General features: G+C 41.4%; 1 long non-coding RNA gene across 1 annotated transcript; it reads left to right on the top strand.

Annotated features, from left to right (window-relative positions):
• The first annotated feature begins 35,670 nt into the window (after nt 1-35,670).
• Nucleotides 35,671-93,422, top strand: LOC131825348 (uncharacterized). The gene is made up of 4 exons (XR_009351220.1): nt 35,671-35,795; nt 75,069-75,276; nt 75,398-75,520; nt 90,511-93,422. It is a non-coding gene; the product is annotated as an uncharacterized LOC131825348 (long non-coding RNA).
• The last annotated feature ends 50,757 nt before the right edge of the window (nt 93,423-144,179 follow it).

Raw genomic sequence — 144,179 nt, 5'->3', positions numbered from 1 at the left:
ATTGAAAGTTATGGTAGCTCAAACACAATCTCCTGGAGATTCCACCTGCCTGCCCTTCCTCAGATGGGCTATTCAGCCATTCCCTTCTCTAATTCTGTTTCCGTACCCTCCTAAATGTTCTTCATGCACCAGTCACTACTAAATAAATGGAAACAGAAAACAAGCAAGAATACGGACAAATACTATCTCACCAAACTTGATCAGTGCCTTGACTTATGAATGAGTAATAATTACTTAATAACCCATTGCCATAGTGTGCTACACCGAGCGTTAGTAGCTTCCCAACAAACAGCATTTTCTTTGTGACAGAAAAAAAAAATATGAGACTTTTTTCCTCAAATATTTTTCTCAAATATGTCACCTCAATATTTTGCTTCATTTCAGATTTATTTCAGTCGATTTTTGATAGAACACTGTGAAATCCTTCTATGAGTAGTTAAGGGTTTGAATTCAGAATCAGACATGGCTGGGAGAATGGGGTCTTTGATAATCCATGCTTTTTGGTTCTTGGGCAACTTTTTTTTTTTTTTTTTTTGGCCTTATCCAGCGAAACCACTCTCTGGGCTATACTTGTGTTACCCCAGGGGAGTAAGTCTGTTCACACAAAAGCCCTCTGTGACATGGCGCTTTCAATGTCCATCAGCTTCTACTTTGAACAAGGAGAGTGTTGTTGAGCTGTAGGGCATGAGTTATCTCAGGAGTGGTCCCATCTCTTTGCCAAATAGCACAATGATGGGTCATTCAAGGGCGCTGGAGTTAGATGAGGTTAGCAGTGTTCCTCCAGTTGGCATGGCACATAGAAGAAGAGGTAAAATTGTGGGTTTGATGACTTTGGGGGCCGCGGGTTCTGTTTTGTTCACAGATTTGCCACCTGTGGGCATAGACTGCATGTGATGTGAATAGGGCTGGATTGGAATCAGCGCAAATGAATCCTTCTTACTTGAAAAACTGAAACAAAATATAAGACCGCGAGAATCTTTGGTGAACATGTAGGCGAAATCTCAGTCCGTCTCTCCCTGCTTCATTCTCCCTCCTCCTTCCCTGTTCTCTGCATAATCATTATTTTATGAACTGAATGACATTGCCTGCTTCCATCCTGTATGATTCAGGATGTGTGTACCGCGTGACAACTAATTGGAGTTGTAAAGGAAGGCCAGAATCTCTCTCTCTGTGCTCCCACCTAGGCTGACCCTCTGTCTGTGTCTCGAGAACCATGGTACTGAGCCCTTGTTTATGTAGCTGAACTCCATGGTTAACAAGATGCTGTTTTCCATCTAATGAATTTGCCCTGCAGGCACAGGAAAGGGGCTCGTTCCACCATTTTCAGAAGCCAGGCAACCGATAAATTTAACAGGATTTTGTTGACATTAATTGGGTTCGTGTTGGTGTGAGGCATTCTCACTGTTGGCTCATTTGCTTCTGGATCATTTGAATCACCCAGGTTCTGGCCAGCCAGTCATTCAACCATGTGATTCCAGGCTTAACAATATCTCCAAGTCACTGGCGACTCAGTCACACTTTAGTTTATTGCTCAATAAAATAATAATAACAATTCATTCAGACATTTGACCAGGCTACATTTCTCCAGGGGCAAAATAAAGCTTTCTAGCTTAAAGAAGTATATGCTTTCACTTCTTTCTCTTTCTCTCTTTCTTTTTCTCCTTCTTTCTTTCTTTCCTTCCTTCCTTTCTTTCTTCCTTCCTTTCTTTCTTTCTTTTCTTTCCAAAGAAATAAGTCAAAATGCCTTTGGGTATGAACAAAAGACTCTTTCCAAAGGTGTGGCTACTGACACCTGTAGCGGATTGTAACAACTGGATTTAGGATTGAAAAAATAAAAAAGAAAAGTGGAGAAGTTGGTGGCCCTCTGATTATTTCCATGGTGGAGGTACACACACACACACACACACACACACACACACACACACACACACTTTAGCTTATATGATAAATTACTTCATAATTCTTATGTTATTATCAAACTGGCTTTGCACATTTGCCCACAGAGAAGTTGTACTGCTTTGTCAAGTGACAAAATATGTGAATGCTAAGTTTTTTGTTTAGTTTTTCTGGGGGATGCTAACTTACGCAGTGAGCCTCTGTTCTTGGGAAGCTTGCAGGTGGGCTGTGTAGGAGTGAAGGTACTCTTGAAGCTGAGGACTAGTTTGCAAATTGGGTCTTTATACCCACAAATTGCTAAGTAGAACCCCTTCCATCTGGGGGGAAATGTGGTTTTTCTAGAGATTTCAAATCTGTTTAGAGCTGATGCTTCTGTGATTTGCAATAAAAATGGTCAGAAAGTGCATCATGCTTTTGGGTCTCACGGCGACCTCCTGTTACTATAAATGCCTTTAAGTACTTGACTCCTAAACTCCGTGCCTCTCTTAGCACAGACTGATTACAAATAATTACCCACCCACGCCTGCCACGGACCCCACTTTCAGCAGCTACATCTTGGATTTACTCTGGGTTCAAAGCAAATGAGATGCCATTAAATACATACACACGCACACACACACATGCACACAATGGGGTAAAAAGCAATCAGTTCCAAATTCATAAGATTATTAAATTATCAAGTTAAAGGTCTTCTTAAAATCAGTTTCTTGTAACAGCTCACCATACTGGAATGTAGGTAAAGTGCTTTTAAATATACTTTCTTGTTTATGCATCCCTAATCTAGCACCTTTTTAATCCTGTTAATGGTCAGCGTGAAAATGGTTGGAACATTGGCAAAGGGGCTGTTTTCTGTGAACTTGTTTCAACATTTAAAAGAAAATAAATTATCGAACTCCTTCAAAACCCCTGAAAAAAAATCATATGTTCTTTCATACTATTTTACTACTAAACATTATTTTTTAGCATACATATAATCATATATTATTTTTTTTAAGATTTTATTTATTTATTTGAGAGAGTGCAAAAAAGAGAGAGAGCACAAGCAGAGGAAGGAGCAGAGGGAGAGGGAGAAGCAGATTTCCTGCTGAGCAGAGAGCGCAATGCAGGACTTGATCTCAGGACCCTGAGATCATGACCTGAGCTGAAGGCAGATGCTTAACCAGCTAAGCCATCCAGGCACCCAATTGTATATTGTTTTTTATGACTAGGGTATATCTTTGTGCAATGGCTGACAGAGCACAAGGGTGACATTAGTTTGTCCCCACATGGAGAGGAAGATGGTAAATTTCTGACTCTGTCTTTGCTCAACCAATTAGAATTTTGAAAGTTGGACTTTTATATATATATAATTTAAAATTTTATTTTTAAGTAGTATCTACATCCAACATGGGACTTGAACTCACAACCCCAAGATCAAGAGTTGCACACTCTGCTGACTGAGCCAGCCAGGTGACCCAGAATTTTGATATATTTTTAGTAATTGTTTATGTACTCAGACATCCATATGTGTAGAGCTGATCGAATGACCAGTCTGGCTCTGAGTCCGTATGTTGAGAAGGACATAGGTTTGTCGATTGTGATGAATCTCCTGGGCCAGACAGAAGTGCACAAGTTCAAACCGATACGGCATTTTGCTTAGTGATAGCAATGGGGCTCACACTCCTGTCTTGTGTCTCCATCTCCCTAGCAAGTTGGTCATGTCTGTGTGGTCCCAGGTAGTTCATGGCCCAGCTCCTCGGTAGCCAACTAACAGGAGCATGTGGAGGATTAAGGGAGAATGTGCCCCTTTCCTTTCTTCCTCTCACATCCTGTGGGACAGTCTGTACCGAGAGGAGGACAGAAATCAGGGGGTCAAGTGCTTAAGAGGTTTTACAGCGTGAAGTCCAGATGCACAATCTGTTTCCTTGTCCTCAATTTCATTGTAATTTTACAAAAGCATCAGTTCTGGACACATTAAATTTTTCAGGAAAAAAAAAAAAAAGCCCTTTACCCCAGATAGCGATGGTCTCATTACCAGTTTGCAGTGTCAAAGCTCATTTGCAAATTAACCACTTCACTGCAGGGATTGAAATGTGGCCCGGAGATGGTCCGTGGCCTCGGCTATCAGAGGCTCATGCAGATATGGTGATACTGTGGGGAGGGGACGCACAGACACATTTTCAAGGCCCAGTATTGGTTGATTTGGGTTCCCAAATAGCGTTTCAGTTACTCACCTCATCATCATTCACTGAGGCACAAGGCTGCGATATGCGATGCAGATTTGCCAGGAGGTTTCCCCCAGCAGCCTCTGCTCCCTCTCAAAGTCAGCTTACCGCATGACGACGGCACCCAGCCATTTGATCTAAGCGTTGAAGGAAGATGTACTCGAGATCTAAAGCATGAGGATCGGTGATGAAACACAACAGAAAGTTGAAACGCCCTAAACCAAATGCTTCAAGGTAGAAGGAAGAAGACTTGTCTTTGTGTGACCTGTGGCTCATGGGTAGGGATTGCCAAATAGACAGGACAGGGAGCATATGGCCAAATGCATTTTGTTTCATTGCAGTAATTACCTAAAGGCTAAAGTATGGGTAAAGCTTCCTTTCCGGAAAGAATTCTATGGGTGCCCTGAACAATATACTCAAAATCACATCTTCTCATTGAACTATTGATTCTTCACCAATGGAAACACCCAAGAATGGGGAGCCAGGCCTTTGTGTGCTCTCTGCAGCCTCTGGGGCTCTGTAAGGGCCAGGAGCCCACCCCCTATCCCAAACCACATCTGACATGACCAATCCAAAACCCACTCTGAAAACCAGTCCTGTTTCTCCTGTCATTTCTTTCTCTCCTCCTCTCCCTTGGTGGAGAAAGTCAGGGCCATGGTTGTTGGGCCTAGACCTTCCACCAGAAGTACTGTGCTCCCTTGCTCTGGTGAGTTAGCTGCCAGTGACTGCCTGATAGATAGCATTTTCCTGGCTTTTTGGGGTGGAGGCCAGGCTGATGACAGGAGGGAGTCTGAATCAGTCTCTCTTTCTGGGTCTCATTGAAAGTTGATCTGAGGAACATAGCTAGGTAGAGAGGATGATGGATCAAGGGGGAGCAGGCAGTGAAAAGTACCTCTTGCTGCTTTCAGGTCGGTTGATAATATACAAAGGAAGATCCAAGGCCTTTCCAGAGGTGACCCGATAGAATTCATCACACGGCTTCTATAGAGGAGGTAGACATTGGGCTAATGCTATAAAGTCTTTGTTTATTTATTCATTTTATTTTTAAATTCTGACATCTGAATGTCTCTGGAAGAGATCTGTCTTTATTTATAAAGTCGCTCTGATATGCTGTGGGGGTTGAGAGATGGGATTAAAAGAGATTGGCTGCAGGCAAGAGCACCAACGAGCTACAAAAAAAGAAACTGAGGGATTTGGAGGGGAGGAGGGTGGGGGGGTTGGGGGAGCCTGGTGGTGGGTATTAAGGAGGGCACAGATTGCATGGAGCACCGGGTGTGGTGCATAAACAATGAATCCTGGAACACGGAAAAAATAAAATTAAATTAAACAAAACAAAACAAAATAAAACAAAACCTGAATTCCAGTGTTAGACACAGAGGAGGTGGGGGAGAGGGAAGACCAGTGGGAGACTGGAGCTCAAGCTCTCAGAACTAATGAAGGAAGTTAATAAGAAGCATGTCTTGGCGCTGTCAATCTATTAAAAATGATTTAGCCGTACTTCTAATAGGTGAATTTTATGGTATATAAATTATATCTCAGTAAAATTAAAAAAAAAAAAAAAAGCATAGGTGTGTCTAGTATTCAGTTTCGAGTTGCCCGTGATTATACAGCTGCAATAGAATTTCCAAAGCCCTCCCCAGCATTTTGTAAAGCCTACTAGACCCAAACAGGACTTGTGAGAAGTCTGTTTAGTTGTGTGGTTTTGGTGAAAATCAAGGAAAGGGGTGGCATTCCATATTTGGTTAACGTGCGGTGGAAGGAGATAGTGTAGACCAGAGCAGACACGATCCATCGATTGAGGCTCAGGGGAACCTGGAGCTCAGGGCCATAGCAGCCAGAATAGGAGGCCCTGATGATTTGCATAGATCTTGGGAATGGCATTAGATTCTCCTCACAGTATAGGCTGGAGGTTTACCTGGAAACTGTGGAACCTCTAGTGACAATAAGTTTCTCTTAAGTACAATGGATATATATTTTTTAAATTTTATTGTTATGTTAGTCACTCTACAGTACATCATTAGTGTTTGATGTAGTGTTCCAGAGTCATTGTTTCCTTTTTTTGTTTTTTGTTTGTTTGTTTGTTTTTTGCTTGGTTTTTTGTTTTGTTTTGTTTTGTTTTGTTTTTGTTTTTGCTGTAATCTCTACTTTTATGGAATGCTCACTCTTCTGGCTGCAATTCTATTACTCTATTACTTCAGCTTTTTCAAAAGTGCATTCCTGGGATTAATAATTCTGAGGAATAGGCAGTGAGAAAAGAGATTAGAAAGAGATTAGAAGGTCAAGTAGATTTTGGGAATCTCTGCAAACTCTTTCCTCCTCTTATAGAGTAAGACATAACATAACAGACCTCCGAGGGGGTCTGTAGTCAGATCCATGTTTCTGTTTAGCCCACTTTTTTCACACTTAGCTGACCACGGAATTCTTTTCAAACAGCACACATCACCAGAGCTGTGGAAGATGTCACTTCACGTGAAGATTGTTTTGCGTTTGAGCAAAACCCTTCCACCCAGAGCCAAGATGGGCCGTTGCATGAGTGTGCTTGGTGTTCCTCATTCTTCCATACAGAGCATTCTCCTAAAGTGGTTGAAGCCTTTTTGATTTCTTTTCAGTGATGTCTATGCAATCGTCCTTGTCAAAGCTGGGAAGCCTGTATCGTTATGTATTTGTCAAAGGCAGCAAACTGTTGAATAATAATCATTCAGCAACCACAAAACGCATCCAGGGAATTGGTGGTGTCAGATTTGGATATTAGTCTTTGGTGGCCTGACTGTAGTAATTAATACACAATGATAATGCAAATGCTAATGAAATTAGCAATGCAATTGCTGTTAATATGGTTGAGACATAATCATTACTGGGCTACTGTCCTCAATGAAGAAGTCTTCGCTAAAGCTAGCCTGTCTTCAGGCTACTAGGTAACACCGTGAGTTAACATTTTTTGTCGGATTCCCTACCTTGCATTTAGTAATCTCTGATTGCCCCTAACTGTTGCATGCTGCTATAGAATTCCGTTTTGTAACTTCTGAGTAATAACCACAATATATCTTATAATCACAAACATAGCCAATGTTCCCAGTAGTTGAGAGGAATCCCAAATATCAGACAGGAGGAAATAAAATGGAAATTTTATTTAGCAGTTTAGAACTCAAATGTAGCAAATACTGTGGGGTAGGAACAGTGGAGAGCCCATGCAATGGTAATATGCTAGTCAGTGTAAGAGATAATTATCTGATATGTCTCCAAAGTATGGATGTGCAGACCTTCCTAACGGTGCCCTCATAAATATCTGTCCATTTATTTAATTTCTGCCTTTCCCTAAGACCTGATAGAAATTCATAACACATTAGGAGAATATTGTTTGATGCTGGAACTTTCCTGATTCAGAAGTCAGGTGGAAGGCCAATTTGGGCTGCCCGCAGTGGCTACCGGCATCTCGTCTTGCCTGGTGATACGAAGAGGGCTCTTTGGGCTCACTCTTCATTTTCCGCTTTTGACTCATGCTTTCATTCCTCTGATTTCTCTTCTGAAACATTGTCGCTTCACTTCCCGATTTTCAGTTCTCTCCACTTTGCCTTTGTCTTGTGATCCGATCTACATATGTCTCCTTAAGTGAGAGTACATGCAATTTCAGCACAATTTTGGTTATCTGTTAGTAAATTCCAGCATGAGTAAAATTGTTTGTCAAAGAAGACTTTCTGTGAAAATCCTAGGTAACGTGACAAAGCCAATGTTTAAGAATCTTGTCCTCACTGTGGAAGAGAAGAGAAAGCGCAGAGTGGGCTCATTAGGTTAGCAACATAGAGCAGCTAACCCATAATGGGTTATGTAATGGAGCCATTTAATAAAAAGAGGGACAAAATACTGTTGTAATTAGACAAGAAGGTCAGAGGTATCGTCAATTTAGACGGAGATGATGTGAGAAGTAGGACTTAAAATTTCCAGGAAGAATATCTCCTGGAGATTGTTAGAACCACGGAAAGAGGTCTGCATTTCCAGCTCAATAGCCAAAGGCACACTATGCCTTGTGCAGTGTGGCTGGGGGAGCACTCTGCGGGGCATTCCTGATTGGACGTGCTGGGGGCTTGTCCCACACCTTGTCTGATGCTAGGAAAATATCCCTGCCTCAATTCCCCCTCCATGGGAGGGACTCACCTGCTCCTTGACTCGTCTTGGTGAATTGCTTTCCAGGATAATTATGGTCATTTTCTCCAAAGGAAAATTTATGGTCAATTTCTCCAACTTATTTGCTTTTAAAGGGGAAAAATAATTTCATAGGATTTATCAGATTTTACCCATAAGATGTATGGGTACTGCGTCAGGACTCTGTTTCTTAGCGTGTTTCTAACTGTGACATTCAAACCCCCTTTGTTTGCTCCTCTCTATTAAACCTGTCTGTATGTAGGTTGAACTAAAGCTGCTTCTTTCTGAAGTGGCCCCTGACCTCCACAGGCACCACCTTTGGGTCTGGTTCTTCCTCTTAGGGGTGTGGCTTGTCTCTCCCGAGAGACTACAGGCAACTGGGTGGTAGGCTCCTCTCTTGCCCATGGATGTAGTGTTTTCTTTATTCCTCCTCACTTCCTCAGTGCGTAGATGAGCACTTGGCTCCTGGTATATGCATGGTCAGTATTTCTGAATAAAATAATACACAGGAGACAAATGGGGTTGGCTTATAGAGGAATGGTAAGAAGTGTGAGTATGATTGTTCCCTGTGGTGGCCAAAAGAGAACGTGTCTTAAAGAACAGATAGGCTGGGGCGCCTGGGTGGCTCAGTGGGTTAAAGCCTCTGCCTTGGCTCAGGTCATGATCTCAGGGTCCTGGGATGGAGCCCCGCATCGGGCTCTCTGCTCAGCGGGGGGCCTGCTTCCTCCTCTCTCTCTGCCTGCCTCTCTGCCTACTTGTAATTTCTGTCTGTTGGGTAAATAAATAAAATCTTAAAGAAATAAAAAAAGAACAGATGGGTGGGGGTGCCTGGGTGGCTCAGTGGGTTGGGTCTCTGCCTTTGGCTTGGGTCATGGTCTCAGGGTCCTGGGATCAAGACCCGCATCGGGCTCTCTGCTCAGCGGGGAGCCTGCTTCCCCCTCTCTCTCTGACTGCCTCTCTGCGTACTTGTGATCTCTCTCCTTCTCCCTCTCTCTCTGTGTCAAATAAATAAATTAAAAAAAAAAAAAAAAAGAACAGATGGGCACCTCTGTCTTCAGGGATCCAGTGTTTGACACAGGCAAGGGCTGTTAGAACATCCGCTCTAGTGATCGACCCCATTCAGATTCCAGGGAAACCCTCCTCCACATCTCATCTTCTGGGATGCTCCGAACATGAGATAACCAAACCCTATCGCATGAAGGAGTATAGGTCTGTTATGGGCAAATCAAATTACGGGACACAGATAAATTTGAATTTCAGATAAACAGTGGATACTTTCAGTATAAGGATGTCCCAAGTGCATTGTCATTTATTTGTTCACCCTATGTGGGTCTTGCTCGTGTTGCTGGAGATATCCTCAGCTGTGGGGACACCCCTGGGGAAAGAATAAATTAATGAACTTGTCCATCCTTCTCTTAAATGTCCTGGTCACGATGTATTCTTGCGTAATGAGTGATCACTTTCCAGTAGTTTCAAGCATTCCTATTCTTGCTTCTCTTTATATTCCAATGAGTAGCTTTAGACATGCTCATGAATCAGGGAATTAGCATGGTGTTCTCAACAATTGCTCATAGTAGCTGAGAAATAGTTCGCAACATTGAACACTTGCAATTATTCCCGGATTTTTATACATCCAGGTTTGTTGTAACATGCATGAAGAATGACACCGATGCTTCGTATATGATTATATATTTACATAATACTTAGTAAAAGATAGCACTATAAGTGATCTTAGGATGCAATTAAAATATGTTGTAATATTTTCTATTTGAACATGATATGCAAAATTCATGTATTGCTTCCAAATTTAAGAACTGCTTTAGGGGTGCCTGGGTGGCTCAGTCATTTAAGTGTCTGCTTTCGGTTCAGGTCATGATCTCAGGGTCCTAGGATCGAGCCCTGCATCAGGCTCCCTGTTCAACGGGGCATCTTCTTCTCCTTCTTTCTCTGCCCCTTCCCCCTCCATGTGCTCTCTCTTTCTCTCTCTCTCTCTCTCTCAAATAAATTAAATCTTAAAAAAAAAAAGAAATTAAAAACTGCTTTAAAACTGTTATTGGTAATTTCACTCCGTACTGCTTGAACAGAGAAAAGGTTTGCTTTGAAATTTAAATGTTTAAAAACTATATTGTCTCAGTTGGCTTACCATCAATAAAGTGCAAACTAAGTGATCGTTTTGAGTATAATGATATTTGAAATGAAAGTAAAAAAGAAATTTTAAGGAATAAATATTTAAGATTTAATCAATTTTATACATTTAAATTTTAGTACTGTGCTAAAGAGGCTCACCCACGAGAACACTAAAATATTAATTATTGCCTAACAATGTTAATTACTATATTTTGCTGACATTTAGTCATACAAAAACCATAGCTTCACATTCTCTTCTTTAACAGTTTGTTAATCTGGTTTATAGCATGTGGATATTTATACACAGGCAAGGGAACTCTTCAGTCTTAGCCTGCTCACAGATTTGGGGGACTCACTTGCACGGAAAGGCCAGCAATATTTCTCTTTCCCCCTAAGTATCTGGTAAATACTAGCTTGACCCAGCAGTGACCCCTCCTAGAAATAAGTAGTAGTTACTTTCCTGTTACTTTCTCTCAGTGAGATGTGAAGACACATTAGTTTCCTAGGGCTGGTATAACTAAAAGTTGGAGGCTTAAACCACAGAAATTTATTGCCTCAGTTCTGGAGGCTAGAAGTTTGAGATCAAGATGGCAGCAGGTTGGTTCCTTCTGCGGGCAGTGAGGGAGAATATGCTCCACCCTCTCCTAGCTTCTAGGGGTCTGGAGGCCATCTTTGGTGTTCCTTGGCTCGCACACGCATGGCTCTGATCTCTGCCTTCACCTTCCCATGGAACTCTCCTTGTGTGTGTGCGCGTGCACGTGTGTGTGTGTGTGTGTGTGTGTGTGTATTGTTTCTTTCAGAGGACATGTGAGAGAAGAGGAAGACTTATTTATTTATTTATTTATATTTTTAAAATTAATTTATTTATTTTCAGAAAAACAGTATTCATTATTTTTTCACCACACCCAGTGCTCCATGCAATCCGTGCCCTCTATAATACCCACCACCTGGTTCCCCCAACCTCCCATCACCCCCACCACTTCAAACCCCTCAGATTGTTTTTCAGAGTCCATAGTCTCTCATGATTCACCTCCCCTTCCAATTTCCCCCAACTCCCTTCTCCTCTCTAACACCCCTTGTCCTCCATGCTATTTGTTAGGCTCCACAAATAAGTGAAACCATATGATAATTGACTCTCTCTGCTTGACTTATTTCACTCAGCATAATCTCTTCCAGTCCCATCCATGTTGCTACAAAAGTTGGGTATTCATCCTTTCTGATGGAGGCATAATACTCCATAGTGTATATGGACCACATCTTCCTTATCCATTCGTCCATTGAAGGGCATCTTGGCTCTTTCCACAGTTTGGTGACCATAGCCATTGCTGCTATAAACATTGGGGTACAGATGGCTCTTCTTTTCATGACATCTGTATCTTTGGGGTAAATACCCAGGAGTGCAATGGCAGGGTCATAGGGAAGTTCTATTTTTAATTTCTTGAGGAATCTCCATACTGTTCTCCAAAGAGGCTGCACCAACTTGAGAAGAGGAAGATTTAAATGGTTTTTATATACCAGGTTAATTTAAAACTTAATTGCATGTAGCTAAGTTCACATTAACACAAAATATAAAAATAGTACATTCATTAAATCAGCCATTGTTTCCCAGATTAGATGAGTGGGATAAAAATTTCCAGATTTTGGAAGATATTATCATCAGCACTTTTAATTACTCTTTGTTAAATATCAAAAACATACAAAAGATTTTCTAAGAAGAAGGTGAAAGTTAAAACATTCAGTTATTGGGCATTTAGAAGTTCTGCAAAGAGAAAATGCCCAAGATACAGGCACGGGTAATGCCAACTTCACCCTTGGTGGATGGCAGATAAACATCTCTGGAGTGGAGAAATACAAGCTCAGCATGATAATTGCCTATGTTTGCAATCCATCAATTGGTAAATTTCAAATATTTTTCTACCCTGTCCGGTAAACATCCCAGTTACTCTGTGATCATCTTACTGCTGTGGCTTTAGGACTGTGACTTTCATGGTGGAAATTGGTTGTCCATGAGGCTTAGTTCTTGAAGCCAGTTTGAGATTTATTTAATGATTTCCATCATTACCTGTGGCTGAACATAACAGCTGCCTACACAGTCAGGACCTTCCAAAGCTATTTTTTGGTAGGTGATATTGGGGAAGTGAGTGGTAATCATCACCTTGTCTTGGGCAAAACACCTTGGACAATCAGTTGTCTCCACCCACAGGAAAATGGGCAAGCTCTTTGGGGATGGGGTTTGTTTTTCGTTGTGTTTGTGGTCGCTTATCATTAGTACTTAGGACAGTGTCCAGCGAGGGGTAAGAACTCGGAAGACTGATAGCCAAAACTATCCACTCATCACACTGTCACGACACGGTGGACTATCTTAACAGAAAACAACTTAGTTATTCATGTTGTGCGACAGTAACATCTTCCAGAGTATGCTGGGGCAGCAGTGGATGACAGACCACCAGCGTATCTTACTGCCCCTTTCCCTCAGTGTTGTGCCTGACTTCCCACTCTCTGGATCCCTACTCTGGATTTCTGCCTGCTGCCAATTTTCAGTCACGTGCAAGGCCTGAGATTTTCTTTTTCCACCTCTGGTGCTTTTCAACAGTGTTATGTCATCAAAAGGACACAGTGATGGAATCAGATCTGAATCCCGTATTTGGGTCACTTTTTAGTTTTACGTAGTTGAAGCTGAAGCATATGTACATTTTTTAATCTGCAGGATGGGAAGGGTAATACCAACCAGTGGCTAAGACAAATGAGATCCTGCACTTAGGACAATCCCTGGAAGGACATCTATACTCTTGGGGACACAATTCACCACCAGTCTCTCATGTCTCTGCATGTCTTATAGTAAGAATATGAACTGTCCTTTTTTCTGGACTATCTTTTTAAGGATATTCCTAGAGCTCTTATCCTTGAATGATAGAGATGGTGTCTCCAAATGGAACAAAGGTTTGAGCAGGTTTTTCTAATGGCTCTCTGGGAAGATCTGGGTTTCCTAAGCTCGAGGGGTGACACCTCACTCTGTCTGTAGTGTTTTTCTGGACTCCTCATCATCATGTCTGTGGAGTTTGAGTGACAAAGTGAGCTTAAAGTCCTTTGTCTCTGACCCAGGGAGTCTTGTGTCATCTGTAGGCATCTGTGAAACTACAGCTGGCTCATTCATTAGCTCTTGCAAGGAAGATCAAATCTCAGACCCTTCACAGTTCTCAGCGATGCTCAGTATATAATCAAATTTATAACCACATTCTTGTTTGGTCTTCCTTGTTCTATGGCAAGTTTTGGAAGGCAGGGACCATGTTGTTGAATTTAGTCTCTTCAATCTTATTGTAGAATAGACTCACGGTCTATTTCCGATTTAACTGAACTCAGCTGCACTGGTTGATCTTCAGCTCCATTTTTGCTACCTCAGTTAACTCAAATTCAGCAACATCTGAGGGTCAGCCAGTAGAAAGGGAGGCTGTAGGAAGTAGGCGGATGGGAAATAAAAGAAAAAGCCCAAACACCTTAATTCTTTTGCCATGTTATACCTCTGTACCTTCTATAACCATTTCTTTTCATGAAAAAAAAAAAAAAAATCCCTAACCAATGTCCTCTTTGGAAACACATGGAAACATGGTCAGCAGTCACTACACATGACACAGAGTAACTGTAGTCCAGTGTGTGGGGGAACAGTGCAGCTCTAGCAAGAAGGGCCCAGTTGAGATCTGAGGAGAGGCATGGCAGGGAGAATTCCACCCTTCCTTTCACGAGCAGAAGTGGGGAGGCTGGAGGCAGAATATGGGAGACTCCTCAGTATAAGAGGACAGTTGGTCAACATGCTACTTAAGACCCCTTAATTTTGGAGAAGGGAGTTTCTGCAACTCTGGGTGCAATTGCCCAAAGCAGCAAGGGGATTGAGACCACCTGGTGTCTCTGGATAAGACATGAGGCTATGTGGACCAAATAGTGGCTGTGGCCATCTCCCTGGCCCCAGCTCCTGCACTGTGTAGCCTTGATGCTGTTATCTTAGCTACTGGTGCCTCGGCCCTAGAAGTACCCTTTCCCACATTCATCCCTCAAATGAACTTCTATGTACTCCTTGGAGCCCAAGGCCCTGCACAAAAACCTGGCTGAGTCTGTGGAGCCATGTTCCAGGGCAGGAGGCGGAATGTGCTGCATTTCCTTGATTCATGTGCCCGTCATTCACCAAGTATTGCTTGAGTGTGCTAGACATTTGTGTTTACTATGTTTGCTTACTTTCTGGATGTTTTATGTTTTGTTTTCTTCCTCCTCCTCCCCCTCCCCCCTTCTCCCCCCTTCCCCCTCCCTCCCTCCCCCTCCTCCTCCTCCTCCCCTTCTTCTTCTTCTTCTTTCTGTATTCTTGATGCTTTGCCATATGAGGACTCAGTGGCTGCTCGGGCACTGCCCTTCTTTCCTAGGGCTAAGTAATTCCTAGAGATGACAATCAATTCCCTGGGAGGACAATTTTTTAAAAAAATATTTGCTTCTTTATTTTAGAGGGAGAGAGAGCACAGGTGAGACAAGGGCCAGAGGGACAGGGAAAAGCACCCCTCCCCCCACTGCTGAGTGTGGAGCTGGAGGTGGGCATGAGAGGATCCCAGGAACCCAGGATCATGACCTGAGCTGAAACCAAGAGTTAGAGGCTTAACTAAATGGGCCACCCATGGGTCCAGCAGGGCATTTTTCATATGCAAACCAACTGATCCCAAACCCATACCCCTCAGTCTACCTTGGTTTCTGGCCTTTCAAGAGCTCCCACACTGGGGGTTAATATTACTCTTCCCTAATCCCTCCAGGACTAGATACCAGACTACTCTGGACACTCCTACAACCCAGAGCCCACTGAACTTATTCCTAATAGCCAATCCTAAGCTGACTTACCTTGCTTACCCTGCCCTGCTTGTTCCTTCCTGTGAAAACAATAAAGGCTCCTGCACAGGTTCCTCTCCCCCCTTCTGAAGGCTGACCAATGCTGGTGCTTCCCTGTGTGGCCCTGGGGGAACAGCCTGCCCTCTCCTCTTGGGAACCGTGAGTGACAAACTGTCCCTTCAATAGCGGTGGCTTCCAGATCTGTCCCCTGGTGGTACCTGAATACGAACAAGACCTAGGCTTTGACAGAACACTGCCCTCTGCATTGAATAGAAGACAAGCTTGCGTTGGTTTTCAAGGGGGAGGCTCTCTAGTTCTTTGTTAAAGGAACTATATTTAAGACCAGTAAGTATTCTTTGTTCTGATGTCCAGTGGAAAGTTATGGAAAAAGAGCAGGACTGTGTTTCAGGCAGCTTCGCCCATCCAGAGGGGAGTGGCTGGAAGACGCCGGAACCTCCCACATTCTGGAATAGCGGGTGCTGTCAGAGACAGAGTCAGAATTGCATGGGTTGCCTGGAGGAATTTTCCTAAGGTCTAAAGAGAGAGAGGAGCAAAATGCAGGGAAGAGTCTGTAATAGCATCTCATTGGTAGAAATCAGTGACAGAAGTGATCTGTCTACAGGCATAGATGTCTGTGTGTCTGTATACAGTTATATGAGTGTAAAGAAGACGGAAGGACACAAGCTGTATTATGAATATGGGTTAATGTGGCCAGGTGGGCTGATGTGAGAGAGCTAGAAGAGGGGACAGAGGAAAGCCAAAGGAGTCGGGGAGATGATTGCTCTTGAAACCCCAAGTTTACATATTTACACTTAAATACTTATGTTAAATTTTATATGTGTGTGCATATATATACAAGTATACTTTTTAAAGTCCTATAGTTTCATGACTCAGCTTTTTAGCAGAACTGTGTTTGTTTTGATAGCCTTTTTCCATGACCTCAATCTGTGATTTATATTAAGGAGGGGTGTGAAGAGACTTTTGCTTGCCATCCGCCTGTTGAGCTCAGGCAAGCGGATCCCCAGGTTTCAGTGTCCTACATTGTTGTGGGGGCAGAGGTGGGTGGAGAGGTGGGTGGACTTGGACCATCGTGCCCTTATGCACATTTCTGATTTGCAGCACCAGCACCAGGGAGCTGATCTCTGCAGAGAGAACGAAGCGGTTCTGACCCTCTGCTCCCTGCACACTCACCAGCTCATTGCCCTGTGGTCAGCGGGGCCAGACAAAAGCAAGCTCTTTTCTCACAGTGCGGGGGCTCCCACCCTGCCAACGTAGCCCCTTCTGCTGGGTGTTACTCAGCTGTGAGTCTAAATATGGCACAAGGCAGTTTGATGGAAATCATTTCCAGTAAAAGAGGATGTTTCTTCAGCAGTTTTCAAGTTGGCGCTGACTCAAGCGTCCTCGAGGGAGCCCATTTAACTGGTCATTAGGGAGCCGGCAAAGAGGCATTGAGGAATTCTGTAACAAGATGCGCTTCCTGTGTGGGAAATCTCCCGGGACCCCCTGACCATTGGCTCCCTGTGCCTGCTGCTGAGGTTTTATTGATGCCCCTGAAACTACGTTTGTGGCTGCTAATCTGTTATTTGTGCACAGTGTTAAAGATTCAGTTTGTGAGAACAGCTCGGGGGGAGGTGAGACCCGGCACCCAAACAGTAATGAAATGTTCAGTGTTGTTTAACACCCCATCACTTCCTCCTTAGAGGCGGAGAGGTGAATCCAAGAGACCCCCAAAAGGAAAGATGAAAGTTTAGACTGAGTTTGTTCTAGGCAAAATGTTTATGCTACTCTAAAGGCAACAAACACCCTATTTACAAACGCAAAGTTTTGAGAATCAGAACTGAAAAAAATGGAGAATTTCTTCACATGGTACCATACAGGGCAAAAAAATAGTTTGGAATACTATGCAGCCATCAAAAGAAATGAAATCTTGCCATTTGCGACAACATGGATGGAACTAGAGCGTATCATGCTTAGCGAAATAAGTCAAGCAGAGAAAGACAACTATCATATGATCTCCCTGATATGAGGAAGTGGTGATGCAACATGGGGGCTTAAGTGGGTAGGAGAAGAATCAATGAAACAAGATGGGATTGGGAGGGACTCTTAATCTCACAAAACAAACTGAGGGTTGCTGGGGGGAGGGGGTTTGGGAGAAGGGGGTGGGATTATGGACATTGGGGAGGGTATGTGCTTTGGTGAGTGCTGTGAAGTGTGTAAACCTGGTGATTCACAGACCTGTACCCCTGGGGATAAAAATACATGTTTATAAAAAATAAAAAATTTTAAAAAAAGATAATGAGCTAAAGAAAAAAAAATAGTTTACTTGAGGGTCTGTCTGCTTTATTTTTGTTTGATTTCAGGTCTGTCTGTTATGGAAAAAATGTGATCCCTACAAGAGAAAGTATAAATGTCACAAAGCTTCAAGGATGATGCTTGCAGACTGACAGATGGAGCTGCCGAGCATGGCAAAGAGACCAGTGGTCCAAATTCTAGTGGAACCTTCGAGATCCAGATCTTGACCACCTGTGGTGGGTCTGGAAGAGAAGGGGTTAAATTTTTAAAATGAAGCTTAGGTTCATAGACTCTTGAGAGCCGGAACTCTATTCCATTAAGCTTCATTCCTGTTCCCAATCATTCATTTTTTTTCAACACTATTGATGTAGATCTGGAGGGAAGCATTTTAAATGATTTGAATGGCGAGAATGAGAAAACATATTTAAAAAGTGGAAGATATGCTGAAAATGTATTGTTTTTAAAGGACCAGAACAAAACCACAGCTCCTTAACTAAGGGACAATGCCACTAACCACAGCAGCAAAGTTCTCAGTGAATTTATGAATGTGTGTTGTCAAGAAATGTGTCCTGGGCATGCCCTGAGGGGTCAGAACCTTGTATTTATTTATTTTTTAAGTCTGGAAATCTCTTCCTAGGAAATACATATTTATAAAGTTTAGTAATGTGCTTTTTTTTTTTTCTCTCTAAGAGTCATTTGAAATATTTCTCTTTAAAACAGAACTATTTTTAGGTGCGAGCAATTTCTGTTGGCAGGGAAAGTGCTGCTCTGTTCATCTTCGGGCCAGTTGCTCCTTTCGCACTTTACTCTTTGGACTGTGTTTTGGTTTTAAATGGATGGAGTTTATCCTTAGGATAACTCTTGATGCTTCTCCCATGGGAGGTCAAAGTCAGGACTCCTTGTAATTAGTGCTTTCTGCACATGGTCCTGCAGCCCCTCAAGATGTGGGACCTGTGATAAGATTTGCGTGGAGGAAGGAGATTCTGATGATCCCACCGTATTCCAAGGCAATCTAGCTCTAGAGAGACCCAGGCCCCATGCTAAGATTGTGGCTTCAGTGAGGACCTCCCTTGGATTCCTGGGAATCTGCTCTCCGCGGTCTCGCCAGGGCCATTAGCTGGGTGTCATGGGTTGAGGGGTCTGGCTGCTTCTATGGCCGTGATGATGCTGGGTGTTGCATTCCACGGAAGGATCACTTTATATGGTGATTTCCATGGACAAGGTGGCAAGGTTGGCAGGAGACAGACTTCACCAAGTGAGGCTGGATTTGGCTTTCGTGGGCTAGAGATTTGTCGTAAACAGAGTAGGAATGAGCCAAATGCTTCTCCTGTATGTTGGCACTTCTGTGAAACTGGAATAAAACATTGGAAGCTTGTAAGCAGAAGCTGTCTGGTTAAAATATTTAGTTTCCGTAAGGTGTTAACTATGTGGTGTTAAAATATTGGGGTAGAAAATATCTTAAGTTTCGTCTGTCATCTGAATGCATGATTTTCGAACTCTCCATTCGAATGTTGTGGAGTAATGTCAGCACAGGGCACGGTCCAGTGGCCCCTCGATGTCATTCGCCTCCTCCTCCCCTCTTGTCCTTCCCCTTCTCCCTCTTCGTCTCTCACTCCCCCACTCCTCTTCCCCTCCTCCTGTCTTTCCTCTCTCTCTCTCTCTCTCTCTCTCTCTCTCTCTGGCTCGTTCACTCTCCTTTTAGGAAGACAGATTGGAAAATGGGTCTCTTGGATGACCCTTTAGCCCACTCCAGCAGTGGACCCATGTAATCTATCGATGCATCTACAGTGGTCACGGTTGTTGCACACACTGGTCCGGGCACGGAGGTCCAGCTATGGACACACTAGACGGGTTCTTGCTCTTGTGTGATTGACACTCCAGTGAGGGTCAGGCTTATGGGGTTCGACACATGGAGGATGCTTAGGATATTTGTGATATGAGGCAATGTCAAGGAAATATCACAGACTTTGATTTTTCAAAAAGCCTAAAGATAGTCCACCACTGGCTTTCCAAAAATGTCAAAATCATTGCTTAAGAATTTTATTTTTTGCTTTTGATACAATCAGACTCTGCCTAATTGCTTCTTTGTCCTGTTGCTTCATCACCACAGGGTGATCTCTCCCTGACTTGGGCGGATATGGTACAGATTGCTGATTTCCTCAGAATTACATAACTACAATGAAGAGGTCCAGAGGACAGATGTGTACAGTCCAGACTGTGCTCCTAATAAGACGTGTTAAGACCAAGTATCCTGAATATTTGGCTTTGACATGAAGGACAAAGATGGGTTGTGTTGTAAGCACCTCTATTTCTTTTCTTTTTTTTTTTAAAATTTAATTAAATTAGATTTTTTTCAGTATTCCAAAATTCATTGTTTATGCACCACACCCAGCACCTCTATTCCTGTCTCAAAGCTAGAGATAGTTATTCTAGCACCTGATGTGGAAAAACACAAAACCATTGTTTGGAAAAGCCAGTATAAATATGATATGATATATGATATGATATGATACGATATGATGTGACATAATATAATGTTACTATGCTCACTTTTAAACTACTACTATTAGCACATCACACAAACCACTGACCTCATACTCTTTGGCTCAGAATGCACCCAAGTCTTGACGGGCACTGGGATGGCGCAGTCGGTTGAGCGTTTGACTCTGAGTTTCGGCTCAAGTCACGATCTCGGGTTATAGGATCAAGCCCCGAGTAGGGCTCTGCACTCGGCAGGAAATCTACTTGAGATTCTCTCCCCCTCTCTCAACACCTCCCCCTACTTGCATGTACTCTCTCTTTAAAATAAGATAAATAAATAAAATCTTAAAAAAAAAAAAGAATGCACTCAAGTCTTTAGTGTTTTTTGAGAAAATGCTCAAAAATCCAAGATCGTTCTTCCTGCTTGCCATTAACAACACTTGTGCTTTATAGCTAACGCTGCTCTGTATAACTCAGCACCAGGGGTGTTAGGGATGAGACTGCTCAGTTCTTAGAGAAAGTAGTGGAAGCATCTAAAATAGAAGGACTTCCCAGTCCTATAAAAGCTAGGGTATGAGAGAGATATCAGCACGTTGGACATGGGACTTGCATAGAAGTTGGAGGATTTGAAACCACCTTTGCTTCCTAGATAAGCATCTTCCTCAACTCTCTCTGCCTCACTTACTGACCTTGTAGGGCCCTAGTAAGCACAGGTAGTATGATACTGAAAACCACCCCATGCATGGAAATAATGCAAGAAATGGGGATGACCATCAGTAAAAGTAAAATTATACATGAAAATAGTATGACTCACTGGTTTGGGGCCATGGTGTTTAAGCTATCTGCATCCACTCACACCTCATGAATTCTCACTCAGACACAAGCAAAAGAGCCAGGACGCTGGAGCACTGATTTATTCCCAAAGCCAAATCTTTCCACAAAACCTATCTGCTGCAGAGATGTGATTTCTTATGATATTTGTCTAAAACACTGGGATTAGCCATAAAAGGAAAATTAGATCTTGAGTCTCACCATGGAAACAGACAAACTCCATGTGTCTCATAAAGGCCCCAGGGGACCCAGGGTGGCTCAGTCAGTTCGGTGTCTGACTCTTGACTTTGGCTCAGATCATGATATTGGGATCGTGACACTGAGCCCTGTGTCAGGCTCTGCACTGGGTATGGAGGCGGCTTAAGATTTTCCCTCTCCCCCTCTGCCCCTGCCCTCCATGCTCTCTCTCTTTAAAAAGAACCCCCCCCCAAAAAAAAACCCCAATGCACCCAGGGGTCCTGTGATGAGCTCAGTACTATTCAATACAAGGGACAGAGAAAAATGCCAAAGCACCATGCTAGTCTTACTGACTAGAAAAATAAATCTGGCCACATATGGTGCTTGAGGATTTCTGCAGTGAGCACCAAATATATTCTCCATATAGAAATTATAGACCCAATTGTATAAGCACACAATTCCTGCCTTCCTCTTCCTTCCCTCCTCCCCACTTCCTCCTGTCTATCCTTCCTTCCTTCCGTCCTTCCTTCCTTCCCTGTTGTTCTTTTTTCTATAGAGTTCTCTAAAAAGCCACTCACAAGCAGAGGAAGGAAAGCTGATGGGTAACTGCCAGTCGCTCGGAGGCATAGCCAGCCTGCCCTGAAAACCCCAGACTTCCAGTGCTCTTTGCACCTGGAGGCCAGTGTGAGGTGGAGACTAGGCTTAGCCCTTCCTACCAGGCAGGAGGAGCCCCCAGAGTGGCCAGCATCGCCAGATGACCCAGAGAGAGACACCACCATCATCCGTTAGACCCTCCTGCCCAACTCTCCTTGGTACCCAGCTGCGGGACTACCTGATGGTTAAGGGAGTGAGTTCCTGGCTTCGTCAGAAGAGAGTGGAACAGTGGCATGTTGCATACGCAGAGTTTAAACTCTCAGCTGTGCATGCAGCTGGGTTCACAGGGCTTGCTTACACCCTATGGTAAGAAATCGAGGTGATGGAGGCACCAGTACAGGAGTCACTACATGAGATCAGCCTGGTTCCCCTCTCACTGTTTTTATATTTTGCAGGCTCTACATTTCTTCTAAGTATAAGATTTTATGCTTTCTGCTAAGTCTTTTAAAATCCCAGGAAATGTGCATTCACAGCAAGTTACTAACTCAGTGACTGAAGGGTTAAATGCTCACAGGATATGGCATAAATGAAAAAAAAAAAAAAAAAAAAAGCTTAAAAGCCTGTATTTTCTCTCCATATCTACACGTGTGATGGGAAATACATTTATTTTGTGGTAAGAAAGAGCGATAGGTCCTTCAAATATTTTCTAATATTCGACTTCCTTTTTGAACTGTAAGTTTTTTGGCAGTGTGCTAAATTTCCAAATATTTGGAGACTTTCTAGATGTCTGGGTGTGATTGCTTTCTAATTTCATCCCCTCATCAGTAGAGAAATATGGTCTCATAAGTTTTTTTTTTAATTTTTTAAAATTAAATTTATTTATTTTCAGCACAACAGTATTCATTATTTTATTGATCTCTCTTGGTGACTATTTCATGTGCAGCTGAAAAAAAATGTCTATTCTGAAGTTTCATCCTTATTATAGTGGACAGATGTCAGATTGTTTGATGATGTCATTCAAAACTCCCTGTTACTGGTCCTCCCTTTTTTGGGGGGGGGGTCTAGTTCTATCACTTACTGAGAGATGGTTATAAATCGTTACCTAAGACTGGATTTCTCTCTCTTTCTCTCAAATTCTGTCAAATTTTGCTGATGAATCATAGTCTATGTTCACAAAACACTGATCACAAACCAGTGAGGAGAATGACCCTGACCTCAGTGGGTTCAAGGAAGGATGACAAAGGACCTGCTTATGAGTCAGATTAGGGGAGTTCAAAGTGCCAGCCAATGCCAGGTGTAGTCCGATAATAGAAGGGTACAGTGGCTGAGTTAAAAGGCAGAGAGAACCCGTGCGGGGCACACCCACAGAACAGCTGGCAGATGTATCCCCAGCTGGGAACTGGACTGGTAGCAAAGCTGGAGTCTGTGGGAAGATGAAGTTCAGTGTTCTGTACCCTCCTTCCCATGGGCCCCTGAAAGTGCTGGGGCACGAGGGGCTCTGGAATGTTCCAGCTGCGGTGGAAAGCCAGACTGAGATAGAAGCCGTGTCTCTAAATTGATATTTCATCAGAAAGACCCCGAATCTCCAATCTCTAGTAGTTTGTTATGATTTTTCCCATTCATACCCAAGTTTGTATCTACAATTCTGTATAATTTTTCTGAGAAGTTAATATAAGCCCCTCCCCCACCCTCCACCATCACCCACCAGCTATGCAACCTTAGACAAGTTGTTGTGCTCTGCCTAAGTTCTCTCCACAGTACCAGGCTGGTAATGGTATACCCACTTCCTAGGCTTTGAGCGAGACTTAATTCAATGAGTTCATATGTACAAAGCCATGGACAACAGTGCTAGGTGCACAGTAACACTGAGTCAAGTGTTTGTTAAATAAAAATAAACAAAAGAAACATGGGTTTAAGCTTCGAAGTAGTCATACTGGGGTTCTAGCTTTGGCCACTGATCCGGTGCTTGGTGTTCTCATCTGGAAAACAGGGATGTGATTTTCAAGTTCTTAAACTTCTGTGCATCTGGTAAATTTCCACAGTTTGATTCACACCCCCCCCCCCCTCACAGGCTACTTCTTGCAGATCTTGAGTTAGCGACTTCTCCATTGGCCCTGAGTGGAAAGTTTTGGTGCAAGTAAATACATTGCAAAATCATCACATTTTGCATTTCCAAGCAACATCTAAATTTTTTTTAAAAAAGGTATCTGTGTCTTTCTTAACACGAATTTTGGAAGGTTGGCTATATTTTCTTCTTTTTTACTATTAACTTGGTTTGGAGTTAATTTTTAAAAAGATTTGACTTGAGACCCGGGGTTACTCAGTCAGTGGGACATCTGCCTCCAGCCCGGGTCATGGTCTTGGGGTTGTGGGATTGAGCCCCACATCAGGCTCTCTGTTCAGCACAGAGTTTGCTTGTCCCTCTCCCTCTCCCTCTGTGTGCACTTTCTCAAATAAAAATATTTTTTTTCTAAGAGTTTATTTATTTATTTGACACACAGAGATCACAAGTAGGCAGAGAGGCAGGCAAAGAGAGAGGAGGAAGCAGGTTCCCTGCTGAGCAGAGAGCCCGATGTGGGGCTCGATCCCAGGACCCTGAGATCATGATCTGAGTGGAAGGCAGAGGCTTAACCTACTGAGCCACCGAGGCGCCCCAATAAAAATATTTAAAAAATATTTGCCTTGATGGTAGATGAAATATTAATATATATCTATACATAGGTATGTTTAATATACAAATACACCAATATTTCAATTATAAGCAAGCCAAATATATACACACATGATTCTCTCTGTGTATGCACACATGTGTATATTTATGGAGTTTTGAATAACTTAGACATTTCAAAGTGTTGGGACTGGTTGGGTGTCATATTTTATTTTTCATGAGCATGCCATCCAATTTTAAAACAATTTCTAAAGCTGAGGATATTCTAGTTAATAAAGGCATTAATCCTAACGATCACTTGTTCTGTTCCATGTTCTAGTGCCATCTTTACGGTATTCCATTTTTTGAAAATATCCCCGCAGGCCTGAGGTGCCATGTGTATGTGGAGAGATTTCAGGCAGGCAATGACGCAAGCCACTTGAATATCAAGTATGTTCTGCATCTCATGCCTGCGCACTTTGACCCTTCAAATGGCAAACGGTACTTTAATATGTCAGCCAAAGGTGACACTAAACAGACTTGAAGATTGTTTCTGTGCTGTTATAAAGGTGAAGAGCGTGAAGGATTTGGCAGGCAGGCTTTTAGGTTATTATTGATGACAAATTAGTTCAGTCACAAAATCTTTTAATAGAGCCCAAACCAAGAACACTATTTATTGAACAACAACAACATATTTCATATAGGAAATATGTATAGCATAGAAGAACAAAATTCTTAGCTGAGTATTATAAGTGCAGCACTTAAAATGAAAGAATAGGAGTCTGTGGATTAACACACATGACTTGGATTCATGTGGCATTTACATGGGCCTCAGTGCTCTGCTCTGAAAAATCACCTCCTTTAAATAGCCTGGGTGGCTCGGTCGGTTAAGCTTCTGCCTTCAGCTCAGGTCATGATCCCAGGGTCCTGAAATCAAGTCCCACACTGGGCTCCCTGCTCACTGGGGAGCCTGATTCTCCCTCTCCCACTGCTGATACCTCTGCTTCTGCTCTCTCTCTCTCTCTCTCTGACAAATAAACAAACTAACAACAACAACAACAAAAAACTTAAAAAAACAAACAAACCAGGGTTGCGGTTTTGGGGATGATGTTTTAGTTTGCACCCTCCAGAGGACAGTTACAGGTAAAAGTCAGGAGTACTCATGGCATTGGAGGTGCAGAAATTGAGAATCCTGGGAAATGATTTAAGTCTACCCCTTACAAGCTAGCAAAGACAGCCTCAGTAACTGAAATAGCTAACACTTCACAGAGTCAACAACCTGTTTGCCCTCTTTGATTCTTGCACAATGACGCTAGGAGAGAGTCTTTCCAGTCCCATCTTACAGGTGACACACCTGAGGTTCCAGAACATACCAGTGTTGGAGCTAACACTCATGTCTAGACCTATAGACTCCAAATCTGGAGCTCTTTGCACTAAGCTGCTGTGAGGGTCCTGAGATGCCAAAAGGAGTGATTTGCACGGATGCCATATGGTTTATCTCTCATCACATCTCATCGGGGAATCCTAGACATTTGCTGCCTTTCAGAGCTTTAAGAACCCGAGTAACAAATGCGCTGCAGTCGCCAACTGATAAGTATCTTCTTGACCTCCAACACATGATGTTATAATCTTGATGTAATGAGATGCACACAGACTGCCTCCTCTATGTCAGAGAGAGAATGGAAAATGGTTATCAATAGACTTTTGACTGCTTGGACTTGTACCAGGAGCTCTCTAGTGATGTGTCTGCTGGGATGCTCAGATGAGTGAAATTCCCTAGGACTTTGCCAGCCATGATCCAAGTAGCCAATGGAGCCAACTAGAGGGGCCCATGGAGAGAAGAGTATGGCGAGACCCCCAAACAATGCCCAGGAGGAGAGAGAGTTTTCCAGAGACAGCATCCAGAGAGACTGGAAAGTTCAGAGACATTTTGCTTCATGGAGCATTTACACCAGCCTCACAGCTCTGACCTGAAAAATCACCTCCTTATACAGAATTGTGGTATGAGGGATGATGTATTAGTTTGCACCTGCCAGAGGAAGTTTACTGGAGAAAATGTAAAGCATTTAAAGCATTAGCGTGCAAGACATCAGGCTGTGTGCATCAGTGATCTTGTTCTCTGTGCATGTGTGTTAAGGTCAGTGATTGGACATGAAGTGACACCTGTAAATAAGAACTGGACAGTCCAGTCCTATGTACACTTCTGGTGTTACAGAGCTTGCCCATTACACTACACACTAATATAGAGACTGAAGGGCTGCGGTGGAGCTAACATTTATTGAGCAGCTACTATATATAACAGGCACTTTATATACATTATCTCATTTAATCCTCATGACAACTCAGTGAGACAGTTACTTTTATAAACATTTCACAGGTAAGGGAATGGTTCAGAGAGGTTAAGAAATGTGCCAGGGGTTACACAGCCATTAAATGGTGAAGCTAGGAGTGGCTGGGTGATTAGCCATTAAGCATCCACTTTCGGCTCAGGTTGTGGTCCCAGGGTCCTGGAATTGAGCCCCATATCAGGCTCCTTTGCTCAGCGGGGAGCCTGCTTCTCCCTCTGCTTGTGCTCTCTCTCTCTCTCTCTGTCAAATAAATAAATAAATAAATAAATAAATAAATTACTTCTAAACAATTAAAAAAAAATAAATGGCAAGGTTATTATACCAAAAGCTGACTAAAATGAAAGCCCATGCATCCGAGCTGTCTCATTTCCTCCAGAAGATTTATAGGCTGCCTGTCTCTGAAAGGGAGGTTCCTTTCTTTGACAGGAGCTCATCCTGCATCAACAGTTTCAGAAAAAAAAGTAGCATTTTAGGGAAAGGCACAAGTTTGCACATGGATTTAGATACAGCTGTATCTTTAAACAACATGGCTAAATGTGTAAGGTAGTGATTTCTGTACATCAGTGCAAAGTGCTTTTTAGAAAGGGCTTCTGTAGACCTGAAAGATTCCACAAATAGCCCCAACACAAAATAAGAAGCGACTTATTACTCCTCAAAGCAGAATGCTTTTCATGCATGCCTACTTTTAAAAGTAGCATCTTATGAGAAGAGGCACTGTTTTTAGTATAAAATATTAAAGTCAGTTCATTTTGAATTGGATTACATTTTAAGGTTTTCTGATAAAGAATCTGTGGTTTTCATACTAGGATTCTTGCTTAAAGTAGTCATCCTCAATTTTTCTCACTTTAAAAGCTTTTCATGGAAAGTGTTGATCAGGTTGTAGAAAACTGATAAGATGCCAGAGGAGAAGAGGAATCTTTGGGAAAATAAACTGGGTATATGTTATTGATTTTTTTCACTGTGAGAAAATTCTTGTTGGGGGGAAATAAAATAAAGCCCCGATTGATAATTGCATTTTTTTAACACTTTAAGTCTGGGTAGGAAATCAGAGCTTTGAGGGGGGAGTACGTGAATTTTGTAGCCACACTGTAGCTTTATGAACATCAGTGTAGGCTCATCCCTAGTTTAAAAAAAAAAAAAAAAAGGTACATTTTAGTGAGGGATGTTGATCTTGAGGAAGGTTCTGTGTAGGGTTGGGGTAGATGGGAAATCACTGTATCTTCTTCTCAATTTTGTTGTAATCCTAAACCTACTCTAAAAAACAGTTCTTAAAAAGGAGTTTGTGTGGGGCGCCTGGGTGGCTCAGTGGTTAAGCCGCTGCCTTCGGCTCAGGTCATGATCTCAGGGTCCTGGGATCGAGTCCCGCATCGGGCTCTCTGCTCGGCAGGGAGCCTGCTTCCTCCTCTCTCTCTCTGCCTGCCTCTCTACCTACTTGTGATTTCTCTCTGTCAAATAAATAAATAAAATCTTTAAAAAAAAAAAAAGGAGTTTGTGAAATAGGTGTTTATTTTTTGTTTCCCCCCAACTGAGGGCCACTCTAGAAAGATGGGTAGTTCCTCCCTGGCTGTCCCTGAACTCATCATGACTCTTTTTTGAGCTCAGGTGAGGGTGTCTACCTTGTGCGCAGGGTGAATGACATTCTCTATTTTCAGAGACATTTACTAAATTGCCATGTGGCTGCAAGGAAAGGGACTTATTTCTTTAAACAATTTTAAAATATGAATAACCATAACCATTAAGCGATAAGAAAACCATTGCCTTTGAACTAGAAAATGAGGAAAGAGTGTTTGGTTCCAGAGTTGTTCGCACAAAGCATAGAAAAAGCAGTGACTTATGGTATATGTTCTGATCAATTCTTTTTTTTTTTTTAATAATGTGTTTTAATTTTTTTTTAAAGATTTATTTATTTATTTGACAGAGACTACAGGTATGCAGAGAGGCAGGCAGAGAGAGAGAGGAGGAAGCAGGCTCGCTGCTGAGTAGAGAGCCTGATTTGGGGCTCGATCTCAGGACCCTGAGATCATGACCTGAGCTGAAGGCAGAGGCTTTAACCCACTGAGCCACCCAGGCGCCCCTGTTCTGATCAATTCTTCTGTGTTCGCTGGAGGAAATAAAGGTTCCTTCACATTCATAGACAGAGGTCTTTACAGCAGTTAATACACATTCATTTATTCTTCCCACATTGTTATCATATGCCTATCATATGCCTATCACATGCCTCGTCAAGCACTACTCTAGGCTTTGCGAATAGAGTAGAAAACCTGATGGATGGAAACCTGCCTCCTCAGGTGAGATTTTTGCAAACAACACACAGTTAAATTTGAAAGTCAGATAAACAACAAATAGGTATGTCCCATGAGCTATTTTATGCCATATTTTATCCGGCAATGCTAATCCTAAAGGAACCCATAGGAAACACTCCGTAAAGGTCAAGAGGAAGAACATTTATGCTGCAGGAAGAGGGAGAAAGCTGTGCAAAGGCCCCATGGGGCAAGACGAGGATGAGAACTTCTTTTATGGGAAGGCAGTGTGGCTGGTGGTCAGGAACTGGGGGCGCTGGAGACACATTGCTTAGAACTAAATTCTGTCCCCACTGCTTATTTGCCACGCCACCCCTGGGTCAAATCACACAATCTCTTTCCCACAGTTTACACATTTGAAAAATGGGAATAATAATAGTATGTGGAGGAGCCCCTGGGCGGCTTAGTTGGCTGAGCGTCTGCCTCCTGATTTCTGCTCAAGTCATGGTCTCAGGGTCCTGTGAGGGCCAGCCCCATACTGGGCTCTGCTCTCAGCAGGGAACCTGCCAGAGATTGTCTCCCTCCCTCTTCCCCTACCCTGCCCCCATGCCTCCCAAAATAAACAAATAACTCTTAATAAGTAGTACCTGTATCATAGAGCCAGTGGGAAGATTAATATGGTTAATACACATAAACAGAATGTGCCATCTAAGTATTTGCTATTATTATATATTTTTTTGATTGCTATAGAAAACTCACCGTGAAATGTTCCCCTTGCACATCAGGGCCATATTCAGTATAAAATGATTCATGCCTATCAGACATCTTCTTTGCTTCCAAAAGAAATCTCTGACAATGGGGCGCCTGGGTGGCTCAGTGGGTTAAGCCGCTGCCTTCGGCTCAGGTCATGATCTCAGGGTCCTGGGATCGAGTCCCACATGGGGCTCTCTGCTCGGCAGGGAGCCTGCTTCCCTCCCTCTCTCTCTCTGCCTGCCTCTCCATCTACTTGTGATTTCTCTCTGTCAAATAAATAAATAAAATCTTAAAAAAAAAAAAAAGAAATCTCTGACAATATTAAGCCCATTGTTCCCTTCATAAAACAAAACATGTGGATACCTGACTGGCAGCCATGTCCAGGGTGCCAAGCTGAGTATCTGCTTTACGAGAACTATCTGAAGTTTTTCATAACTATTATTGTCAGAGCTCCTGGCTTCTCTTAGCAGTGCTAGGATGGATCATATCACTTAACGAAGGAAGCTGCTAAAGCTTCTTTCTCTGTAACTGGTCCTAATATTCTGTATTCTGTAGTCTGTAGTCCTTTCCAGTTAGAGGTATCATAATGTTTTTTAAAGTATGGTATGAAGCAACCCTTTGTTGACACACAAATAAAAATGTTACGTGAGGGGTGCCTGAGCAGCTCAGTGGGTTAAGCCTCTGCCTTCGGCTTAGGTCATGATCCCAGGGTTCTGGGATCAAGCCCCGCATCGGGCTCTCTGCTCAGTGGGGAGCCTGCTTCTCCCTCTCTCTCTGCCTGCCTCTCTGCCTACTTGTGATCTCTGCCTGTCAAAAAAATAAATAAATCCTTAAAAAAAAATGTTACGTGATGTGACACTTAACGCAAGGGTTTTTTGTTTTTGTTTTTGTTTTTCTGTTTTTTTTTTTTTTTAGATTTTATTTATTCATTTGAGAGAGAGCACAAGTCAGAGGGCAGGGGGAGAGGCAGAGAGACAAGCAGACTCACTGCTGAGTAGAGAGCATGGCATGGGACTAGATCCAGGACCTTGGGATCGTGACAGAGCCAAAGACAGACACCCAACTGACTGAGCCACACAGGAGCTCTGGAATAGTGTCAACCCAAATGTACCAGAATCTCTTTTTTATTGTAACTCAGCACTCCCTTCTGGACTTCAGTATGGCCAAGGCCAGGCAGGCTCCATTCACTACAGTGACATGACTGCCATGCTCAGACAGCTGCGGAGGGAGGACATGGAAGCTGGAGATATCATGTCTTATGGAAGTCATGGTGGGCATTGGCTTCCACCCTTCTGTGCCAAACACACCAAGTCATAGTGCTGACAGCATCAAGACACAGGAGGATAAGGTAATGAAGAGACAGTATGGGCTCTGGTAGCTCAGTAGCTGGTTGGACCCATCCTCTTCTCCATTATTCCATACCTCAGTTCCCTCAATGGCAATGTGGGGATAAGTCTCTCACAGAGTTCTTGTGAAGGTCACATGAGTTCATATATGTAAAACAGCTCTTACTACTATGCCAGACACATAGTAAATCCCACATAACATATACATATACCTTGAGCACTCATTGTAAACCATTATTATTTTTATTTCACTGGGGTTCCATTGACCTTGCACCCCAAAGTTCCCAGATGCTGCCCAGACACAATGGGACTTCTGCCCTGTGAGTGCACTGGGACATGCTTAGTGTCCATGGCTAAGTGAATTTTCATACATCTAAGTACTAGCGTTATTATTATAGTTATTGTTATTATTGTTTTACATAGAAGAGCTAATGACACAGGCTAATTTTTAATCAACAAATCTGATCTTAGTTTTCAAATATTGTAGGCCCCTTCAGAAGGGCTTTCTTTGCTCCATGCAGTTTTGGAAACTGTTCACTTGCCTGTAGACTCAGGGACCCATGTTAAGGATTTGTGATTCTTTTGGTGCCAAGACTGGTGGATGAATTGAATGAGCCAACAGGGCATTATTACCCTGAGTCAAAAGCCAAGGTTAACTTCAGAATACTAGAACTGATTTTAGAGTTATAAAATTGTCTCTAAAGCCACTCTAAAAACCAATGTTAAAGACTATTTCTTTTGAGCAATGGTTATAATTTTGGAATACAGTTTCCTTGACCACTTTGAATAGAGAACAATTATTAACATCCTTGAACTCTTCATTAATATTTTTGGTACCAATGGACCAGCTGTATCCTAGCATATCGGCATACCCTGAGAACTTGCTAGAAATGAAGACTCGCAGGTCCCACTCCAGACCTGCTGCATCAGAATTTGCATTTTAACAAGATCCCCAAGTAAGTTGCATATTAAGTTTTACAGTCTGTCTACATTAATGTCAGGCCACATTCGGTCCCCAATCGTTACCTGTAAAAGGTTTGAGGTCACTAAGCTCATTACAAGGTGATGTAGTTCTTAACTGCCCACACTGACGACAGTAGGATCCTTTGGCACATGTATCATTGGCCCACATAGCTGGAATTTTAACTGGCTCCTCTGGTGTTTATCTTGTAGAACTTGTAACACCAAATAGAGCTGACCACAGAGGTTACCACTTCACCACTAGGAAAAGCCACTATCGGAATGTCCTAGTTAAGGCAAATTGTTGGTATTGATAACAGCCTTTGGGGTTTGGTGATGGCTGCAGGGATCATAAATGTCCTGCTGGCTTGTGCCAAACCTCAACTAAATGAGAACATTGCTGCTTACTATTACCATGTCTGTGGGTACCTTTCAGTTCAGCTCATCACACAAAACAATTCTACCAAGAAGAGGCCTCAGCTCATCCACCCAAAACTCATTTCAGTGAAAGTATTTCTCCATGGAAGGAGGGTGGAGAATGTGCCATGGTTGGTATTAACTAATCGAGGTACAAACCATTCTTTGCTCAGTGGCACTGCCACAAAATATTTGGAGATCTGCCTCCACCCACAAACTACTTAATGGGAAAAAAGCCGTTTGCTGCCAACCCGCTGTCTGATTCTGAGTTTTTATGACTGCATTTCTCTGCATGGTAATCTGGGTCTAAATGTAGACCTTGTTCCCTCCTCTGCTGTTTTTACTCTTCCCAACCAAAACACCCATGGGGCTAGAGCCCTCAAGATCCTGAAACTGGTGTGTCTATTTTGATTGAACAGTCTGCATTGTCCCCGCTGCACTCTGTAGATGTTTCTGTTTGGTTCTTAGAAGATGTCTGCGCCCAGGCTCTGAGCACTGGAATGGCTCTTTGCCACCCTGGGAGTGAATTTTTGCCTTTCTTGCTGACATTTTAAGTAGACCACTGGGTGTGGGCTGCTATTCTATTTCCCAACTTGCTTGGTGCAATTACACTAAAATATTACAAAGCCTGTTTGTGGAAAGGGTGAGGGCTTTGGCCCCAGAGCCCAAACCTCTCCGGAGGACAGTGTGAGACAGAGCGTGAACAAAGGTGCCGGCCTCTTGGAGGGATTGTGGGAAGGTCCTTGGAGGTTTAATCAGCCCGATCAATTCCTGTCAGTGCCTGGAGAGCTCCCTGAATTTCCAGGACTCGGTCTTCCTGAGGAGATCCATGCCATGTGGACAGAGTTTCCCAGAAAGAGATGGCAGGAGACGTGGATGTTTTATTTCACTGCAATGCTTTGGCAAAATTCTCATCCATGATGGCTTTTTCTTATATTGCTACCATGATACTCAGTTGTGGCTGCATTTTACAGTGGCTTGTTGTTAGTATACATATGCTCCCCTCCTCACCTCCAGATCTGAGTCTATGGCTGAAAGCAGAATGTAACTGTGAGATGTCCTTGTGAACATACCTGACACAGACCGATGAGCCTCTTCTCACATCCTTCAAAGAGTACTGGCCTGGGGCCAAGGCAGAAGTGTTGATTAGGATTGTTGATTAGGGCCAAGGCAGAAGTGTTGATTAGGATTGTTGATTAGGATAATGTGTTCTAGACACTAGTATCCATGCTAGGGGAGTCCATTCTAGAGGCATATTCTGAATGAGGAAGGGAAAATCAAAGATGCAGTGTGAAAGTCGTGACATCCACAATGATCAAAAAACACATTTCTGGAAAGAGTTGCCAAGAGCTGTATCTGTGGTCCTTTACAGTTTCCCTCCCAGGGTGCTGTCATTCCAGGATAACAACCTTGGTTGCTGTAGAAGGGAGAGAGAACTTGAGTAGCATAGTGAAATTTCACCAGAGGGAGTGAAGAAGTCTGGAGGGGGTGGAGATGACCACCATCAAAGGGAGGTCGGGCTTTCTAGGTAATCAGGAAACGACTGTAGATGTGGGTAGAGACATCAAGGGAAGAAAATGCTTTGGTTCCAAATTAAAAGGACAACTGGCTAAAAGGCAAATTCAAACTATACCAAGATACCATTTTCCAACCGTGGGAGTGATCAACATCAAAAAGTTTGACAACAAAATCCTGCTGGGGAGGCAGCGAAGGAAAGTCCCACTTTGTACGAGGCTGGAGGGAATGCAACACAGCACTCATAGAGGAGCATCTGGCAATATCTAGAAAGAGGACTTGTGGATGTGCCCTTTGAAGCAGCAACACTCTATCAAGAAAGCAACTGCAAACATACTGGCAAGATGGGAGGGGCTGTTTGCACTGGACTCGTCACTAAAGCATGGTTTGTAAGCAGCAAAAGAAACAACCCAGATGCTCATCAGTGGGTTGGCTGGTTGTATACACTGTAGTGCATCTACCAACGAGGCAGCTATACAAGGAAACTAGGAAGATAGACTACTTCTGAATATAGTATTAGGATGAGGACGAGCACAGCTAGTACTTTGTATAGGAAAGGAGGAGAAATGCCAACAGAGGTTCAAACATACTTAAATTTTTTGAAAGAACCAATAGAATAAGATAGAAAAAAGAGGCAAGGATGGACACTAGATCTTTCTGAATAGGTCTTGTTTGATAGATCTGACTTTGGAACCAAGTGAGCATTTTAGGTAACTAAATATTACACAGCACAAATAAAATGGAATTTAGGAACTTGAGGCACAGTGAAACAAAAAATTCTGATTCTATGTCAAGTGGATGAAAAAAGAAAATCACATAGGAAAGAACGGCTTCATATGACAGCACAGAAATTTGAACTGTAAATACTTTCCATGGAGGGGATACACTCTGAGGAGTGAGTATTTAAACAGTTTTTAACGGCATTGTACAGTTTTATTTTTAGTAATAATATTGGTGTTGTTAATTAAATTATATAGATATACATGTAGATATATTTTAGGATAAAGAAATAATGTTGGTAATTACCAACAATAATGTTGGTAAAATCTGAAATCAGATTTTTCAGAATAGAGATACAAAATAAAAGCAATAAGTCAAGTAAAAATTCTCGAATTTTCATTTGAATTAAAAGTAGGATAAACCCATTATCTATTTTTCCCTCTGTTTAGAAAATATGTATTTCTTAGTCCCTTCAAACTGGAAACATCCCAGTATCTACCCACAGCTGAATGGATAAACAATGTGGTATCTCCATACATTGAAATACTGCTCTGTAACAAAAAGAATGAACGGCCAGCCCACACAATGGCATGCGTGAATTTAAAGAACATTATATTGAGTGCAGGAAGTCAGATACAAAAGGTGTCATTCCATATGACTTCATTCATAGAATGTTCTAGAAGAAGCAAAACTCCATCGCAAAATGGATCAGTGTTTGCCTGGGTTGCAGGGTGGAAGGACTGAATGCAAAGAGGCAGCAGGGAAGTTTCTGGGACTGTAGAAACGTATATTTTAGTAAGAGTGTGGGCTTCATGAGCGTATGCATCAAACTTTATATTTAAAATGTGTATAATGGATGTAAATTCTACCTTAAGACATCTAATTTAAACAAAGAGAAGACAAGAAAACCTGACGGATGGGGGGTTGGGCCAGGAGCTGTGTACAGCAATCCTGAGCTCTTGCTACATATCCGAAGGGAACTTGCCCAGTACACAACTAGGCAAGTAAGCAGGAATGGGGCCAAGAGTAACATGCACACCCTGTCTGCCATCAAAGGTCAGGTCTGGAGAGTTCTCCAATTGCTTAAGAATGAGCAATCAGGAAAAAAGCCACACAAAGTAACAAAAGTCCCATTTAAAACACGCATAAATAAGAGAAATGGCACATCATGTTATAACACATCTCTGCAAACGGTTTCCTGCTGGAATTAAAAGAAGATGTGAGAAAGGCATCTGCTCACTGCACAGGTGATGGGGAGACAGAGCTTCCTAAAATAGGATTGGGGGGATTGGGGTGCCTTGTGGAGAGAATGTGCTTCCATGTCATTTGGCAGGATTTAGACACCTCAGACCTTGTCTGGGTAGGACTGTAAAGAGTTCAATGACGCATTAAGGAGTGTGTATTTTTATTTTGCAGGTTTTGGATTTTTTTTTTTCTTTCTTAAAGCTCAGGGGAGTAATGCAATCAGGCTGTTTTAGCTTTGTTTTAATTGATGAAGATTATCCTAGCTGTAGAGGGAAGAATGCCTTGGTTATGGGAAAGACAGAGGCAAGCAGGATTGTTGGGCATCCTCTGGATGAAAGATGATCTCATTCCAAACTGAGGCAGTGGTGGTGGGGATAGAAAAGACCAGATGGAGAGGAACCTGGGTGTCTCAGTCTAATAAACATCTGACTCTTGGTTTCAGTTCAGGTCATGCTCTCAAGGTCTTGAGATTGAATCCCTGTGTCGGGCTCTATACTCAGCATGGAATCTGCTTCAGATTCTTTCTCCCCCTCCTTCTGGCTCACTCTCCCTTTGTCTCAAATAAATAAATAAATAAATAAAATATTTAAAAAAAAAAAAAAAAGACCAGATGGACTTGAAGGGAGTTCTTGATATGGACATGGAAGCAACTACTGATCAATGTGTTCATTTGTGGGGCCAGATGGAATGGAAGACAAGGGGAAGCAGGAAGCATGAGGAAGGCAACGGGTGAAGAAATGATAGGAATTAAGGTTTCTAGTGTTGGGACTCGGGGTAAATGATGACTCAGTCAACAGAGACCAGAGTTCAGAGGAGACACAGGCTCGAAAGGAAAATAATCGGAGCTGTTAGAGAAACTGGAGTATGATTTGCCCATGGAATATCCAGGAGTTATAACCCAGTTGTATTATATTAGGCTTTTACAAGTAATTCTGTTTAGGGAGATATTATTAGACTCGTGTAAGTCTAAGTCTTCATGATCATAAGCTATTTCATAACAACACTTCTGCATGTGTGCCAAAAAGTTCATTTTACTTTTTGGCACTTCAAGGATCATCTTGGTGTTAACGCCGCTCCAGAAAGGGACTTAAATCTTACATTTCTTAAATCTGTAGGTTTAAGCTCTCAGAGTCAGCTTCATGATTTAATTACTCCTAAAATGTATCGAATGCTTCCCATATGCAAGACACTGTGCTAAGTGCTATAAATACAGGAAAGTGTCCAAACTCTGTTTATGTGTAGAAATTAGTCAAAGGAACCCATGGAGTACCCAGCTTGAAGAGAACAATTTAAGATGTGTGTCGAGCCTCAAGGCTGGTGAGGAGTCCAGGAGCTGAGTTTATGCTTGGCATGGAATCAGAAAGTGCCAGGTGAAGGATGCCTCAGGACTAAATGTTATCTACCGCAAAGAGGATTTGGAACAGTGGGAACGACCCTGTGGTTGTGCCTGTTGAAGAGTTTACTTCCTAGACCCATAACTCTGTCTCTGCCTGTTTGCTGAATTCATTCCATTGCATTGCAAACACTTTGTGCTCCGTCTGGTGGAGACTTTGCAGCTATGGTAATGAAATGACTATTGAGGGAGTATCATGCAGGCTTTATGATACAGGAGTCCTCTCTTAATTGGGAGGTGCTTATTTGGGAAATCTACTCCTTCAGGATGTGATCAGAGAACCGATTTAGCCCTAATGATATTTAATAGCAGTGGCTGGAATTTAATGGGGAAGATAATTTCATGTAATTGGGGGGCCTTCAGGTGAGTTAATGCTCTTGAGGGCACAGCATCTGGGACGGTGTCTGAGTCAAATGTGTTCTTCCTGTCTGCATTTCTCCTCCTGCAGCTATGATGAACATGAGCAACCCTAGAGAGCTGTGGAGGGTTGGCTGCTGTGTTCTGATCTCCGGGTGGATCTCTTCCTAAGAGAATGGCCCAGGGCAGGTGCTATGTCCTAAGGGAGACACCAGTCTGTTTCAGTGTCAGCCCAAGGTTTAGTATAAATTTCTCTTTTAGTTCCTTTCCTTTTTTAAAAGCCATAAGTCAGTTTACCTGAGTCATTCTTTAAATGGACCTGGCAGAGACCCTGACACGTAGGTGGGGAATGAACCGATTATAATTGGGGCTGCTACCTCTAGATTAGAATGCTGTTGGCCCATGGTGCTGCTCTGTAAATATGGAAACATCACAGTGACAACATGGTGTGATGAATCAAAGCTCCTTCTGGGGGCTTAAACACAACCAAACTGTCATTTCAGGATTCACTGGGGGGATCTAACTGTCCCTCTGAGTCAAATAAGCTCAGAAATCATGCCTGTTGACAGGTCGATATTTTTCATTGATGAAACACCCAAGGCTAGGCCATGAAAGCAGTGGCCAACTGGCCAGTGTTAATGTCCTTTCATAGGTTAAAGACCTAGATAGGACACTGAATAATGTTAATGTCCCTACAAATAATGAAAGGAATTATTACTCGTCATCAAGTGGTTTTGGAGTTTCTTACTTCATGACATCATAACACCAGAAATGAGCAAGAACAACTTGACAAATTAGGCTTTCTGGGGCACTGTGAAGGCTACAGTACATTTTTCTGTGTTCCACACAGAAAACACGCTGTGTTTCAACTTAAATGTTTTGAATTTCCATGGGAATCATCTGGCTGTGATAAATGTGGGCACCTTTTGTCTCTGAATGTCATAAGCTGAAAGTTTGTATGTCCCCCTCAAATTCATACATGGGAACCTAATCCCCAATGTGATGGTATTTGGACATGGGGCCTTTGGGGAGTGATCAGGTCTTGGGGTGGAGCTCATGAGTGGCGTTGGTACCCTTATAAAGGAGGCCCCAGAGAGACTCTTCCTTCCCAGCATGTGGGGACACAGCAAGAAGACCACCGTCTGTGAAATTCACCAGACACTGAATCTGCCAGCACCTTGATCTTGAACTTGCCAGGCCCCAGAATTGTGAGAAACAAATGTCGTTTATGTCACCGGACACATGACACTTTTGTTATAGCAGCCCGAACAGAACAAAACACTGAGGTGATGATGATGACGACGACGACAATGACAACGACAGTGGTGAATTATTGTATCATCTGCATGGAAGTGACAACATTTGGTTTAGCCAGGCTACCTGCCCTTAAATTTAAAGTCATTTTAGGGAGGCAAGGCAAATGCACTGGTGTCATCAGCACAGATCCTCACAGACACTGGTGACTCAAAGGTGGACTTTTACCCCCAAAGAGGCATGGCTTGTGAAGTGCTGCAGAGTACCCGCACTGTCCCTCATCCCCCACCCTGTGTAGTGGGAATGGCTCAGCTATAGTGACAGCAGAGGTGCTCACATGAACCTAATCTGATGGCACCTCAGATCATGATGCTCTCTTCACATTAACAAGTTAACGATACTGTAGGTTCCCCAAGAATGGATCACAAACCAGGCATATTTTAATGGTAAGACAAGTTTCTGGAAAAGGTTTCTGAGTAAAAGTCAGTATAAATGAATAGTGTGCAAGAGAATGTTCTGGAGCCTGGAAATAGGGGAAAGGGTGAGGAAAGGCAGGGATTCAGGACTTACCTATGGATGATACCCAATTCTACCTCAGTGATTTCTGCTCACCAGGAGCTGCACTGAGCATTTCACACAGATTTTGTCATTTAGTTCCCACAACAACCTAATGAGATGAGAACTGATTTTACCCTCATGTTACAGATGAAGTAGTGGAGGCATAGTGATTTACTCAAGGTTATACTGTAATTAAATTATAGAATCAATAACCACTGCACTATCCTGATTCTCCAATGCGAAAATGAGGAGTGTTTGAAAGGAACTCAGGAGGAGGAGTGAAAAGACACAGCAGGGTGACCATGGGAAAGGTGACCTTTACTGAAATGACACTCATCAAGAAGAGGAGTAGAGAAACATTTACTAGAGAGAAGATGTAGGGTTGGAGACATGACATAGTGAGAATGAGATCTGCAGAGTAACGGGCAGGGACCATGCTGGAACACAGCTGGACAAGATGGAAGTGGGATAGAGAAAGGCACACCTGGGCAGGTGCAGCATGGGTGGAGAGAAATGGCCAGGAAAACCTTAATTCTGATGGAATGAAAGATATATGATTCTATTCAAAGTGAGGGAAGAGTGTGTGAAAATGTCCCCAGCAAAGGATTCATGTGGCAAGACTTTCTGCTCATGCAGCTCTGGGCTCCAGGGAAAATTCTGAGATGCACCTTGACCAGGCTGGAACGTCCCAGGCCATCTCTCCTTTGGTGCTCACCTGGACAGGTGGGAGTGGAGCCACTGGACTCAGGTCCTTTCTCTTGTCACTTTCTATTCCTGCTTTCAATTTTGATTCTTTTTATACTTTTTCTGTCATTTACACTTACATTTCTGTCACTTACTTACATTTCCTTCTGAATCCTGTTGACCTCATGAAAACGGAACTAAATACAATGTCATGATAAATTCTCTGTAGAGTTTTGAGTATCTAACATTTCAACTTTTAACACTTGATACATTAGATTATAAGTATTTTTTTAAAAAAGATTTTATTTATTCATTTGAGAGAGAGCACTCTCCCGAGAGAGTGACTGGGGAGGAGGAGGGGAAGAAGGAGAGGGAAAGGCAGATTCCCCGCTGAGCAGGGAGCCCCACATGGGTCTCAATTCTAGGAACTGGGGATCATGCCCTAAGCTGAAAACAGATGCTTAATTGACTGAGCCACCAAGGCACCCCAGATTAGAAACATTTTTAGAAGATAATGTTAAGTGACACTGAAATAAAATGGTCCTTCCTTCCCATGGACATCCAGGGGCACAGTTCAGTGGTGTCCACCAAGTTTGCTAGGTGGTGAGGTCTCCCATTGGGCTGCTATAAACTGGAATGACCATGGATGCCTTAAGTTAAGTTAAGTTATGTCTTTGACTCTAGGGTGGGATTTGAGCTTTTCCATCTCTGATGTCCAGATGAGAAAGCAGTAAATCTGACTTAGTTAAGAGAACTTGAGATTAGTTAAGCATTGAGCATTGAAGACTGAAGCATTCTGCTGGAATTAATGCCTAGATGGAAATGCAGTGGTGGCTTACAGAACAGCAGAGGGCCATGAAATCCCCATTGGCCACTAACCTTGGGAGAGCAAAAGTTTTGGTTCTCATAAATAGCACACAAATGCATGATAGCATACAGCAAAGAGGGTATAACTTGGGATCTACATCATACTCAACACACAAAAACAGATAATCTTGTCAAAAAATGGGCAGAAGACATGAACAGACACTTCTCCAAAGAAGACATACAAATGGCTAACAGGCACATGAAAAAAATGTTCATAATCACTAGCCATCAGGGAGATTCAAGTCAAAATCACATTGAGATACCACCTTACATCAGTTACAATGGCCAAAATCAACAAGACAGTAAGCAACATGTGTTGGAGAGGATGTGGAGAAAGAGGAACCCTCTTCCACTGCTGGTGGGAATGCAAGTTGGTGCAGCCACTTTGGAAAACAGTGTGGAGATTCCTTAAGAAATTAAAAATAGAGCTACCCTATGACCCTGCAATCACACTACTGGGCATTTACCCCAAAGATACTGATGTAGTGAAAGGTTCATAGCAGCAATGGCCAAAGTTGCCAAACTGTGGAAAGAACCAAGACACCCTTCAATGGATGAATGGATTAAGAAGATATGATCTATTAAAAAGAAGAAGAAGAAGAAGAAGAAGAAGAAGAAGATATGATCCATATATACAGGAGTATTATACCTGCATCAGCAAGGATGAATACCCAACTTTTGTATCAACATGGATAGGACTGGAGGAGATTATGCTAAGTGAAATAAGTCAAGCAGAGAGAGTCCATTATCATATGGTTTCATTTACTTGTGGAGCATAAGGAATAACATGGAGGACATGGGGAGATGGAGAGGAGAAAGGAGTTGGGGGAAATTGGAGAGGGGAGACAAACCATGAGAGACTTTGGGCTCTGAGAAACAAACTGAGGGTTTTGGAGGGAAGAGGGGAGGGGGATTGGGTGAGCCTGGTGGTGGGTATTATGGAGGGCATGTATTGCGTGGAGCACTGAGTGTGGTGCATAAACGATGAATTATGGAACACTGAAGAGAAATAAAAAAATTTTAAAAACTAAAAAAAAAAAAGAAGAAATATAATTGAGGCTATTTAAAAAAATAAAAATAAACCTCTTTTAGTACTATATTCAGGTAATTATCTGTAGAGGAAGGTAGTTTGATGAAGTCTTCTATAAAAGCAACAATATGCTGTGTGGATTCCTGATGTAGTCATTCTGTATATCGCCAGAGAATCTTGAGCCCTGGGACACCCACCTTTCTAGCCTCTGCTTCCAGGTAGCTCTGGGACAGTGGCTTGTTGGTGGATGCTGGATTGGTTTCGTTTGGAAAGCCCCCCAGTGTGGGTGCTCATTCATGAGCTGGCTGAGAATTGGAACTGACATGGGAGTGCTTCCGAGGTTCCCAAACTGACCTTGAGCCTGTCAACCTGCCACAGAAGGATTGGAAAGGATTTAAACTTTCAGTCTAAATCCAGAATGGTTTGGGTCTTTAGAAGATCTTTCAAACAAGAAGCAATCCCCTACTCTTAGAATTCCTATTACTGTCTCAGAAACCAACATCTCCTTGTCTATCTCAGATAGCAGGTAAAAGGAAGAGTACCCTTCAGACAACACTCCCTGGTTCCTGATATGACTATGTATTATAAGATCAACCTTAGGCAACACAAACATAAAAATGATGACATCAACTCTCGCAAGCCTTTCTTCAGCACATTCACAAATCCTCTTGCCCTTTGAAAGCCCTGTTTGGGTGATTAACCATGACCAAGAGATATATGAGGTACTCTGAAAGACACAAAGTGCATCTATAACCCAGCAATTCAACAATGACTGTAAGCAGCCTCATAAATAGTCTCCTCAAGTCATAGAACACCGAGGAATTTCGTCGAGGGAAATAGCAAAATTCTACATGTCCACCTGTGTTTATTGCAATGTTATAATTAGTGTAAAATTGGAAAAGACAAAAGCATTGAACAATAAGAAGATGAGGATGGTGAAATGATTCCCAGGTAAGCTCCTCGAAATGGGAGTGAAGGGGCTTGGTAAACATTCTCTCTCCAGCCCTGCCTCAGGCCTTGTACTATCTCTGTCCCAAATGGGTATGTGCTGTTTGCAAGACTATGTGTTTTCAAAAGTACTGAGCATCCTTATTTCAAACATGGAGGGATTATTAATTATTATAGTAATTATAACCAAGTGTGATGCGTTTAGTAAGACAGGATTGACGTTCATGTGGAACAGACCCACAGGAGGTCGAAAGGGTTTGCTGGGTAAAACTCAATTAAACGAAAAGCAAAAAGAAATACAAGTGAAGAGTCAGAAGGTTTATAAATTGTCCAACCTGATCCTGAGAGCTGGTCCCTCACATCTGGTGTCAGAAATTATAGGAGAGAAGGCCTCATGGCCAGGCCACATGGGGGGAGACTCCTGGGGCCACTGTCCCCACCCCAGAGTCCCCCAGGCCAGGAGGCCTGGCCTTGCTCTTCTGTGCCCCTTGTGGGGGGCTGGTGATGGTCAGCAGCCAGAGACGGTCCAAGAAGGGCTCAGGCCTTTGCACCGACTGACTGTCTGTTTACCCTTGTAAAAGATCTACAAACACACACATTTGAGAATCTTGCTGTCTTCAGAGTCCTCTCTGCTGTACTTGGAATTTGCTTGACCTCAGGGAGATTCAGGGGAGAAAGCAGAATTACTCCTTGCCTGGATGGAGGGTTCTTATGCAGGAATTCTGGAGACTGTGTTATGACATGAGAATGCTGAGAAGAGAAAGATAAAAAAACATCAGAAAGTAAAAAGATGGGGCGCCTGGGTGGCTCAGTGGGTTAAGCCTCTGCCTTCAGCTCAGGTCATGATTCCAGGGTCCTGGGATCGAGTCCCGCATTTGGCTCTCTGTTCAGTGGGCAGTCTGCTCCCCACACCCCGCTACCTTCTGCCTGCCTCTCTTCTTAATTCTGATCTCTGTCTGTCAAATAAATAAAAAGTCTTAAAAAAAAAAAAAAGAAAGTAAAAAGACAGGCAGATTGTGCATTCAGTGCTCATAACCATGTAAAATGTGTGCAGATTCTTAAGAATGGAAAGCGATTCTAGAGTGGTTATGTTGAGGGGTGCCCTCTTTTCCTTTCTTTTCAAATTTCAGTTTGTGAAATTACCTTATATATATATTTTTAATATGAAAGAAAAGGCAAGCTTCTCTTTCTCAATGAGCTTTTAGTCCAGGCTTATGTCTCACACTTTTTTTTTTTTTTTTATTGTACCTCTGAGGAAGCTTTTTACACATTTTCGTTGAACTTTCTCAGCCCCAGTCTTAGTCCATCTGGTTGCTGTAACAAACGACCACAGAATGGGTGGTTTATAGACAGCAGACATTTATTTCTTATAGTTCTGGAGGGGGAAGTCCAAGATCAAGATGCCAGCACGGCCGGTGAGGGACTTATTCCTAGTTCATAGATGGCTGTCTTCTGTTTCTGTTCTCACATGGTGGGAGGGCCAGGGAGCCCTTTGGGGTCTGTTTTATAAGGCACTAATCCCATTCATGAAGCCTCCACCCTCATGACCTCATCACCACCCAAAGTCCCCCCTCCTCATACGACCACCTTTGAGGGGCAGGATTTCAACAGATGAATTTTGGGAGGACACAAACATTCAAGACATAGCATGTCTCCATGAAATGTTAATACCACAGATAAATTGTGTATGGGTTTATGTACTATATGCATAACTGTGCTTTAGCCGTAAAAAGAAAACAATGTTCTTGCTCCCACCTCCAACCACTGAAGAACCACTTCTTGCCCTGCTAAGAGTCTGGGAAGCAGAGTCCAGATAGAGGCTGAGATGCAGGCACACCTGATAGAGGTAAGGTGATGCCTAGAGGCTAACATCCGGGGCGGGGAAGAACAGCCACAGGAGATCACCAGAGAAGGGCAAGGAACAAACTCACTGGGTCAAGTTCAAAGTTTCAGTCTTCAGTTCAGAATTCAAATTTAGAACTCACCAAGAAGTATCAGTGGCTTCGATCCACATCTTGTGCCAGAAGCAATCCCTCCACTAAAAACGAAAAGAAGTTCATTTGCCATGAAGCATTAAAGGATACCAGCAGGAAACAACCAGCTAAGATACTGATGCCTCCTCTCCCCTGCACCCTGAGCCCGTGGAAGTGATGACCAAACCCCAGGCCATGCATGTAGCCTCCATGCTTTGATATCTAACAAGGGACTCTCCTCCGACAATAATTATTGACCTTTAATGTCTTGCTGTAGTGTATCCAGACTAATTACGCTGCACATTTGTGAGCTCTTTCATCCTTTCCTTTTTAGCCAGTTTGAAAATGAGGCCCCAAGGGTGTGAGCTGATCCACAAAAGAGAAGGAACTATTAATCTTTCTGACTCTTCAAACACCTACTTCTTTTTCTAAGGAGGAGGGTTTTTGTCTTCTCCTTTCCGCCGACGTCCTCTTTTCTGCTTGAGAACGGACGAGGTGTAATGGGAGTTCTCAGCGAGATTTTGCAAGTCTTGTCTTGTGAGTGTTGACAGAATTTAACAAATTCATTACATAGAACCAACTGCTGTCAGGAGGGAAATCTAATTGGATGGCGTTGGAATAGAATAGATGTGGATCTGAATAATGAAGCCACTGTTATCTACATTTTTTAAAGAAGAAGAATCCTAAGATAGTTCTGTGGCATGGTTTTTGGTTTAGTTTTCCTTATACTTTCTAGTGTTATCAGAGAGTTTTAGAGAGTTTTAGAGACAGTGTCTTCCACTCCTAAACCGTTTGCCAAACATAATCTCCCTCTTGCCAATCTAATGGCACAACCTCGAATTTTACCGAGGAAGACCATGTATTGAAAACTGGAACAAAATTTTTAATGCTTTAAATAAACTGATTAAAGAATTTCCTATTCTGATTCTATTTCTGGTATCAGTTTTTCTCAAGGTTGCATTTACCTGTTTTATCCAAATTGTGGCACACAGGAAAGGAAATTAGCCATGTCCAAGCCCGTGAGGAATTTCTTTTAACAGGGAAAGAATGTGAACAAAATTCTTTCACCCTGGAGCCTGATCAGGATGAAATATGCAAGATCCTTCATAAATGGGCTTCATTTTATTATCTATCTATCTATCTATCTATCTATTTATTTATTTTGTGGGGAAGTGGGTTCCCCAAATTGAAGCCACAGTGACTTTCATGACATCATTCAAAGCACAGCTTTGGAAACTCCTCCTGTCTACTCTAGACTATATTCATTAAATCAAACAAAGAAGGCATTTTTAGGCAGGTGTTATATTACTGCTTATATTAGAGATTAAAGGTCCATAATGTGTTTTGAAGTTTGTCATTTTTTGGTTTTATATTTTCATAAATCAAGATGACAATTGGTTACAATCATTGGTGACTGAGAGTGATATGGATAAAGATGTGTCTAAATGGGTAATTGGCATCAATTTTGGAGAAGTCTGCCAGGAAGTGAGTAGATGACATGTTAGTGACTGTTTAGTGGGAGGGCTGGCCAGGCCCTTTAGGGTAGGTAAAGACTCCCAAGACTTGTAGAGGTAGTTGTGGGAGGAAAGTGTGTTCACTAAGGTGTTTGTTAGATGCTTTGAATGCATATATATGGTGCTATTCTTTGTGAAGTCATCATCTATAGAGAAAAAAGCCCAGATAATCTTCTGGTATGATATAGTCTTTCAACAAATCATATTTAAAAGTTCGTAAAAAACCCATAACCATGAAAAATATTTTGGTCCATGGCAAGAACTGAGTTGGAAGTCATCATGGTTGTCTGAAGTCTGGTAGCTTCATCATCATCAGGTCCTATCCTGGGAAGAGGCACTGATGAAGAGATCTTGTTGCTTCACATTGGATGTGACCCATGAGGTCATGCCTGTGTTTGATACTTCTAGCTGTGAAATCTTTTAATTTGGAGACCCTGCTGACTCACCTTTGGGACTTCAGAACTGGATAAGCCATGTGGCCAGTGACAGGTTGAAATCCAGTAAAAGATCTTTCTTCTGTCCTTCCAGCCTGCTGTGAACTTTGACAGTCTTGATTCTTCTATGCAGTTGTCCTTCCCACTGGTTTTTTTTTAACCTGAAAATGTCTTTGGCATTGTCTTCTGCATTTTCATTTCCGTCAATATTTAAATAAATATGCAGTGTTACTTATTTATAAAATTCCAATCAACATGAAAATCTTGTCCTCAATAGGCTACAAAATGCAAATAGTGAAACAGAACTTACTAGAAAGCAACCCTTCATGTATTTATACACCAAACAGATACTTATCAAGGACTTCATACATGCCAGGTACTGTGAGTAAGCACAGATGTGACCCTGTCCTCATGGAATGTGAGAAGGGAGACAATGTGATCCAGAAGACAGACCATATGAGTCATGTAGAATTAGAAGTGGGTGCTGCCAGGGTGTGGGCCTGGTATAGCAGGGGACGTGGACTGGGTCAGGAGTTCGGGAGGTCAGGAAGGACTCCTCCAGGAAGTGATAATTAAACCAATTCTAAGGGAAAGGGAGGTTTCATAAGCTTCAGAGAACTTCCTGTGTGTTGAGGTCATCGCTCTGTTTCTCCTGGGTTCTTATTTCTTTTCCCATGGTCGTTCAAACATGGCAAGCAACACCCTGCAAAATCAGACTCTCAAAAGAGTTATTACCACCACACTCATGGTTTTGCAGTTTCCAAACTTCAAGCCCCAACAGGGTTTATTAAAGAGAAATAGAATGTCTCTTGAAAGTATTTGGGGGAACTCACCAAGAGGGAGTACCAAGCAGGCCCTGGGAAGCCCAGTGATTCTCATCGGTGGCTGCACGTGGAATTGCCTCAGGTCATCTCACCTGTATGAGTACCTGGGTCCCATCCCCAGGGAGGCTGACCTCATTGGTTTGGGGTATGGCCTGAGCATCAAGAGTTTTAAAAGCTCCCAGGTGATGTTCATAGGCAACCAGGACTGGGAATGACAACTCTAGCCAGTCTTCTCCCTGCTTCCCCCAGGGCTGTGCTGAAACCACTTGCTTCAGGGTGAGGTGAGCCCCCAGACCCACCCGAGAACACTGTGGCACATCTCTGCACAGCTTGGTCCAGTAACATCCCTTTGGTAGCCAGAATGGCTAAGGTGGGGGGTGTTACACCACAGAACGCCACAGAACCTACCAGTCAGTTCCACTACCTGAGAACTGGTTGTTACGCAATTATGAACACCTCCTTGGCTGCCTGACTGCTCCTTACTTTAACCTGATTTGGTGTGTATTAAGGGAGAAAACGTGAACTTCATTTCTCCTTGGCAAAGGTCAAGGGGTCCATATAAAGATAACAGGTGCACTGAGCCTATGTCTCAGGAGCGTCCCATCACGGACCTATGGAAGCAAGTCACCAAGCAGGGGAAGTTCACAAACTGTATTTTTAGATAGAATTAGAAATTGGGCAATGGGTTTCCCTGCCACAGAGATCTCAAAATAGGTCTTTTTATAGGCCTCTCATTCCTTCTCTTCTCTCCTGTCTTTCTTTTAATTTTTCTGCTTTTGTCTGAAAGGTGTCAAAGAGGTGAATGGCAAAGTGTTTGTAGCATGTGCAGTCTGCTTTCCTGATGAAAAGGAATCATGATCTTTGGCAGGAGGATCAAAGGACATTCAGAAGTCATACTGTCTATAATGAGGTTGTATGTGTGTTCTATACGAGCTGGGTTCTACGGAGCTCCCCCCATCCTGCCCCTCAGAGGGGAGCGCAGAGGCCCAGCAGGACAGATGGTTACAGAACGGAGTCTGTCCACTTCAGGTAGTCTCCGGGAAAATCCTGAACAAACCTGGGCAAGGTGGTTGGCCCGTGGTCAGATCTCAAGTTGGACAGTCACTTAGAGCAGGGAGGAGCATGGCTCCATTCGTGCCTACCAGGACCAGATGGTCATCGCTGAATTTTCTATCTGACTTGTCTTGTAGCAAATATCTGTCTGAAACTCCATGCATTGAGTTGCTGTCTTGGCCAATGGGCTTTAGAACTTGGAATGACATCCATGTGATAGAATATATAATAGCTTTGAAAAACAAAACGAAACAAAACAAAATGTTGGGGAGCAAGGCAAAGGAAAAATTAGCAAACCATTAAGAACAGTCATGAAGCATAGTCTTAGCCCAAAGGCCTAGAAAGGGTGACATGATCTCTATGTTCCTCCGAGGCTGTGATTAATAGTGATGGATCACCATGATGTGGGCAGTGTTCATTAACGTGAAGGAGACCAAATAAGTCACACGCCACGAATAGTCCATTTATGAATGATTAAACTATTTCACAATCATCTATCACTTTAAGCTCAAATACTCAAGTGTAGTTAAAAAATCAATTCTAAGTAAGACTGAAAGGGGAGGTGGCCGGGAGACGAAAATGCTATCTCCTGCCTCTGGGGTTAGTTTCTGGGTGTTTCGTGTGTGAGGCTGGTTTGGTTCTTCAGTCAAGCTGCCTGGTTTAGCTGGGATTCAAAGGCAGCTCTGCAGTAGATACCCTGACAGCCTTTAATAAAGAGATATACAACGCCTCAGATGTATTGGAGGGAACTCTGATGCTTGTGGTTTTGTATATGGTTATGGTAAATAACTAACCCGCTGATTGTTGTGGTCTGGCCTTTGCTGGAAGCACAGGACCCCTGGAGACCCATCTAACCTACACCCCCTGCACCTAAGGGACAGCCTTGCTCTGCAGTGCAGGCCTGCAGCCCACCTCCCCGCTGAGTGGCACTTACTTTTAACCCACAGGAAAAAGTGGCTTTTTTCCCTTTGTTTGTGACATTGACAAGTCAGAGGCAGCAGAGAACTTTCTGCATGTTGGGGTTGTCATTCTGCATTTCCCCTTTCCCCATGACTGATTTTTCGAGATGCTCTCAGTAAATGAGCCCAAGTGGGAGGATGAGATGACTGCTGAGTCCTAAGCAGAGCTCGCTGCCCTCCAGGGGGAGGGCAGCCTTCACATCCTGACAGGAGGCGCTCAACCCGAACCAGAGAGCCAGAGCGGCAGGCGCCATCTCTGCCCCTGCCTCAAATTAGAGCGTGAACAGACGGCTCTCTGCTTCCCTCCTTCTCTCTCTCTTCTCTCAATCTCTCTCTCTCAATATATATATATATATACATATATATATATATATATATATGTATATATATATATATATATAAAAGAGGAGAAAAGAAATATATTTCTTTTCTCCTCTTTTAATGGGTTAGTCTCCTATCCTCTTAATCGCTCCTCTGTGTCGAAGTGCTCAAAAGAAAGTGCCATTTTGGACATCAGCATTCACAGAGAGGGAAGTTGCAAAGCTGTAAGGAATGAACATTTTGGAGCAAATGTGAAAGCTCATGCTTTTGGTCCAGTGTTAGCATAAAAAAAAAAAAAAAAGATTTGGGGGCTTGCAGCAAGCGGGGATGGGGACTCCCATGACTCCCGCCTGCCATGCCTGCCTGAAGGTTTGTGGCTCAAAAGAGAGAAAACTGGGTTTTTCTTTCATCACACCAAACCTGTTATCAAGTGAAATGTGGAGAAGGTGCGGGGATTGTAATCTCCCAACCTGCAGAAATGAGTAGTTGTTGAATTGTAAAAGGCAAGAGAGCTGTTTTCCTTGGAGTCCTTGGAAGCATTTGTATGATCCTTTTAAAAAAACAAAAGTAGGATGTTTTGACTTTAGGAAAGAACATTATGTCCCCAAAGTCCACTTCCCATGAGCACCTCCCCTGTCCTCTGCGCAGTGTCCAATGAAAAAGATGCTTTTCCCATCACAGTTGGTTAGTGACACTTTCCTTGCTGAACAAATGCTGCTTTGAAGAGCCATCGTGTCATGCTGTTTTCTGCTACTAGATACCAGGTGGGAGAGGTAGGACTGGGGAAGGTTCTATAGAAACACCAGGGCTTCTCCTCCTCTAGTGCCTGTAATACTCACTAGATGCATGTTCTTGGAGGCTTTTTGGTCTCCCATGTTTCCACACATCCCAGAGTGCTATGAGTGGGCTTTTGGGGTGATGATGTCACCATACCAATGCTGCTGGAAGACCTAGTTCTCTGCCACCTCTGCCCAAGAAAGGAGAAGCTGTCTCTGAAGACCACCCCCTACCTCTATTTCTTAGAATTATTTTCCCAGTTCCAGCAATGTCATTTTATTTTTAGCTTTATTTTAAAAATTCAATTAATTAGTATATAGTGTATGATTATTTTCTGAGGTTTAATTTAGTGATTCATCAGTTCTATATAACACCCAGCACTCATTACATTGTGTGCCCTCCTTAATGGCCATCACTCAGGTACCCCATTCCCCCACCTCCTTCCCCTCCAGCAACCCTCAGTTTGTTTCCTACAGTTAAGAGTCTCTTATGATTAGCAACGACATTTTAAAAGAAACTTTTAAAAAATATCCTCTGGATGTACACTGTGGAGTATTATGCCTCCATCAGAAAGGATGAATACCCAACTTTTGTAGCAACATGGATGGGACTGGAAGAGATTATGCTGAGTGAAATAAGTCAAGCAGAGAGAGTCAATTATCATATGGTTTCACTTATTTGTGGACCATAACAAATAGCATGGAGGACAAGGGGTGTTAGAGAGGAGAAGGGAGTTGGGGGAAATTGGAAGGGGAGGTGAATCATGAGAGACTGTGGACTCTGAAAAACAATCTGAGGGGTTTGAAGTGGCGGGGGGGGGGTGGGAGGTTGGGGGAACCAGGTGGTGGGTATTATAGAGGGCACGGATTGCATGGAGCACTGGGTGTGGTGAAAAAATAATGAATACTGTTTTTCTGAAAACAAATAAATTAATAATAAATAAATTTAAAAAATGATAAAAAAAGAAAAACATTAGGAAATATACAGTCATAAATCAATAGTCAAAATGTTAACCCTTATTAATATTTTAGTTAATCACAAAATATCTAGGATAGAGCAATGAAACAAGGACCAAATAAAGTTGGATAAGAAAACTTGAATAAACAATCTGGGGGGTTTGAAGTGGCGGGAGTGTGGGAGGTTGTGGTACCAGGTGGTGGGTATTATAGAGGGCAGGGATTGCATGGAGCACTGGGTACGGTGAAAAAATAATGAATACTGTTTTTCTGAAAATAAATAAATTGAAGGAAAAAAAAAGAAAACATGAAAAAAAAATATCCTCTGGACTCTCTCTCACACATACACACACACACACTCTCTCTCTCTCTATCTATATATAATATATATATTTCAGGGCACACAGTTTATCGACAAGTCTAAGAGGAACAACACAGACCCCACCAAGGAGATCATGGAGAATCTTGTCTCCATTCCAGTTCCAAGCACTTAAAATTTCATTGCACCTCTCAGCTTGTCACAGACAGCTTCATTTCTTTTGCTTTCAGGACTGATGACTATTTGGTAGTTTTGGTTTGTGGGGTGGAAAGGCCCTTTGTTTGATGTTTGGTGACACCTGGACAAACCTGCTATCCCTCAGCCTCCTGACTCAGCAACCCAGGCTCTGCTCTCAAAGGTCCCATTTTCTCTATCACATCTCGTACACCCGGAGTCCCAGCCTTAGAATTCAGAATCTGTGTCTTGGGACTCTCTGTCCGGGATGGGACGCATTGAGCAAATTGTACCCTTGGACCTAGACTCTTTGTTCTTTACTGCCTTCTTGAGAACCTTTCCCTTGTATGCCTTCAGCTTTTAGAACACAGGACCCTTCTCCTTAATGTAAGCATTAGTGCAATTGCCCAGAAATGAAGGTCATGTCCCTTCCTTGCACCAATATTATAGACACCCTTCTTTGGATCCAAACTTCTGGGTTTGTGATAATTTTTTCTCTTTAGACTGAAAGTCTTTGAACTGGAGATGTCCCAGTATTTCTTTTTGAAACACTACTTGTATTTGTTCACTGCCATAGCAAAGTACCACAGACTGGGGAACTCAAACAACAGAAATTAATTGTCCCACGATGTTGGAAGCTAGACATCCAAGATCAAGGTGTTATCAGGACTGATTCCTTCTGATATGTAGTATGTATGTATGTACTCCTCCAACCCTGGTATGTAGATGGCTGCCTTCTATGTCTTCATGGGGTCATCCCTCTGTGGGTGCCTGTGTCCTCATCTTTTCTTTGAACATCAGCTATACTGAATCAGAGTCCACCCTATGACCTTATTTCTCTTAACCCCATCTTCTTTAAAATCCCTATCTCCAAAAGAAGATTAAAAAAAAAAAGCTCCATCTCCAAATATAGTGATTTTCTGAGTTATTGGGAGGTCAGACTCCAACAATTGTGGGGGAACACAGTTCAAACCATAGCACCACTGAAGATCAAATATCTATATTTTCATAGAAAAAGGCTTATCTTCTTCTAAGGACTGGCTCCCAATTTAGATTTTCCTTAAAGTAAGGGAAGGATTGGAAAAATATTTAAGAAGCTCTTTTTCTCTGATATTCTTTCTCTAAAAGGTACTTATGCATTGGGGAAACAATTACATTAATATCCAGGTCCTGGTTTCCTGCAATTCCCAGACCCCTTGCGTGATTCTTTTGCAACCCTTCACTTTATAACAAAGAATATTGACTGTCTGAATAAAACATGTTGAACTTTAAATCTGTTAAAATTGCTACTGTGTATAGTAAGGTACTCTGCGGAGTGAGGGAGACTGACTTTGTACAAAAGAAGGAGATGAAAAATTTGGGGTAGTTCTGTGTTTTCTTTCCTTTTGAATTTAGATTTGTAGCCAGTTCATCTTCACTTCTGCTTCAGCTCTGAAACCCCCTTCCCCCAAAACACACACATCTGTGTGGGGCATCCTTGCTTTTTATTTCATAATGACCAATTACACATTGATTATTGGTTATCTGCTTATGTAGTGTGCTCAATCTCTCAGCAATGACAGCCTCAAAGATAAGAGTTATGTCTGGAGATTTTTGACCCACCAACCCTGAGCACTTAAAATCATGTTAACAGGATGCTCAATCAATCTGCCAGTGATGATAATTCAGGTGTCATTGCTAAACCAGGATCCCCATGACTTTGATTCCCTTATCTTACAGATATATTTTTTATAGGTTAAAAAAATGGAGATTAACACAGAGATCAAAATTGACTACTCTGATTGGGCTCTTCTTAACTGTTGACTCCTCTCCCTTCCAGGGAAGATGGCCTAAAGGATAACATAATCAATATGTAATGATCAATGCAATCATATGCCTGCCAACAATCACATCTAGGCATTGGCTGATTTTTTACCTGTATGGTGCTTCTGGTTTCTTGGGGGGAGAGGCTGAGGTGTTCTGGGGGTGCCCAATATTGATACAGAGACCTGGATACAAACACCTGTGAAGTTTTCTGCCACTTCTGAAGCCAGTGAATAAGCTCACTGAAGAGTTATTTCTCCTTCTATGTGACCCATACACCAGGAAAACAAATATGTGCCCTGACAAATCACAGCTTTTCAGAGGATGTGGTTGCAAATGGTAAGACAGACAATCATGTTATCAATTATACCCAATAAGATTTAAAATCTAAAATTATTTTGGCTTGTGCTGCCACGGTCACTGGTGATATCCAGGTATATTTAATAGACAACTAACTATATTTTACTGTGGCACACAATTAACACAAAAACAGCAGAACAATTTAACACAGCGTATTATGACCATCATCCAGAAATGGTCAGAGAGTCTTTGTGATCAGTTGGAAAACCGTGGTCACCTAGTTGTAGTATTGCTAAAACTCATATTTGAATGGAATGTGAGGAATATCTAGAAATTAAAGTGGCAATTGTACTTTCCCTAAATTTCAAAACAAACGGGCTGGGGTACAGTATCCTGGGAGTTTGGTTTGACTTGGTTCCTCTTGGGGCAAACCTTCAAGAGCTGTTTGCCTGAACAAAGTGGCAAGGCATGCAGGATAGAAGGGGTAGGCTCCTGGCAGAGACTCCCTGTTGGAAAGCCAGTATCAGTTTTTAGGTTTGGGGGAGGGATTGAACGTGAATACGTACAAACAATAAGCAACCTGGAGCATCTTAGTGTACAAAAGACTCCAAGAGGAAGAAATTCACTGAACTGATTCAAAAACGCCAGGAACAGTATTTTATGTGGTCCCTCCAGTGACTAGGATGGGCACATCCTATTGGAATCCTGGTACACACAGGAAACTGGAGCTAATACAAGACATAAAGAGACCCTATAGAAGGATGGGGCTCCTCTGGGAGGTGCCTTTGTTTGATGAGAGGGAAGGTTACTATGTACAAGTTCTTGAAGTAGCATGTAGGAACACATTGCTGTAAGCTAAATAACAAAATCTATGTTGCAAAAAAAAATCTGTTATTTGCATCATTTAATCTACAGAGATATTTTACACTTGAGAAATGATTGTTTATCAGTGTGCTGGTGTGTTTTGACAAAAAGGCAAAAGTCCTAACATTTCATAATATGAAGGCATACCCCAAAATTTGCACATTAGCTGCATATGTACTCTGTAGTGTTTTCTTTTTTTGTGTTTTTGATTTTAGCCATTCTGACAGGTGTGAGGTGATACCTCCCTGATGATGAGTGATGTTGAGCATCTTTTCATGTGTCTGTTGGTCATCTGTATGTCTTCTTTGGAGAAATGTCTGTTCATGTCTTCTGCCCATTTTTAATTGGTTTGTTTTTTCGTGTTGAGTTGTATAAGTTCTTTATATATTTTGGATACTACTCTTTTATCAGATATGTCCTTGGCAAATATCTTCTCCCATTCAGTAGGTTCTTTTAGTTTTGTCAATTGTTTTCTTCAGTGTGTAGTAGCTTTTTATTTTCAGGTGGTCCCAATAGTTTATTTTTGCTTTTGTTTCCCTTGCCTCAGGAGACATATCTAGCAAAATGTTGCTACAGCTCACGTCAGAGACATTACTGCCTGTGTTCTCTTCTAGGATTTTTAAGGTTTCTTGTCTCACATTTGGGTCTTTAATCCATCTTGAGTTCTACAGCATTTGCTAACAGAGATACATTAAAAGTAGCCTCAAGAGTTTAAAAAAAAAAGTTTCAATAAATTTGATAGCCTATATACTTACAATAGAATATTACATATTCGGAAAAAGATGTCATAAAAAGTTATGAAACCATATGAAAATTTGTTTTCAGTATAATTTACAATAGCAAGTTTAGAATGTATGTTGTATAAATCAAATTTATAAATAAATGCATTCATAGGCCAGAAGAGTGCATGCAAATACTAAGTGATTAATCAGAAGATTATTTTAGTTTTCTTCAGCAGATTATTCTAATTTTCTTCCTAATCCAAAGAACCATAAAAATATAAACTTAAAAAAAAATAACTGAAGCAACATTTTCAAGCTGTTAAATGTCTTTCTCATTGTGGATACTATTAGTGACAAACAAATCAGATGTGGAAATTTAGTGTAGCCCACATATTCTCAATGTGACTGATAATGAGAATAGGGAAAAAAGATAGAGCCTCGTATGGCCTAGCATTTTTAGGAATATTGTTGGTAATTTGAAATATAGCTATGTTTCCCAACCACACTTAAATAGACCAAGTCATTAAAAGACCAAGTAAATTTTTTTTTTTAATAAAATCTCCCTTGGGCCAAGTGTCCCAGTCTGAGCAAATGGTAGCATGTCAACCTCTGGTGCCCTGCAGGGTCTCCAAGGACCTGCTCAGGACAGCAAGGTGGGGCCCATCTGTGGTCTGCCGCTGACATCTCATCAACCCTCCCAGGACACACAGAAGTTTATTAAGAAGAATGTTCCATGCCCTGTTGGAAGCATCAAGTTGAAGACTCTCCCTGATAGGTATCTCTGAGCAGAATGCTGTCCTGGGGCCATGCCAGTGGCGCCTGACTGTCTCATTTCCAAGGCGGCAATTGAGTGATAATTGCAGGATCCTATTTGGAACAACACTGCAGCAGGGCCTGATAAACTTTGTAACTCTTGAGATAGAAATCTGAGAACTCTAAACAATTTATTTACAAAGAAGGACACAGATAGGCTTTAACTGCCTCATAAATCCGCTCTCCTTGACCGCAAAGACAGCAGATATGAGCTTCTTGGGGGAATCAATTAGCCCTGGACAGGGATTATTCTGTTGGATGGGTCTTCTTTGGTGGAACGGCTCTTGTAATTAACAGACTGGGCCAAGCAGTTACCAGCACTAAACTGAATAAGGAAAAGCCCTGGGGCTTCACTTTGAGGTTGGGGGTAGGAGTTCCCTGGGAATGCTCATAATGAACTAGTGAAACATGCTGCCTAGACACAATGTAAAAACAGGACCAGCATGGAATCTTTAGACCCAGAACTCTCAACCATGGCACTCTTGACCTTTGGGGCTGGATCTTCATTGTCGTGGAGACAGTCTTGCACACTGTGGGATAGTTGGCAACATCTCTGGTACCCTTTAACCCTTTACACAGCAGCAGCACCCCTCCTGCTCCCTGCTGTGACAACCCAAAATGTCTCCATTGTCAAATTGTTCCTTGGGATGGAGTCAAAACCACCCCCTCCTTTGAGAATCTTAGAATAATTTCCTGGCTTTTTCAATGTCATTTTACAGGGGTTAATTTCTTTTTTTTTTCCCTTAAGTGCAGATTGATATTTGGATATCATTGCCTTCTCTCCTCTCCAGCCTTTCTGAGTGCCCCACTATACGATTACATGTTGGCTGATTCTTCCATCTTTAACCTGAAGCTTTGAAAGGAAACAGCTTTTATCTTCTCTGTTACATGGAGGGGGGGTGGCGTGGGTTTGAATATCTATTGCTTTGCATGCAAATTTCCATCCTTTGATCACCTTCCCACAGCTTCGGGGAGATGCTGAGAATCCACCAGCCCTTCCAGTCTTGACCTTAGGTCTGTAAACAGACTGGAGGAAGCCTGGAAAGGTCATTTCCTTCCCCCCTGGCCAGAAGATGCAGGTTTTCAAGCAAGATAATTTCAGGGTTTTCCTAGTCTTTTAGTTCAGAGGAAGTAAGAGAATGCTCCCTAATATGCTTCTGTCCAGCCTGCCCAGGGCCATAATGCAGAAATCCATATTCTTTTTCACTCATTAACCTATTTGCATATTGTTCTTCATGCTCAAATTTCTTCTTTGTCTTGAAAAAAAAATTGCAGGAAGACTTCGTTTGAGCCAATTTTTCTTATTTTTTAGCCAGAGTAAAATAAAAAAGCTCAGGATTTTGGCAAATTCTACCACAGAATAAAGCAAAAGTGTTCTTTCATTTTGCACAGCAGTCATTAAAGAGAACTCAGACATTTGTTTTTCCTCCAAAAGCTCTTAATTGTCTAATGACAAAGGAGAATGTGTCTCCATCTCTGTGCTGTTATGTCTATGCTTTGTGCAAGGTCCGTCTCCAAAGCAACTTCTTATCGGACAGAGAGATGGCTTTGCGTGTTGACTGCACTCACTGTTAACACAAGCCATAAATTACATGGCTCCGTTTTTTGTTTTTTTTTTTTTTCTCTCGTAGTCTAATCATTTCTCTGGGAAAAACAGTGTCCTGCTTGGTCTTGCCTTTCATAGAATTGTACAAACTCGTGCCAGAGTCCAGCATGTGGGGAGGACATCGGGCTTGTCTACTCACCCCAGACCAAGCGTCCTGCATCATACAATGTTGTTTTCCAGTGTCTGAGCTCTAGCAAAAGTATTTCCCTACCTGTTGGAAAGTAAAAGTGTAGTTGGCAAGTCAAGGCTGTCGGGTGAAGCTGCAATCCTAGAAAATAAAACCCTGCTGAGGGGAAAAATGACAATGACAGCATTCCTCCACCTTTAGAATTATAGGGTGTAAGAGCTGGCCAGGACCTGAAAGAATCACTTATCCACCCCCATGGTTCTTCAGATTAAGAAACTGATACTGAAAGATGAGAAGGGAGTTGTTCCACTTGAAGCAGCTGGTTAATGGCAGGGTTGGGGCAAGAACTCACCACGATGCTGACTCTTAAGCTCTTTCCATTGCAATTTACTACCTGTCCCCAGTACCGGCAAGGAGATGGCCGGAGACAGGATGCTTCTGCCTCAGGGCCTTTGCATGGCTGCTCTCTGGCTTTAGGGATCTTCCCCCAGATATTGCCCTCTCTCTTTTATCTACTTTATTTAGATTTCTGCTCAGATGTTGTCTCTCCAGAGACCATCTTTTCTACAATAGTGGTCCTTGCCTGACCTCTTCCTTTCTGCTTATCTTGCTTTTCATCATAGCCTTTACTGATACCTGGCATTGTATTTATTTGTCCAATGGGACACCAAAAGCATCTGCCACAATTAGATCATAGATATGTGGGTCAGAAAAGAAAGGTCCTGCCACAATCCTGCCAAGCTGGAGCTCTAAAGAACTTAGAAATGGTTATTAATTATGAAAAACCAGGAATTTCACAAGTAGTCAAATAAACCCAAATAAAACAATAATATACCATGTTTTTTTTATATCATGACTTAGATCAGAGTTGCCAGTAAGTTACCTTTGCCAAGTTAATTTTTTACTGCTTCCAACCTTTCTTTTCTTTGTTCCTGGGACACCGCATACAACTGGTGTCTTGGAGAAAAAAGAACAATAAAACATCTATCTATCTATCCATCTCTCTATCCATCCATCTACAGATTAGGGGTGAGGAGAGAGGGAGGAGGGAGAGGAATGAGAAGAGTTACTTTAAGGAATTGGCTCATGAGATTATGGAAGGGGCCAGTGCAGAATCTGTAAGGTGGGCCAACAGGCTGGCTGGAGGGCTAGAGAAGAGCTAAAGCTGCAATTCGAATCCACAAAGATCCTCTACTGAAGAATTCCTTCTTGGTGGGTGGAAGTCAGTCTTGTTTCCACTTGGGGCTTTACCTAATGAGGACCACTCGCATTATAGAGAACAGTTTGCTTTACTCAGAGTCTGTCAATTTCAACATTAACCTCATCCAAAACCACCCTCAAAGAAATATCTAGAATAATATTTGACCAATATCTGGATACTGTAGCCCAACCAGCGACACAACATTAAGCAACACACCTGATTTTCTTCCTGTAACACCAAATGATCTCAGTCATCATCGTCGTCATCTTCTTCTTCTTTTTAAGATTTAAAAAAAAATTATTTGAGAGAGAGACAGTGAAAGAGAGCATGAGAGGGAAGAAGTTCAGAGGGATAAGCAGACTCTCCTTGGAGATGGAAGCCTGATGGGGGACTCGAGCCAGGACTCTGGGATCATGACCTGAGGCAAAGGCTGTTGCCTAACCAACTGAGCCACCGAAGTGCCCTGTCTCAGTCTTCTTAATGGAATCTTCCTCCACCAAAATTATTGAAATGTCTCATGTTGGGGACTCAGATACAGCAAGTAAAAATACAGGATACCCAGGTAAATTTTGATTTCAGGTAAACAATGAAGATGTTAAGCATAAGTATGCCCCAAATACTGCATGGGAAATACTTCTACTAAGTAATCATTTATTGTTGATTTTTATTTCAAATGTGGTGGATTTTCTCACCACCTTAATTGCTTTTTATTACTTTCTGAGCCATGTAATAACCAACAGAGCTCTGTGTCTCCATTCTTGCCCCTCATGGTCTGTTTACTCCTTAACCAGTAGAGTTGTTTTTGTAAATATAATCTCCTTTAGTCTATACCAGATGCCAGAAAAAAAAATGCATGAAAATTCAGTAGACCATGCTTACTGTGCTTAACAAAATTCTTTAAAAGTGGCTAATCATAATTAACATCTAAATTCTCCACAAGTCTCTGCAACTCTGCCTCTGTCCTTGGGTCTCATGGTCACACTTTATTTCAAGCTTTCCATTTCTCAAGTTCTCAACTTGTGCTGGCCTCAGGGTGGGTGGCACACCATCTTTCTTCTGCCTAAGAAGCTCTTCCTTTGGATAAGACTGTTCCCTCTGCCAGCCTTAGCTCAGATTCTGCTATTCCAATGAGTACCGCCTTGTAGCTTCAGGACTTAGGCTTTTAATTTCTTCTTCTCCAAGGCACCTGTAGCACCAAGGTTCTCCCACTGGAGTATAAAATTCTTGAGGGCATACACTCCACCAAATTTACTCTTTTACTTATTCCATACCTTTGTCTCCTTATTTATTTTTTTAAAATATTTTATTTATTTATTTTCTTGAGAAAGAGAGCGAGTATGCAGGGAAGTGGGGGGAGGAGCAAAGGGAGAGGGACAAGCAGACTCTGACCTGCGTTCAGAGCCCCATGTGAGTCTCAATCCCATGACCCTGAGATCCTCACCTGAGCTGAATTCAAGAGTCAGATGCTCAACAGCTGAGCCAGCCAGACTCCCCTTGTCCCTTTAAATGTGTTGGTTGGCGCTTGGTTTTCAGCTCTATATTATTAGAAAAAACAACAACATCAATATTATCAGGAATTAAGTGCAATAAGTACTCTGAAAAAACTGTTAGTAAGCCCTTTAATTGCAAAGAACTTCTCAAAAGTGGTTTGCCAATATATTTTAAGAATCTTAAAATGTTTATTTCTTTGTCTCACTGATTAGAAATTTGAAATCTGAAAAAAATTAGAAATCTGTTCTTGGGACATAATTTATAATGTGGCCAAGGATTTATTCACAAGGATGTCCTTTGTAGAGAAAATATATGAGGAAACCAAAAGTCTAGCAATAGGGAAATGGATAAAAATCATAGGGTACGTCTATATGATGGAACATCCAGCCTTCACAAATGACATTTTCCTTCTAGGACTGATAGCAGTGCCCTATAAATCTTTCTCCAGGCACATTCAAATATTTATTAACACATGAAAAGAAACATAAAAAAAGAATTCAACAAGGCTTGGAACCAGGACACATTGTAAGGGTGAGAGCCCCTTCCACTGTCATGGTCAACAGCTCCCGCATGGTCTCAGAACCTTCATGAGACAGAAACAGAGAAGCCAGCTCATCCTAATCAAGAGCTGCTTTTGGAGATATCCTGGGCATGTATATTCCTTACAGAGATGCACTCTTCTCATCATCTCTAAATTTTAAACATTCTGAGACTACAGTTCCTGGTAACGTAACCAGGCTTGGAGCAGGTGTGGAAAGTGGTATGTGTGTGGCACCTGATGTGCTTAGCAATAGAAAGAGAATGGGACAAATACCATTTCAGAAACTGCCTATTCCAAAGCTATGGTTTTCATGTCTGGTGTTTTCAGAAAGGGAATAACAGCAAATTGAACCAAAATATTCAGGAATATCACCATTTCAGATATGTCCCTGAGTAGGTAAAGAACACTCTCAATAAGTTATAGTCAGAAGAGACAAAGGGACTACTGAACTCAGGTCTGTGGGGTAAGGCAAGACATCAACTCATACTTTGTGTTTAGGTCTTGGAAGAGGGGCAGGATTCAGGGTTGAGATGCTAGCAGACCTGAAATAAAATAAGTAAGATTTGCAAGAAATCTGAAAAAGGCAAAAGGTCAATTAAAACCCATGTTATAGATAGTAAAATATGGAATCAACACTATACAAACTTGAATTGATAATATAAAATTCCAGGCACGTCTTATAGACTACTGGACAGATGTAAAGAGATGAAATAATGAATCTATCTAGATGAATGGATACATAGATACAGAAGATAGATTTGTAGATATTAGAGAGACAGATATCAATGGAAGATGATGAGACATAGAAAGATCCATTGACTGGAAGACTGACAGGAAAGTTGGACATGAGTAGATATAGGAGACAGAACATATAGTGTGAACATAAAAGAAAGAAGAATAGTAATAGAAAAGAGAGGGAAGCAAATGTGGAAGGGAGGAGATGGATAGATATTGAGAATAAAATTTTTCTATATTCCAAATTCCAAAGAGGAGAGGACTGGCAATTCTTTGACTGCAGGATGGTGCAGTCAGCAGAATCAGTTTTAAGCCACTGATGACACTTATGAGCTCACCTTCTGAAGGTGGCAGTTCTATGCTTCTAAATTCATTCAGCAACAGCCACAGTTTGCCAACACAGCTTCTGTAGCTAATGGTCAACTGACTTTCCAAATTTTGGTTTCTGAACTTCTGACAATTCCTGAACTCTGTATTTCTCTCAGCCTCTTATAAAACCATTTCAAAAATGGTCTAAGAAAATGGACATGACTATCTGACCAACAGATGAGAAAAGACTTTTGTAAGCATAAACTATTTTTTAGAATTCCCTCAAAATAGACAGATAACAGTAAAAAAATCAAAAATATTTGGGTGTCACAAATACCATGAACAATATTGTTAGGCAGACAAGCTATGAACAGTATATGCATCAAATGTAGTAAACAAATCAACTTGTGGTTAACAATCAACCTATTTAAGAAACTTATACCACTCAGTAAGAAAGACATGAAAACACTGATGGCCAGAGAGGGAAAAGATATGAAGACAATTCACAGAAGAAATAAAAATAAAAAGTGAAAACAAAGTGTTTCACAGGCACTGGTAAGTCAAAATCAAGGAAATAAAAACAAATGAAAACCATGGCATTTCACACATCATGTTAGCAAAGATCAAGCATGGTTAAGCCAGTTTTAGCCAGGAGTGTGATAATGTGGATGCACTCAGCCATTGACAGGGAGTTGTAAGTAGAAGCATCTTCCTGAAACTTCCATTGTGTTCATAGCAAGAGCCTTCAAACAAAACTCACACCATTTCCTCAGAACTCCCCAGGAGCTTTCTCTTTGTTGGAAGTAAAGAGAATCATTACTGAGATATTTATAATTGTGCAATATTTGGAAAGCCACCCAACAACCATGAACACAATGACGTAAATTCTGGTACAAACACATGATGGAATAATTTGTTGTCATGATAATGGGGTTTGCAAGAAAGTTTTAATCACACATGAAAATGCTTGTTATACAGTGAAATAAAAAGCAGGATATATATTTTTATAAGCTTTGTATACTAAAATGTGTGTTTATGATTCAAATTTTATGAAAATTATAGAAAAATACAATGAAAAAGGCATCCATTTTTCCCAGTAGTTATTTTTAAATAATTTGATTATAATTAATCATTTGATTATTATTTCCCAAATTCTGAGCATACTTTCCCACTCACTGTTTATAAAGTCTCTATTCAAGGACACTAACTCCTATCAAATTGTGTTCTTTACTTTGTTTCTTTCTTTCTTTCTTTTTTTTTTTTTTCTTAAACACCACTATACCTTTCAATAAATGGGTCACAGAACTATGTCTGTGGTGGGTACAGTAGGAACACTACATTTCAACTACCTCCGGCACTCAAGCTTCCTGGCCAGCTGCATGGTTCTTTCAGAATTACCCTTCATGTTGTAGCAGTGGCTCAGTGACTCCCGAATCCAGAATCACATACCATCCCAAGCACAGGCAGGAAATAGATTCAGATCCTGGGCTTCTAGTTGCCCTTTATGCAACCCTTATGCTTGCTGTATGGCTTCATTAAGAGAGGTTTGATTATTGTTCCCACTCTGGGGACTGGCCCTTCCTGTCGGCCATGGGCTGGTTTGGATATTATAAGTGTTCTTTTTCCTCTCATAAAGCAAGAAGGAATTAATTGGCCAGATTCAAGGCAGTGTGTATTATTTTTATAATCACATGTACACACAAACCACAAATATTACAAATTTTTAAAAACCAGTGATGGGAAAAAATTGTCATAATAATATGCAAAAAAATTAACATGAAAGTAATAGAAATAATATGAGCCTAAATGTAAAAAAAAAAAAAAAAACAAAAAAAGGTTAAAGAAGGCCTGAAAGAAGATTTTACTGATGTATCCTTTGGATTACAGGAAGGTAGATTTTGTTTTCTTCTTTATACGTTTCCTGTATGCTCAAGTTTCTATCATGAGGTAGAACAAGGAAGCTATTATTTGCAGAAGGAGGTTGCGGGGTAGCGGTAACAACAGCAAAGAGAATTATAAAATTGGTCTTGGGGGAAAAAAAAAACTCTAAATGAAGATTGGCTTATACATAACATCCTGGGGAGGCCAAGCCCACCCACCTCAGTGGGCAGCAGCTGTGTCCCTGAAGCAGACTTTATCACCCCATTTTGCACATGTGAAAAGCAAGACTTAGGTCGATGCTACAGGGTTCCTGTCGCAACACATCTGGTACACGCGACCCAGCAGAAACATTGCTCTTCTCTCACCTCCTGGGGGAGGGGAACAGACCAAACTTAGGGACCAGCATTTCTCCTACTCTGAAAAATGAGTGGAGCCTCTACCATGCACATCAAAACGTTCTCAAGGGGCTCAATTTTGTTTTTGCCACGTATGATCATAAAAGCAGTTGGGGTGTGGGTTTTCTCCTTCTCACCTTCCCTATTGTCAGACACCCTTGATCCCACCTCCCCACTCCCCCACCAACCGACTCTTCTGCTCTCCACTTGCTGGGATGCAGAGAGAGGGTCAGCATAGTCTGGGAGGGAGGAGGTCACATGGTCTGGTTGATATTTACAGCATTATGACATCACTCCCTAAAGCTGTGTTTCCTGGAAGAATGCGGAATTCGCCTGGCAGTCCCATTATGGGCAGCGTCCCAGTGCCCCTTGGGCAGGACCACTGGACACCACATTCTGCACACCCTACTAGCATCCTTTGTTCTGGAGAATGTAGCTCATTTGGTACTTAAAAGAGTATTATAAGAAATCTTGTGTCATGGAGAGTTTAGGAATGCTGCTCCATTTGACTTTTGAGTTCAGTGTTGGGTTGACAAGGAAATACTTCCTTGGGGTTATGCTTTTTTGCCTCTTTTGCATTTCTGGCTTTACTCAGATGCCATAGGATGCCACAAGCCACTGTACACAGGCAGGGTGAAGCAAGAGTTATGCTTGATATGACTCATGCTAAAGTGTATCTTCTGCCTGGAATTATCAGATAACTGGGAACACAAGTATTTTGATATTTCCATTCTGTTTGTGCTTGAATTATTTAGGAAATGGTTCATTTCCTAAGTTTGCATATGGAAAGTGTCTCAGATGAATCCCACAACTCGATGCTGGCAAGAAAGTACAAGTATCTTAATTATCGATAGAGCTAAGTCAATGGCTTTGTCCAAAACATGGAAAAGCCTGAACGAGGCCAGTTCAAGGATAAATTCTGTCAATGTTAGCAGTCACCTGGAAATCTGTGAGTGGCCACTGGCAGGTAACAGAGCTTGTCAAAGAAGCGTATACCCCTCTTGTCAAGTACATGACATTTGTCCGTTTTTACTCTGACATCCAGGGCATGGTTTGGGCAACTGTTTTGAAACAAGCCACCTGAGTCAGTGTCTTTCCAGGGGGTCCAACGTGGAGCTTTCTTATGGGTCAACTTGGCAAGGTGGCGGACCTGGCTTTAAACTCAGGAATGATGAAGTCCAAAAATCATGATCTTTTGAAGTTGTTACACTGTCTTTTGACTCCCGTCACTGAGATAAAACATCTTTGGGTTCAGTATCTGGTGAAATAGTATTTCCGGCTCAAATTTTTCCAGTTTTTTACTTCCCTCAGAAGCGAGAGGGTTGATGGGGACCTTCACGCGACAGCTGTGGCAGATGCAACCTCCCCTTGCCTGCCTGCCCCTGCATTGCTCCTCTGGGAGGTCTGCCACATCTTCACAGACTGTAGCTCTGGACTGATATGTGTGCATATTAGGAGAACTTTTTGATTTTGTGAAAATAGACACCTTTTTGCACATCTGTGCATGCACACACACACACACACACACACACACACATCACAGGCCACTCCCTCCTCCTTTAGGTCTTGGCCAGGACCTCTCGAACTGCTCTTGGAATGGAGGAAGTGACTTAGTCGCCGATGATTTCTGAAATAATGGCGTGAAGAGGAAGTTGGGTATGATGCAAGTACAGGGGGGAAAGGGGGGAAAATTGCATGTATGACAAGGATTTATTTTTTGTAGCAGCTGAGAGAGGAATCACCAACTTTATTCTCCCTGTATCTAAGTAAGAGCACTCTTAAAATAGCTGTTTTGATTTCCATTTTTGTACAGGGTCCCCCTCAACCCCATGCCTTGATCCCAAGTTCAGAAGCCTGAAGACTTGTGTTGGAATGATGGGCTCCTGAGTCTCGGGGTTGGGAAAGATGTTAATAGTCAGAGAGGCGTGCCGTGGAGGAGGCTGGCTTCAAACCTTCTCTGGAAGCCCATGCCAGGTGGTAGAGCAGCCTCTGCTTGAACACCCTTTGGAATGAGCCCTCAGTGCCTCCTGAGCATGAGTCCCACCTCTGATAGCTGACTCTTTCAGAAACGTTTTCCTTAGATTGCCTTGAAATCTGTCTCCCTGCTTAACTTGTAAAATGAGTCAACTGGCCTCGGGACTGACCCACCCAGCTGCACAGTCTATACAAGGCACAGTTTCAGGGGGTACCCTCCATCTAGACTCTCAGGGCAGGGACTGGCAGGTGTCTGGCGTGCAATGCCATGGCCTTGGTTGTCCACGATGAGCTTCACATTTCATTCCGACTCCCAACTTCCGTGTGTGCCTCATGTACTCTGCAGAGGAGACTGGTTGGCATCAAGAAGCATTCAAACTCCCTTCCTGAAGCTGGCTGCCTGTGCCGTGAGAGCCGGCCATCCCTTATTATTTACACATTGAGGAACTTACAGTCCTTTAAGCTCAAACATGCAAGTTAGGCTTTTTACCCTGCAGGCAACCCATCATCTGTTGTTTGACTATTATTGAATGGGGAGGAGAAGGGAGTGTGGTTTTCTTTTTGAATTTTTTTCTTGGAGAATCCACTCTGGTTGAAAATATGACTGTGTTCTTTTAAATGTCTTTACATATTGATTTTACAGAATCATTAGTAATGAAAGACGTCATTTTATTTATTTTTAAGAACTGGGGAGGTGATGGGTTATGAAGGAGGGTGCATATTGCAATGAGCACCGGGGGTTATACACGAACAGTGAATCACAGGACACGACATCAAAAACTAATGCAGGACTGGGTGATGACTAACATAACCTAATTAAAAAAAAAAAAAAAAGAATTGGGGGGGGTACCGAAAAAGGAAAAAAGAGAACTTAATGAGAAATGCTGTTTTCTGATCCATTTTTCACTTTGCAATAAAACTGCTGATCTTTCCTCAGCTGCTGACACATAGTTTGTATCACCTGAGCAAGGATGAAAGCCTGGAAAACAAAATCAAGCACACTTCCAGGAAATGGTCAGCTTCCTTAATCTCCCCACCTCTTAAAAGAATCTGTTGATATCATACCACCGCTGTAAGTGCCCCTCATCTTTTCTGTGGAAGGAAATTTGTTGGGGACTGAGTTGGTACACATGTGGTTAACATTTCTCCAAATAAAGAATGCACTTATGTAACAATAATAATGTGGCCTTTATGTAAAATGCTATATAATTACCTCCTAATTTAATATTGACTTTCCCCCGGGAAATCTAAATTATTGAAGATTTACCATAAGCTGAAAATTATGGATTCCCGAGGAAGGCGATTGTTGCTAGAAAGACCGTAATTTGGTCTTTTGGCGGTTGGAGTAAGCGGGACTCTCTCCGCGTGGTTGAGTTTTCGTGGAGTGGCAGGTTAAACCAAGCCGTTGGGCTCTTTGATGCTGGGTGGAGAGGCCTGGGGGAAAAGATAGCTCTGGCTTTGTTCTCAAGGCTTCACATTTGCTACAAGATGCGCTCTTATTAACAAAGGGTTGTGCGCACTTCAGTTTTATTATTTAAAGTTTATAAAAGCCTTCCCCCCCAAAAAAATAATAATGAGGGCATAATTTGTACTGGGAGGGCTTCACCATCTCATAAAACTGACACTAACCCTTTTTCCCCAACGATGCGGGGGCAGGAGTGGGGGTATTCAAAGAGCAAGAGGAAACTCCCATTCCCCCAGCTAGATGTATCTTACTTAAAAGTAGGTTCCACTTGCCATGATTTAGGGGCTCAGAGAGCAGGCTGAATTCCTAGCCTCTGGACACAGGGGCAGTGAGCGGGCAAGTGTGTGTGCATGCGTGCATGTGTGTTTGCCTAAAATACATTGAAAACACACTTACCCTCCCTTATTTCCAAATACTGAAAAGCATACTTTCCTTTGCTGGCAAGAGAGATAGAGAGAATGAAGGCTCAGCAGTTTTTATGAATAGCAATGCTGAAATATTAAGACAAAAGAATTCAGGTGCTTCCCCACTCTAGCCTCTCTTCCCAAGGGATTTCGTGGGTTAATAAATTAATCAAAACCAAGTGTGGACTGAAGTTGAAACCATGGATGGCCTGGATCTCCTTGGATCCAGCTGTTCATACCAACGTCAAAACAGTAAAAAGCATCCAAAAGTGATCTTGGGCTGAAATGGAACTTGGGTCCATTATTTTTAAACAAAGCTAGTGAAGGAAGTGAATTGCAATGTTGGGACAGGCTAGGACAATAGTTATTAAGTCCTGATGTGGGCAAATCTTGCTTGCCACAAGAGATAATAATGAATGGGACAGTGGCTCAGATTCCTGTCTTCCAGATCCCTTCTCTCTCTGCCATTTCCATGTACCTACACGTGTTACCCTCATCCCTCCACCCCACATGTTGCTCCTCCACCCCCAGACCCAGTGACAAGCCACAGGACATCTATTAGCAGGCATTAAAATAAAAAGCATCCCTTGGAATTTCTCCTTTAGTTGGGGCCAGTCCAGCAGCCTCGGGAAGCCATAATCTGCCAAGTTTATCTCTCTCTCCTGGAATTCAGACATTTAATCAATGACACTTGCTTTGCCAAGGTTGTAAAAATAAAACAACTCTCAAAGTGCTAAGCCTTTGTTTTGGTCTGCAAAGAAACTCAAGTGCTTTGGTTAGTGATCAAAATATAAAGAACCAGAGTCGGGTAGGTTGAAAACAATTGCATGCGTGTGCTTGCGTGTGCACCAAGCATTTCCTGCTACCAAACATAAAAAATTGGTGCCACAAAAAAGACATGATATGCCCCAAAGTCCAGCTAAATTTACATTCCTGATTATTTTCAAAATCTTACCTTACTGAAAGCTTCTGGTTCCATCTTCACTTCTGGTTCCATGTTTATTTACTAAGAATAGTTGGATTTTCTACACTTGTACTAACCAAGTAATGGAGCACTTGGTTAAACTGTCAAATTATTCATGTATATATGTATGAAAATTTCTTTACTTGGCAATTTTACTCTCGCTTCCCAACATTTACACCTTAACATAAAATTCCTAGCATAGATATGCAAGCTATTCCCCCAGAAATGAAAACATATTGCAGTGTTTTATACTTAAAAGCTTTCCATTATCATGATTTACCTTTGGTGAATGGTGATGACAATTTGCCTGTATGTCATCCTCAGTGTGCCCAAGTTCTACAGGACTTTGCCTGTGAGACATGAAATCCATTTATTTTTATAGACTAGGTGGATGCTTATTATAATCTCTTATTTTGTGGGATAGGTCATGCATTTTATTAGAATATGTGTGGCATTATAAAGACAGAGAAAGGAGGCTAGAACTCTTGGGTTCATGTGCTGTGCCAGCTCCAAATTGGGTTTTGCAGCCTTACTAGATGGAGGAGAGTCCACAGTGAGTTGCATCTTAGGGTCCAGAGCCTTGAGCAGGGCTGCTGAGCTGAAAGGCTCAGCCATGCAAACTGCCTGTAGGTCTCCTGGGTCCCTCAGTCCCAGGTTCCCAGCCTCCAGGGCCTGGAGGACAGCTGGTCACAGTACTGCACTTCTTTCTCCCACCAATTGAAATTAAATTAAAGCTGGAGGAGCTGATGCATTATTCATGATTTTCTTTGTAATGGAATCCAGAGTACTTCTGAAGGCTCTATACTTCAATACTTGCTGGGGGGCAGTGGACAGGGGCAGGGGCAGGAGGGAATGTGGATGATGTGTGTGCCTTCTGGGCTTGCTGCAAAGGTTCTGTCTGAGAGCAGGAGACAGTGGCTTGCCACCAAAGAAGCCCTGTTGTGACTTATAAAAACAAGTGGAGGGGAACTCCTTCAGGTTAAAAATGGGAGAAGGACCATATTTTAACTCCAGTAGTATGAAGGATAGGCTTCCTTTGACATCTATTGACCTAAAATACAAAACTAATTTTTTAGTTTATCATAAGTTTAAGGGGAACCCAATAGAAAAATGAAGGCAGGGTGCTGGCGTTTGGTCTCAGAATTGACCTGAATTTTGCTGTGGCTGGAGCCAGCTGTCGATCCCTGGTCCAGGTCCCCAGCTTTCTGGCATAAACAGAACCTACACAGAGGTGCCACCTGCAAACTGGTCTTTAGTGGATACCTTACCTGTGCAATGTCACCCAATCCTTTTGGGAGGACCCTTCCCCAAACACTATCGTTTTGTACCAAAGCTCCCATGAAGACATGCAATTGGCTGAATCCTCTTGCTGCAGAGGTTTTGCAATGTCCCCATGGAAGGACTTTGTGGCTTCGTGGGAGTGAAATAAAAGGAATGGAGGATGTGTGGGAACTTTGTGTTGGAAGACGCTTGTCTAGCCCGGTAGTGATTAAGAGATTATAAATTGTGTTTTGTCTGAGTGGCTCACATGGTTTTCAATGTTATTCCTGTTTAAGGTTGGCTGCCGATGGTGGAGGTGGGAGGCAATGGGAGACAGAGAAGCCAGCAAAGTTCCTAAGATTACGCGGCAAGTGGCCCCAAATCCCGGCGCAGCTCAGCCCTCTTCACTCAAGAACACATGCTCTGCATGGGGTTAGCCAGAGTCTGTGGAGGGAGGGAGTTTTCAAAAACTGCTGCTTTGGTTGGATTTCAGGGTTTTGGCATAGACAATGACGCCTGGCTCCCTGTGCTGTGATGATTATAGACGAGATGATTTCAGACTTGCCTGTTACATGTATGTCAACCGAGACATAGAGGAAGGATTCTTTTTGTCATCATTCATGTTGTGTTCAGACCGCTGCATAGTACACATACCCCTCTGGCTGGCCCTGGAGGAGTCAATTTTACCTAATGTCTTACTGTAACTCAGAAGCCCCAGGCTCTGCTCAGGACTGCCCAGCCCTGCTGCCAGCTGTGACATGAGAGCAACACTGTGTGGTCTGTAAATCAGGGTAGAAAACAGGAAGCTCTCCCTTGAAAGTGGCTAAGCAAGAAGCTCACACTTTTATATGCACTTCTTTCTGGTTCAGGTGCTCCTCCTTTTTCCATAACCCTTTGTTTTTGTGGCTATAGTAAGACTGATGTAGGTCGGATTAACTCTAAAACATCATTGCTCTAAAAAAAAAAGGAGAGGTAAAATGATAATGGCAATCAGAAAAATGTATTGTTGCAGTTTGGCATTTCTTAGGAAGCTAAATATAGTTTTACCATGTGATCCAGCCGTTGGTGCTCCTCAGCATTTACCAAATGAACTGGAAAACTATGTCCACAGAAAAACCTGCACACAAGAATTTAAGGAAGCTTTATGCTTAGTTACTAAAACTGGAAAACATGTCTTTCAATAGGTGAATAGATAAACCAGTTTTGTTATATCCATACAATAGAATAGTATTCAACAATTAAAAAAATAAACTACTGAGCTATAAAAAGACAGGGTAGGACCTTGATTGGATATTGCCCCAGAAATACGGAAGACAATCTAAAAGGCTAAATATACAGTATGTTTCCAACTCTATGAAATCCTGAAAAAGGCAAAACTATGGGGATAGCAAAAAGAGCAGTTATTGAGAAGGACTGGTTGTTGGGGAAAGGAGTAACAGGATATTGTCATGTTGGGACTGTGATTTCATGCATTTGTCAAAGCTATAAGAATGTACAACACAAGTGGTCAACCCTAATATAAACTATGGACTATGGTTAATAAAACTGTATCAATATTGTTTAATTGTAACAAATGTAACTCAAGAATCCAAGATGCTATAGGGAAAATTTGAAGTGGGGAAGTGAGTCTATTGGAATTATATGTACATTATGTTCATTTTTTCCATAAACCTAAAACTGCTTTAGAAAATAAAGTTCACTGTGCTGTGAAGTCTGTAAACCTGGCGATTCACAGACCTGTACCCCTGGGGATAAAAATATATGTTTATAAAAAATAAAAAATTAAAAAAAAATAAAGTTCATTAATTTAAAAAATAAAAAAAAAAACAACTGGTAAGAGGGAGATCATCAGTATGCTGGTCTTTTGGTGAGTGTGCGGAGACAAAGTATTCTGGGGCTTCAGAATGTGAGTAGAAGGCATTGCATAAACCTCACATATCTGCAGTTACCTTCGATAGGTTTTGATTTTGTTTAAAGTGTCTCTTGAATGTATTGAAGAAATTCAAATCAAGAATCAAGTGGTCACCATTTCACTTGTGAGTCCTAGCACTTCCCTCCCATTTCTTTTTCACTTATATCTAGTCGTGGTATCAAAATGGCAGAGGATCCTAGGTGGCTTAGTTGAGTAAGCATCAGATTCTTGATTTCCATTCAGGTCACACTCTTGGGATCTTGGGATCAAGCTTTGCATGGGGTTCCATGCTGGGCATGGAGCCTGCTTAATATCCGTCCCCCATCTGCACCACCCCTCCTCTTTCTCTCTCTCTCAAAAATAAAGAAAAGATCGGTGAGAAAATAGAAAAATCACCAAAATCAACACCTTGATAATTTTTGCTTATTTATAGTCCATTGAGTATTGTGGGAGAGGAAGAAAGCCTTTTTTTTTTTTTTTTCCCCTCTACCCATTTTAGGCTCATTGGCTGTGGCCCTGTATATTACACTAACAAAAGACAGACCACCAGGAGAAAAAGAAACAGAAGTTTATTAGCATGTGCTGTGCAACACACACGCACAGGAGTGCCTAGTAAGGAGTAACTCAAAGGGATGGTTAAAACTCAGGCTTATAAAGCATCTTAAACAAAAGAATATTAAATCTTCAGAGGTAACAGGACAAATGAAAAAGATTTTGAGTTTTTAGGGGTGACAAATTGTGGGGAGGTAAATATTTGGGGACAGTAATGGCAGATGAGGGCTAGTTTTACAAGGTTTGTTATGTAGATTCCTCTGCTGACATCTCTGAGCTGATATGGGTCCAAAGTTATCTCCAGTGATTAATTTCTGTTTTTTTCTGGTGGACAGTGAAGACATCTTTATAAATATAAATTTAACTAATTTGCTTTTAAGCATTTAGGGGGAGGGTAGAGAACTTTTCTTTTAACTGCTTTTTCTCAATTGCCTTCAGCTCAAAATAATTCTAATGTCAAAGTGGCTGTTTTGGGTGGCATTCTGCTACTCTTCAGCATCTGCTAATGAATATTGAATTCTTTTAGGTGCTGGGGAAAAAAAAAGAAGTTTAACCTGATACCTTCTCTCCTGGATTTTTAAACTCTAGTGGAGAGATGAGAAACTGAAACACGAAGAGAACTACCACATGATTAGCAATCCCACTTCTGGGTATCTATCAGAAGGAAATAAAGTCACTATTTCAGGGAAATATCTGCATTCTCGTGGTCATTGCAGGGTTACTCACAATAACTGAAATAGGGAAACAACCTAAGTGTCTGCTAATAAATGAGTGGACAAAGAAAATATGGAGTAAGATATATATTCAGAATATTATTTGGCCTTAAAAAGATGGAATTCCTGCCATTTGCAAAAATATGGATAGACCTGGAGAACACTATGCTGAGTAAAATAAGACAGACACAGAAAGAAAAACACTGCATGATCTCACCTATATGTGGAATCTAAAAAAGTTGAACTCATAGAAACAGAGAGTAGAAGGGTAGTTGTCAGGTACTGACGAGTGGAAGAAATAGATTTTGGTCGAAGGGTACAAACTTTCAGCTGTAAAATGAAAAAATCTGGTCATTTAATGTACAACATGGTGACTACAGTTAATAAAACTATTGTGTATACTTCAGTTTTCTAAAACAATAGATCTTACACCAAGAAATATGTATCAGGGCAGCCTTTGGTGAAATCATCCCACTTGGTCCTTGCCCTTAAAGATCTTAAACTTTCTAGAAAAGATAAGTATTAAATTATAGGTAATGACACACAAGTGCTTGATCACTATCTCCATTCCATTCCCAGCTTGTGCTTTTACTGGGCTGCCTGGTATGATGCAGAACTGGAAGAAACAGAGATGCCAGGCCGAGTGTGTTTGGAGGGGAAGTGCAGGGTTGAGCAAGGAAGGGAGGAGAAGTTCCCAAAGACTGACATGACTGAGTTTGGCAGCAGAGTTCTTTAGAGAATTCTGGCAGAGAGTTATGAATCAGTTTCCCCACCTTGGAGTGAAAGAGGACTTCAACAACCTCCATTTGGACCTCAAACTTTCTAATTGATTAAGGTCTGCTTTCCAGGTTTTCTCTTAATTCAGGCAAAAAACCCTGTGGACAAAGCATCCTCTCATGAGAACCAAGACCAGCCCACCACTCCAGGCAGTGAGGACTGCCTTGAGCCAGCAAGACTCCACCCATGACAGTGATTTTGACAATGATCACCTTGATCTTCACTGACCACCTGCACATACTCACCAAGCTTTGTCCCACATTTTCCTTTTGTAAACTTGTAAGTATTTTTGCCACTTTGGCAACAGTCTTTGAGACATTAGTCTTCTCTCTTCCTGGTGTTGGCCTAACTGAAATAAATTCCTTTCTTCTTTCACTACTACTCATCTCTCTGCTTTTAGGATTTTGCCAGCAGTGAGTGGCCGAACCTGGTCTGTTTGGGAACCCCAAATCCAAGTGCTGTTGTACTTTTGTGCCTCAGCTACAAGAGGAAACACTGGGAATGAACAGTGGAGAAATAAAATGTAAAGTAGTCTTATTTTATACCCTTTCTTGCAACTTCCTTTTTCAAGCCTATTTGGGGGATGGGTTTATTTTTTTTTTTTCAGATGTGACCTCATCCTGGGAGGGCTATGGAAAGGGAAAAGAAGGCTCAGTTTGGTCCTGTTGACATAAGAAGTAGATTGAGAAGTTCAAAGGGGAAAGGGAAGCAAATGTGGGGAGGCCTAGTGGGAGAAACTAGTCCAGTGTGGAGGGGACCAAGAAGGCTTCCTGGAGGAAGCACCATTTAAGCTGAGACTCAGAGTTCTGGGAGTGGATAGAAGCAGGATGTCATGAGAATGAAAGATTTTCTTTCTTTCTTTCTTTCTTTCTTTCTTTCTTTCTTTCTTTCTTTCTTTCGAGAGGGAAAGACTCTTGACTCTAGAGCAACAGGCCAAATCCTGAAGGGCATAGGAGGGTCTTCAGCTGAGAGTTGAGCAGGGCAGTGACACACCAGAATGTATGCTCTGAGGGGCAGGTTGGGGGTGATGGGCATGACGGAGGACAGAGGACACTGGATCTGAGCTGGGAGTGGATGGATTAAATAGCAAAGAGAAGAAATCATTATTCCAGTTTGGGAAGAACAGCAGGAATCCGGGGCATGGGACAGTATGGATTCTTGAGGTATTCATGTCAGGAAGTTTTGACAGAACAACTTTTGTTAGTCTTGTTAGTCTTGTAGTCTTTTGTTAGTCAAGAAGTTGAACACATTCTTTAAGATGCAAAATTTGGTGGATGATTTGTTTTCCCAGCTTTCCTAATTTCCTTCCAACTTCCATATTTGTATAGAAGTTCTCTTCAGTAACTGTTCCTGCCCTCAACTGGCTGAAGTCTAGAAAAACAAAAACAAAGAAACAAAACAAAAAACAAAACAAAACTCTAAATCATGGTGTCTACTTAAAGGCAAAAATTATTTTTAAAATTTATTGCCAAAAATAGGTGCAAAGGGGGCAATTAGTGGTGGGTCATTTTGCAGTTTCTGTCTGTGCTAGTTGTGTGGACACAGCAACTATGGGACACTTGAGATGGGACAAGTCCAAATTGATATATGCTGTAAGGATTTCAATGACTTTGTGCCCCTCAAAAAAGAATGTAAAATATCTTATTGATAACTTTTATATTGATGACATGTTAAAATGGTACTAATTTTGGATAGAGGGGATCAAGAATATATTGTTAAAATTAATTTCAACTATTTCTTTTTCCTTTTTTTATTGAGGTGTATTCATTTTGCTAGGACTGCCCTAACAAAAAACTACAAATGAACAAAATACATTTATTTTCTCAAACTTCTGGAGGCTGAATGCCTGGGATTAAAAAGTATGGGATTAAGGTGTTTGCAGTCCCACCCATAAGGTCCCTGCCATCCCTGGTGGCAGAGCGGCAGGGTGGCTCTCTGAACCCGAGAACAGACTCATTTCTGGGGTCCTGGAACATTGGGGTCTGTGATGAGAGAAACAACCTGCCAATCTCTGTCTGGATCACCTTCAGTATCATTCCCCCCTTTTCTTGAAGGATAACATGTGTTCGCAGCTGAATAGCTCTATTTTTCCATACCTAGAACCACAGAAGTCTACCTAACTTCCTTCGTTTTGTCCCATATCCATCCCTTTTTGGCCAAGTGGGCAATGTTTCTTCAGTATAATCCCATCCCTGATCCCACTTCTGCTGAGATGGCTGATTGCATGCATGAGTCATACCTGTAACCTCTTTATCAAATGCTTGACTGGCCACATCCTCCATGTTCTCTCAAGAACACACAACTCATGTTTTTTTTTGCAATATGGATGGGTTGAGAATTTTCCAGTCCTTAGAGTCCTGGTTCTTTTTTGCTTAATAATTCCTTCTTCGGTATATCCCTCTCTTGTATTTTACTATATACAGTGAAAAGAAATCAGGACACACCTTCAACATTGTGCTTAGAAATCTCAGCTAAATATCTAAGTTCCTCATTTACAAAATCTACCTTCCAGAAAACACTAGAACACAATCCAGCCAAGTTCTTTGCCACTTTTTGGCAAAAATGATCTTTCCTCCAGCATTTAATAATATCTTCCACAGTTACATCCAAGTCTCACCAGTAGCACTTTAACAACTGTATTTCTACAAATAGTTTCTTCTAGGCAACCTAAACTTTTCCTGGCTTCACTTCAAAACTCTTGCAACTTCTACCCATTAATCAGGTCCAAAGCCACCTGCTACTGTTCATTGTTTGTCACAGAAGGATCTCCCTACCTGCTACCAAAATCTATATTAACATGCCAGGGGCCACCATAACTAAATGCCACACACTGCACAGCATACATAACAGAGATTTATTTTCTCTCAATATCAAGGTGTCAGAATGTCTGGCTTCTCCTGAGGCCTCTCTCCTGGGTTTGTAGATGGTCGCCTTCTCCCTGTACATGGCTTTTCCTCTGTACTCAAACATCCCTGTGTCTCAGTGCACCCAGACTCTCTCTTTTTATAAGAACACCTGTCAGATTGGATGAAAGCTCAACCTCACAGCCTCATTTTTACATAATTACCTCTTCAAAGGCCCTATCTCCAAATAGGGTAATTAGGACTTATGAATTTTAGGAAGATGAAATTCATCCCATAACACATGTCTATGAAAAGATTTAAAATTGCAAATATGGCTTGCATTCACAGTTTGCATTTTGTTTCTTTTTTTTTCTTTCAAAGATTTTTTTAAAATAATTTTTTATTTTTTATAAACATATAATGTATTTTTATCCCCAGGGGTACAGGTCTGTGAATCACCAGGTTTACACACCTCACAGCACTCACCATAGCACATACCCTCCCCAATGTCAATAACCCCACCCCCCTTCTCCCAACGACTCCCTCAGCAACCCTCAGTTTGAGTCACTTATGGTTTGTCTCCCTCCCAATCCCATCTTGTTTCATTTATTCTTCTCCTATCCCCTTAACCTCCCATATTGCATCTCTACTTCCTCATATCAGGGAGATCATATGACAGTTGTCTTTCTCTGATTGACTTATTTCGCTAAGCATGATACCCTCTAGTTCCATCCACATCATCGCAAATGGCAAGATTTCATTTCTTTTGGTGGCTGCATAGTATTCCATTGTGTATATATACCACATCTGCTTTATCCATTCACCTGTTGATGGACATATAGGTTCTTTCCATAGTATGGCTATTGTAGACATTGCTGCTATAAACATTTGGATACACGTGCCCCTTCGGATCACTATGTTTGTATCTTTAGGGTAAATAGCCAGTAGTGCAATTGCTGGGTCATAGGGTAGTTCTATTTTCAACATTTTCAGGAACCTTTATGCTGTTTTCCAGAGTGGCTGCACCAGGTTGCATTCCCACCAACAGTGTAGGGGGGTTCCTCTTTCTCCACATCCTCGCCAGCATCTGTCATTTCCTGACTTGTTATTTTTAGCCATTCTGACTGGTGTGAGGTGATATTTCATTGTGGTTTTGATTTGTATTTCCCTGATGCCAAGTGATGTGGAGCACTTTTTCATGTGTCTGTTGGCCATCTGGATGTCTTCTTTGCAGAAATGTCGGTTCATGTCTTCTGCCCATTTCTTGATTGTATTATTTGTTCTTTGGGTGTTGAGTTTGCTAAGTTCTTTATAGATTTTGGACACTAATCCTTAATCTGATATGTCGTTTGCAAATATCTTCTCCCATTCTGTCAGTTATCTTTTGGTTTTGTTAACTGTTTCCTTTGCTGTGCAAAAGATTTTGATCTTGATAAAATCCCAATAGTTAATTTTTGCCCTTGCTTCCCTTGCCTTTGGCGATGTTCCTAGAAAGATGTTGCTGCGGCTGAGGTCAAAGAGGTTGCTGCCTGTGTTCTCCTCAACGATTTTGATGGATTCCTTTCTCACATTGAGGTCCGTCATCCATTTTGAGTCTATTTTCATGTGTGGTGTAAGGAAATGGTCCAATTTCATTTTTCTGCATGTGGGCTGTCCAATTTTCCCAACACCATTTATTGAAGAGGCTGTCTATTAGAGAAACCCTCTTGGGAGATATAAAAGCCCTTTCTGGAGAAATAAAAAAACCAAAATCTAACCAAGTTGAAATAAAAAAAGCTATTAATGAGGTGCAATCAAAAATGGAGGCTCTCACTGCTAGGATAAATGAGGCAGAAGAAAGAATTAGTGATATAGAAGACCAAATGACAGAGAATAAAGTAGCTGAGCAAAAGAGGGACAAACAGCTACCGGACCACGAGGGGAGAATTCGAGAGATAAGTGACACCATAAGATGAAACAACATTAGAATAATTGGGATTCCAGAAGAAGAATGAGAGAGGGGAGCAGAAGGTATACTGGAGAGAATTGTTGGAGAGAATTTCCCTAATATGGCAAAGGGAACAGGCATCAAAATCCAGGAGGTGCAGAGAACCCCCCTCAAAATCAACAAGAATAGGTCCACACCCCGTCACCTAATAGTAAAATTTACAAGTCTTAGTGACAAAGAGAAAATCCTGAAAGCAGCCCAGGAAAAGAAGTCTGTAACATACAATGGTAAAAGTATTAGATTGGCAGCAGACTTATCCACAGACACCTGGCAGGCCACAAAGAGCTGGCATGATATATTCAGAGCACTAAACCAGAAAAACATGCAGCCAAGAATACTATATCCAGCTAGGCTATCATTGAAAATAGAAGGAGAGATTAAAAGCTTCCAAGACAAACAAAAACTGGAAGAATTTGCAAACACAAAACCAGAGATACAGGAAATATTTAATGGGGTCCTCTAAGGAAAGAGAGAGCCTAAAAGTAGTAGATCAGAAAGGAACAGAGACCATATACAGTAACAGTCACCTTACAGGCAATACAATGGCACTAACTTCATCTCTCTCAATAGCTACCCTGAATGTTAATGGGCTAAATGCCCCAATCAAAAGACACAGGGTATCAGAATGGATAAAAAAACAAAACCCATCTATATGTTGCCTCCAAGAAACTCATTTTAAGCCCGAAGACACCTCCAGATTTAAAGTGAGGGGGTGGAAAAGAATTTACCATGCTAGTGGACATCAGAAGAAAGCAGGAGTGGCAATCCTTATATCAGATCAATTAGATTTTAAGCCAAAGACTATAATAAGAGATGAGGAAGGACACTATATCATACTCAAAGGATCTGTCCAAGAAGAAGATCTAACAATTTTAAATATCTATGTCCCCAACGTGGGAGCAGCTAACTGTATAAACCAATTAATAACAAAATCAAAGAAACATATCAACAATAATACAATAATAGAAGGGAACTTTAACACTCCCCTCAGTGAAATGGACAGATCATCCAAGCAAAAGATCAACAAGGAAATAAAGGCCTTAAATGCCACACTGGACCACATGGGCATCACAGATATATTCAGAACATTTCATCCCAATGCATTCTGTTTCTACTGGATGGCACTGTATTAGGAGTTACCTGCAAGGGAAGGGCTGTCCCAGTAAACTCCCTCTTCAGCCAGAGTTCAACAATCTAGTTTCCTGTTGGTGCCAGTACAAATGCATTGCCAACTAGTGCCTAGTGGTGGGTGGGTTTTGGATATTTGAGTGCCTCTCTCTCTCTCTCTCTCTTTTTTTTTTTTTTTTTTTTTTTTGTTATCTTTTTCACATATGACCACAGTTTGTTACTGAACAGGATGAGGACTTGCAGATGCTTGGCCACAGGGAGACTGAGATATTCTATTGGCTGAGCAGCAATACCTCAGTCTGAGGTAACCATTCTTCTCTCCCTGGAGACCGTGTCTTTGTTGATCACTCAGATCAGTCATCACCTTGCTTGCACTGTGCCTTGTGATCCCAGCTCACACTTGCTAGGTCTCAGTTTTATTCTCTGGGAAAGGGGCCTCTTCTCACACATGCCTATTCTCACTTCAAAATACAGAGGAGGCCACATGAAACAAGGCTGGTCACATGCTTGTGACAAGTGCAGCTTAAGGAAATCAGTGCAGTAGAAACCCATGGTTACACAGACAACCTGGCCAAAGCCAAACCATTCCCTCAGAATGGTAGATGCTCAAGGAGTCTGCCATTCCATGCTTTGGTCTTGTCTTCAAGTAGCAGTAATTCCGGGCCTTCTACTCTCACCATTCAAAATCTCCTCCAGAGACAGGGAAGAGCTGAGAGGTCTAGGATTAATTTCAATAACAGCACCACGTAGGAAAGTTCAATTTCTTGTAGGTCACAGGAGAAGAGGCTAGGAACTCATGGGCAGCCCATGAGTTGTGTGGCACCTTGCTAGGAATTTCTCTGCAAGGCTTCAAAGACACAGGCAGAGGTTGGGAGTGGACATGTGTTTAGAGAATGTGCCTAGAGAGCATAGTGTGTGCATGTGTATAGTTCTCTAGGGGTACCCTAACAAATTCCTATAAACTGAGTGGCTCAGAACAACAGAAATTCTCTCAAAGTTCTGGAGGTTAGACATCTGTATACAAGGTGCTTGCAGAGACCTGCTCCCTCTGAAGGCTCTAGGATAGGGGCCTTCCTTGCCTCTTCTTTGGCTTGTAGATACATCACTTCAATCTCTGCCTCCATCAGCACATGACATTCTTCCTGGGTGTCCTCTGTTTCTCTATATCCAAATCTTGTCTTTCTCTTCAGAAGACAGAGTCATTGGATTTAAGTCCAGTCTTATCAAATATAACTTCATCTTAACTTGATTTTAGATGCAAAGACCTTATTTCCAAATAAGGTCACATTTATAAGTCCTGAAGGTAGGACTTAAACATATCTTTTTAGGGATCACAACTCAAACCACTATGGTGTATAAGGCAAGTATGGAAGATTAGGTAAGAAAATAAAGGGGAGATTCTAATGTAAGACAAATGATCTCGGCTATTACTTGGTATGAGGGCAAGGGAGCCAAGGAAAAGCTTGAGATGACACCCTTGTAGGATCCTACTCCTGGCAGCAGAATGTAGGTTGGGGGAATTGAGAAAGGTGACAGTCTGGTTAGTGTTGGGAGGTTACTGCATGAGTCTGGCAGATACAGCAAGGCCTGCCAATGGGAATGAAAATGGTAAAGCCACAGGGGAGATTTTATGTAAATGGAATCAACAACTTGGCCATTGATAGAATACTGGATGGAAGATGGAGATGAAGAAAAAGGGAAGAGATAGAGGGAAAGAGAGAGAAAAGGGAGAGAGAGAGAGAGAAAGAGAGAGAGAGAAGCTGGTTTTTGCCATCCAAATAACAGAAATAGGAAAAGAAAAAAAAAGTCGGTTTTCAAAATTTGCACTCTCAGGTACAAGAAGTTATTCCACAAAGACAGATTCAACAAAGAGTTGGGGATGTGCATATAGAACTTAAGTAGGACACATTGATTGTAAGACAGTTTGTAATAAAAGTAACATCATAGCTTATTATTACTGTTTCCTGGTTTTCATTTTGGAGGGAGAAGTGAAAAGTAGGTTGTAGGGTTAAGCACATAATGTCACCTGAAACAAATCTAGGAGATAGAAACTGATGGGAGAAATTGGGGTCCGAAAACCTCAGCAGCTTAATAAGATGATTGAAATATTTCCTTAAGAATCACTGCAGTCACAAAAAATGGAGGGTCCAGTTCCATCTTGAATTTATTCACTACTGCTTTCATTTGAGGTTAAGGAGAATTAGCAATCATGGTGAGACTCAGTTTCCAGTTTAGCTCAATGTGAGGAAATAAAATAGTGTGCATAAGAGAGAGAAAGACAGAAAGGCAGAGAGAGAGAGAGAAATGGAGTGACAGAGACAGATAAAGGGGGAGATAAAGAGAGAGACAGAGACAGAGAATTTTCCCTCATATGTTTTTTAAAATAGGAAGTTTCAGTGGAGTGCAATTCATTGGTATTGACCAACATTTGAGACTGATAGATTCCGCATATTTTGGGGGTAGCTGTGTAATAGTGTAGGAACCATTTCTGGAAATGTTGGAAGCCTAAGAGTAAAAATGTGAGGGACACAGATCAAGAAAATGGTCTTACTTGAAAACACAGGTATAAATGATTCTTCCCACCATTTTCCTCCTGGTTGTCCAACTCAATGACATGTGGAGATCAGCTATACTTAAATTTATTGTGAAATTAATTCTAAAGGAGAACATTCTGGATTTTCTACAGTAAGTGCAATAGAAGTAGGGAGTAGTGATGGTGAACTTTGAGGAAAAAATACATTTGAGCTTAAAAAAGTGACTAAAATTATATTTGAATTCAAAAAAATATTTGAACTAAAATAATCACTTTTGCTTTTAGTTCTATCTGTATTCATGATTAAGCCCATTATTTATTCTTCATTATTCCAAAGGTTGGCCTCTGTTCTGAATTTCTTAGCTTTTATAAAAATATTAATGGAGGCTTCATGTTCATCTTTCAAACATTTTTGCATTCATGTGGAAGGTGACTTTTCTCTTTAGTTATTTGTTCTAAATATTTAAACAAATTTTGTTCCTTTCAGTGCATTGCTTTTGGGCCATAAACAGTGCTCAGCTTACTAAATAATTGAAATTAATGATTACAAATGAAAATTTATAAACATAAATAAGGCAGTTTCTATTCTCAGGAGCTTAAAATGTAAAATAAATAAATAAATAGCCTTATGTCTTCATAAATAATTATAATTAAGATCGGTATCTAAGTCTATTCAGGTGGGTGTAACAAAATATCATAGATCAACTAGCTTATAAACAAATGAAATTTATTTCTCACAGTCAAATGATTGGAAGTCCAAGATCAAGTGTCAGCATGGTCCAATAAGCATACCCTTTGTGCTGAAAACGTCCTGTATCCTCATATGGTGGAAGCAGCTAGGGAGCTCTTCAGGGTCTCTTTTATAATATTTCTAGTTCTTCAGGAGGTTTCCACCCTCCTGACCTAAGTACCTCCCAAAGCACCACCTCTTACTACCATCGCATTGGGCATTAACATTTCAACAAATGAAATTTGGGGAGACACAAACATTTAAACCATATCAACTGGGTACATAATTTGGCTCCAGGCTCCAGGACAAACTGAAAATGCAGGGCTCCTTGATCGGAAATTAAGTATTTCAAGATGGTGACCAGATAGCATTCATCTAAGTGGGGACTATTCTGAATACAGGGCCCTATGCATAGGCTGTACATCCATGAAGCTGGCCTTAATCATAATATGAGCCAGATATTGATATAGAAGATGTCACTGCAGGGGAGGGATGCCTGGGTGGTTCAGTCAGGTAAACATTTGCCTTCTGTTAGGGTCATTATCTCAGGAACCTGGGATGGAGCCCCAAGTCATGCTCCCCACTGAGCAGGAGTCTTGCTTCTCTCTCTACTTCTGCTCCCCCCATGCTCTCTCTTTCCCTAAAATCTTAAAAATAAATAAATAAATAGATACATAAGTTCCAGGAATGATCCATTTCTTCTAAATAACTTATTTGCATATAGCTGTTAATAATAATTTTTGATGATTATTTCTATTTCCTCAGTGTTAGTCATGATCTTACCCCTTTTATTCAAAATGTTATTAATTTGCATCCTTTCTCTTTTCTTTTGGAATAGTTTGGCCAGTTGTTTATTGATCTTATTGATTATTTCAAAGAATCAGATTCTAGTTTCGTTGATGTGTTCTACTGTATCTCTAGTTTCTAACTCATTGAACTGGTTTAATCTTAATTATTTCCCTTCCTGTGTAGGGGGCTGGCTTAATTTGTTGCTGATTCTCCAGTTTTTGAGGTGTAAAGAGAGTTTGTGTATTTGGGATTTTTTAGTTGTTTGTTTGTTTGTTTGTTGTTGTTGTTGTTTTTAAGTGAGGCTTGGATGGCTATGTATTTTCCTTTTAGGACTCCCTTTGCCATTTATCATAGGTTTTGGACCGGTGTGTCTTCATTCTCATTGGTTTCCATGAATTGTTTAAGTTCTTTGATTTTCTGGTTGATCCAAACATTCTTGAGCAGGATAGTTTTTAGCTTCCAAGTGTTTGAATTCCAGTTTCAAAGTAGTGTGTTATGAGACTATGCAGGGAATAATCTCAACTTTTGCTATTGGTTGACACGTGATCTGTGACCTAGTATGTGGTCTATTCTGGAGAAAGTTCCATATGCGCTTGAGAAGAAGGAGTTTTCTGTTGTTTTAGGGTGGAATGTTCTGCATATATCTATGAGGTCCATGTGATCCAATGTGTCATTCAAAGTTCTTATTTCCTTGTTGGTTTTCTGCTTAAATGATTCATCTATTGCTGAGAGTGGTGTGTTAAGATCCCCTACTATTAACATATTCTTTTTTTTAAATTAATTTATTTATTTTCAGAATAAGAGTATTCATTATTTTTTCACCACACCCAGTGCTCCATGCAATCCGTGCCTTCTATAATACCCACCACCTGGTACCCCAACCTCCCACCCCCCCCCCCGCCACTTCAAACCCCTCAGATTGTTTTTCAGAGTCCACAGTCTCTCATGATTCACCTCCCCTTCCAATTTCCCCCAATTCCCTTCTCCTCTCTAACTCCCCATGTCCTCCATGCTATTTGTTAGGCTCCACAAATAAGTGAAACCATATGATAATTGACTCTCTCTGCTTGACAGATTTTACTCAGCAGAATCTCTTCCTGTCCCATCCATGATGCTACAAAAGTTGGGTATTCATCCTTTCTGATGGAGGCATAATACTCCATAGTGTATATGGACCACATCTTCCTTATCCATTCGTCCGTTGAAGGGCATCTTGGTTCTTTCCACAGTTTGGCGACCGTGGCCATTGCTGCTAGAAGCATTGGGGTACAGATGGCCCTTCTTTTCACGACATCTGTATCTTTGGGGTAAATACCCAGGAGTGCAATTGCAGGATCATAGGGAAGTTCTATTTTTAATTTCTTGAGGAATCTCCACACTGTTCTCCAAAGAGGCTGCACCAACTTGCATTCCAACCAAAGTGTAAGAGGGTTCCCCTTTCTCCACATCCCCTCCAACACATGTTGTTTCCTGTCTTGTTAATTTTAGCCATTCTAACTGGTGTAAGGTGATAGCTCAATGTGGTTTTAATTTGAATCTCCCTGAGGGCTAGTGATGATGAACACCAAGACAGCATGGTACTGGCATAAAAACAGACACATAGACCAGTGGAACAGAGTAGAGAGCCCAGATATGGACCCTCAACTCTATGGTCAATTAATCTTTGACAAAACAGGAAAAAATATACAGTGGAAAAAAGACAGTCTCTTCAATAAATGGTGCTGGGAAAATTGGACAGCTAAATGTAGAAGAATGAAACTCAACCATTCTCTTACACCGTACACAAAGATAAACTCAAAATGGATTAAAGACCTCAACATAAGACCAGAATCCATCAGAATCCTAGAGGAAAACATAGGCAGTAATCTCTTCGATATCAGCCACAGCAACTTCTTTCAAGATATGTCTCCAAAGTCAAAGGAAACAGAAGAGAAAATAAACTTTTGGGACTTCATCAAAATCAAAAGCTTCTGCACGGCAAAGGTAACAGTCAAAAAAAACAAAGAGGCAACCCACGGAATGGGAGAAGATATTTGCAAATGACAGTACAGACAAAAGATTGATATCCAGGATGTATAATGAACTCCTCAAACTCAACACCCACAAAACAGACAATCATATCAAAAAATGGGCAGAAGATATGAACAGACACTTCTCCAATCAAGACATACATATGACTATCAGACACATGAAAAAGTGTTCATCAATTAACATATTCTTATCTGTATGACTCTTTATTTTGATTAACAGTTGTCTTATGTAGTTGGCTGCTTCCATGTTGGAGGCATAAATATTTACAATTGTTAGATCTTCTTGGTAGTTAGACCCTTTAAGAATGTCCTTCTGTATCTCTGACTTCAGTCTTTAACTTAAAATTTAATTTATTTGATATGACAATTGCTACCCCAGCTTTCTTTTGAGACCCATTGGTATGAAATATGGTTCTCCTTCCCTTCCCTTTCAGTCTGGGTGTATCTTTAGGTTCAAAATACATCTCTTGTAGACAACATACGTATGGGTCCTGTGGAAAGAGTTGAGGTGACATTCAACAGATGAATGGATAAAGAAGATGTGCTCCATATATACAATAGAATATTACTCAGCCATTAGAAAGGATGAATACCCAACTTTTGCATTGACATGGGTGGGATTGGAGGAGATTATGCTGAGTGAAATAAGTCAAGCAGAGAAAGTCATTTATCATATGGTTTCACTTACTTGTGGAAGATAAGGAATAAAATGGAACATATTAGAAGAAGGAAAGAAAAAGTGAATTGGGGCAAATCAGAGGGGGAGACAAACCATGAGAGCCTGTGGACTCTGAGGAACAAACTGAGGCTTTTAGAGGGGAGGTGGGTGAGAGGATGGGTGGGCCTGGTGGTGGGTATTAAGGAGGGCACATATTACATGGAGCACTGGGTGATGTACATAAACAATGAATCATGGAACAGTGCATCAAAAACCAATAAAAATAGAGCTTCCCTATGACCCTGCAATTACACTACTGGGTATTGACCCCAAAGATACAGATGTCGTGAAAAGAAGGGCCACCTGTACCCCAGTGTTTATAGCAGCAATGGCCATGGTCGCCAAACTGTGGAAAGAACCAAGATGCCCTTCAATGGACAACTGGATAAGGAAGATGTGGTCCATATACACTATGGAGTATTATGCCTCCATCAGAAAGGACAAATACCCAACTTTTGTAGCAACATGGACGGGACTGGAAGAGATTCTGCTGAGTGAAATCAGTCAAGCAGAGAGAGTCAATTATCATATGGTTTCACTTATTTGTGAAGCAAAACAAAAAGCATGGAGGACATGGGAAGTTAGAGAGAAGGGAGTTGGGGGAAATTGGAAGTGGAGATAAACCATGAGAGACTGTGGACTCTGAAAAACAATCTGAGGGGTTTAAAGTGGCGGGGGGTGGGAGGTTAGGGGAACCAGGTGGTGGGTATTATAGAAGGCATGGATTGCATGGAGCACTGGGTGTGGTGCAAAAATAATGAATATGCTAAATGAAAAAAAAAAACAGTAATTTATTTTATGGTGAATACATAACACAACATAAATAAATAAACAAGCAAATAAATAAATAAATAAATAAATACGGGGCTTAGGAAGTATGTTTATGAATTGGACCCTGGCTGCCTCTATGATTTCATTTCCAGCCATTCTTTCTCTTCACCACTGACTTTCTTTCTACATGTTTCACGTACAAAGCATGGCAACCTAGGGTTTTCACTCTAGCTGTTTCCTCTGCCTGGCAAACATTCCCATGGGTCAGTCATTTGGCTAACACTCTTGGTCCTTCAATCTTTTCTTAACTTTCACTTCTTCAGAAAGACTTTTGTGACAACCCTATCTAAGTATCTACATTCTTTCTGTCTTCTTACCTTGTTTTCCTTGTCTTAATTATGCAATCCCTGGTTGACCAGATGTCTATGTGATTAGGATTTCCTGATGGTCTTCCCCAGACAGAATGGAAACTGTGTGTGAACAGGGGCTTTGTTTTATTCATGGCTATAACCTTAGCACATGCAACAAGGGTTGACACAAATAAGGAACTCCAGAAAGGATTAAGTAAATGAATGAATGAGGAATGAATGAAGACCTGTTGTTGCAGGATCCACTGTTTTTGCTTAGGGCAACAGCACTGTTTCCAGCTGGTTCTAGTGTTTGATGAAAGAATTGACTAGGGTGACAGGTGATGTGTAAAAGACATCCCACAGTTACAAAAGGTCAGGAATGGTAGATAGCATGGCATGTTTACAAATGTTCCTACACCTTCTCTCTCCCAGGACCAGCATTTTGTATATAAAAGCAACAGTATTGTCCAATTGTATCTCTTGTATGTATATTGTGAGTTTTATTCTGCTCACATATCTTATTCAATGTGATGACAAATTCATCTTCATTTATATCTGGAGGCATACCTCAGTGTCTGCTCTACTCACAGACTTGTTTTCTAAGGACTTCTTTTCATCATCCCCTGCTGAAAGGGTAGGTCCAAAAGGCCATGTTTAGTTCTATTACACCACCATGTTTGCTATACAAGATTGGAGCAGAACTGAACACCTGACCCAGTGTCAACCAATGAGCTTGCTGGTCCATCAGCAAGCTTTGAGTAAATCAGCTTTGGACAGAGGCATAGAGACTCTTTCCAACTGGTGATGGGTGTTGCACCTAACAGACTCAGAGCTGGAGGCTACATCAAGTCCAGTGAAGAGACAACACAGTCAGAGAGAAAAAGAGGTAAGAAACACAGAAGTAGAGAAAGAAGGAAGACCACGGAGCTGCTGAGAAATGGAGAGAATCTTTTTCTGAGAGTTTTCCATTTGCATGGACCAGCTGTAATTTTGGTTCCTCTCTCTGAATGAGATCACTTTCCTATCCTTATAATAACCCACTTTGGGCAACTGACACCTTTGCTCTCCAAAACAGAGCCAGAAATTAACCAGAAAAACACACCTAATGGGAAATGGACCTTTCTGGTTATTCTAATATACATTTCAACAACATTTAATGCACAATCATAGCTACTATAGAGGTTAAAAATGTAGTAAGTGACAAAATTCATTCTCTGGAGAGGATATTAACTTTATTGGGAAAAATACACATGTGACAAACCATGGTTAAGATCTCAAGGAGTGGGGGTGGCTGGGTGGCTCAGGGGGTTAAGCCTCTGCCTTCAGCTCAGGTTATGATCCCAGGGTCCTGGGATTAAGCCTTACATTGGGCTCTTTGCTCAGTGGGGAGCCTGCTTCTCCCCTCTCTCTCTGCCTGCCTCTCTGCTTACTTGTGATCTCTCTCCATCAGATAAATAAATAAATAAATAAATAAATAAATATTTAAATATTAAAAAAAAAATAAAAGATCTCATGGAGTTAAGAGACCTGTGTAGACAATGTTGGGTGAAGGCTTGGTGCCAGTTCTGGAAGGCTAGGTAAGATGCCGGAGGTTTATATTTTGTCGTTGTCTTTTTGTTGTTTTGTTTTCCAAGATAAGATGAATTGGGAAGAAGGTATGAAGCATCTTCAGGGCCATAATACTGTGACATGCATCATTTCTCCAGGTCTGACTTTGGCTGCAACTGGGATGGACAGATCCTGGGCACACTGACAGGGTGCCACCTCAACGGCAGCGACCTTTCATATTTCTGGGCTTTCCTCCTTTAGAGCATCCTCTAAAGCCAGGAGTGCCATGATGCTTCACAGAATTTCCAAGAAATGCAGGGAAGATATATGTTCTGGGCTCATTTCAACTGCTGGGGATTGGGAATCACGTGAAAAATGCCTCGGTCTCCTGTCCTTTAGAAGGACAAGTCATGAACATTCTGGGATGTCTTCAGAAGGTCTCCGACAGAATTGAGTCTTATATCTACATATGTAGCTACAAAATCACTCAACTATTGCTTCCTAAGTTCCAAATAGTCTTTCCATCTCCATCCAGTGCTCCTTTCCTCCCAGGTTACAGATGGGACAACAACGACAATGGCTCTATCTGTTGGGCCTCCGTGATTTTATAGGCACAGTTTTAAGCACTTTACATGAATCAGTTCATTTCTTCTTCACATCAGTCCTGGAAAATAGGTATAATGATTAATTCCATTTTGAAGACAAAGAGCATCAAAGTAAAGGGAGATGGATTGTCTAGACTAGAGTCACAGTTTTCCAGTGGTGGGGTCTGGATCTGAACTCAGTCCAGTCTGACTCATCACAGAAGCCACAATCTTCTCTAGGTGATCCCATTTCCAAGGAACCTAAAGTTGGAATTAATTCTTCCATGGAGGAGTTCATGAGAGAAAAATGGGCTCATGTACATGGAGGTGTATATTCCAGCTCAGCATTTAACTCCAAATATGAGAAGAACAGAGGAAGAAAGTTGACCCCCCACTCAGGCAAAGATGTTCCCCATGAAAACTGATGCTGACCTCTATTTTGAGGTCCAGGGCAGGCTGACTGGGATGCACAGGCTGCGGTGCAGCCTGCCATGCTCAGATGGAGTGGTGGTGGGGTAGCCTGACAGCTCCTTGGGCGAGAGTTCTTGGACTCCGAGGAGCGAAGGGTGCTTCGCCTCCCCCTGAGAGCCTGCAGGGCTCTGGAGCCAGCCTACTCACAGACACGTGAGACTTCCCTCTGGCATGTGTTCTGGTGCCCAGCACTAGTGGAAGGTGTGCGAGGATCTAAAAGCACTCTGGTGATTTTTTGGAACCCCTGGAATGGAAGGTTTGCTTGGTTAAAATCCCGATAAAAGATAAAGACATTTGTGTGGCTCCCAGGCCAGTGCTAATACTTGGACTTGCCGGTGGCGGATTACTTCAAGTAGTGGATTAATCTGAAAAAGGCTTACAGCTTTGCCATGGGCTGTTGGCCCAAGAATGGACTTCTGGACATGAACAAGAGCCTCAGCCTTCAACACATAGGCCGGCCCCACAGCGGCATTGATGACTGCAAGTACATTGCCAACATCATGAAAACACTTGGGTATCAAGGCTTCATCTTCAAGCAGACATCAAAGCCATTCTGATTGGTTGAGGATGGGTTGGGGCAGGACAGGGTAGCTGCTTGGCCCAGCCCAGAACCTTCCTTTCCCTCACCAGAGGGGAAAAGGGAGAGTGGCACAGCTCTATATCCAGAGTGTCCCCCAGCCTGCCCCCTGCCAGGGGCCCAAGCAGGTCATTCCAGAGAGAGATAGGGGTGTTTACAATCCACTGTGATAAAACCTACAGTCACTTTCAGAAGCTCTTGCAGCAGAGGGGATACACTGACATCTTCCATCTCTTACTGCTGCTGGGTTCTAACTCCAGCCTCTGCCTGATCCTCCGTCCTCCTCGCACCTGGGTCTCCTAGAGAGTAAATGAAGTGAAATGACCTATAATGTACTCACCCAGGGCTCTTATTTGGAGTGAGCATGTGTATTTCAAGGCCATAGGGATCCCTTCTCCCGGGCTTCTCCACTTGCTAAGTAACTCACAGAGCAGTACATCCATGGGCTTCTAATGCACTGTATGACGCATATCCCTGGCAACATGTTTGTGGGATGTGGGGCATGGGATGTGGTAGTGGCTCAACTGGAAGTGTGTTGGGAGAATAATCCATTAAAGAGGGGGAAAAATCAATATCACAATTAGGGACCATTTCATCCTATAATGACGCCAGCTGCTAAGGAGGGCCACTGCTACCAGGTGCTGCCTTTAATGGCGTGTGCTGTCTGCTGCTCTCATCAGCCCCTCTGCCTTCCCAGGATGTGATGTCCTCCTCGGACACCAAGGATGTTGAAAATAAGCAGATGCAAGGCCTAAATATCCTGTATTCATCAACAGTACAAGAGAACAATTTATTATGAGGCTAAAAACATCCTTCCCCAATCAGCTAAACTTCATGGACAATGCAGTTTCACTTCCTGGAATATTTTCTCTTTGGTTTTCTTCTTTTCCTCTTCTCCTTTCCCATGGAAAGCATTTAAAGCACCAGGACAGCTGATTTTACCATGTCAAAGAAACACAACATTCCCTGGGAAATTGTGCGTGAGGAATGACTTACATGTAGAAGCCAACCTTTTCGTGTCTGCAGAAGAGTTCAAATTATTACCTTGGTCCTTGATAATCATCGTCTTTCATGATCATTCATTGATTCATTCTAGAAACATGCATTCAGTTCCTATGTATGTTAGTTACATTGTGTTGGGTCACTGAAAAGTTCATTCAAAACATAGATAATTGGCATTTCCCCAAGTAAAAGGCCAACCTCACGATCAATCATGAGCACATCTTCTTAAAGTCACTTAAAACTGAAGTTATTTTAGTTGTATTTGGAACTAAAAGCAATTAAAACAAAAAAAATTTAAGCTTTCAGCAATAGAAATGTTCCCTATTATTTTTAGTATAATTAAAAAATATATATTTCAAAACAAACTGAGGGTTGCTGGGGGGAGGGGGCTTGGGAGAAGGGGGTGGGATTATGGACATTGGGGAGGGTATGTGCTTTGGTGAGTGCTGTGAAGTGTGTAAACCTGGCGATTCACAGACCTGTACCCCTGGGGATAAAAATATATGTTTATAAAAAATAAAAAATATATATATATATATATTTTAAAGTTGGGAAAAAAAATAACAGGATAAGTGGAAGTGGAAATGCAATTTGAGAATTCTGGTTTGATTCTTTGTGTCCCTGACACCTTCCTCTGACATCTGGGACATTCCCACATGTAAATCTGGTGTGGGGCTCTGTGTTCTGTTGGCCGTTTGGCCTTCTTGTTTCCCTAACACCACTCAGATCCCAGGGATGAGCAATCTTTTAAATGTCTCCTGGAGGCTAACCAGCCCAGCCCCTGCCCCCAACATAAGAACACGTTTCTCTTCCTCTCCATCTTATGTCCTCCAGGGAAAAAAAGCACTTAAAAGTCAATCTTTCAGGGGTTCAATCCACATGCCCCTTTCTCATTTTCCAATGCTCAAGAGGAACAAGAAATGCATGCACGGAACATGATGTCAGTGTTCCCTGCTCACAGCCTTTCTTCCTTTTGCCTTTGAGGCTCGTGGGCAGTAGTGCCTGCGTGTCAACTCTCTGACTAGGACCACAGGTGCCCACCTATCCACGATGGTCCCAACCACCTCTTTTCTCTGCCCTCCCCTGAGGAAGACAGTCAGTGGGGTGCGTTATGAAAACAAGGCTACGCTATCACGTATTACCATGGCAACATCAGGGCATCTGCCATGGATGAGGGTGCCAAACTGGAGACATCCCCAATTGTGGATCCGAGCTGCTTTTTCCTGAAGCCTGGTCATCTGCTTGCTATTGCTGTGTGCTGAAAAGGGGCCATCAAGGCCAGGAAGGCTGGATCCATAAATAAATAAGGGTAATTAAATCTAATGCTTGACAAAAAACATACACTCATCACTGAGGTCAGGAAAGCATATCAGTTCTCACATCAGAATTACATTATTGCAAGTGGTATGGTTTGGGTTTTCCCCCTCATAGTTCTCATGCATTAACCATCACTAGAGACAGGATACAGGATGCAGTGATTATCCATTATGGGGCAGGTCCCTGAATCACATTTAGCCTAATAGTTGTTCTTGTGTTTTTGTAGCTGCTTATTCAACTTGTTGCTTTGGGTTCAGTTGTCCTTCCTGCAGAGATCCTGCAAGTAGAGGCACACTTCGATCTTCTGTGTGACGGTAGAGAGTGAGCACGGGTCACCATATGCCAGGCCACTTGTTGGCTAACTTATCTGCACATCTAAGATGGTAATTGTGCCCAAATACACATGGTCTCACATGTCAGGGTTTTAAAATAGCTCTTATTTCAAAGTAGTGTGATCCGTACATATATAGCAGGTTATTCTAGTACTTTATTTTCAGATCTTCTTATCTTTTTTATTTTTTTAATATTTTTTAAAGATTCATTTATTGGACAGAGAGAGACCACAAGTAGGCAGAGAGAGGGGGAAGCAGGCTCCCCACTGAGCAGAGAGCCCGATGCGGGGCTCGATCCCAGGACCCTGAGATCATGACCTGAGCCGAAGGCAGAGGCTTAACCCACTGAGTCACCCAGGCACACCAGATCTTCTTATTTTTTAAATGAAATTCTAGTTAATTTGACTTGATAACCAATAATAACATTTTTTAATAAAAAACCAATAATGACATTTTTTTATAAAAATGTCAACTTGCTGTCCTCCTTCCTCATTCTCCTCCTACCCTGCCTTCTTGAAATCACTGAAAGCTCAAAGAACTCTCTTTTCTAGACATGACTCTAACTGCTCCTGGTGTGGTTGAGTCCAGATCTCTCTCCAGTGCGATGCTTGGGGTGCTTTTTATCAATAGTGTTGCTTTTTTTTTTTTTTTTAAACCACCTAGGACAACTAGTAACCAACAGGAACAACCAACAGGAAGTGCTTGCCTTCAACAGACTCCAAAATTCTGGCTTGTATACAAAATGTCCTAACTTACTAAACTTAAGCTTTAAAAAGTGCTCTGAAGTGCTTCATCCCATGATGTTTGCCTTGGTTTGGCTTAATCATCCTGAATTTATTTTGCCCTCAATCCAAATGAAGCACAATTAACGTCAAGGGAGGAAGGAAGTATTCTCTTTTTTCTCCTTCCCCTCTTCCTCCCCTTCCTCCTCCTCCTCCTTCTTCTTTTAAGATTTTTTTTTTTTTTTAAATTTGACAGAATGAGAGCACAAGCAGGAGGAGCAGCAGGCAGAGGGAGAGGGAGAAGCAGATGCCCTGTTGATTAAGAAGCTCAGGGCACCTGGGTGGCTCAGTGGGTTAAAATTCTGCTTTTAGCTGGGGTCGTGGTCTCAGGGTCCTGGGATTGATCCCCACATTGGGCTCTCTGTTTGGCGGAGAGCCTGTTTCTGCATCTCTGCTTACCTGTGATCTCTCTCTTTCTCTCTCTCTGTCAAATAAATAAATAAAATCTTAAAAAAAAAAAAAGAAGCTCAATGTGGGGTTCAATCCCAGGACCCTGAGGTCATGACCTGAGCCAAAGGCAGATGTTAAACCAACTGAGACATCCAGCTACCCCAGGGAGGTACTCTTCTTGCAAGGTGCAGGGACATGAGCTGTTCAAAAGAGTGTTTAATATTTATTCCCAAGCAGTGCTTGAAGAGCAAGGGGATATGAGTAGTTAATAATATTTTTATCTGGCTGCCAAAAATATATGTGTTTAAAGTATAGAACAGAAAATTTGAGAAGGGAAAAAAATAAAATATAGGAAGAAAAAATCACCTGAAATGAGAGAGCTCCTCTGTCAAAACTTTTGATTTGTCGTTCTACATCCCACACATATTTCCACACTCATACACAAATCCTAGTTACATGTGTTCTTTTTTTTAATCAAAGAAGAGGGTTTTATGATACAAAGGTTTTTGCCCCATGCTTTGCTCTTTACAATATATTTTGAATACTTTCTCCTGAGGACAGTGTAACAGCTCCCTTGTATCTTGTCTTATGAATGGGTCATAATTTGCTTTACTGATGTCCTATTAGAAATGAAGCTCTTTTAGGAATTATGCACATTTCTATCTCATTATTATCTTTGCATTAAATGTCATTATTTCTTTAAAATAAATTTCCATAAATGGAACTGCAAGGTCAAATGTTATGTACATTCTTCAAAGCTGTTAATACCTGCAACTTAGTTGTCTAGAAAAAACAGTACCATTTTGTACTCAAATAAGTGGAGTATCTATTTCTACAGTCTTCTATAGATAAACATGAATAGAATGACATACCATGTGCCAAGAGCTGTTTAAGGGTTTTATATGCATCTTTTCCCACTTAATTCTCACATCACCCTCTAAGGCAGTACAGCTATCATTTGCATTTTACAGATATGTAGGATGAAGCTTATAGAGCATGAGTGAATTTGACCAGAATCCCATAACTCTGGTTTTGACTTGGAAGCCTGACTTTTAGGCACCACTGTATAGCCTGATATATATATGTGCACATTTATTGAGTACCTACTAAGTGCAAGGCACAGTGCTGAGGCACTGCGAGAAGCCTGTACAGGTAAATCTAGCATGATCTTTGCTTCCAGTAACTTCTAATCCAGTCCAGAGAAAAAAATAGATGCATTCAAGAATATAAAATGTAGTTGGGCCAAGTAATAGCAGTAAAAGAATGATATGGGATGTGAAGGAAGGGGAAGTTACAACCAGCTGAGAGAACTTGGAAACACTTTGAAGGGACAGGAATTATTCGAACTGACCTTTAAAGACATGAAAAATTTATATATGTGGGAATGGAGCATGATCCTTTCCAAGTAGAAGGACTGTGTTTGTCATGGAGATGGAGGAACATCCATGGCCACAAAGAAGAAGAGTTTGATAGTAACAAAGGGGGTTGTGGGAAGTGCGATGGGAAGATGTAGTTGGAAGGGAAGTCATGGAAGTCTTTGCTGAATTGAGGAGAATGGATTTGGTCCTGTAAATAGTTGGGAGTGTCACTGGACATTTTTAGGGAAGAGACATGTTATGTGTGCTGAAGGTTACTCTGAGAGTCATTTGAAATGTGATTAGAGCTGAACGACTAGAGATGGCAACCTAAGTGTCAAAAAGAAAATGCATAATCTTTAAATAGAATCAAGATTGGACATTTGATTGAATATAGGGGCCAAAAGAGAAAGAATGTAAGATTTCCCTAAGGTTTTAGCTCTGGGTGACTGGGAGGCCAAGATGTTAATACCAAAAGAAGGACAGACATTAAGAGCAGGGGCTGGCTAGGGAAAAGACAGAATCAAGTTTGGAACTGGTTAAACCTGAAGTAAATAGTGAAGACACCAGTTGAAAATCTGCCCTTGACCTTGGGAGAGGGTTCAAGACTTTGAAAACAGATGTAAGCATTATCTACAGGAAAGGCATAGCCGAAGCCAAGAACTTGTATTTTACTTTTGAAGGAAAAGAAGAGAGAAAAGAGGAGGCCAGTTGAGGCTCTTGCAAACTTTGAAAATGGAAACAAGAAGATAAATATACCAAAAAAAAATGAGGATCAGTAACCATAGATGAGAGAGGATGGGTTAGAGTGTTCTGAGCTTAGGAAACTAAAGAAGAAAAGACGTGCCAGAGCAGGAGCTGGTGAGGAGCAGGAAGCAATGGCTTTGCAAGTTTGGGGAGAAAGTGTCTCAGAGGTTCCCAGGCAAACGATGACAGAAAATAGGTCTTGAGACTTGGCAAGAGTCATGTTGTAGGTGGTTCCTTAGAGTGTCACCTCAGTAGAATGCTAGGGAAGGGGCCCAAGACAGGAAGAGATTTGGATGTCATTTAAAAATGTGGAAACATTGACTGATTTGCGGATGTTGAACCAACCTTGCAGCCCTGGAATAAATCCCACTTGGTCGTGGTGAATAATCTTTTTAATGTACTGTTGAATCCTATTGGCTAGTATTTTGTTGAGTATTTTCGCATCTGTGTTCATCAAGGATATTGGTCTATAGCTCTCTTTTTTGGTGGGATCCTTGTCTGGTTTTGGGATCAAGGTGATGCTGGCCTCATAAAATGAGTTTGGAAGTTTTCCTTCCATTTCTATTTTTTGGAACAGTTTCAGGAGAATAGGAATTAGTTCTTCTTTAAATGTTTGGTAGAATTCCCCCGGGAAGCCGTCTGGCCCTGGGCTTTTGTTTGTTTGGAGATTTTTAATGACTGTTTCAATCTCCTTACTGGTTATGGGTCTGTTCAGGCTTTCTATTTCTTCCTGGTTCAGTTGTGGTAGTTTATATGTTTCTAGGAATGCAACCATTTCTTCCAGATTGTCAAATTTATTGCCGTAGAGTTGCTCATAGTATGTTCTTATAATAGTTTGTATTTCTTTGGTGTTAGTTGTGATCTCTCCTCTTTCATTCATGATTTTATTTATTTGGGTCCTTTCTCTTTTCTTTTTGATAAGTCGGGCCAGGGGTTTATCAATTTTATTAATTCTTTCAAAGAACCAGCTCCTACTTTCGTTGATTTGTTCTATTGTTTTTTTGGTTTCTATTTCATTGATTTCTGCTCTGATCTTTATGATTTCTCTTCTCCTGCTGGGCTTAGGGTTTCTTTCTTGTTCTTTCTCCAGCTCCTTTAGGTGTAGGGTTAGGTTGTGTACCTGAGACCTTTCTTGTTTCTTGAGAAAGGCTTGTACCGCTATATATTTTCCTCTCAGGACTGCCTTTGTTGTGTCCCACAGATTTTGAACCGTTGTATTTTCATTATCATTTGTTTCCATGATTTTTTTCAATTCTTCTTTAATTTCCCGGTTGACCCATTCATTCTTTAGAAGGATACTGTTTAGTCTCCATGTATTTGGGTTCTTTCCAAACTTCCTTTTGTGGTTGAGTTCTAGCTTTAGAGCATTGTGGTCTGAAAATATGCAGGGAATGATCCCAATCTTTTGATACCGGTTGAGTCCTGATTTAGGACCGAGGATGTGATCTATTCTGGAGAATGTTCCATGTGCACTAGAGAAGAATGTGTATTCTGTTGCTTTGGGATGAAATATTCTGAATATATCTGTGATGTCCATCTGGTCCAGTGTGTCGTTTAAGGACTTTATTTCCTTGCTGATCTTTTGCTTGGATGACCTGCCCATTTCAGTGAGGGGAGTGTTAAAGTCCCCTACTATTATTGTATTATTGTTGATGTGTTTCTTTGATTTTGTTATTAATTGGTTTATATAGTTGGCTGCTCCCACATTGGGGGCATAGATATTTAAAATTGTTAAATCTTCTTGTTGGACAGACCCTTTGAGTATGATATAGTGTCCTTCCTCATCTCTTATTATAGTCTTTGGCTTAAAATCTAATTGATCTGATATAAGGATTGCCACTCCTGCTTTCTTCTGATGTCCATTAGCATGGTAAATTCTTTTCCACCCCCTCACTTTAAATCTGGAGGTGTCTTCGGGCTTAAAATGTGTTTCTTGGAGGCAACATCCGCAAATCAGTCAATGTGATACAACACATCAATAAAAGAAAGAACAAGAACCATATGATACTCTCAATAGATGCTGAAAAAGCATTTGACAAAGTACAACATCCCTTCCTGATCAAAACTCTTCAAAGTGTAGGGATAGAGGGCACATACCTCAATATCATCAAAGCCATCTATGAAAAACCCACCGCAAATATCATTCTCAATGGAGAAAAACTGAAAGCTTTTCCGCTAAGGTCAGGAACACGGCAGGGATGTCCATTATCACCACTGCTATTCAACATCGTACTAGAGGTCCTAGCCTCAGCAATCAGACAACAAAAGGAAATTAAAGGCATCCAAATCGGCAAAGAAGAAGTCAAATTATCACTCTTCGCAGATGATATGATACTATATGTGGAAAACCCAAAAGACTCCACTCCAAAACTGCTAGAACTTATACAGGAATTCAGTAAAGTGTCAGGATATAAAATCAATGCACAGAAATCAGTTGCATTTCTCTACACCAACAGCAAGACAGAAGAAAGAGATATTAAGGAGTCAATCCCATTTACAATTGCATCCAAAACCATAAGATACCTAGGAATAAACCTAACCAAAGAGACACAGAATCTATACTCAGAAAACTATAAAGTACTCATGAAAGAAATTGAGGAAGACACAAAGAAATGGAAAAATGTTCCATGCTCCTGGATTGGAAGAATAAATATTGTGAAAATGTCTATGCTACCTAAAGCAATCTACACATTTAATGCAATTCCTATCAAAGTACCATCCATCTTTTTCAAAGAAATGGAACAAATAATGCTAAAATTTATATGGAACCAGAAAAGACCTCGAATAGCCAAAGGGATATTGAAAAAGAAAGCCAACGTTGGTGGCATCACAATTCCGGACTTCAAGCTCTATTACAAAGCTGTCATCATCAAGACAGCATGGTACTGGCACAAAAACAGACACATAGATCAATGGAACAGAATAGAGAGCCCAGAAATAGACCCTCAAATCTATGGTCAACTAATCTTCGACAAAGCAGGAAAGAATGTCCAATGGAAAAAAGACAGCCTTTTCAATAAATGGTGCTGGGAAAATTGGACAGCCACATGCAGAAAAATGAAATTGGACCATTTCCTTACACCACACACAAAAATAGACTCAAAATGGATGAAGGACCTCAATGTACGAAAGGAATCCATCAAAATCCTTGAGGAGAACACGGGCAGCAACCTCTTCGACCTCTGCCGCAGCAACATCTTCCTAGGAACAACGCAAAAGGCAAGGGAAGCAAGGGAAAAAATGAACTACTGGGATTTCATCAAGATCAAAAGCTTTTGCACAGCAAAGGAAACAGTTAACAAAATCAAAAGACAACTGACAGAATGGGAGAAGATATTTGCAAACGACATATCAGATAAAGGACTAGTGTCCAGAATCTATAAAGAACTTAGCAAACTCAACACCCAAAGAACAAATAATCCAATCAAGAAATGGGCAGAGGACATGAACAGACATTTCTGCAAAGAAGACATCCAGATGGCCAACAGACACATGAAAAAGTGCTCCATATCACTTGGCATCAGGGAAATACAAATCAAAACCACAATGAGATATCACCTCACACCAGTCAGAATGGCTAAAATCAACAAGTCAGGAAATGACAGATGCTGGCGAGGATGCGGAGAAAGGGGAACCCTCCTACACTGTTGGTGGGAATGCAAGCTGGTGCAGCCACTCTGGAAAACAGCATGGAGGTTCCTCAAAATGTTGAAAATAGAACTGCCCTATGACCCAGCAATTGCACTATTGGGTATTTACCCTAAAGATACAAATGTAGTGATCCAAAGGGACACATGCACCCGAATGTTTATAGCAGCAATGTCCACAATAGCCAAACTATGGAAAGAACCTAGATGTCCATCAACAGATGAATGGATCAAGAAGATGTGGTATATATACACAATGGAGTACTATGCAGCCATCAAAAGAAATGAAATCTTGCCATTTGCAACAACATGGATGGAACTAGAGCGTATCATGCTTAGCGAAATAAGTCAAGCAGAGAAAGACAACTATCATATGATCTCCCTGATATGAGGAAGTGGTGATGCAACATGGAGGCTTAAGTGGGTAGAAGAAGAATAAATGAAACAAGATGGGATTGGGAGGGAGACAAACCATAAGTGACTCTTAATCTCACAAAACAAACTGAGGGTTGCCGGGGGGAGGGGGTTTGGGAGAAGGGGGTGGGATTATGGACATTGGGGAGGGTATGTGATTTGGTGAGTGCTGTGAAGTGTGTAAACCTGGTGATTCACAGACCTGTACCCCTGGGGATAAAAATATATGTTTATAAAAAATAAAAAAATTAAAAAAAAAAAAAAAAGAAACTTGGTCCATACTGCTGAAAAAATAAAGAGAAAGTAATCATTACCTTACTAGAACAATGGTGAGAGGACATAATTCTTTAGTTGGATCTTGAAAATGTTAATGACACTGAAGATGGTGTCATTAAATAGGAGAGGCAGGGATGTGCCTTTAAAAAAATACTAATTAGCAAGCAATGTAAACAAACCCAACTTTCTGCTTTCAGTGAGAAAACCATGCAGTTTGTGTTTTTGTTTCTGTTTTATGTGCTGGCAATAGTCTAAGCAATTTAAAGACTCTACTCAACTCAGTTCTCATCCAATGATAGAACAGGGAAAGGCCAGGCAAGATTCCTGCAGGTTTTGATTCATTTCCAGACTGTACCTGTGTGACTATGGACAAACTAAGTTTCCTCCCGTCCTTCAATTTCTGCTCCCACCTTCTTTTGGGGTTCACAGTTGTATCACATCTCAGAATCAGGCCTCTCTTACAGCTCTCCTCATTCACAATTTCTTTTGCAGACAATAAAATCATTTATTTAGATCAAAAAAAAATAAAAATGTGGAAACAGTAAGAACAAAAGAAGATAACTTGAGGGTGTGACTATATACCAATGTGTACACACACATACAAATATCATACATGTAAAATACATACAGAATGTGGAAAAGAGAGACCATGCTCCTAAGCTGAAGATAAAGATCCAGAAGCAGCATCAGGAACAGAATGGAAAAGCAGGCAAGAAGGAGTAACTGCTGGGAAAAGGCCCAAAGGACGTGACAGACATAAGCAAAAAGACCCGGATGGAAAGGTTATCAACTAACATGGTATGTCTTTTGGAGGAGGAGCTGTCATTAAGAGCAGTGTAGAGGTGGAGAGAAAAGCAAATGAAGGAATTGCCCTAATGCCCTCTGGGCTTGGTAGAGAGGGAGATGTGTTCCTCTGGGGAGCATGGGGAGCAGGGAGACAGAGGGTGGAGGAAGGACTGGGGTGGGTGATGTAGGGCAGATATAGTAAGGAATACATCATACTCTGCCTTTTATTTATTCTTAGCAAAACTAGTAATGGGAAATACCCTTACCCTAAGAATTCTAGTTTAACATTTTTCTATACAGAATATTCTGCTGTGAAGGGTTAAAGAAGTCAGAGGAGAAAGGACAGAGTAACAGATGGGGCACAGGTGTTTTCACACATGGAGTTTGTTCAAGTATTTAGAATGGATTGAAGGTCTTTCCTCACCTCAATATCCTTGCAATAAGAGAGTGGTAGGATATCATTTTTCTTTGTAAAATGGTATGTGGAGATATGTAAAAGCTTTGAGGTATTTTACATTTTAAATCTCCTACGTAAGGCTAAATATGCATATTGGCGGAAACTGGAAGGAAACAAGCACGATGCAAAATGATCATATGGGAATAATAATTATTTAAGTATTTTCTTTTCTATATTACAAACTATGTATGATATTTCTGGCTCTATAGTTGTTTTAACTATCGAGAATGCTTTTAAATTGTTCTTTTAATTATAATGTGTGCTGTCTTTTTCTGGACATTTGAGGTTTAATTGACATATGCTCTCAGATACTTGTGAGTCTCATGGTAGCATAGTGAACCTTTTGTATCAGAACTGAGCTAATTCTGTAGAAGCTTTTGACTCAACTACTCATGACCTATTCCAGGAAATGCATTACGAAGGAGCCAGCAGATAACAAATCTCCAGCTTAGGAAGAATTGCTTCTGGAAACTGCAAAGCATGAGATAAGGTTTATTCCATGGGAGCTGACTTTATCCAACCCTACACTCGAGTGATGTAGTGGGCTCTGAGTAAGCTGTGTACACAGAACTGATAAACTTTGCACTAAATTAATTAAGAATTCTATTGCTTTAATAGCTTGTCTTCAAAGACCGATGACTAACACTAGGATTTATTATGCAAACAACAAAAAATGGGCTATGTAAATTTTATAATGGGAGATCTAGGGTCATATTAAATCATCTCCAGATCTGTTGATCTTTCTGATACCTAAGCTACACTATACAGAATTTCTGATCATAGAGACCCAAGGATTATTTAGTAAGTAGAATAGTAAATTTTGCCCCTGAGCTTAGGGTTTGTAAGGTAACAACAATCATGTCATTTGAGTTTCATGACATCCCTTCAAAGGAGATATGATGAATCCCAACTTATAGACTTAGATGCTGGTTCATTAAGATTCCACTTCTTGGAATTCTGTCCAAGGAAGCTCAACTACTTAAGTGGTATGACTGGAATTTTGTCTCCAGACTTTATATTTTATGTTCAATTCTTTTTCGCTATGCCCAATGCATTAAGATCTTGTTTGATTTTACCTCTTTCTTTTCCTTTCCTTTACCTTTTTACAATGGAAACTGAGACTCAGAGAGGCTAAGTAATGGCACTGCTAGTTACTAATGAAAACAGAACTAAATCTGGACCCATCACCCTGGCTAGGGCTCCTTCGCTTTGTGCTTTGGAGTAGAGGATAGGTATAAAGTTGGAGCTTCTAAGTGCTATTTTATGATGATTCACATGTATGGTGTTATCTGTCTTTCTGTAAAAATGTATGTAAACTGTTCATTTGTACATATGTATGTATGTCCAAGGCTAGGGCAGGTTGGATGCATAAGCACTCTAGGATCAGGGCAACTGTCCTATCACCATCAACCTTGTGTTAGACCACTCTATTAGCTCTGTTTGCCATACTGGGTCTTGAGGGATCTGCTACCATTATATCCCATACTCCTTCTTCTGACAATAGGTGACATTTCTGGTAGAATGCTGAATCATACATGTTTCATTCTGCTCCATCCATATCCTCTTATGGATCAGACTTAATCTTTTGCTCCAGTAATGGAATGTTATCTCAAAGTTGGAGGTTCCATGGCTTAGATGCTAGGCCAGTGCCTTTACTATACTTTTCTGAATCACTCTGAGCACTCCCAGGTGGTGTCCACTTCTTGCAATTAGAAAATGAGGCAGTTATAAAAATATGTGCATCTGTTTTCTAATGTATACACACTGGCACTTCTGTATATTATATACCTACAAGAGGAATACACCAGTTGAATAATATTGACATCTGCAGGGTAACAAGAGAACTAATAAAAGGCTCTCTAAATCTTGGCTCTACTGATTTAACTAGAGCTGCGTAAGACTTCTGGTTTCCCATCATTGTCATCATCATGAACATTGATTCACTGCTTCCCCCAGCAGGCACTTTTCTTCAAAGTACATGTATCAACTCATCCAATTTTCACAGCAATCCTAAGCAAAACCCCATTTTCAGAGGATGAGATTGAGGCACACAAATTTTCTATTATTTTCCCAGGGTCATGAAATTTATATATGGAGCTGGAATTGGATACTTAGCAGTTTGGTCCCTGAAACCATCACTGTGGGTTTTTCTCTTCACATTTGGTATTGAAAGATTTTTACATTTTTGACAAAAAGATGGGTGTAAAATATTTTTACATAATTTTTTATAATTTGTATACAGCTGATTTCTGGGACATATGAATAATATACAATACATATTTTATATACACACACACACACGTGTATATATATATAATCTTTCTGTGTGTTTTTTGTCTATCCAGACTCCTCTTGCATCCAGTGCTTGTTCATAGTCTTTGCCCATTTTCCTTTTGGGTTCTCTGTTTCTTTTTGATTTTGGATTACATGTCAGCTATGTGTTGCCACATAATAAACTGCCCCAAACTTAGTAACTTCAAACACCATCAGTAACTTTATTATTATGTCTTATAGCTTTGTGGATTGACTAGGCTCAATCAGGTCATTCTCACCTGGCATCTTTCATGCAGTTGCAGCTCAGATGGTGGCTGGGGTTGGAGTCAACTAAAGCTCATTCACTCAATACAGTGGATACTGCTGGTTATTGATTGGGATCTCAGCTGGAAGTTCAGCTGGAAAGGGTATGTCTAACTACAGCCTCCCCATGTGGCCTGGGCTTCCTTAAGAAACAACAGTGAGGTTCTAAGCGCAAACTTCAGAATACATCAAAGCAGAAGTGTGTGATTTTTTTTTTTTCACCTTGCCCCAGAGTTGACATAGCTTTGCTTCCAGTGTACTCTTCTGGTTAAGGCAGGCACAAAGTCTCACCCAGGTTCAAACTGCTACTCTGGGAGAATAGTCAACATCATTGTAAATAGGACATTTGGGATGGGATATTTCATGGCAGCTGTCTTTGGTAAAGTCCTTCAGGCACAGAGAGCAATAATACATTCTCTAACTAACTCTTGGCCTATTGTTTCCAATTTTTTATACACAGAAGTTTTAATTATGAAAGAGTCAATTTTATCAACCTTTTCCCTTTTGGCTCGTGTTCTCTTATTGCTTTTCTAAGACATCGTTATTCTATCCCACAATTTTAGTCATGTGCTGTATATGACATAGCATTCTTCTTATATTTAAAACTTTAATTTATAGAGGACATATTTCTATACACAGTGGAAGATAAGGGTCTAATTTGCTCTCTTTCCATGTGGGCAGTTGAAATTTGTGGTATATATTGCTTTTCCTCTTTTTAAAAAAATTATGCTGGGGGCGCCTGGGTGGCTCAGTGGGTTGAGCCGCTGCCTTCGGCTCAGGTCATGATCTCAGAGTCCTGGGATCGAGCCCCGCATCGGGCTCTCTGCTCAGCGGAGAGCCTGCTTCCCTCTCTCTCTCTGCCTGCCTCTCCATCTACTTGTGGTTTCTCTCTGTCAAATAAATAAATAAAATCTTTAAAAAAATAAAAAATAAAAAAAATAAAAAAATTATGCTGTCTCTACTTCTAGCTGATTGACTTTTTCTTAAATTTCCTGACACCCCTCTTCTCTCCTCCCCTCAACCAATTTACTTCATTTTCTGCTTTGGAAAGCAAGTGTTTTATTTCCATGTTTTGTAGTCACACTTTTTTTTTTTTTTTAAACAAATAAGCTTGATATAATGAAGTCTAAATTTTATTTGCATCTCTACCCTTCTTTATCCAAATATAAGGGCCTTAAAAAGTTTTAAGATTTTATTTATTTGAGAGAGAGAGAGAGAGTGAGAGAGAACATGCGAAGGGAGAAGGTCAGAGGGAGAAGCAGACCCCCCATGCAGCTGGGACCCTGATGCGGGACTTGATCCTGGTATCATGACCTGAGCCGAAGTCAGTTGCTCAACCAACTGAGCCACCCAGGTGCCCTGGCCTTGAAAAGTTTTAACTGTAATGACCTCCATTAGTCTATGATGTTGTGGTGTAATATTCTATTTTTTCTTGTTTCTATATAAATAAAAACTAGTCAGTATTGTTTTACTTACAGCCCATGTTTATTAGAGATATCTGTATGTTTGCAAATGTCTTCATTCACTATTGTTTTATTATCCCCTCACATCCTTCTGTGTTTATTTTCCTTCTCTATACAGAGCATGTTTTAATAGTTCTTTCAGTGCAGATTTAGAAGTATAAACTCTTTTTTTTTTTTTGTCTGAAAATATATCTCAGCCCTTTATGGACATTATTCCATTCTCTTCTTGCCTCAATTGTTGGCTGATCAGAGTTCTTCACAATCTAACTGCTCTTTATAGGTGTATTATGAGTTTGCTTAATTATATTGTCTTTGTCCTTGATGTTTTCCAGTTTCCTTCTGTTTAGTTAAATGTGGATAACTTTTTCATTTGAATTGAGTTTATTTAATCTAAAGACTCATATTTCTCATCAATTCTGAAAAATTCTTCACCATTATCTCCTCAAATATTTTATCACTCTTATTCTATTTGATCCTTCTGCAATTCCTACTAGATTCATTCTGTTCTTATCTATCTACCCACATCTCTAGATTACCATTTTTCTATCCCTTTATCTATCTGTGATTCATGTTATATGATTTCCTCAGCATTGACTTTTAGTTCATTAATTCTTTATCAGCTTTGTATAATTCATTGATTAACTCATCCATTGGGTTTTGATTTTAATGTCTTATTTTATTATTTCTAGAAATTCCCTTTGGTTATTATTCTTATTTATTAATTTTTTTAGAGAGTAGAAAGCACAAGTTCGGGAGAGGGGTAGGGAGAAAGGGACAGAATCCCAAGCACACTCTTCGTTCAGCAGAGGGCCTGATGTAGGGCTTGATCTCACAACTGTGTGATCATGACCTGAGCTGAAATCAAGAGTTGGATACTTAATCAACTGAGCCACCCAGGCACCCCCCATTTTGTTATTATTAAAATTTACAATTTTTCTTTGGTTCATAGAATCTCAATTTTACCTATTGGATTTTATTCCATCTTTCATCCCTTTGTTTGAACATCATTCGTTTATACTTCTTTTCAGATTTTTTTTTTCTGATGTCTTTAAGTATCAAACATCCCTGTCGTGTTTTCTGCTTTGTTTAGAATGGAGCATTTGGGGGTGCCTGGGTAGCTCAGTGGGTTAAGCCGCTGCCTTCGGCTCAGGTCATGATCTCAGAGTCCTGGGATCGAGTCCCACATCGGGCTCTCTGCTCAGCAGGGAGCCTGCTTCCTCCTCTCTCTCTGCCTGCCTCTCTGCCTACTTGGGATCTCTGTCAAATAAATAAATAAAATATTAAAAAAAAAAGAATGGAGCATTTGTTGGTGTATTTTTTTTAAAGATTTTATTTATTTATTTGACAGAGAGAGATCACAAGTAGGCAGAGAGGCAGGCAGAGAGAGGAGGAAGCAGGCTCCCTGCTGAGCAGAGAGCCCGATGTGGGACTCGATCCCAGGACTCTGAGATCATGACCTGAGCCGAAGGCAGCGGCTTAACCCACTGAGCCACCCAGGCGCCCCTTGTTGGTGTATTTTAAAATTTCTTCCTGTGCACTCATTTTCAGTGAGAATTATATCCATTATGGCCTAGGTTAAGGATGGTCCCTCTGAAGTTATTTTGCATTTGATTTTGCTGGGCATCTCAACCACCCACAAGGCTAAGGCAAACTTTATGTTAAATTCTTATTCTGAAGATAGGTGTATCACAGATGCAGCACAATGCGGTCTCTCAGTCGTGCTGCTTTAGACTTTCAGTTTTTCGTGGGGATTTTTCTTTTCCCTCCCACTCCCCCCGGAAAAACAATTCTCTGACTATAGAAAATCTTCCTTGCAGTCTTAACTAACTAGGTAGGGGAGCCTGGGGAGGGGTTATTGGAAAATTCTGACCATATGCAAATGTTTCCTTGTCAACATCCCACCTTGGGTGGGCCACAAACCTGCCTTCTAAGTCCTGGTAGAGGCAAGGTCGAAGTCATGAGAATCTCCCTCTTCCAAAAGCTTTTTCTCTTCTGTCACCAGGCCAGCTATGGCTTCAGTTCCAGTGCTTACAGACCCTGCTTTCAGTTCCCTCTTCATTTCTGGAAACTGATTTTTTTTTTCTTTCTTGCATATTCAGTTATCTATTTAACTTATTGTTCTGGTTTTATCCGGCATTACTGCATTATAGCATTAGGATTTCTAGTATAGCTTTGTCTGCTCTGTGGCCAGAAGCAGACATGTGCAGAAGGATTGAGTAAACCCTGGGTGAAGCTTGGTATTAGAGCTTTCCCACGGTCTTGGGGCTCACCCAGCCAGCTAAAAGGTTATTCTCTGAGTTCAACTCACAGGTGATAAAACTTCCTCTAATGGTGTCAACTTTGTGTGGTGTCCAAGAGGGTCCTGACTTTCACTGCATTCTGTGCTCTTGGAGACTATTTCCTGGAATGTGTTCGCAGGATATTAATATACACCCAGAGACAGATTTTATGTGTATGGGAGTTTGGAAAATTATGGGTTAAACCAATTTAAACGTGTTCCTGTACTGCGGTATTTCTCAGAAAAGAAGAAAGGAGCAGCTGCCTTTAGCATCACTCCTGAATATAAAAGGAAGTAGAAAGGAGTATGTTTAAGCATGAGCAATGGTTGGTGGCATGGGATGAAAACCGGGTCGGAGCACCTCTGAATCCAACCCCAGAAAGCAGCAGAGACTACAGTTTGGGGGGCTGCTTCACTGTTTTTTTTTTCCCCCAAGCATATGACTGTCCATTTAGCAGGGATTCTTAATTTTAATTTAATCTAATTATTTTATAATTTAGAGAAAACACGCCCATAATTTACATGACATTGACTTATTGTCATAATCAACCTTTTTTTTTTAAAGATTTTATTTATTTATTTGAGTGAGAGAGATCATGAGTGTGGGGTATGGGGGAAGGGCAGAGGAAGAGGGAGAAGCAGACATCCTGCCGAGCAGGGAGCCCAATGTGGGACTCAATCCCAAGACTCCAGGATCATAATTTGAGCTGAAGGGAGATGCTTAACCAACTGAGCTACCCAGGCACTTCATCAGTCCACCTTTTTCATTTTGGATTCTTCTCAGGCTAGATATCCCATGTAGAGAGAGAAACAAAAGAAATGTTTCCTATTGCACTTGTGGGGGGGTCACATCATTTGTAATGACAGCTGACATCTACTGAGCTCTGACTGCCTTCCAGGTGCAGCGGCCAGCATTCTACAGGTGTGTAAACCTCGTAAGTCTGTTTAGTCGGGTTCTATAGTTAGACCCATTTTATAGAGGGTAAGACTGAGTTGTAGAGACTCCAAGAACCACCTCCCTGTCTACGGTTTTGTTTCACCTGGATCTTCACTTTCTAAATAAATTGTGAGACTCCTGACTCTGGGGAACAAACAGAGGGTTAGGGAAGGGGAGGTAGGTGGGCGGGTTGGGTCACTGGGTTATGGGCAGTAAGAAGGGCATGTGAGCTGATGAACACCGGATATTATACGCAGTTGATGAATCATTGAACAGTACATCAGAAATTAATGATGTACTATATGTTGGCTAATTGAATTTAAAAAAAAAAAATAAAGTAAATAAATAGTGAGAAAGATAAATGCTGACTTTCCAGACTGAATCTAAGGCATTTTGGCACCTGTCTTGAGTAAAGAGCAAGATGGAAGCCGTCATCTAACCAGCTCTTCTAGGGTTCAAATGTCCCAGCTTCTAGACTTTTGGCTGCCACATGCCATTGGGCAGAAGCTTCACCTCCGATTTAGTCTCTTCATCTACTAATCAAGGTTAATAATATTAGGCACAGCTACCTCATAGGATTTTTAGGTTACTGAGTGAAATAAAATATATATGGAGGGGTTTTTTTTACACCATAAAGCACTTTGCAACATGTAAACCACTATTTTTGTTAATGGGGCATAGTTTTATTTTCTTTGTACTTATGATGGGAATCCGAGGGAAGGCCATGATCCTGGCAGAGCACAATGTGGCCAGCAGTCTGAGTTAAAGGTGTGGAGTAGCTGCTGATTCTCAGGTGCTCCAGGCGGTTTGGGGTGTCAATCATGGAGACAGAACATTCCATCCCTGTTCAGTCCAAGGCCCAGAACCATGAGCTTCCTTCTTAAATCCCGCTCTAGCCTGGTTTTGGTGGTTATACTTTTTTTTTTTTTTTTTTTAAAGATTGTATTTATTCATTTGACACACAAAGAGAGATCACAAGTAGGCAGAGAGAGAGGAGGAAGCAGACTCCCTGCTGAGCAGAGAGCCCAATGTGGGGCTCGATCCCAGGACCCTGAGATCATGACCTGAGCTGAAGGCAGAGGATTAACCCACTGAGCCACCCAGGCACCCCGCGGTTGTGGTTATACTTTTAAAGTAAATACTAATATTTTATTCCAGACTGTTTTGATGTGAATGTGTGAGCCTTTTGTCAATGCAAAGGTTAACTTTCTGGGAACGTTACATATTCTTATTATTTCCCCCGCACCAGACGATCTCAAGACTCTTTACGATAAAAAAAAAATATATATTTTTAAAGAAACGTATTGTACTTAACTCTATTTATAAAAGGGGGCCCAAACACGTCTGCTTCTCCTAAATCTGCCTAACAACTCGGGCAATAAATATTTCTGTATTTGTTTTTGGAGTCCATGTGAGCAGTCAGACATGTTTGATTTAGACTTAGTTCCCTCGAGCAGATGCATTTCCTTTTCCTCTTACCACTATCATGTTTTTCCAAGAACACGGACTCCCTCCCTCAAGGCTCCCTAGTCCTCAGGACTAAATGCCTACTTTGCCGGGAAGTGTCATGTTCCATGTTAACAAAATAAATGGGAAAGTCTGGGGTTGTGAAGAAGGACAGATTTTTGCCTTGCGTAGTGCTTTTCCATTCATTCATTCAATTCATTCATTCACTCAGTGATCCTGCCTTTTAAGAAATGCACATTCAGCTTTTAGCCACAGGTCATCTGTGAATGAGACAGGCAGGTCCTCTGCTAACAGGGGGCTTGTGTTCTCGTGGAGAGGAGAGGTGAAGCAGACCATCGCTTTCTCATGTGTTCTTTTATTAGGGGACACTTGCCCTTTTGGTGAACACAGCCCCACAGGAAGAAATGGAGAACCCAGGGAGATGTTTGTTGGAGGGCTTATCATATCCTGGGAGGAACCTATCCTATTTGGAGGGTTATGTTATGGGTAGAGTTCAAAAGAGCTCTAGTTATTTCATGAGGAGAGGAGTGAGTAAGCCAAACTACCTTTGAGTCTGGAGAAGGGGGGTGAATGTGCCAAGAACCTGCATTTTTCTGTTCAGAATCAGTAAGAAAGAACTGAGCTTCTGTTGTAGAATATCGAGAAACTGAAAATTTTAGACCGCGTCCAGGGGCTATTGGGTATCCTGTTGCAGAGACACGTCCTGGATCTGGGGGAGAGCACTGTGAGGTTGAGGAGTGAAGTCCTGGGCTCTGGGGTTCTCCCACTGGGTGAGGCCACTCCTGCTGGTCCCCCCAGCTCTGCCATCAGAATATATCTAACCAGGCAACTTGAGTTTCAGCGGGTTGCAACGCTCATTTCCTTTAAAATTCATTGCAGCTGGATCTTGCACTGTGTCTTTCTTAGAAGTATTTGATTTTTTTCACAACATTTTCCATTTTTATCTGTTATGATCTATCTCTTCCTGTCATAGCCGGAAACGTGATACCAGGATTAGGCAACTCTCCCGTCTCTTTCTCTTGGGTAAAGTCTGAAACAAAATAACCCCACCCCATCTGTTATCTGTTCAACATTTTCTTGCTCTGTTCTACCATCTCTTCCTCATGTTGTGGGGTGAAAAAACAATCCATTTACTCTTAAAATTAATGTATTTCTCTAAAATCTCCTTTGCAGTGCACCCAATTCCCGTTGGTTTTCATGGGGAGGGGGGGGTAGACCATACGCCCATCACAAGGCATTCTTGGCTTTCATTTCTGGCTAATTAGGTTGGGTATTTTGTAATTTTGTTCTGAAGGAGGGTACAGTTACCAGTACTGTTTATGCAAAAGTTCTGCTTATTCTAGTAGCATTGATTTCCTGTTTAAAATAGTAAATAAAAGAAAACAAAAAAAGTAATGAATTTAGATTTTATTTTTAGGAGCCTGGAAAATATAAGGGATTGTTTCAGGAGGATAAGAAATCAGGCCAAAGGGGTGGATGTTTACTGAAACTACGTGGGGCAGGACAACAAGGGTGCCACAGCCCGTGTCCTAGCAAAGAAAGACCTGCACGGGGTGCTTCCCTTTCAGAAAGCAACAAACAAGGCCAGTGCTTTGGGAAGTATGCCTTTAGGACAGTCCAACTATTGTCCCATCTGTGATGCTCATGTGGTGACTAAGATCAAGAGCATAGCTGTTCATCACATGTCACTGAAATCACTCAGCCGCCCGCTTCCTCAAAGAGCTTGGGAAACGCTCTTTGTTTCAGAAATAAAAACAACTGAAAACAAGCCCTGCCTGGATATGAAAAGCCAATCCTTGGAGTTCACATCGACATCCCCCCACCCCCAGCATCTATAGCTGGTTCTAGGGCTTTACAGTATGTAGAGGAGGTTTCTGAGTGACAAATACACTAGAAGCTTTTTGATCACCAGCTACTCAGAGCAACAAAGCAGAGATTTCATTCCACTTTAGCATTTTCGGTACCGTGAATCCTGCAGTAGAAGCTAATAAACGATTAAACTAATCCATTCATTAATAAAGCTATTATATTTCTGGAAGTTTCCAAAAGAAATTGTATTTGGGCAAAATGTAGAAATAAATCTATCCTTATGTTGGATTTTATTCATTTAGGTCATGTTCTTCATTTTTAACTCAGATACTTGCTAGAATTAATACATTGTGTTGAGCTTCCGTCCACACACCACACCATTCTTTACAATCAACACCCCAGCAAAAATAATCCTAATTTGCATTGGATAACAGACTTGAATTTATAGAAATGAATGTCAATTTACTAGGCAAACTGTTATATTTGGGTTGGTTTTTTTTTTTTTTTGAAAACTTTAAGGTAGAAAAATTTAAAAAAAATTAAATCGGCTGGAATTCTTGTATCAGAGTTGTGAAAGAGAACATCAGAAAGTAGAAATTACTGGGGTTAATTTCTTTTGCATGAACTTAAAAATTTCAGAGTTTTTTTTCCCCCTCTGTAATTTTAAGAATTATCCTGGTAAAACAACAGTGCTTAAGGAGAGTTTGGTGAAACCGAGATTATCCTGCATCTGAGATCTTTTACATTTCCAGAAAGCCTGGCCATCCTATAGTTCTTATGGGAAACAGAGCCATGAACTTTTGGAGAGAGAGCTTTCCTGACCCAGGGAGAGGACAAGGTCCTCTTGCAAATCTAAAGGCCAACTAGATTTTTTGAAGAAATGAGAAGTCTGGGGGAGCCTGGGTGGCTCAGTCACTTAAGCGTCTGCCTCTTGATTTTGGCTCAGGTCATGATCTCAGGGTCCTGAGATCGAGCCCCGAGTTGGGCTCCAGGCTCAATGGGGAGTCTGCTGGAGATTCTTTCTCTCTGCACCACCCGTCTGCTTACTCGCTCTCACTCTCTCTAAAATAAATAAATGAATCTTAAAAAAAAAAATAAAAAAAGAAGTAAAAAGTCCGTTTTAACCACCTGCACATCTTCAGAAGTTGTGAAATGCAAGAGCCTGTGAACACTGACTTCCCATCCTGGTTTCTAGGAAATGTTTTTGACTCATCAGAAGAAGACTTCATGATCTCAGCCTAAGTCTCTTCTACTTTCTCTTTCCCAACCACCTTCTCCCCCTAAAATATTCCACAGGGGGCTCTTGGTATCTTTAAACAAGTTTTGAATTACATCTTTGAAAGCTGTGTGGAGAGTGGATCGCATGTGTTACCACCACACAGCAAAAACTGTAACTGTGTGAGAACCTGATTTTGGTTTTTCAATAGATACATGCATCAAATCATCCCATGTGTTCTATGTCAATAACATCTCACTAAAACTTGGAAAAAAATAAGTTATTTCTCTCATAGTATTTCCTTTTTCTCCCATTATATGGGCCTTTGAAGTTCTGTCTAGGTGTGTAAAGCTTCCAGGCACATCCCCAGTGAAAGGATTTGGGGCTTTCTGACTTTCCTTCTTCTGTGCGTGAGGGCAAAAGACCAGTGATAATTGGTGATTACTGGCTTGTCTTACAGCATATTGGCCCTGAAGTATTTAACAACGATTAGGATGCAGAGAAAACATTGCTTTTGTGTGGGTAAATCTATCTGCTCATTCATTTTCTGGGACATTCAGCCTCTGTATGTCTGCTACATAGTTAAGTGGGGAGAGGGGGAAGGAAAGAATGAGAGAATTTCAAGGGTGGGCTGAGACAAGCAAGTTTCAAGTCATTCACTTTATCAGGGTTGTGTAGTTTCTAAATTCTGTTCACATGGTGGGTGGAGGACCTGTAGGAAAGAAGAATGTTTATGTTAGAAAATTAGCCAATTGGGTAGTGTTTCCTCGATGCTCTACTTCTGTCTTAAGATGGTGTGCATGCTGGGGCGCCTAGGTGGCTCAGTGGGTTAAGCCTCTGCCTTCGGCTCGGGTCATGATCCCAGGGTCCTGAGATCGAGCCCCACTTCGGGCTCTCTGCTCAGCGGGGAGCCTGCTTCCCTTCCTCTCTCTCTGCTTGCCTCTCTGTCTACCTGTGATCTCTGCCTGTCAAATGAGTAAGTAAAATCTTAAAAAAAAAAAAAAAAAAGATGGTGCGCATGCATGTATGTGTGTCTGCACGTAGGTGTGTGAGAGAGACACACAGACAGAGCAAAGGAGTGGAGGAGAGAGTGGGTAGGAGACACAAAGAGAGGCAATGAAGGAACCATTTTATTTTAGGGAAAGCAATTGCTCTCAAATTTGTAGCGAATACTATGGTTAATTAATTGATTCAGGTCTAAAAAGTGCCAGGGGGACAGAGTCTCAGTTCAGAGACACTGCATGTGTGCCCACACTCTAGGGAAGAGAGGGAGATGGACGTCACTTAGTGTGGCCAGTAGACAGATGGAACTAACAATTAGTGAGAGCCATTTCTTACTTAATGTTGTGCAAAAAGACTATTATGATTGTCCATGGAACTGAGGGGGCATCAACACTCTGTGAATATTCTCTTCTTCCGGTGATGGTGGTTAATATTCATGGAACATGTGTTATACACCGGATACTAGGCTCTTGATATCAGGTGATTCATTTAAACCTCATAGCATCCCCCAGAAGATTCCAGTTCCTTCCTCCCCAGTTCCTGTACTGGAATTTTCTTTGATTTAAAGATGAAGAAACAGAAGCCTGACAGTAGTCATCTGGGGGGGGGGGGTTTGGGGGGAGGTGAACCAGGGCCCCAAGCAGTCAGGCTCCCAGGCTGATCTCCTGTCACCAAGTTATGCAGCTATTAGCAATAAGATCTTATCTCAATTTTGCTAATTGCAGGAAGAGGGGGCTTTTATTGTCCTTAGTGACTTTTTTTTTCCCCCAATTTGCATTATAACATGACTTGTGTCCTAGAAGTCATACTGAGAGGACTCCGGGTAACCGTGTCAAGAATTTGTGGCCATTTAAAGATAGAGGCAGCTCATGTGTGCAGTAAGGAACAAGTGGAAAATTTCATTTGCTATTTTAGGTCACTTCTCTAAGTCACAAGAGAGGAGTGGCACAAAACCTGTTCTCGTGGGTGCTGTCTGAGATAGAAAGATGGCATCCAAAAGCAAAGGAGAGTTTTGTGGCATTAATGATGCAAGCCCCCCGCCCCTCCACCCAAATCTAGCACCAGCCCTGCTGCCACAGGGCTGGGTTGGGAGCTGGCCAGGCCACACATAGGTCCTGCCTCTACACATCCCTCCTGGCCCTTGGCAGAGGCAGCCCTTCTGAAGCTTGACTTTTCAGACTTGGCTTTATTTTGTTTTTGCTTTTTTAAAGTTTGTTTGTTTGTTTGTTTATATATTTAGAGAGTGCACATGTGAGTGAGGGGAGGGGCATAGGGAGAGGGAATCTCAAGCCCGTTCTGCGCTCAGCCCAGAGCCTAAGGCAGGGCTTCATATCATGACCTTGAGATCATGATCTGAGCTGAAATTAAGAGCCAGACTCTTAACCCACTCTTGCCAGGCAGGTACCCTTCCAGCTCAGCTTTTCTGAATTCACTACCACACCCAGGACCTGGAGAGGGAGGAAGAGGAACTTGGTAGCTCTCTGTACTCTGGGCATCCTGAGGTCTGCTTTTTTTTTTTTTTTTTCCTCTTAGCTCTGCCCTGAATGAGAGTCCTGTTGAGAACAGAAATCTGTAAGCCAATTCTGATGTTGTCCCTACAGCCTGGCCCATATCTATATGGATCTGAGTGGCTTTGAGAACATAGGACACAGTTCTTCAGGATATTCTAAACTGGCATGCAGATCGACGGGGTCAGGTGGCTGAAAGTCAGAACCCCAGGCCTTTCTCTGCCTGCTGAATTAGCAAAGGAGAGGAATAGGCTCTTGGGGTGTTGGCTCTAAATCAAGCCCCTCAGAGGATCCTTTGCACAAGACACCTTGCAAACCATCCTTTGACAAGTGTGCTGGTTCATAGGCACAAACTTCTAAGATAAGAATTATTAAATGCATTTCTGCTCAAGGACCCTTGTGGCAGGGTCAGTACCTGGGCCGTGCGTGTTGGCAACTGTCTGCTCCTGTCCCGAGGAGAGCGCAAGCCTGTCCAATGAAAGTCATGCACATGTAAAATAGAGTGACACAAGGTTCAAGGACAGGGAAGATTCTCTCATTGCCCTTTACCAGTTGTACCTAAAAACTCCTGGAGGTGGGATTTTTTAAACAGTCTCTCCCTATTCAGATAAGTTGTTCTTGTGCTCTTTTTTTTTTTTTTTTATTAACAGAAGCTTTATTTCTAATTGCCAAAAAGTGGAAGTAACTGTGATATATTTCAATAAGTGAATAGACTTAAAAAAAAAAAAAAGCAATAACAAAAACAAAACCCAAAACTTTGGTACATCTATACAATAGAATATTAACATCAATAAAAAGACACAAGCTCTTGAGCCACAAAAAGACATGAAGAACCTTAAATGTGTATTGCTAAGTGAAAGAAGCCAATACAAAGAGGCTATAAACTATATGATTCCAACTACATGGCATTTTATGAGAATTGGACTCATGCACACTTATTTAAAACGTTTGAAACAGTCTTTAAGGCACAGTCTTTAAGGTACATTTAAGGCTTCTAAACTTTTAAAGAAATCGCAATGTTTATAAAACTTAAATATTTGTAAATCCTCATAGACCACGTGGCAACTTTTGATAGCATAAACTAAAGCAGCACTGACTCTGAGGAGAACTTCCACCAGGATTGGTAATAGTTATCTCCCATCAGGATGGAGTGGTTAAAAACATAAATGAAAGTGTTGTTTATTTCATTGATTTGAAAGAAAGAATCCTAGCTTTCCTGAATGGCTAGTATTTTCATGAAAAGAATCGGTATTCAGAGACTTCAAAAAAAATTAGAAACACGTATTTTGGAGACATTCACAGAATGAGAGATTTATATTGACATTGCAGGGTAAGTGAAGAATAGTAATAGCAATGATGTTTTGGTTTCCCAGTAGGAATCGTTGTAGGTGAGTCTGTTTCCCCAGGGTCAAGTCCCCAGCTCAGGGTTCCTGCCTCTCTTCACCAGAAGAGCTGGCAGACACCAGGGCTGTAGCCATCCTCAGACACACCGGCGGACACACACACTCACATCCCTCCATTCAGGTTCACGGATAAAGTATTTATTTACCAAATTACTTATGGGACATAAAGCTAATAATCCTCCCCTATATTGTCTCATTTAATCCTATATCAGACTTATGAGGACAATGTCATTTTCTATTTTTTGAATGAGATCGTTAAGGCTTAGCATGCGTGAGTAGTAAGGTGTGCAAAGTTCGTACAGAGTGCGAGCTCCCACCTCTTCACCATCCTCTGTTCTCCCCACATGCCCTCCCCATTGTGTATCTCATGTCCATCACAAAGGGATCATAAGGATTTTCTATGAGATGAAGCATGCACTGGATTTTGGGGTCATGCTCTTTGGGGAGCTGTATTATCAGGGGCAAGTTACTGAATCTCCCTGACACTCACTTTTCTGATCTTTTAAAATCAGGAGACCCACACTGACTGCATAGGTTTGTTGGGATGTAGAAAGGAAGAAAGAACCAAAAGACAAATAAAACAAACAAACAAACAAACAAACAAACAAATGTAGAAGAAGGGCAGAGGTTAATTGTTCCAGGGTCTTGAGGTGAGGTGTTAAACCTGGGACTGCTTTTTCTGCTAGACTTTCTTTGGAAGCCCAGGCAATGAAGCTGGGCCCCAGGCGCTCTGACGGCTCCCAGGGGAAAATGCATGGCTCCTGTGGAAGTTGTGTGTGCAACGTCCCCTGTGGCTTTTAATTCACGGGAAGAGGAAGATTAAGGCTCAGTATTTCTGAGAATTCCTTGAAACGTTGGTTGATGACGAAGCAATATTTATGTTCTTTGTAGGATATACAGCTGCTTTTTTGGGCTTCCCTTGGGGAAAGACAGTCTCCGTCAGTTACTTAAACTTTTTTTTTTTTTTTTGAAAAATGAAACAAAACAAAACAACGTGAAGAAATACATAAAGACAAAGATTTCTGGACTCAAGCAAAATGTCCAGTAATTTTGAGTAACCTTGGATGGACCGTGCCGTCTCTCTGGGCTTTTCCCATCTATACAGAAAATGGATTAACTAAGGACTTCTATGAACCTACACTGAGCGTCTGCCTATGCCTTGTTCTGCGCTGGGCACCAGACCAGTCCATGGGACAGCTGAGCCTGTCCCATTATAGGGTGATAGGGATCACATAACCCAGTCCACATTAATAGTGTTTATCAGACGTAGAGTTTCGTGCACGATGAAAAAAACAATGCCAGACAGTGGAAGAGAGTATGATGGGGGCTGGGCATGTTGTAAACAGGGCCAGACGTATTACAGGAAGCTTCTAGGAGGAAATGACGTTTAGGGGGACGTTTGCATCAAGTGAAGGAACCATTCAGGAGAGTGGGCAGGAATCAGGTCACCAGTAGCCCTTTAGAGAGTCATCTGAGCAGGATGCTAGGGAAGGAAGTCGAGGCAGGGAGGAATTTGAAAATTTTTTTTAAGATTTTATTTATTTATTTGGCAGACAGTGATCACAAGTAGGCAGAGAGGCAGGCAGAGAGAGAGGTGGAAGCAGGCTTCCTGCTGAGCAGAGAGCCTGATCGGGGGCTCGATCCCAGGACCCTGAGATCATGACCTGAGCCGAAGGCAGAGGCTTAACCCACTGAGTTACCTGGGTGTCCCAGGAATTTGAATTTTGATAGGCAATGTGGAAGCAACAAGAAGGTGCCTCTATAAGGTCCTTGTCTTCAGCTCACAAGCACCTTTGGACTTCTCTGCATTCTGTGTGCATTACAGATGCAGTGTGTGTGTGTGTGTGTGCGTGCATGTGTGTGTGTTGGGGGGGTACTTTTTAAAGAGGTGTCAGTCAGGGGTGCCCTCAAGGGGAGACCGAGGAGAGGATCAGGAGGACACAACTCAGGACCAAACAAACTACAACAAGAGGCTCACTTTGCTATAGTCACGGGTCTTCGGGGCGGGAGGCACTGCACACCATGCGTGGCCACGCGGGGAAGACACTGGGGGATCTGGAAGAGGAGACAAGAGGGTGGGGGGCAGACCCCGCCTGGGGTCTCCTCAGGAGAGGCAAGGCAGGGCAGGGATAGCAGTTCAACACGGGACAGTTTGAGTAATTTCCTCAGGCTTTGGGGGTCAGGGGTGGTGCCCAGTGATTAAGGCAGAGGGCCATTGTCTCCTAGAGTGGGATGAACAGAGAGAGGCCCTGTGGGTCTGGACCGGTTAGTCTCCTTATCAGAGACCTGCTCCTGCCTGGCCCCTTGCTATCCCGAAGATTTGGAGCCAGAAAGTTTTGGTATTTCTTTTTAAGATTTTATTTATTTATTTGACAGCAAGAGAGAGAGAGCACAATCAGGGGGAGCCGCAGAGAAAGAGGGAGAAACAGACTCCCCACAGAGCAAGGAACCTGAGGTAAGACTCAATCCCAGGACCCCGAGATCATGACTTGAGCTGAAGGCAGATGCTTAACCGACTGAGCCACTCAGGTGCCTGAAAGTTTTGGTATTTTTTTCTTAGAATATCAGAAACACAGAATATGCAGAAAATCCAAAAAAAATTTACAGTGCAATGTATATACACAGGCTTAACTCCACTTCAGGTGCATGGAACAGGCACCTAGGACCTAGGGTTTCCTGCATCATGCAAGAGCCTTTATGACTAGGGTTGGGGGGTAAACAGAGGTCTGTGTCTGCTGCCAACCCTGCCAGACCATCGATGGCGGGCTCATTAGGGAGCTAGAACCTGCTGGCTCCTGTGGTCCAGGGCTCCAGGCTTTGGGAGGTAGGCCAGCAAGGGGAAATTCACCTTGCCCCACAAAATAGGGTAGGCATCAAAGGATTTTGGTGTCATCTAATCAGAGGGGTGACCACTTTCAGGGGACATTAGAGAATAAATAGTGCCTATCAGTGGGGCTGGATATGAGAGAGAAGGCAGGACGGGTGCAGAGGGTGGGAAGAGCAGCTCAGGGAGCCCAGAGAAGGGGCAGGGCTGACTGGGCCAGGCTACACAGACATGAAGGGCAGAGCAGTCTGAAACAGAGTCAAGCCTCGAGAGTCTGGGAAGAGCTGGAAACAGGAGCACAAAAGATGCTTTGTCAGTTGACCACTGCCGTCCCCCTCTCCCATGGCTTGGCTTTCCCTGGTTTCAGTTACTCATGGTCCACCTGTCTGGGAGCAGGTGACCCGCCTTCTGACGTATCTCAGAAGGTCAGTAGTAGCAGGAGCTAGGTCACTGTGCCTACGTCATCCACCCCCTTCATCTCGTCACATGGGCATTTCCTGTCCGGTCGGTGCAGGAAGGGTAAGGATGGTGCCGTGAGATGTTTTGCGGGTGACAATGCTCACATCGCTTTTATTACAGAACATTGTTGTGTTGTAATTGCCCGATGTCATTATTAGTGATTGTCGTTCGTTTTTCTTGTACCTCAATTGTAAATTAAACTAACACAGATGGGTGCGTAGAGGAGAAAAAATGTACTATGGGTGTGGGTGGGGTACTATCCTGAAATTTCAAGGGACGCCTGTGTGGCTTAGTTGGTTAAGCGTCTGCCTTCGGCTCAGGTCATGATCCCAGGGTCTTGGGATCGAGTCCCACGTTGGGCTCCCTGCTCTGTGGGGAGCCTGGTTCTCCCTCTCCTTCTGCTGCTCCCCCTGCTTGTGCTCTTTCTTCTCTCTCTCTCTTTCTCTCTCTCTCTGACAAATAAAAAAATCTTTAAAAAATGCTGAAGTTTCAGGCACCCACTGGGGGTCTTGGTAAAATGCCTGGAAGAGAAAGGGGACTCCTGTAGCAAGAGTTAATCCCCCTCCCCCCACATGGCCCACTCACCTTCCTGGTCCTTTCTGTGTGTGCAGTGACCAGGCACGTGACCTGTGCAGAAATGGGTACTTTTCTCGGGTTTTTGCTGTATCTGCTGCAGCAGCCTCGACTTCATGGTGTGCTCTGGGCCCTTCCATGCTGCTCAATGGCATGAGACATGGGGGGCAGGGGGAGCAGACTGCACAAAGGCTCTCATGACACAACGGCTTACCCAAAGAGCACCCTGACTTTATGCATTTGTGATCATCTGCATAGAATACTTGAAAATTAAGAGTTCAGGACAAATGACAAGAAATACTCTTTCTTAATTCAGAAAGGTATTGACTTTGTGGGTCACCTGTGGCATTGTACAGAATACCCCTTTTGAGGTGTATTCACTAGCAGGAGAGAAGTTAAAATGCTCACCATGGGGGAAGAACAGCAAAACAACCAAGCTCACATCGAGACAAAAGGAAATGAGTCACTTGTCACAGTTTTGGTGTTCTTGCTCTATTTTACATTGAATTCCCCATCATGTGAGAAAAATACCAAACTATTGATATGAAGAGGGTATGGTTAATTCAAATTAGTTGGGACTGACAAGATTATTCATGGGTATCTAAGTAATATGGCACCGTGATTTGTCACAGGCCATGCTGACGAATGTATCATTTCCCTAGTCTCAGTGACCTTTATGTTGGGATTTTCTTCAAAGTGGGGTTTGTTTTTCTTTCATCTGTGAAGAGTGTGGTTTCAGTGTAGTTCTGAAGTTACGGCTTTATTAATTTAGTTGCCTCTAAGGAACAGTGACTGACATGGCAGAGATGACTTATAGGGGGCACCTTTCCTTTGTTTGATAGAAGCATAAGAAAATAGAAACTCTTGTGATCTTGGTCTTATCAAGAGCACTTAGAGTCATTAGCATCCCCTTCCCTCATTAGCACCGCACCTGGTCCCTGCTCCCAGCTCTCCTGAAATGAGCTTCCCTGACCACCTCGTGGGTGTTTTTGCTTATGTTTTCTGTACTTACATAATGCAAATCTGAAATGATAGGGTCTGCCTGTAGAGGAGGGTACGCCTTTGCTGTGGGGCTATCTTGTGCCTCACAGGATGCTGCGGAGCCTTCCTGACTTCCTCCCACTAGATGCCAGTAGCATCTTTTCCCCCTATCTCCGGACATCACCATATGCCCCACAGGAGGCGAAAATCACTCCTGCTTGGAAACCAGGGATATAGAAGCTAAGTTTTGCAACTTACCATTTTTTTTCCCCACACAAGGAATCATTTTGTATACTTTTCTACCTCGTGCTTTTCCTAATCAAAAGTCACTGAGATATTTCTTCCAGTAATGTTATTGAATTATTTTCAATGAGTGCTTAACATCCTGGGGGGCAAATACAGCACTGCCCCATAGCCCAGATCCACTGGTCTTTTATCAATGGGTATGAACTGTTTCCCAGTTCTTGGCTCCTAAAAACGACACTGCAGAGAGTACCACAGCGCTTTCATAGATTCCCAGAAATGGAATTGTGGTATATGCATTTTTAATTGTAATAGATACTGCCAGATTGTCTAATGATGACATTTGGAGAAAACTTTAAGAACTATAAATGGTAGGAGACTGATATTATTCTAAAATGGGATGAATGCATCCACATGAAAGTGATTATTTAAGTGTTTTTTCATAACATGAAAAGAAATATGAGTAAATTGGAAAACTGGTCTTTTTCTTGTTTTAAAAGTTACAATTTTTTTTTTTTTTTTTTTTAGGAAGAAGCTTAATTTTTTTTTTTTTTTTGCTTCAATTGTTGGATCTTTCCTTCTTTGTCAAGGTTTTTGTGTGAAGACATCAATTAACGTGAACAACCATGAAAGACATTTGTATGCTTGGAGTGTTACATTTTCTGCAAACGATGTAACCCAAGTTAAGTATTTCAAGGTCAGAAATGAAAATGACAGAGGGTCTATGTAAAATTGTCTTAAGAAATAGAATAATAAAATATACCTAGAAGTTTCTTTAGCATTCATTGTTACCTGAAACTCTGCAACTGGCTTTATTAATCAATCAGCCACCTCTGGGTAATAGGTCAATATTCAGTGATTGATGAAAAGAATTCTCTGTTTGATTGTTTGGATGTTTTAATATACTCCTTTATTCCTTAGTCAAAAGTTCAGGAGAGCCTTTAATAAAACAACATTGGTTTTCATTAGTTTCACTCCCCCCCTCCCAACCCCTTTACAGAGTTAACTGGTAAAAGAAAAAAATCTAAACCCGGCTTCTAAACTCCAAGATCTCATTGTTCAATGGTAAGGAAATTAAGATTTTTTTTTTTTTAAATACATGATGGGGTCACCAAGTCTGATGTCAGCAGATGTTCTTTCTAATGGGTAGTGGTTCTGTAGGCAGATACTGTCTTCCAGAAGTGGATGCTGCTGGGTCCTTCTGAATATTTGCAGTGTAAGAGGAAGGTGGAATCGTATTCATTTAAAACTATTCAAAGCATATCTCTCTTACTTAAAAAATAGACAACAAATGCATATATGTAGAAAAACTTTAAGTTTCATGTTGTGCTTTTCAGTTACAATGTATCAGGAGTGTTAGATCTGGGGTTTGGACTCTATGCTGACTCTTGGGCTTTCCTTGAAGTCAGTTTTGCTCCTGTGGTGTCCTTGGACTTCCCTAATTCCTGTTTTCTTTTAGATTGTTTCTCCTAATATGTAAGATTCTATTTATGTCACTCCCATTTTTTTTTTTGTTGTTGTTGTTGTTCTGTGCAAACTTACAATGGAAAAATTGCATTTGTGGTATGTTTGTGTGAGTCTGAGCATGACATTTGCAAATAGTTCCAGTTGAAAAAGATAAGTTATGTCACAAAATGATGGAATATTTAGAGAAAAAAGACATTTAAAAAACTATGGATTATGGACATTTGGGAGGGTATGTGCTTTGGTGAGTGCTGTGAAGTGTGTAAACCTGGTGATTCACAGACCTGTACCCCTAGGGATAAAAATATATGTTTATAAAAACCAAGCAAACAAACAAAACTATCCTCCAATTATTTATAAATAACAACTGTTGCTGACTTGCTATCAATTTCATCTGTGGTCTTTTCATATTACAAATCTAATTTGAGATTCTAACTTTAAATAACTTATCCTTTAATAGTGTAATACATGTAAAATTGAAAAAAACACTTAAAGCCATTAAATGAAATGTATGTATCCCTTCCTCTGTCCATTGGCCCATGACAACTATTTCATTTCCAAGGAGACATCTAGTATTTCTGGTTTTCTAATTTATTGGACCTTTTAAATTATTTGCATTGTTTATAATATGTTTCTATGTTAAGCAGTGATTTGTTGATTCTCCTTATCCGTGTGAAGTTTCTCATGTGGGTGAGTATTTGGATTGATAGAAAAAGGTTACTATTGAATATCTAAAGCAAGACCTGACTTTATCGCTTGTTACACAGGACAAAAGAGTGGATGTAGGACTTGTTCTATCAAAAGAAAGCCTAGCTGATCTAATATAGGGTGGGGAAACACAGAGTCCGAGGACTGACAGACTTTCTGCAGTGGGAGTGCTGAGGGATTAGGTAACCCTTAGCTGTAGAACGTTGGCAGTTTGGGTAAGCTTGTTGCTTATGGCTGTCTTTAAGAAGTGCAGTAATGAAATCTGATTTTCACTGATCAATTGGGATGGCTTTGAAAAAGGCTGGAGTGGTGACTTGTTTGTGCATTGGGACTATGTCCAAGGAATAGTCATTATTTTTCTTTCTTGACTTTGGAGTCTAAGAACTTAAATTCTCTCTCCATGAGAAATGCATGGGGTCTGAATTGCTGGGTCAAACAATATGTATGTCCTATATTTTGATTGGCTTTCATAGAGGCTTACCAATTTATACTCTAGTTAGCAATGGATGGCTGTGTTCATTTTCCCACAACATAGCATGTCATCAAGTTTTTTATATTTGCTAGCCTGACAGGTGAAATACAGTATTTTCTTGAAGTTTTGACTTGTCTGTTTCTTAGTATGAGGGAAGTTGAGAAACTTTACACATTATTAAAAGTCATCCTATTTTATTTTCTCTAAATTTTGCCAGTATCTACCCATTTTCAATGAAGATTTTTTATACCGATATTTAAAGACTCTTTATATATTAATTAGTTCTTTATATTAAGAGTTGCAAATATTTTCCTTTATGTGTTCTTTGTATTTTGATTTTGTTGATGATGTTTCTTTATGGGAGAAGGACATATAAAAACATGCTATGTAAAAACATGTTTTTACATAGCTAGATTGACCATTTTTTTTTCTTATGTCTTTTAGGTGTTGCATCATAGTTGGAAAGACTTTCCATTTTGAGACTATAATATTTTTCTGTGCTTTCTCCGAATGCTTTTAAGGTTTAATTTTCACTCATTCTTCTGGACTTTATATTGGTATAAGTATGAGAAAGGAATGTACTTTTTCAGGGAGCTTCTTGATTGCCCCAACACTATTTGTTGGATAATACATCATTTCCCCACTAATTTGAATGATCATCTTTGTTAAAAACTAACTTTTCATAAATATATTGATTTATTTCTGACTTTTATCCTTTGACCCATTGATTTTTGTGTTGACTTTTCCATTTAACATGATACCACCTGAATTTTTCTGTTAATTGGGCTTCTTGCTTATCATGGTACTATTTATATTAAGTGAACATTCTATAATTACTCAATGACTTTCCTTCTTATTTCCCTCCATTTAACTTGTGGGAATTTAGGTTACAAATCAACAAACTGATCTCCAAAACTTTACCTCTCTTTATTCCATAAACAACCCCTTCTGTGGGCTCTTTTCTCATTCTGCCTTTGCCTGGTTGCCATTTTATATCTGTAATGTATGTTTCAAGCACCCAGCATCCTATCATCTACATCACAGGAGGACATTTTCTCATGACCATGTTCCCAAATGACTTTCAGATCTTTGAGTTAGCTGGTAAGGAAAGGCTGACAAAAATTTGTCAATGCCCGGGTAGCTGTCATGAAACGGGAAAGAAAAACCTGTTGGATCTTTATCTTTTTCCATTTAACTAGGGCATCTAAAATTTAAAGAGAAATATTATACTCAGTTCCAAGTGCTTCTTGAAAATAGCTGGCTATATGACTTCATTTTCTTAAGAACGTGTTTGCTCTGAAATTGATTATTTTTTTGTGGGTGACTCAGAAACACTGAGACATCATGATATCCAATTTATAAGTGTGTGTGTAGGAGTGTGTGTGTGTGTGTTTGTGGGTGTGTGTGTGTGCCCTAGAGAATAATATTAACATCTATATGCTTCCCCAGGGCTGTTCTAACTTTTATTCATCACATAAGAGAGCCTATTGATTTATATTGAAAAAGAGAAGAGTGTTATCAGCTATTCCTTTCCAGGGCCATGGAAATAAGTTCCAGCAGAGAAACAAATTCCTTTTTACTGGACCTCAGTTTATTTCACTGCTTAGGAATGGACACATCTGCCTATTCCTCTATAGGCATTAAATAGTTTTTAAAGTTTATTTTAAAACACAATGGTGAACACAGTTATTGGGGATTATTTGTTACTTAAGCAAAATTAGGATTCTTCTTATGATGCCCAGGATACAGTTATGGCTATAACTCATTATTCTTATACCAGGATGGATAGGAGCTATTGACCACAGATAGTTGAAGTTACTCACCCAAGGTCATATGGCAAGTCACCAATGAAAAAATAAGAGATGGATAAGATAAATGTCACCATCCTAATAAAAAGTCTATGCTGTGAAGAGTTTTTATGAATCATAGCATAGACTCAGTGCACTCCAGGAAACACAACTGCATATGGCTGTTTAAATTACTTCTTCATTATAGAATTTTAAAAAAGGAGAATAAAGAATAAAGAATGACTGGTCAGATGACTGGTCACAGATTGAAGAATGACTAGTCTCCCACTTTGTTTCTGCCTTAGGTGAGTATCATCATTCTTGCTAAACTCAGAAAGAAATCATTGCCTTCCTTAGATGTTATAATCTCCTTCCGAAGAGTTGATAAGTGGGGGAGAACAATTGAGTGTGTACATCCAGAAGATACTCATAGACTCTGCATGGGAACTTCCTGGTCTCCACAGCCAATCTTTCTGTGATACCAGACCGTCATTTCTATGATGGTCAACAATATCTCACACTGGAGAATCTCCTTAAATTTCATAAGAAATGATGTTGGCAAAATGCCTCTCAGTGAAATAAAATGCAGTACTGCTGAACATGGAAATCCCTCCTTGTTTTTTGTTTGTTTGTTTGTTTTTGTGGGGGCAGAGAGGAAGGCACAAAGTAGATCCTAACAGCTGTCTTAAAATCCCCATTGTGATGCCTCACAGAGAAGACTTCAGTTGGCCTGGTCCTTTAAGATACCATTTCTGAGGCTGAGATATGAAGTAGAGAGTGTCCAGACCTGCCATCCAGAACTAGCTTAAAGAGGACTAGGTGAGAGTTTGTCCTCTTTAGGGACTCTCTGGAATCATTAGTTTCTCCATAAAAGGTCAAAAATAGAGGTGAAATTCAGGAGCCAGGCTGAACTAGCTCTCCATGAAAATGCGTTCTCAGTTTTCTAAAAATGCTTAATTCTGAGCTTCATCTCCAGGATCTGAGTCAGTAGTTTGGTGGTACATTTTTAACAAGTGTCCAAGATGATTGCACTGAAGGCTGGTGTTTGGTTCCACACCACTCTTTGGGACAGAATCTAATCACACCACTGTAATAGGATAATATGACCCAATTAATAATGATAATTGATTCATTTTCAGGTGATTGTTTAAATTTGGTCAAGTTCATTATAGATTTATACGTCAATTCACTGCTGTATGTATATAAAAACACACAAGCAAATACGATGCATAATGCTGTGTGTGTGGGAGGGAGTTTTAATTTTTTAAGGGAAAAAATCAAGTTCTTGAGATTTGGTGGGAGCCCTTTTGTAATTCTTAGTTTTCCTAGAGAAATTGGAGGGGGATACTGAATGGTCTACCTTAAGACCAAAAGGGCAAAAGTACAGAATGAAGGCCAAACAATGATTTCATTATACAAACGAAATGGGAAAATGCAGTGAAATTCTATCCATCCCTGAGGACTGACTCCACTTAGAGGTTAGAAGAGCAGCCTGGAGTGATCTCACTCCATGGGTTCTATAACCATCACTCTGGAGAAGTCATAGCAGGGTTATGACTAAGGATGAAAGAATCATCCCATAGAGTTTTGAGCTTTACTACACTTCTGTTGGGTACATAAGAAATCAAATAGATAATCAATCCAGATGGCCCATCCCCTGGTGAATAATGAAAATGGGTAACTCAATAGGTAAAAAATCAGCAGTGAAAACCAAATAGAAGTGTCAATAAAGGGTTCAGTTTTAGGCACAGACTGTTAGTATATTAGGTGATATCACAGAGTATCTGTGATAAAGGTGTCAGAAGAAACTGGCTTAGAAAGTTTCAAACTCAATAAAGGATGATTCCACGTGTTTTCCCAGTCCAGTATAGTTTTCAGGGATTCCCCACTTATAACAGGATTCCTGACATCCAGATTAGGAAACTGAGTCTGGTAGAGGTAAAAGGATGCCCAGATGTTTGCCATCAGAGCCTCTGAGACAGAGTCTCCTTCCCATACTTCACGCAGTCACGTTTACAGAGGACTGTCCCTATGGAAGGCACAGGTCAGGAGTGTCCAGACAAGTGAAGGGCATCTGGCCATCACTTGGGGTGTGGCAGCCTCTTTTTTTTTTTAATGTTATGTTAGTCACCACACCATACGTCATTAGTTTTTGATGTAGTATTCCAAGATTCATTGTATACGTATAACACCCAGTGCTCCATGCAATATGTGCCCTCCTTAATACCCATCACTGAGTCAACACATCCCCTCACTCCTCTCCTCTCTAAAACCCTCAGTTTGTTTCTCAGAGTCCACAGTCTATCATGGTTCATCTCCTGCTCCTATTTCCCCCTCCCTTCATTTTCCCCTTCTTTCTCTTAATGTCCTCTATGCTATTTCTTATGTTCCATGAGCAAGTGAAATCATATGATAATTGACTTTCTCTGCTTGACCTAATTTACTCAGCATAATCTTCTCCAGTTCCATTCATGTTGATGCAAAAGTTGGGTATTTGTCATTTCTGATGTCTGAGTAATATTCCATGAAGTCAAGGGGCGCCTGGGTGGCTCAGTGGGTTAAAGCCTCTGCCTTCAGCTCAGGTCATGATCCCAGGGTCCTGGGATCGAGCCCCGCATCGGGCTCTCTGCTCAGCAGGGAGCCTGCTTTCCTCCTCTCTCTCTCTGCCTGCCTTTCTGCCTAATTGTGATCTCTGTTTGTCAAATAAATAAATAAATTCTTTAAAAAAATTCCATAAAGTCAAAAAATGGGCAGAAGACATGAACAGACAATTCTCCAATGAAGACATACAAATGGCTAACAGATACATGAAAAAATGTTAATCATCGTTAGCCATCAGGGAAATTCAAATCAAAACTACATTGAGATACCACCTCATGCCAGATAGAATGGCAAAAATTAACAAAGCAAGAAACAACAATTGTTGGAGAAGATGTGGAGAAAGGAGAACACTCTCATACTGTTGTTGGGAATGCAAGTTGGTGCAGCCACTTCGTAAAACAACGTGGAGCTTCCTCAAAAAATTAAAACTCGAGCTACCCTATGACCTGGCAATTGCACTACTGGGTATTTACCTCAAAGATACAGATGCAGTGAAAGGAAGGGCCATATGCATTCCAATGTTCATAGCAACAATGTCCACAATAGCCAAACTGTGCAAAGAGCTGAGATGCCCTTCAACAGATGAGGATAAAGAAGATGTGTTCCATATGTACAATGGTGTGGCAGTCTCTTGACCCCTTCCTGTATCTCAGTTGTTTTTTGCTCTTCAGCGTGTCTGGAATGAATGCAGTGGAAAGAGTTTGAAATTAACCTGAAGTTTTTACCATTAAAATTAATTCACAACAATAGCTTGGACAGGTACGTGGGGAAACAAACTAGCTCTGGATTAGGTTGCTTCATTTCACAGAATAGCTGCACAGAACTGACTTAATAGAACTTGGCCAACAAACCATTGTTGAATGTACAATATATTGCTAATTACTCGGGGAGACATACTTTTTGAACAAGAATGGCTCATTTTAATTGCCTTTTAGTGAAATGCTTTGCCTTTTTTATCTCTCCTACCTAGATCCCATCAGCACTTACCTCAGGGTTCATCTGAGTTTTAATAGATTCATAACAGAAACATTTATGTATTAATAATAATAAAGGTAAATTATGTTTGCAAGTGCTTCCTCTACACTTTCTCTTCCTAACAACTCTGGGGGATATGCAAAGCAAGTATTGTTATCTTTGCTTTATTGATGAGGAAACCAGAGCATGGTGAAATCAGGACATTTTCCAAACTTTCCAAACTTTCCAAATCAAGACTCAAGCCCTGGTTTTGTTTATTTGACATCCTGTTGTGCATTTACTAAGTGAAGCTTTCCATAACAAAATGTTCAGTGTTAAGACAAACAGATAGGATTATTCATCTGGTCACTTCTGTCTCTACTAACTACGTACTCTTAAAGTCCAGACACTCAGTTTACTCATCTTTAAAATGATAAAAGTAATAACTCTTTTGTTATAAAATTTTGGTAAGGGTCTACTGAGATAATGCACGAGGAATTGCTTTGAGATTTGGAGAGTTCACTCTTTGCCTAGGGTCCCTGAATGGGCCTCTGTGGGTCTATAAGACCTTTAAACATGCTCACTGCTTCTTTGCATATAATGCAGTTTTCTGGGGGAGAGTTCTGAAGTTCTGTAAGGTTGTCAGAGATTTCTGCATTTAAAAAAGAATGCAAATTATTGCCACAAAACCTTATGCAAGTCACTAGTGCTATGAAAATACGTCTTTTTTGATTATGTAGTGTATTCTTTCTAGAGAATGTGGGAAATATAGAAAAACAGGAAGAAAAAATGATAGTCATCTGAAAACCCACTATTTAGAGAAAAAACATCTATATCCATGGTACAATTTTGTCTGATATTAGCTTTCAACTTCTTTTTAATAAATCAAAAAATTTTTAATAAGTTTGGGGGAAGCACAAATATTTATATATATAAGTGCTTATACATTTACGGTTTGGGATCATTCTAACTATGTGAATGTGACCTAATGGTGTAAGATTTTCTACATGTTTAAAGCCGGCCTTGAAATCTCTGTGTGCTTTCCCATAATTTCTATACTTAATACTCTTGTACTTTCAGATGATTTGCATTTCTGTTATTTTTTATCACACTATAATATACATGCTTTTACATAAAACTATATCATATATTCATGAAATATATGTACATTTCATGAAATATTTATTTATTTATTTATTTTAATGAGAGAGCGTGAGCAGGGGGAGGAACAGAGAGAAAAAGAGAGAATTCTCAAGCAGACTCCTCACTGAGCATAGAGCCTGCCATGGGGCTCAACCCCAGGACTCTGAGACCATGACCTGAGCTGCAACCAGAGTTGGATGCTCAACTGACTGAGGTACCTGGGCATCCTTGAAATTTAAGTATTTTTTTAAAGATTATTTATTTATTTATTTGACAGACAGAGATCACAAGTAGGCAGAGAGGCAGGCAGAGAGAGAGGAGGAAGCAGGCTCCCTGCAGAGCAGAGAGGCAGACACGGGGCTTGATCCCAGGATCCTGAGATCATGACCTGAGCTGAAGGCAGAGGCTTTAACCCACTGAGCCACCCAGGCACCCCTGAAATTTATGTATTTTTTAAAAACAACATGTATGTCTCTTATTTTTTAAAACAGACAGTCAATTAGTAAGTATTTAATTCTTTGAGATGTACTTGAGCTTTTCACTGCCATGTTTTCAAAGACCTTACTAGAATGAAAAATATTAATTATGCCTATTGATTATTTGGAGGATAAGAATTTTCCTTTTTATTGTTTTGTCCCAGAATATGGTTTATGTCTTCCTTGGTTCAGGTCTTCTTATCCAATCCAGTGGTGAATTATGTTCTTTTCTTTGCTATTTCTAATCACTGGTCTATATCTTTGCAATACGTATACATAGTCATTTGTCTTTGTAAAAATGTTTGCTCTGCTGGGACTTTCAGAACAGGGTTTGAAAACAGTGGCTACAGGAAGTGTCAAGTCTTCTTGGACATCAATATGAGTCTCACGAGCATCTCAGCATTGAAGCTGGGGGGCTGAAAGTGGGCAATAGAGGTCTTCATCATCTTCAGGAACATTGATGATTGTAAGACCTTGAGAAAGTCAGTATTAGATATTTACGGTTGTCAAATACATTTCAGCTTCAACATGCTCATAGCCCTGTGATCTTTTTCTTCTGAACAATACAGCAAGTCAGTTTGGGATTCCTGTGGCACATTATTCTTCTGTTCATGGGACCAATTTTTCTTGGTTACACGGCAATGTTTATAGAATACATTTCCAAATCACATTGCCAATATTTTACTTAGAATTTTTCATCTAGAACCATAAGGCAGATGGGTCTGTACTTTTATTTTTCTGGGAGGACTGGCATAGAAAAAATGAAAAGGCTTCCATCTTTCTTGGCAAGAAACTTTAGACAATAACAAAATCTTCTACCCAATGTTGTCCATCTGAAACTACTGTAGTATTATCTGTTAATTATACCTCAATTAAAGAAGAGACTAAAATATTCTCCCCTAGTTATGTCTTCATTCAACTTTTCTACATCTCATATTTTCTTTGAAAATCTGACAATTTAGGAGGCTCTGGATGGCTTAGTCGGTGAAGTGGCCAATTCCTGATCTTAGCTCAGGTCATGATCTCAGTGTTGTGAGATAGAGTCCTGCATCATGCTCCATGGTCAGCGAGGAGTCTGCTGGAAATTCTCTCTCCCTCCCCCTCAGCACCTCCCTACTGCTCTCGCTCTCTCTCTCAGTAAAATAAAATAAAATAAAATAATAAAATAAAATAATTACACAATTTACATAGTTTTCTAATCTGTCAGAATAGGATTTCATATCATTTTTACTTATATCTTCAGTCACATTTCTTTTTTATTCTCAATTATATATATTTTCTCTCTTTTTATTAGATTGGACCTGTTTGACTAGTTAGTCTTTCTATTATATTAGTCTTTCTATGCAGAACCAGATCTTAGATGTGTTTATTCCATTACTTATCAGTTTTCAAATTCATTAATTTCTGCCGTTATTTTTTCTCTCTTTTGTTTTACTCAAATTTGTGTGTTTGTGTGTTCTCATTTTTCCATTCTTCAGTTTGACACCAAGTTTATTAAGTGTCATTCTCTTTTTGTGTCTGAATAAAAGGCTTACATGTTATAGATCTGCTTGAATGTGTCCTGTCAGTGTTCCAGATGTTTTGACAGAGTAGGTTTTCACTTCTGTTTTTTTCTAAATAATCCCTAATGCTGCAATCATTTTTCAGAGACTCATTGGTTGTGTGATAATTTTACCATATTTTTTGCCATGTATTGAGTTTATGAGCATAAATGTATCATGTGTACTTACTAGTCGCAAATATTCTTTCTAAACTTGATAGAAATGTATCTTCCTGCTCTCCTTTAGACACATTTGCTGCATGCCCAATACATTGATTTTATTGTCACATGGACACTCTCTCCTCCTGCACCCCCACACAGGGCTTATACATTCACACACCAACCACAAGGTGAGGGAAGGTGCAGGTAGGTCTTCCTGCCCCAGTGCTTCTGTTAACTTCTCTGTGTGCCTCGGATAGTCCGTGATTACTATGTTTTGAGGAATATTATGTGGCATAGAAAGATTTATGGGTTTTGCATTTTCTGTTTGGAATTTTTTTTACTACCAAAATACTGTGTCTCTTCACTCCAGCAAATGGATTTTTCTTTTAATTTTCCATTGCCTCAGAACAATATGCCAGCTCCTATTTTCCTTCATTATATTAATTTTATTTCTTCTTGACTTTAGCTCCTGTATTTTTGCCCAATCAATTAATAATACTTACTTGCCAATTTCTCTTAAGTGTCACAGTTTTTCAATAATATTTGGTATAATTTCATTATTTTCACTAGTGAATAGTGAATAGTGAATAAATATATTCACTATTTGAGGGAGGGGATCTCTCACCATGGTAGTTTTGGTGAGAAGGTAAATTGTTATTGATGTAACTGTGCTTATTCTCACAATCCTGAAATAAAGACCTGAGCTGAAATCAGGAGTTAGATGCTTAACTGACTAAGCCACCCAGGTGCCCCTCAGAATCTTTTTTAATACTCTGAATGCTGATCAAATTATTTTTGTATCCTGGAAATTAACAACAGCAAAAAAATACCTGTCTTTTTCATTGATTTTTCCTGGAATCCACATGTTTTGGCCAGCTAGCTTAGGTCACACAACAGGTCAGTGCATTCTGTAGAATTGGGGAAAACTCATCACTTTTTGTGGAGGTAATTACAAGGTCCTTCATGAAGGTAGAATGTGATGGAGAGACCACTTGACTGTGAGCAAGATACCACATTCCAATTCTGGCTTCATCACTAAATGCTATGTGAGTCCCTGGGTCCCAGGTGCTCATCTGTGAAATGGAAGTATCAGAGAAGTTTCTGTTGGAAACAGGAAGATTGAAATTGGAATTTGTCAGCTTCCCTTGACAGGGAGATTATTCTGAATTATTCTTATGGGTCCAATGTGATCAGAAGCATCCTTTAAAGTGAGAAAAAGATACAGAAGAGGAGGCTATAGTGCTGCACTGGAGAAGCACTGGACCTACCCTTATTGGCTTTGAAGATGGGGCCACAAGCCAAGGAACCTTCTGGACGATGGAAAAGTCATAAAGACACATTCTTTAAGGAATATAGCTTTGCCAAACCCTCGGTTTTAGCCTAAAGACAACTATATTGCAAAATTCTGCCTTTCAGAATTATAAGATAATAAATTTATATTGTTTTAAGCCTCTAAATGTGTGGCAATTTTGTAAGCAGCCCATCAGAAACAAATATGCATGCATCACTTTTATGTCCTTAAAACCCTTTGCCATAGGTGGTGTTGCCTCATTTTATAGATGTACAAATGGGGAATCAGAAAGTTTTTAAAGGTTTCCCAACAAGGCGGGATTCATTCAAGATTTAACCACAGAATTCATCAATTCTAAAACCCACTGCAGTGTTTTTACATTATTTTCTAGGAAATTCTTTGGTGTGGTGGGGAGGAGGATTTAGCAAGAACCTCCGTTCGTAGCTTCCAACACACTTAATCCAGAGTTTAATGCCCTGGTGATCTTTAGGCATGAGATCAGCTCATTGGTATTAGATACTGACTTGTGACTCATTCATTGTGTGTTAGATATTGGAAGGAAGTTGTTAAATTGGGGATGTCTTCACTCTGCTCTGCTTTTCAGGCTCAGAAGACCCTCGTCTCAGACAGAGTAACTGTAACCACTGTCTACTTGCCTCTGACATGGGTCTTTCACACAGCAGCCAGTGATCTCTCTGGAACATGGATCTGATTATTCCTCACCCTTGCCTCCACACCTTAACCTGCTTCCCCACTCATGTTCTTTCGTGCTCTGGGGCCACGTGTGCCTCCCCAATACAGCCCTTCTTGCCCAGCCCAGGCATCGCATTTTCCTTTCTGCATCCCTCATTTAGAAGGATTTTTAGCTCACGGATGGGTTTCAGCAGTTCAGCATCCTTCTAGGCATGCAGTAGTTGCTCAATAAAGACCTGCTTAAGGAGGGGAGCCTGGGTGGCACATTTGGTTGAGCGTCCAACTTTTTGGTTTTGATCAGGTCGTGATCTCATGGATTGAGCCCCTGTTGGGCTCCACGCTCAGGGCAGAGTCTGCTGGAGGTTCTCTCCCTTCACCCCTCCACCAGTTCATGTGTTCTCTTTCTCTCTCTCTCAAATACATAAATCTTTAAAAAAATGACCCACCTAAAAATTGTGACATTCACTCTAAGGATCTCTCAGATCCTATTTAAAGAAATTCAAATGCTTGGGATTTCAACTGCTAATTAAGTTTAACCTCATTTTGCCATCCTGCGTCATTTCCCAGAAACACTTTTTTCATGTATCAAGGGAAGAGTGTCCTGAAAGTTTATCATGAAAGTCAGGTGATATTGGTAAAATTACCTTTAATATTGTACTGAAGAATGAGACAAAACAGAGGCCCTTTCCTTCATGTAAACCACAACAGACAGAAACACTGAAGAGTCGTGCAATGTGGAACAAGTTGGTTTCAGAATTCATGATGTGTCCACCAGGACAGAGGACACAATGGCTGGGCTTCAGCAGGCTGTTCAGCCTTTCTCAGCTTCATCAGCTCTGTAGGAATGGGGGGGGCGCTGCACCCCACTTGGGAGATTGGTTTTCGGATTAGGCATTGTGTATGAAGGTCATGGTGTCTGTTCTGGGACCCACAGGCCTCCTTCGCTCTTCAGACTTGGAGTCCCTTTGGCAGAACCCAGTGGGACTGTTGTTGGCTCTTAGGAGCCAGAAGGCTGGGGGCACACGGGCTGAAGAAAAGAGGAATACTCAGACCCCAGGAGAGGCACCAACACGGTGAGCAAACAAAAAACCTTTATTGAAGAACGGGGAGAGCACTTGTTTTTGGAGACATCAGGTTATGGATATGAGCTTTCTCTGAAGGGATCTCAAATGTATGTTAAACACTTGGTGACTTAGAACTAGCAGACATACCATTATCTGTATATTAAGCTTCTTTCTGAAGAGGATGCCAGGACTCTCCTGTACTGTATGACATTGGAATAAGGGTCTCTACTCAACCAGAAACAAAGATCATGCTGTTTTATGCTTTTACAGATTTGCAATTGCCATCAGAAAAGAAATGGACTCCAGAAAATGTTAAGTGATGATGCTTTGGGGCGATTTTAGATTTTCATTTTCCAGGGTGCCCTGTTGACATAAAAAACCCCTGGGTGTGGATTCTGCATTCCCATGGGGTTTAGAAAGTTGGGAAGGGTCCTTATTCCCCCAGATGCCTGTGGAGGTGGAGGGCAGCCTGGGGGACACTTTCCACTCTTGTTGAGTTTATAGTTTTAGTCCCCTTATTTGATAAGGTCATCAGTTCTCTGATCCTTGGGACAGGGGAGAGGCATCCTGGTGCTGAGATCAAGTTACAGGGTAGAAGATTGATGGACTGGAGTCCCAGGCATGGGTCTTCTGCTTTTCACATATGCATGTTAACCCCATTCTTGACACCCAAACTGGGACTCATGTTTAAATCATGAAGACCTTACTTTAAAACCAATAGGAAAAGTACCTTTTTCTTTCACATTTAAGTTCTACACATGTGGAAGGAAATTGGAGAAAGAATTCCTTGTTAGTTTCGTTACTAGGCGAATAGAAACAAAACTATAAGTCATGTTGGATCTTACACAATGTTGCCATAATTTGCATAACACTCAATTTTCCATGCGCCTGACCCAGTTCATGTGATAATGAGCTATTTTTATCACTTGTATGAAAGACAAAGTAATGCTTTAATAGGACAGAACTCAAGCTAGTCAGGTTTCATCCCAGCTTTTCTTGAATTTCCAAAGGAAGAACATAGTATGTCAACCTGGACTCTCATTCCGTGATAAGACACTTCTGTTTTGGATGTGTTGGGACCTCGGTCTTTTCCATATGACCTGGGTCACATCTTTGTCCTATGTCCTTGGAAAAGCTCACTCTTTGGGTGGTCAGATACGGGAGATTTTGTTTCCCTTTTGGCACATAAGTCCCTCAAATCAGAGGTAATTAAGGCACTATTAAAGAGAATTGAATGGATTTTGGTGTGAATTTGGTGTGCTTTTCTTTCTTTCTTTCTTTTTTTTTTTCTTGGTGTGCTTTTCTAAATGGACACATAATATGCATTTCCAACTCAGTGTAGGATAAGAGTTAGGAGGGGAGCACGAGGGTGTGAAGACAAATGGCTCTTGGTAGGGATCGAATTGTGTCCCGAACAGCATCAAAGTCTTAGCTTCTGAATGCGATCTTACTTGGCACTGGGGTCCTTGCAGATGATCAAGTTAAGACAATGTCATTAGGGTGGGTTCTAATCCACTGTGACTGGTGTCCTTATAAGAAAGGAGGGTATTTGGACACAGAGACAGAAAACATAGAGGGAAGATGATGTGAAAACAAAAGGAGAAAACCGTCTTTGAGCCAAGAAGCATCAGAGACCTCCAGAAGCTGAGAGAGAGACCCAGAAGAGGGTCTCCTCTCATCCCTCAGAAGGACCCAACCCCACTAATGCCCTAATCTCAGACCTCCAGCCTCCAGTCCTGTGAGACAATATGTTTCTGTTAGTGAAGCTGTCTAGTTTTGGTTACTTGTCACAGAAGCCCCAGAGAATTAATACAACCATCTAATGCCCAGTTCAGTCATTTGGACTGAACACTGTAACAATGGTAATTTTCCATAAGGTTACATGCCAGCCAACGGAGTCACTTATCTCTTGTCTTGTCAGCTGCTCCAAGGAGATAGGGCCACACTACACTGCTGAGCTACTCTTGAGCCAAAATAAGAAGAACTCTCTTAGAAAGTTCTTATAGAGGTGACTCTTAACCAGGTTGTTTGGGCAAATGCTGGCAGAGACTGGCTAACCAAGGTTTGATTTGTTTCTTCTGGTCTGACACTGTTCTTTACTGTCTACACTTTGCCTCATGCTTCATTATGGAAATCAGCAGTGCTCCCAGGGCCCCACAAGCACATGACATCATTTTAACCTTACTATCTCTATTTTTTCCATAGTTTTCTATATTATGTGTGAAATCCACAAAAAAATGTTTACCTTGTGGTCTTCTTAACAAAAGAACAATGTGCTGTGTTTAATTATGCTTTGTCCAGACAGGTTTCTCTTTCAAAATAACTTCCCTGAAGCTTAAGAAAAGTCTGCTTTGCTGTGAGCAGGTCGGTGCCAACCAGCAATGGCCCCCATGAAAGATTTTCAAAGCCTGGGTTTCCCACTCAATATGTGTGCTGGGGGATTGCAAGGGAAATCACCCAGCTTCTTTGTGGTTTGCTGAAGCCCTGGGCATCTTCCAGGGGAGACAATCAAACACCCAAAAGCAAGAAGGAACAAGGAAAGGAGAAGTGATGGAGGGGGAAAGAAGAGAAGAGAATGTTTGAAAAGGAGAAAAGGAGAAAGAGAAAAATTGAAAAAGAACCCTATAGCGTGAGTGGAACTCCAGAGGCCACTTGGCAGGTTTTGTGTGTCCATTGGGGGCCGTGATATCTATCTGACACCGCACCAAGCCCATTCTCTGTACTGAGAGACTATGATTATACACCACTGTGGAGATGCCAGTTCTAAAAGTGCGATGAGACGGATAGCGATACTGCATTAAACACATCTCCTATTGATTCCTTCTAACCTTGCAAAACGAGCTGTGTGCGTTAAGTACCTTTTACTGCAGCCTGGCTGATGGGACCACAGATGCTGGCTGTGGGGCTGAATTTCCTCAGAGGTCAGCAGATGGGGCAAGTGGGAGGTGACCAGGGAGCGGCTTCTGACCCAGATACTACTTAATCCCCCCTGCCCTCAACTACAGCTTGAGGACGCAAATATGGACAAGTCTGCCTCACAGAGACATTAAATCAATCTGAACCACCTCACTACCCACCTCGGGACCAGCTGCAAATGCATGGGGCTCAGTGAAAACAGGGAGTCCAAAACAGAAGGTGATTTGTAGTTTGTCAGGCTGATCTCTTTCAACACTTGTTTTCTCGAAGTTACGGTTTTGTTTCAAATAAAAAAAAAATGAGAATCACAGTCATTTCATCTATTTCATGAAATATGTCTTCTTTAACACTTTTGTCCTTGGGATTCTGTGCTTGGTGGGCTGATGGTGGACACAGGGCAGGGCGGGGACAGAGATGCTTGCCATGTCTGAGGATGGCATCGATGCTGCCCAAGGATTCCACCGTCAGGACACGTAGTAAGGAAGCAGCTGTTAGAGTCAATCACCAGGCCTGAAACCCCATTTCCCATTTGTGAGACCTCAGGCTAGTGTTTTTGGGGATCTGCTTTCTCATCTGAAAAGTGGGGTGATAAAATGTGGTGTAAGAATTAGCAGTTAAAATGTATAGTACATAAGGGTGCCTGGGTGGCTCAATTGGTTAAGCATCTGACTCTTGTTTTTGGCTCAGATTATGATCTCAGGGTTCTGAGATGGAGCCCCATGTCCGGCTCTGCACTGGGCATGGAGCCTGCTTGAGATTCTCTTTCTCTCTTTCTCCCCATCCCTCCTTCCACCCTTTCTCTCTGGGTGGAAAAAAACAACAAGAAAGAAAAGAGAGAAAGAAAGGGAAGAAGAAAGAAAGAAAGGAAGGAAGAAAGAAAGAAAGAAAGAAAGAAAGAAAGAAAGAAAGAAAGAAAATAAAATTTAAAAATGTAAGAAAGTATAGTATGAATATGTCCTCATGAAAAGGTGGCTATTATTTATTTTTTTCTGTTACTATTCTTGCTAATGTCACAAAATTTGAATTTTCACCTGCTCTTCTAGATTGTTCCCCCATTTGTGGATTTGCAGTGGGGGCCAGAATTCACCTCAGAGGAGGCCACAGGAGCCGGCTGTCCACTGTGGGCACCTCCTGGCAAGTTCCTAATACCTCCTGCCCACATTGGCTTCTCTCGGCCTCTGGAATCCTCCCACCATACTTTAGCACAGGATGTTTTGCTTTACTCCTGGTGAAGGGGCTCAGGGAGGGTCAACACCACTGGATTGTGAAGTGTGAGACTGCACAGGGTGTGTCTGTCTTGTACATGTTTCTCACCCAACCATGCGCACCAGGTGAAGGAAGGAAGGTAGGTAGGTCAAGGTTATATTCATCATCACTTTTCCTCCCAACAGGCTCAGCCTAAGGCTTTGCAAAGGCAGAGATTGGAACTGCTCATTGCACTTATTTAGGGTGAATGGAGAATGCCCCAGAATTCAAAGAAGAATTCATAAAAACCTATTTCGTGAAGAGTAGATAAGTCAGATAGGGAAAAAAAATCGAGAGATGTCTAGGACATTTGGGACCTTTTGGATGGACACTTAGGGATTAGGACTTGGGCCAGCCATAGAAAGAAAGGGGAAAGGGCTGAGGAAAAGAGGAGGAGGTAGGGGAGGTGTCTCGAGAGCAAACTGGTAGGTGCGGGCAGCTTGGAATGTGCAGAACGGGGGGTGTGACTCAAATGGACAGTGCCCTCCTGTGGGTGGGGTGTGTGTGTGTGCACACGTGAACCTGTGAGGTGTAGTCGTGGGGTATGTGCAGTAGAGGTGTGGAGTGGTTATGTAGTGGATGCACAGCTCAGGTTCGCGGTGTGTAGGTGAGTGCCTGTCTGCATATGGGCAGCTGGAAGAGTTACATGGCTTAGAGATGCACGTTGCAGGAGTGTGGTGCATACTGTGGTGTGGCCATGTGTCGGCATGAGGGTATGTGCATGTGAGCATGTGGTGTGGACAGGTAAGGCTTGCATGCCTGATGCCAGTGGGTATTAGGAGCTGTGCAGGTGTTTAGTATGTTTCTGGTGTGTGTGTGTGGGGGGGTGCATGTGCATGTGATGTTCATGTGTGGTGCAGGTATAAGGCATGCAGGTGCGGTGCAGGTATGGTGCAGTTGTGGTGCAGGTGTGCCTAGGTGCAAGTGTGTGTAGATGTGTCCCATATCCCACAGGCAGGGATTGGAAACATTGTGTAGCAGATACCATGGGCCAGTGGTGCTGAAGTGTAGTCCTTGCACCGGCAACCCATGAAATGGGAGAAGATATTTGTAAATGACACTATAGGTGAAGGGCTAGTATCCAAGATTAAAAAACAAAAAAACAACAAAACAAAACAAAACAAAAAAAAAACTTCTCAAACTCAACTTTCCAAAAACAAAGAATCCAGTCAAGAAATGGGCAGAGACATGAATACACATCTTTCTAAAGAAGACATACAAATGGCTAACAGACACATGAAAAAATGTTCAACATCACTAGCCATCAGGGAAATACAAATCAAAACCACAATGAGATACCACCTTACACCAGTTAGAATGGCAAAAAGTAACAAGATAGGAAACAACAAATATTGGCGAGGA

This window comes from Mustela lutreola, chromosome 2, assembly GCF_030435805.1.
Source record: "Mustela lutreola isolate mMusLut2 chromosome 2, mMusLut2.pri, whole genome shotgun sequence".
Taxonomy (NCBI): Eukaryota; Metazoa; Chordata; class Mammalia; order Carnivora; family Mustelidae; genus Mustela; species Mustela lutreola.
This window is presented reverse-complemented; position numbering and strand designations above follow the sequence as displayed.